Genomic DNA, 110,411 nt, shown 5'->3' with positions numbered 1-110,411 from the left:
CATCATATATCATCAGGGAAATGCAAAATTAAGACAACAGTGAGATACCATACCACACACCCATTAGAAAGGTCGAAATCCAGAACATGGACACCACCAAATACTGGCGAGAATGTGGAGCAAAAGGAGCTCTCAGTCACTGCTGGTGGGAATGTGGAATGGTTCCGCCACTTTGGAAGACTGTTTGGCAGTATTTACCCAAAGGTGTCGAAAACCTATATCCACATCAAACCTGCACACAGATGTTTACAGCAGTTGTATTCATAGTTGCCAAAACTTGGAAGCAACCAAGATGTCCTTGAGAAGGTGAATGAGTAAATAAACTATAGTACATCCAGACAGTGGAGTATTATTCGACACCAAAAAGAAATGAATGATCAAGCCCTGAAAAGATATGGAGGAATCGTAAATGCGTATTACTAAGTAAAAGAAGCAGGTCTGAGAAAGCTACATATCGTACGATTTCAACTATATGACATGCTGGAAAACTGAGACAGCAATAAGTTTTGCGGTTGCCAGGGGTTGGGATAGGAGGGATGAGTAGCCAGAGGGGTTAGGGGGCATGAGGGATGAGTAGGCAGAACACAGAGGATTTTTAGGGCAGTGAAACTATCTGCAAGAGCCCGTAATGCTGGATCCATATTATACATTTGTCCAAACCCACAGAATGTACAATAGCAAGAGTGAACCCTAATGTAAACTATGGACTGTAGGTGATAATGGCCCATCAATGGAGAGTTGTCAGTTGCAACAACTATACCATTCTGGTGGGGAAGGTTAATAATGAGGGAGGCTATGCATGGGAGGGAGGGCATATCCCTGTACCTTCCATTCAGTTTTGCTGTGAGCCGTAAAACTGCTCTAAAAAATTCTCATTGAAAAATGAGAGGCCAGCCGGGCGCGATGGCTCACACCTGTAATCCCAGCACTTTGGGAGGCCGAGACGGGTGGATCACGAGGTCAGGAGTTCAAGATCAGCCTGGCCAACATGGTGAAACCCTGTCTCTACTAAAAACTACAAAAATTAGCCAGGCGTGGTGGCAGGCGCCTGTGGTTCTGGCTACTCGGGAGGCTGAGGCAGAAGAATCGCTTGAACCCAGGAGGTGGAAGCTACAGTGAGCTGAGATCATGTCACTGCACTCCAGCCTGGGTGACAGGGTGAGACTCCATCTCAAAAAGAAAAAAAGAAAAATGAGAGGCCAAGTCATATCTGCTCAAGGCCACATAATTAGTGTGTGACAGAGCTGGGCTTGGAATCAAGCCTGTCCAACCTCAGAGCCACCGCCTGTGTGGTATCTCCCATGGGTGTGCCTTCTTTGCCCAGCTGGACTGGGAACTTGAAGGCAGGAACTGGGCTTTCCTGTCTCGGTGTTGTCATGGTTGCCTGGTGAAGTCACATTTAGCTGGTGACTAAGGGTGTGCTGTGGAGTAGCAGTCACAGCCTGACCCTGGGTCCCAGGAGGGCTGGCTTCCCAAGACTTGTGATAGTTAAGTCCTTTCTCCGTAACTAATGCCATGCAGTGCAAAGGGTGCTGGCAAGGGCAGGAAGCCCCAGGTCTTGTCCTGGTCTTTAGCTAGCCTGCTGGTTAGTGGACTCATCACTCAGAGCTTCAGAGCCCCATCTAAATGGAGGGGTTTGGACGACTGTAGACAGTTGTATCAGAGGCAGAAGGTTTTTTCCAAATAGTTTCCTGGGCCCCACCTCCCAGAGGTTCTGGTTTTGTGTCTGGAGTAGGTAACGTAGCCAGGTCGGGAATCTCTGTACTTGACAATCTCTAGGATCCCTTCCAGCTCCCAAACTCCATGAATCTTGGAAGGGCCTGTGGACCCTTGCATCATTCCCCTGACCCCAAACAGGCTAAATGACACAGAAAATAACAGTAAAAAAGATACTTTATTGTTAAAAAAAAAAAATTACCAATGAAACCATGTATCCGTCTCTCACACTCACAGTCACACACGCAGCCGCAAACCACTCACACAAATTGGCTCTCGCCCACACAGCGCCCTCTCGCGTGAAGCAGCAGCCCTGTGGGCAAGTCTCCATTGCTCTTCCTTTTGACTTCTGTCTCCAGAAACAACGCACGTGAAAAGGAGTGGACCAGAAGGAGGGACTGGGTGGGAGGGAGTGGTGAGGTCACCAAAGGCCACAGAGGCTTCTGGTCCCCACCACTCCTGGCTACATACATTCTACACATGTGTACACACGTATTATCCATGGGCACCCACATGTGTAGACATGTGCCCACATTGACCCTCCATGCATAGGGTTGAGTCGCTGCAGGTAACACTTGATGGGCAGGCGTTTGCAATGGAGAGGAGGCAACGGCAGGTGTCCAGCCTGGACACTGCGGTCCAGCTCCCTGCTTCCAACCTGCCCTAAATAGGAGTTCAGAGTTCCTTGTGTCTAGGGAAGAAAAATCCCATTGAGGAAACTCATCCAGACAGCAAGGTCAAAAAGTGCCTAAGAATTTTTAAAATGAAGAATTAGTTCCTTCCTTCCTTTGGCCAAAAGTGCCTGGGAAACTTGGGATGAAGAACCCAGAGTTCCATGAGGTCTGAATTCTTTAACAAAGTAGGTTCAGAGCTGCGTAGACTCCTGGCAGGCCCTGACTGGCAGACAGTGGTGTGACTCTGAGGCAGGCCATTCCTCTGCGTGTAGGCTGAGGAGCGGGACCTCTGGAGCCCGAGGCCCGGTGATGCTCCTCGGAGTCCTTGTTGCCCTCCATCACCGTTTTCTCTCCGGTGCAAAGCACAGTGCCTGATATGGAGCAGACACTTGACAAAGACACAGTGAGTGCTCGACTGAGGCAGGGGCACAGAGGACTGTGCCTGCTCCCCTGCTGCTCACCTCTCAGTCCCTAGGAGGACGCCACACAGCCCTCTAGAACTCCTTGGTATGGCCTGCGTAGTGGGTGCTGTCAGGCACCAACCTGCCTGCCTCCAAAATGGAGCTGTGGGCAGGTATGAGAATGCATCTTGGCGAAGCTGAGCCAGCACAGTCAATCAGGCTCTGCCCTGGGGACTGAGAGATGGCAGATCGGGGAGACCGCCTGTCTCGTGCACCCCGGGAGTCAATTGTTCCTGGTCTTCCAGGGTCACTGCTCTAGGCATGCCCCTCTCCTGGGACCCTAGTGCTGTTTCTGGAGCTCTATCCTCAGCTTCCCTCCTCCCTCAGGGACTAGCTGGGGGATTGGAAGACCACATTTCAAGGGACAGCAGCCTGGGCTGGGGGTAGGGCCTTCCCTCCCACTCTCCCAGCCACACTCAACTCACCCGCTATGAGACAGGAAGAAATAAGCCAAGTCCAGTCCTTGGCCTCCCGCCTGCCTTGCTCTGGGAATGGGAAGCTAGAACATGACCTCCTCACAGCTGCCATAATCACTCTCCACCATGTCAGAGCCCTCATAGTTGGGGGGCACCTGGTGCTGGCCCTGGCCTGCAAGAGGTGCCCCCTCTGCCTCACAAACAGCATAAGAGGGCCCAGCTCGGCTGAGGCGCATACTCATCCCCTTGTAGCCCCCCTCTGCCAGGCAGGGCCCTCCCCCTCCCTGCCGGAACTGCGAGTGGTAGTAGCTGATGGCCGTGTACTCATTGAGACAGGGGGCAACCAGGCGCTCCCGGGGACTAGGGGGCCGAGAGGGCATCAGATCTTCCAGGTTCTGGTTGCTGTAACGGGGTGGGAGAGGTGCCCGCTTATTTTCCATCTCCAGGGGGAAGGGGAAGCCCCCATAGAGGCCAGTGGGCTCTGGCATCACGACGGGGGTTGAGTGGCGGTAAGCCGAGGGCGGCAGAGGGCCCTGAGTCACTTCAGAGTGGGGGTATTCCCAGCGTTCATTCCTGGAGTAAGTAGGTGGCCAGACCATAGCTCCGCCAGGGTACACTGAAAGGGAAAAGCAAGATAGGGTGAGTTCATTTTCCCCGGGGAAGGTTTCAGCTGGCTCTGTAGCAACTATATATAACCTAGCGTGTTGTGGAGACAGGAGTGGGTGCATTTGGGCCCATCTGTGCAGGTTGTCTCTGGTAGCTCAGGTTGATATATAGAATCCAATGGGGCAAGCTCAAGGCTAGAGGTTTCACCCAAGGCCAGCCCATCTTGCAAATCTCTGCCACTAATCTGAGGGTCAGTGAACAAGGGAAGGATCTGGATGGCTCCATGCACCCCACTCCCACAGCTGGGTACAGTAACTCCATCCCAGGTCCTACTGGTGAGTTTCATCCCCTTAACCGAAGGAAACACACACAGTTTGGACTTGCAGGTGTGATGGAGTCTATCATGGAGAGTGATGAAAGGAGATGTGGCTCAGAAATCAGGAAACCAGGAGCCCTTGGTCCTAGCCCTGCCTCTGCTACTGAATAGTTGGGTGAGTTAGAACAAGTCACTACATCTTGATGGGCCTCAGTTTCCCTATTTGACACAGTGAAAATACTTGTCATAACTGCTGATGATTATGCCAAAACATGAAGTGCTTTACTAATGCATCTCCTTTTGAACCAAAGATGAGAGGAAGGTGATATTCCCCCTCTAGATGAGCCAGGTCTGGCCCAAGGCTGCTGCACTTCCAGGTTGAGCAACCAAAAGCTTAGACCACTGCTTCTCCTTTCCCTTCCCAGAAAAGCACAAATGTGCAGAAGCCCCCTTCTCACTCCAGGGATTCTACCCAACCCTATCCAGGGTCTACAAATTTCTGTCATGAACATCAATCCCATGGAGTGACTTGGAATTTAGGAGAGTGCAATAGAATGAGACCCAGAAACCTGGCATCTGCTCCAGCATCAGTGCCCTGTAACCTTGAACACATGCCATCATGTCCCATCCCAAAGGGTTGGATGTGTGGTGGCTAAAAATGCCTGTGCCTCAGATAACGGAGTGTTTAGGACCACCGCCCACTGCCATCAATCCCGGCGGCTAAGCGTCTCTGGCTGTACTGACCCATCTCCTCGCCGGACCAGGTTCTCTTAATGACAGGCTCATTGTCAGAGTGGGAAGGGACTGCAGCTGGCGGGAGTCTGGGGGGCACACTGCAGACCACTGGCCGTTGCTTAGAATTGGGTCCAAATGTGACGAGTTCATTTGGAAGTGAGGTCTTGCTGGGTTCCGGTTGGTTCAGGTTGTTGCAGGAGCTGGCAGTCAATGGGTTGAGCTCGATGGCAGGTATGGCTTGGGTGTCAACACCAACACTCCTGGCCAGGAGGTCTGGGTCCTCCATAGCCACAGGCTTGTGAGACTTGCAACGGCGGCAGTAGAGGAGAAGCCCGACAGTGCTTATGATAATTAACACTACAGCCACTATGATGATCAGTAACTCCTGCTGCCCCCAGTCCCCCCTGGTGATCTCAGGAGTAACTAGGCAGTGTCCTTCTGAGCAACCCCTCGCCTCCATTTCACACCTGCAGAGATAGAGAAGTAGTCAGGGGGCTGAGTCATGAAATTGCCCTTTCCATGTCCCGTCTTACAGAGATCTATGGGATAGAGACCGCTCCCCCAAAAACCTACCGTCTCCCATTTTTCACCCCCCAAAAAAGCAATTATCAAGCATATCAACATCAGAACTTTCCACCTTCCACCATTAAAGTACGGGTCTCAGCTACATCCTCATTTGTGACCATTAGGATCTGGGAATGTCTATTATTTTTCCAGCAATGAGATCTAGGCACTGGATACACTCTCTATCATGAAGTCAGATTTCCTTCCATATCACTGCAGTAGAGACATCGACATACCCGCTGCCCTCTAGCAATGATGTCAGGGTTCCAGATACAAGTCAGCATTGCCCAGTAATAGCAACCAGGCACCCGTGTTCCCTGCTGTGCTTCACCAGGAGGTCACAGGAGCCAACGTGGTCCTGTACAGATCAGCCACCTTACAATGGGCAACTTGCTCAGAGACAGCATGTGATCTCTCAGGGTACCTCTTGCTTGGCATTCCATGGTGTGAAGCTCCAGGGAAACTTCTGTGGCCAGCTTTATCCACTTTTGAGGGATATTGGGAAAGTTTGCCCCATCCCATTTAAGTCCAAAACATTTCTCAGGGCCTGAAATTTCACTACCAGTTGTTTGTTATTTTGGGTTACATGTTTTCCCTAAGGTCCTCTTTTAAAATGCAGACACCACTTTCAGCTGTGAAATGTCCTCCCAACACATCTTGTGAACGAATAGCATTCCCTACTGCAAAACAGGACAGGAAGCAGAGCAGGACACACCAGTTGCTGAGAAAAAGGACTGAGGTCGACCAGGTCGATCACGCCTGTGATCCCAACACTTTGGGAGGCCAAGTAGGCTGGATCACTTGAGGTCAGGAATTCAAGACCAGCCTGACCAGTATGGGGAAACCCTGTATCTACTAAAAATACAAAACTTAGCCAGGTGTGGTGGCGCATGCCTGTAATCTCAGCTACTTGGCAGGCTGAGGCAGGGGAATGGCTTGAACCTGGGAGGCAGAGGTTGCAGTGAACTGAGATCACGCCATTGCACTCCAGCCTGGGCGACAGAGTGAAACTCCTTCTCAAAAAAAAAAAAAAAAAAAAAAAGGACTGGGGTCATCAACATACCCAGAGTAATCATGGGAAAGCCCTTTCCCTGCCTAGGCCTCAGTTTCTCCAGCTGTAAAATGATTGGGTGAACTATATCACTGGCTGTTATACACAGGCTAATAGCAAAGGGATCCATTGGGAGCTTGTTAAAAATAGAAGCTAGGCCCATTCTTGGAGATTCTGGTTCAGTTGGTCTAGGCTGGGTCTGGGAATCTATATTTTTCATGTCTCTTTCGTGATTCTTTAAAGTCTCCTAAGTTTGGGAGCCATGAAACTAGATAATTGTCAAAGTCTCTTTCCCTCTAGGAGTCTAGGAATGACAGTTTCACTTGCAACTGCCGCAGCCCCACACAGTATGAGGCACAGACAGCTGGCAGTGGGGTTCCAGGCACAGCAGCACCTGCCCAAGTGGAACCATTTTCCCCAGGCCACTGGGAAGTTCGGGTCCAGAGTGAGAGAATAAGCACTTCAGCCATTTTCAGACTGCAGCAAGGACCAGAACTACCTGAGGAGCTGGTTAAATGTATAGATTCCTAAGCCCCAGCTTGTGAATCTGAGGCAGCAGGTTCAGAATGGGGCTGGGGAAATCTCTAGCAAGCAGCTTCTTCCTCCAGAAGTGTTGTAATGCAGGGGTTGGAGAGAGATGCCCTAACACAAGGGTCCCCAACCCCTAGGTCAGGGACCCATACTAGTCCATGACTTGTTAGGAACCGAGCTGCACAGCAGGAAACGAGCAATGGGTGAGCAAGCATTACCACCTGAGCTCCGCCTTCTGTCAGCTCAGTGGGGGCATTAGATTCCCACTGGAGCACGAACCCTGTTGTGAACTGTGCATGTGAGGGATCCAGGTTGCGTGCTCCTTATGAGAATCTAATGCCTGATGATCTGTCACTGTCTCCCATCGTCTCCAGATGGGAGCGTCTAGTTGCAGGAAAACAAGCTCAGGCTCCCACTGATTCTATATTATGGTGAGTTGTATCATTACCTCATTATATATTACAATGTAATAATAATAGAAATAAAGTGCACAATAAATGTCATGTGCTCAAATCATCCTGAAACCATCCCCCCTTTCTCCTGCCTCGTCTGTGGAAAAAGTGTCTTCCATGAAACCTGGTGCCAAAAAGGTTGGGGACCACTGCCCTAACACATGGGAAAGGCCTAGAAGCCAGGTCCCTGCAGCACTCTCCCCTGGCCTCCCATTGGACTTTCTAGAGGTCAGAGTGCAGAGCGCATTCCCTAATGGTGCCAAATCCAAGGTGAGGAGCCCATGGCAGGTGGCCTCTCTTGGGATTACCTGTCTCCTGTGAAAGGATGAGGGCAGTTACAGGAAGCTCCTTTGGGGGAGAGGATGCAAGTTTCACCTTCCAGGCAGGGTGCAAAAGTACAGTTCTCCCTTCCTTGTTCACAGTGCTTCCCAGAGAACTGTGGGGGACATTTGCAGACATAACCTGGGACAAAAAGAAGGGAGGTGAGAGAGCACTCTGGCCTAGCAGTTAAAGGAGACCTGGCATTGGCAGACTCGTGTGTTCGTGCAGCCATTCGGTTACCATTTTTTTATTTCGTTTCTCCTCTCTGTGCCCAACACTGTGCTGGGCATTGGTGCCCTGCTGAACAAGAGCACTTTGGTCCCTGCCCTCAAACAACTGACAGCTCACCAGAGAAAACAGTCATCTAAAGAACAGTAATAAACAGGATAATAATCATAGACACTAACTTAGTCACTATTCCAAGGATCTTCCTGTGTTGGCTCATTTGATCCTCACGATGACCCTGAGATTGGTGACTGTCACCATCTTCATCAGGGGACAGGTACAAAGGGATGGCAGATGAGGAAAGGAGGCACAGAGAATGGACAGAATTTGCTCAAGGTCACATAGCCAGTAAACGGTAAAGCTAGGGTTCAAACCTAGACAGCTAGCTACAATTCAGTATCTCACTAATTATAATAAAATTAGTTTTATTAAAGGGAAATGCTGGGAGGGGTGGGGGATGAGGCTAGCTTACTCTAGGGACCTGGAAGCTATTTCATTTGAGATCTGAAGGATGAGTAGAAATTAGCTAGCAAGAAGATAGAGGGCAAAGAGAAAGGTGTTTCAGATGGAAGAGAAGAGTGTGTGCAAAGGCTAGGGAAGGGTGTGGCGTGGTCAAGGAACTCAAACCACACCAGGTTAGGCCAGCCCAGTGAAGGACAGGGAGAGTTTGAACTATGGCCTGGGAGGTGCAGGAGCCACATGCAGGGATTGGACACTATCCTAATAGCACAGCAGCCACTGAGCAGTTCTCAGCAGGAGAGTGCCATGCATAGGACTGCGCTGGATAAAGATCACCCCGGCTCCTGCTGGAAGGTGGAAGGCAGGGGGAGAAGTTGGAGAACAGGGAGGAGGCTGGTGCCAGGGTGAGAAGTGATGGGAGCTTGGGTGAGAGGGACGGCAGTGGGGAGGGAGAGAAGTGGTGGACTCCTTGGATATTTTGCAGGTAGAAATGACATGATTAACCAGACAAAAATCAGAAAATGGGGTAATGCGAAGTGTTGACAGGCACATGGGTACATAGGAACCTCTCACGTTGCATGTGATGTATAGATGGCTGTGGCCATGCTGAGAGCACTGTAGCCCTATTTAGTCAAAATAATTACTTACATGCTATGAGCATGAGACTTCCACCCCTGGCTGTTGGGGGTGTGTGTGAAGGAAATTCTCACACAGGTTCACAAGGAGACATATAGGAGAATGCTCACTGCAGCATTGATGATGGAGATGGGTGTCTGGAGTGTGAGGGTGGAGAGGGAAAATGTGAGTGCGTGTACATCATGGAGTACTGAGCCACAGTTAGAAGCAATTAATGAGAATTGCTCATGGCAGCACTGACGGATCTTAAAAATATGGTGCTGAGCAAAAGTGTAAATAACATATACCACTTATATAAATTGGAAATTTAAGCATACGAAAAACAACATGTATTTTGTAAGAACTCATTCAAAAACTTTAAATGTTTGCCTCTAGTGTTAGGGAAGGGGAAGGGAGTGGAATACAAGTTAAAGGGGAATGAGAAGGAGACTGTGCATAGACCAATGAAGACACTAAGGTATGTGATTAATTCAACCCTCTGCCCCTGAGGTCCCCATTCATATCCTCCCTCATCCCCCCAAAAGTAGAAAGACAGTTTTTGCTGATGGGGAAGGAAGACTCCTGGCTTCCCCCAGTCTAGATATTGCAGATTCCAACCTGTTACTCACAAGATAGGGGAAGAGAGAGAAAAATTTGGAACCAGGAGGCTCTGAGATCTCCACCCTGACATGCCTTTCCCACCTGAAGAGCCCTCTGGGATACACCCTGGGTTCAGCCTGGCACCCCAGCCCTCACCTGCCCCATGGGTCCGTGAGCACTTCCCGCCATTGAGGCACGGATTCTGGCTGCAGTAGTCACTGTGGAGGCAGCACTGGGTGAGAGCTTGTGTCTCCAGCAAGCCTGCCACCGTCTTGCCAGGGACCAGCAGATCTAGAGCCTCTTCATTGACCATGACAGCATCCAGGCAGCCTTCAAAGCCCTGGGAGACATTCGAGGAAGAATGTGACAAGACAAGGCCGCCCAGCAAAAGGTGTCTTTCGGGCCTCAGACCACGGCAGTTCTCTGGGACCACAAGGGAGGTGTTGCCCATGCTGTCAATCACCAGGCGAATGGAAGTGTCCATCTCCTCCACCAGGATGGAATGCCACTCATGGTCATTGACATGGCGCTGGGAGGAAAGGTTTCCATAGAAACCACCCAGACAGTGATATTCCAGCTGGGGCACTCCACTGACCAGCTGCAAAGGAAACCCAAACAGCCATCAGCAAAGCCAAGGAGTCCTTGTAAACCTGCTAACAGGCTGCCAGTTCAAAGAATGTTGTTTGTATTTTTATGGGTTGGGGGGGTGTTTGGTAATTTTCAAGGCTGGTTTAGACATGGCATTTGCAAAGCATAAAAGCCCTCAAAGTGCTTTTGTGTTGATGGTCTCCTTTGCTCGCACGACACCCCATGGGATGATCTGGGTAGGGGGTGACATCTCCATTCACAGATGAGGAAACTGAAGCCCAGAGATGCTTTGCTGATCAAGACCCTGTATTTTGGATGCTTCTTCACAGGCCTGTCCAGAGTTCCACACTTGTGAATACTGGCCTTCAGGGATTTGAAAAACCTTTCTCCCACTCCCACTTCCTTATTCAATAGCTTAGCAGTTCTCAGAGTAGGTCCCCAAGACCTTTTCAGGGGAGCCACAAGGGCAAAGTATTTTTATAGTAATCCCAAGAGTTGATTTGCTTTTGTTTTCTCACAAGTATACAACAGAGTTTTGCAGACACATGTTGTCACAACTGATGAATGCAGAAGTAAATATGAGAAACCAGCTATCTTCTATTAAGCCAGACAAACGAGAGGCTTGCAAAAATGTAAAACAATGCCACTCTTCCCTTTTCTTTTGGAAAGTAATTATTTTTCATAAAAGTGTATAATTAAAGACATACACTCATATGTTGATTGCAGCACTTTTCACAATAGCAAAGACATGGAATCAACCTAGATGCTCAACAACAGTGGGCTGGATAAATAAAATACACCATGGACTACTATACAGCCATAAAAAAACAATGAAATTATGTCCTTTGCGCAACATGAATGGAACTGACGGCCATTATCCTAAGAAAACTAACAGAGGAACAGAAAAATCAAATACCACATGTTCTCACTTATAAGTGGGAGCTAAATGCTGAGTACACATGGACAGAAAGAAGGGAATAGACACCAGGGCCTACTTGAGGGCAAAGGGTGGGAGGAGGGTAAGGACCAAAGAACTACCTATCAGGTACTCTGCTTATTCCCCAGGTGATGAAGTAATATGTACACCAATCCCCTATGACACATCGGTTACCCATATAACAAACCTGCATATGTACCCCCAAACCTAAACTAAAAATTGGAAGAAAAAATTAATTAACTAATTATGGTATTTATGTTAACATGTGAGTTTCTTATTATTTCTAAATAAATTAATACATATTTTTAAATGTCTCTGTTTTAATTTCTAATACTGAAAATGTTGACAGTTATAACCCACATAAACAAAACTTCCCTGGCATATGCAATAATTTTTAAGAGTGTAAAAAGTCCTGAAGTCAAAAAGTGTGAGAACCACTGGGTTAAAACATTTTCTTTCACTTCATTCCCAAGAGGTAGGACTGCCTATGGCCAAATACTTTTCTGGTCACTTTGGGCTACGTAGAGTTTTCTCTGTTGGAATTTGAAGATGTAACCCAGTGTTTCTTATACATTGGTCATCTGTACACCACCTCTCAGATTTTTGCCCTGGTTGAATACTACCTGTACCTTTATTTACTTAAAAAGGAGACACTATTATTAGGGTAAGTAGAAAACCAATACACTTGCCATTAAGAAGTGGGAATAACAAAAATGAATGCAACTCAAGTAAAACATTGCAATGAAATCATTTCTTTTTATTTGTCTGGGACCACAAATCTGTTGATCCCACTGTCTTTTCATTGTCTCCCACCTCTGTAATGTCCTCGTTCCTCTCCTTATCCAGCTTAAGTTCCATAGTCAATCATCCTAACTACTCCCTTCACATACTCTTGACCTGTCTCTTTCTTACTTCATAGAACTCACTTGGTAAACCCACAACTGTGGAAAAAGCTGACTCTCCACCTGCTCTATACAGACATGGAGCAGAACATGGCTGGAGAAAAACATGCAGCTTTGCTCACCAGCCTGTCTTTAATTTCATGACCATGGCTCTCAAATGAGCCTTTAATGATGCCCGGCAATCACACTCCCTTCCTGAGTCCATCCATTCTTTCAGATGATGGTTTTCACTACGTCTCTCTCTTGAGATCCCTAATGCCTCTCTCCTCATCCCCACTCTCAGCTGATCATCTCACATCCTACTGAAGTCATCAGATGGCGGAACCTGCAGACACTTTCACCATCACATCTAGCCACCTTAGCTAAAGCCGGTCTCTCCATTTATGCACTAGATTCCACCTCCTCACCTCCTCAAGGCTCTACTGATTCTCCTTCCTCTTTCCTACATCTTTATTCATTCACCACTGAATCATTCCACAGCATACAAACATGCTGTTATTGCTCTAATCTTTACTTTCAAAAATATACCTTCTTTACAGATGATAATCTTTATTTTTCTAAAAAAGATTGTCTTCACCTCAGTTTTCCAGCCAGATATTTTCCTTCTTTGCTCTCCCTTTTCAGCAAAATTTCACCCTAACCCACCATACACGGAAACCATTGGTGTCAGGGGATTCAATGATCTCTGTGTTGCCAAATCACTTCCCATCTTACTGGCCTCTCAGCAGCAGATCACCCAGCAGATCACTCCTTCCTTCTTGATACGTGTTCTTCACTTGGCATCCTGCATACAATATTCCCTGGGTTTTCCTCCAGCATCACCAGTTACTCATGTTCAGTCTCCTTTGTTGAATCACCTCTTCCCCCAGACCTGCTAATGTTGGAGGGTCTCAAGGAGTAATCATTGGCCTACTCTCTCTTCAATCTATGCTGCCTGGTGATCTCCTCCCATCTCATGGCTTTCAGTACCATGTATGCGCTGAAGACTCCTAGATCTCCATCTCCAGCATAGACCCCTCACAACATTAGGCTTGTCTTTCCAGATCCACTTGGAGGTCTAATGGGCATCTGAAACTTACACATCCAAAATTGCTCCCTGATCTCGCCTCCCGAAACTTTGTATCCACCCATGCCCTTCGCCAGACCTGCTGGCACAAACTCCATTCTTCCAGTTGCCCAGGCCAAAATCTCACCACTTGCCTTCTCTCCCACCCTTCGTTCAATTCACTGGGAAATCCTGTTGACTTTGCCTTCAAAATCTTTGCAGAATCTATCTTCTTTCCAGTTCCTTTGTCATCACCCTGGTCTAAACCACCACCCTGTCTTATCCAAATTATTTCAATGGCCTCACCCTGGTCTAAACCACCACCCTGTTTTATCCAAATTATTTCAATGGCCTCCTAACTGGGTCTCTCTGCTCCTATCTTTGTTTCTCTAAAGCTGATTCTCAACAAAGAAGCCTTGATGACGCTTTTAAAATAGATCATTGCAATTATCTACTCAAAACCTTCTAATGCCTCCATTGTGCTCAGAATAAAAGCCAAAGTACTTACAATGCCCTACAAGACCTTTATAGATGTGCCCCATCCCATTATGTCTCTGACAAATTCCTCTTCCTACTGTTCCCTTGACTCACTTCACTGGAGCCAGGTAGAACTCCAAGCCATTGCTTAAACATGCTAAGCATTCTCTTGCCAAAAGGCTTTTGCATTATTTTTCCCTCTACCTAGAATGTTGTTCCTTCCAGATGTCCATAGAGCTAACTTTCTCACCCTCTCCAAATTATTGCTCAATTATTATCTCAATGAAAGCTTCCCTGGCCACCTTATTTAAAATTGTAAAATTGTAACTCTGGCTGCGCATGGTGTTTCATTCCTATAATCCCAGCACTTTGGGAGGCCAAGGTGGGTGGATCCCTTGAGGCCAAGAGTTCAAGACCAGCCTGTCCAATGTGGTGAAACCTCGTCTCTGCTAAAGATACAAAAGAAAAAAACTAGTGAACGTGGTTGCGCACACCTGTAATCCCAGCTACTCCGGAGACTGAGACACCAGAAGCACCTGAACCCAGGAGGCAGAGGTTGCAGTCAGCCGAGATCATGCCACTGCCCTCCAGCCTGGGCAACAGAGTGAAACTCTGTCTAAATAAATAAATAAATAAATATTGCAACTCTCCTCACCCCTGATGCCCCTCCAGTTTTTCCTTTTTGCTCATAATACTTATCAAATTTGAATGAATTCTATAATTTTCTGAGCTATTATTATGTTTATGTTTATTGTCAGTCTCTCCCCCATAAAATGAAAGCTTTAAAAGGGATTTCTGTCTTTTTCACTGATGAGATCCAAGCACCTAGAACAGTTCCTGTCACATAGTAGATGCTCAATAAATCTGTATTGAATGAATTAAAATCTAGTGGCCAAAGTTGGCTTTCTCTTTGTTGAAATGGTAGGTTGGAGCCGAGCACAGTGGTTCATTGGTTCATGCCTGTAATCCTAGCACTTTGGGATGCCGAGGAGGCGGATCACTTGAGGTCAGGAGTTCGAGACCAGCCTGGCCAACATGACAAAACCCCATCTCTACTAAAAAAATACAAAAAACAGCCAGGCGTGGTGGTGTGTGCCTGTAATCCCCTACTCAGGAAGCTGAGGCAGGAGAATCGCTTGAACCTTCGAGGTGGAAGTTGCAGTGATCCGAAATCACACCACTGCACTCCAGTCTGGGCGACAGAGAGAGACTCTGTCTCAAAAAAAAAAGAAAAAGAAACGGTAGATTGGCACATGTGATAGAGGTGTTAAAATCAGACAGGCAGACTGTGACCTTCTACGTGACATAATCCAAATAACTGAATGATTATTACAAAGGAAATTTATTTTTCTTCCATGTGATTCCATGTGACTTCATGCTGGGTTTGTCATCTTGAACACCCCCAGTGGTAGGCAATCCCCCCCTCCCTGGGAAACACTGGCCTATTACTCCGCAAAAATGATAACGTCACCAGGGCTAGGTGACCTCATCCATCTCCATTTCTATCTTACCTCCCAGAGTAAACAGCCCCATTGTGGTGGTCCTTGGATGTATATCTCCAGATTGGGTGGCTGTGACCATCCAGGACAGGACAGTCATGTGGTCCAACAGTCACACCCAGAATCCTTAAAACTGTGCAGGGATTTCTTTGGCAGAAATGGGCTTCCTGACATTCCTCATGCCGCACCCCCTACCTCCCCAGCCTGGCACACCCACGTGAAGTCTCTCAGGCTGGCAGTGCCTTACCTTCAGGGAGATGGATGCTGTTTCATTGGTGAATAGGAGAATGGCCTGTGGCTGGAGTGTTTTCAGATAGAAACGGATGTGCCAGTTCCGAGCCGCTGGGGACCTGTACCGCACGTAGCTCTGACCACTGAACCTTGCAGCAGTACCTGAGAAAGCAACCAAAGCTGTCACCTCTACTTGACGTGGTCCCCACTGAGCCCTTGGACTAACTTTGTCTTATTTAATCGTTGGGTGGCAGACAGAATCATTGCTCATATTTTATACGAAGAAACTAGGCTGGGTGTGGGGCGTGCCATACCTTTCCAGTCTCACACATAGAGCCAGACAGGAGCCTTCACCCTACCTTTTGTTGGCTGCAGGGACCCCTGCCTTAGGTCCTGGCCTGGGTCAAGAAGTATGAACTTAAACCATTAAGAAAGCAAAAGTCATCCAGGTGTGGTGGCTCATGCCTATAATCCCAGCACTTTGGGAGGCTGCAGTGGAAGGATCACCAGAACCCAGAAGTTCGAGACCAGCCTGGGCAACAGAGCAAGACCTCATCTCTAAAAAATAAAATAAAAATAAAAATAGCCAGGCATGGTGTCACATGCCTGTAACTCCAGTTACTTGGAATTACATCCTCTCAGCTGAGGCAGGAGTATCACTTGAGCCCAGGAAGTCAAGGCTGCAGTGAGCCATGATCTTGCCACTGTATTCCAGCCTGGGTGACAGAGAGAGACCATGTCTCTAGTAATAATAATAATAATAATAATTTTAAAAAGAAAGTAAAAATCAGGCCAGAAACGTAATGAATCAAGTGTGTGAAAATCAAAATTTTTATTCTACGTAGTTTCCATGTTATTTCTGGCATTGGGAATGTAGATTTTGCATGTGGGTGTGATTTTAGACCCACAAAGGTTTTTGCCTCAGGATATTTTCTTGTATCAGCAGCAGTTAATTATTTAGGAGGTCAAGAGCCACTCTATGATAAAGAGAGGGGGGCAGTGATAGACTGTATGGCCAAAAGTTTTGTAAAGTCTGGCATCCTCCATCCCGCCTTAGCAATGGCTAATGCACAGTTGCATAGTATGGAGTAAACTTGAGTTTCTTAAGCTTCTTTGACTGTGGGACACTCTTACGTGGACCACTCTTAGGAATAGCATTCTGTTGAACCCCCTTTGGGAAGCACTGCCCTCCCCAGATTTTTTAAAAATCCACCCTCCCCAGAAGTGAGTCCAGCTATTAAATCCCCAAAACCTCAGTGTAAATAAGCTTGTCAGTTGTCAGGGGAGAGGATGAGCGGTCCAGCCTCTAGATACCTAGCAAAGAGGAATTGTTGAAGAGAGAGAACAAAAGCCAAAAGAAGGAGAAGGAAGAACCAGAAAACATGAGGCACAAGGGATTATAACATCCACAGATTCCGGCTGGACGCAGTGGCTCACACCTGTAATCCCAGAACTTTGGAAGGCCAAGATGGGGGATCACCTGAGGTCAGGAGTTCGGGACCAGCCTGATCAACATAGTGAAACCCTGTCTCTACTAAAAATACAAAAATTACCCAGGCACGGTGGCACTCGCCTATAATTCCAGCTACTCAGGAGGCTGAGGCAGGAGACTTGCTTGAACCCAGGAGGCGGAAGTTGCAGTGAGCCGAGATCTCACCACTGCACTCCAGCCTGAATGACAGAACGAGACTTCATCTCAAAAACAAAAACAAAAATCCAAAGAAGTCTGAAATTCCCTAACACTGGCAATTCCATTGTAGTAGGTGTGGGTGGGATATTGAATGGGATGGGATATTGAAGACGATCTAGATCAGAAATTTCCACCCCTAGCTGGATATCAGGATCAGCTGGAGAATCTTTATGACACAGAATCCTAAGTTCTTCTCTCAGAGAGTCTGATTCAGTAGTTCTGGGTGGCACGTGGAAATATGTATTTTAAAAATCTTACCATCGTGGGTGTAACTAGAAGGGGGGCCAAGGGAGGCTTCTGAGATGGTGGTCATATTCTTTCCTTGATCTGGGTGCTGGCTACACAGATATATTTGCTTTATAAAAATTATTTGAGGTGTGTACTTATGATACATGAATTGGTTTCCTGTGTGTTTTATATTTCACTAAAATGTTAAAAAATTTAAAAAAAAAAAAACCTCTTTTCAACCGATTCCGATGATCCTTGAGTTTATCTAGTATTTCTTCAACTTAAGCCCTTGCACCTGCTGCTTCAGAATTAAATGCCAATTCTAGGACTCACTCAGAACCTTCTAAATAAAAACCTCTGGAAGTGACACCCAGGAGCATGTCTCTTTAAAATCACGCTCTCCAGAAGACTTTGCAAAATCTTGAATTTTAGAACCCCTGCTGTCTGATGCCAGGTGGCTGAGAGAGACCGTTCAGCCTTCTTGGCTTTCCCTGCAGCAGGCCCTGGGGCAAGAAACACAGAGAAGGAAATCCTCTCCCTGACAGAGAGAAGCCCACCCAGCCTAAATCGAGTGGTCCCTGGACAAAGTCCACAAATCTTCTGAGAAATTATATCCCTAATGCCAGGCGGCTGGACCCATAAGGGGCAGGCCAGGCCAGGCCAGGCAGGAGCGCTGGTGAGCTGAAGGTCATGTCACTTTCCTTTAGCAAGACTCCTGAGCTGCTCCCTTGGTCTTAATGCCAGGGGTGCTGGGTGAGTCTTGGAGTGCCTGAAGAGCTTAGTGAAGAGTTCAGGCTTTAGAGTGGGACACACAGATATTTGAATAACCAGGCCTTCATTGGAAGCTGTACAGTTTCAGGCAAACGAAATCTCATATCTCAGTTGCAACTGCAGATGGGGCTAACGACCCTGCCTGGTAGGGCTGTGGTACCAGTTAGTTTAGGTGACATCTACACAGAGCATTGCATACAGCAGGCTCCTTAGAGCAACAACTGCTACCACGGGAATGACAGTCACCATTGATCTGGGGCTTATCATGGGCCAGCCACGGGTTAAGTGCTTTTATAATTATTATGTAACTTCCGCCCCCCACCCCAGCCCAACTCCAGGAGGCAGATGTATTTATTTTCACTATTTTATAGATGGGAAACTAAAAAGCTCAGAGGGTTTTAACAACACACCCAAGGTTACACAGCTAGTGACTGATGGAGCTGGGGTTTGAACCTGAGCTGTCTGAGCTGCCTTGAGCTTACAATCACCAGACTATGGTAATAATAGTAGCAGTATTAGTAACTCACATGTATTGAGCACTTTCTATATGTCAGGCACTGTTCTAAGTAAGCACTTGATACATAGAACTGATATAATTCCTACAGCAGCCCAGCTCAAAGTCACAGAGAGGTTAATTTTCCTAAAGTCCCCCGGTTAGTAAGTGGTAGAGCTGGGATTTTAACCCATGAGGACTGAAGCCACAGCCTATGCTCTTAGCCATGATGTTAAACCGCATATTGTAGTCTTACTGTTATTTTCTAAATCTTGAAAGGTAGCTGAGAATTGGGTATTATGCCGGAACCAGATTTTGTGAGGCCACTAACTGTCTTATGGTGATCAGTGGCCTTTGGGCTTATTAAAACTTCCCTGAACTCTCCTACAGAGCCTCAGTGGAATCTCCATGCTTAGAGTCAGGCGGGCTGAGCCCAGCAGTGCTGCTTGTCCCTAGGGAAGACGCGGTACTTACCATTGCAGGAGCAGCTCCTGTGCAGGTGGTGCCGTGGGGTCAGGATGCTAAGCCTGGCGGTGCTGTATGTGGGCCCAACTTTGGGGTCCAGATGCACTGTGTTATGGCAGATTTGACTCTGGCAGGTTGGCCCCTGGCAGGGTGCCACGGGCATAGCTGACCGCATGTGAACCCCCACTGAATGCTCCATCTCCTTGGCTGAGTGAGTGATGATGGATGCCAGCTCCTGGAACTCATAGAAGGTTCCAGAATGCCCCTCAAAGACCAGGAGCACGTCCACCCCAGCCACGGCCTCTGCAGGCTGAAGGCTGGCCAAGTGAATGTTAGCCCGTTTGATGTCCAGCTTATGGCTAAGGAACCTCTGCAGGTTCCGCCAGTGGTCACTCACCAGCTCCTCGGGGGTGAGCTGGTAGAAGCCCATCCACATGGCCTGCTGCAGAGCCTCCCGCCCCACATGCCACACGTACACGTGGACCCCAGCAGTCGTGGTGAAGGTCCCATCGCTGACTGTGACGTTGAACGAGTAGCGGCCACGAGGCAGGCCCTGGGCGGCGATAATCTTGCCATCGGGCGCACCCACTGAGAAGTGCCTGCCCAGGGTCTCCTCTTCTGCCAGGCTATAGGTCAGCATGTCTTGAGGGTCTCGGTCTGTGGCATGGATCTTACCCACCATGCCACCCTGGAACTCCTCCTCCCCGACAGTGATGAAGATCTCCAGTGGGAGAGCAGAGGGTGCATAGTGGCTCTGCTCTGTGACATGGACACGGACAGACGTCGAAGACGAGAGGGGAGGGATGCCACTGTCTGATGCCTGTGGGCAAGACAAACACTGCTGTCACCCAACAGAACTGCAGTGCTCTTGGGCCTGACTGAGGCTGGGCCTCTCTGTGGAGCTACGTTTCTCTGCCCCACACCCAACTTGAGGGCTGGCTCAGTGCATTGTCGCATTTAGAGAGAGAAAAAAAAAATCTAACTCCAAAAACACTGACACGTAATAAAGATTTTCTGAAGGTTTTGTAGAGATTGAAGGAGGGAGTTACATCCTATACCATGCAGTAAAACAATGCAGTTTCCTCGTCTGACCTCTCTCTGAGCCTCTTCCTAAATCTCTCCAGCCATAGACTTGGGCTAACTTCCTCAAGAACTTTCTCATTCTGTCCCTGTCCTCAATTGCGCTGTCAGATGTCTCAGCGATTCTGATGCACCGTGTACCCTGCTCAGCCTAAGAAAATTCTCCCTGGGATACCCTTTTGCTATATGATTGGAGTGGGAATCGGGATTTGTTCTTCTAGTCATTCAACAAAGTCTCCTGCTGTGTCCAGGAGAAAAGAGATAATAAATAAGTTACCAAATACCTTGGATAAAGTGCTGTGAAGGAAATAAACAGAGACCTAACTTGGATCAGGTAGAAGGGAAGGAGTCTCTGTGGAGTGACATTTGAGTCCTGAGGAATGAGAAGAAGAGGTGACAGACAGAGGGAACAGGAAGTGTAAGGTCCTGGGGTAGGAATGAAGGCGGTGTGTTCAACAGCACAGACGGGGCCACTGGTGCTCAAGCAAGTGGGCAGGGAAGCAGGCCTGGCCTCACCGCTGGGCTGGCGCATGCAGGGTTGCAGTTTATGTTAGAAATGTGAAAAGTTGTGAGGGTGACAGGACCTCACTTAAGTAGGGAAAAGAATGTAAATCATAAATGCATTTTCCTTTCATGTTTCACCACACATCCCTGCAACTTCCTGCCTGACTTAGAAAGGACAAGCTTGCCTTCCTCTCCTCAGTGATATCACTTCCTCAGCTGTCAACAAGGATCTCCACAGTTTTTCCTGTAGTGATATCTTGTTCACCTGCACTCCAACACTTCCAATGTACAAGAAAGTTGTAAGATTACACCTACTGCTGGAAGTCGTGCAAACACTGAAGAGATATCAATAGCAACAACAATAATTAACTACTACTAATTATAATGTATAGCTAACATTAGTTACAACAATACTACTACTACTGATTATGTATAATACAGAGCTAACATTAACTGAGTACAAACCATTATTTGTGCTAGTCATTATCATAGTTTATCTTTCTTATGAGATAGGTACTATCAAGTCACCCATCCTACAAAAAATAATAACTGAGGCTCAAAGAGGTGAAGTAACTTGCCCAAGGTCATACAGCAGGTAAGGCCTGAGCAGAATCTAAATGCCTATCTGTGTCCATAGCCTGTGTTTTTCTTGGCTGGCCTCTGGTGCCTCCCAGTGCACGGAAGTGGAAATATGGGACAAATGCAATTGATGGTGATGATGCCAGTCGTTATGAAGCTCCTGTCTAGGCAGGGCGTGTGCCTGGGTCTTAGAAAACAGAGGTCAGGAAGCCATTCTCTGTCATCTCTCCCTAGGCAATCACATCCATGCTCTTGACTTTAAGGGCCATCTACCTATCCTCTGAGCTGCCAACTCCAATTCCCAGCTACTCATTGGACACCTCTGCTTGGACGTCTCACAAACAACTGGGAAATAATGTGCAAAACAGAGCTTTGGTTTAGCCCATAAACCTGTCCTGCCTTCCCGTCTGGGCCTTTCCAGTCTCATAAGTGCACTACCACCCAAGTCTTCACAGGAGCCAGCAATTTAGAAATCATCCCTGAATCTTCTCTTTCCTTTCTATCCCCACATCCACTCCACCAACTCCTATCAATTTACATACAAAATCTGTCCCAGATCCGTCCACTTCCTGCATCTTCTCCATCATCCCTTGGTCTCAGCCCCACTATCTCCAGCTTGGATGACTTCTCATTTGTCTCCCTCACGCACTCTATAGAGCTTGAAAAATGAGCTTCCTGAGACACAAAAAGGATCCCTTTTCCATCTGAAACCCTTCAACCACCTCTTACTGTACTTAGATTAGAATCTAGAAGTATTACCAAGGCTTATACTTAGAAGATTGGCTGCCCTGGTTTGTCAAGGACGGTCTTGATTTTTACCTGTTGTAAATCAGCTATTACCAAGTATTATTTTTAGTGCCTGTTTTGGACTGTATGTTTGTGTCCCCTCAAAATTCATATGTTAAAATCTAATTCCCAGTGTAACAGTATTTGGAGGTGGAGCCCTTGTATATGGGATTAGGGCCCTTATGAGAAGGGCCATGTGAGCATACAATGAGAAGCCAGCAGTCTGCCATCCAGAAGAGGGCGCTCACCAGAACCTGGTCATGCTGGCACCCCGATCTTGGACTTCCAGCCTCCAGAACTGTGGGAAATACATTTCTGTCCTTTAAGCCACCCAACCTGTGGTATTCTGTTGTAGCAGCCCAAATGGACTAAGTCAGTGCTTCTCTCACTCTCAAAAGGTCACAGTTTGGACCTCAGATAGTACAGTCATCCAAGCCACAAGGCCCACACGATCTACCCAGTCTATCTCCTCAGCCTCATTCCCACCCCTGCTCATGATGTTCTGAGCACCTCAGGCCACTTCAGGCTCTTTCCCAACTCATGTTGCTCTTCCTGCCTGGAAGACTCTCCTGCCCACTTTTCATGTGGTTGGCGGCTCAGCTCTCTGCCCAAATGTCACCTCCTGGGGGCAGCCTCCCTCTGAATGTGTGTCCTCCTGTCTTATGAGTCTCTCATCACTTTACTTCCTTATCATCATGTGTAAGGATGTTACTTCTTTCTTTATCTGTCTATTGTTTATCGCCATGATTACAATTGAAAGCCCCTGGAGACAGGAACCATTCCCTCCTTTCCCTCTGCTATGTTCCTAGCAGCTTGCAAAGGGCCTCCCATGTCATAGATGCTCAATAAAAGTACTTATTGAGAGATGGACTGACTGAAAGAATGAATACATCATTCCCAGCCCATAAGTTCACAGAATAGTAGGGTCCATTGCACTTGAGATTTAGGAAAGGGATTTGGGGAAACAAAGTGAGGGAGAGATATCGGACCACCATCTTGGCCACTGTTCTTTAGCAACTCCTATGCAACCCATAACACCGCCACCAGAATCCCCTGCACATGTGCATACAATATCTGACTTGAGCCCCATGCCGGTTCTCTGAGGTAGGTTGTTTTAGCTCCTGAGGTTCAGAGAGCTGTCCTGGCTAAGCTCTAGGAGCTACAATCAGAGGGTGTTTTGCCCAGGCACAGAGCAAGGATTAAGAATTTGGACTCTGGGGTCAGAGTGCTTGGGTTTGAAGCAACCCGCCTTTGCTACTTATTACCAGTATTACTTTAAGCCAGTCACTTAAATCCTCTGTGTTCATCAGTTTCCTCATCTGTAAAGTAGGGTGGTAACCATACCTGCCCTGAGTGTTGTGAAGCTTTAGTCCTGAGAAGCACATAGCCCAGTGCCTGATGCATCCTAAGTGCTTTGTACATTTTTCCCCTAATGATAGAAGCACTGGTGGGGCTTTTGCCAGCATCTTTACTGTCCCCATGGTCACCACGAGAAGCCTAGCACAGCTCTCACCTGGATCTGAAGCTGATACCATTCCTGGGCCTTCCTGCTTAGGCCCTCAGCAGTCACCAGCCATCCATCCGGGGTCACTCGGAAGGCAGAGCCATCGTTCCCCTTGGTGATTCGAAATGAGTAGGGGGGTCCATTCTCTGGAGAGTCTGGGTCACTCAGGATCAGCTGCAGGACTTTGCTGCCAATGGGGGAGTTCTCCTGAGACCAAGAGTGACAGGAAAGCAAAGAGCAGAATGAGTCCCAGTTCTTCCTTTTGGAGCTGTCTGGGTCCATCATCTGGAATGAGTCCTTAGTACTCTGACTGCTTGTAGATGATGCCTGTACATCAAGCTGCTGCTTATTTATTCTACCTGCCTTTGAGGTAGTTGTTGACTCTCCTATCTCGACCAGGAGCTCCCCAAGGGCAGTGTTGCATCTTAGAAACACAGCCCATTGGGGCAGGAAGGATCCTTAGAGACCAAAGGTTAAACCCTTTATTCTGTAGAGAGATGACTTGCCCAACATACACTGCTGAATCATGTATTTAAATTAGTTATTACCTGGGTTACATAAGGGAATGTTGTGATTTGCAAAGCCAATTGAACACTTATAAATGATTTCTTCCTTAGAGGACCTGCATGCAATATGCATCTGGTAAGCACGCTTAAAGATGACTAGGAATTTAATTAAGAAAAACCAGATTCCCTGAGTATCATTTTAGACTTTGTTGTATAACATGGGAATTTAGTATACTATAACACAATGATTGCTAACTTTTTAGCTTCACAATATTATCTACAAAGAGAATCTAATGGGCAGAAACTGATCATTGCCTATCCAACAGACATTCTGTGTTCCTTTCTTATAAAATCCTGCTTTTGTTCAGATGTGGACTGGCGATATTCTCAGAAAAGATATTTTTAGTCAGGTAACTTGCTATTTGCAGCTAAAGCATCCTAACCTATACCCATAATATATAAAACAGGTAAAAGTGGAACAGCCCTAGGTAATGCACAGTGGGACCTAGAACTCTGCCTTTTTATTCACTCCCTCACCTCCCTCACCACTTATGACCCTGAAAATTACTCATAGAACCCCAAGGCCCTCTCCAAATCCTATTTGCAAACCATTAGTAGGGAATAGCTTGGGTTCTGGAAACAAGCAACAACAATAAAAATGGGGTTAAATCCCAAGTTTGCCACATTGTAGGTATGGCATGTTTTTATACCTCAATCTTCTAAATCCGTAAAATGGGTACTACCTACTTCAGGCTGTTATGAGTCTCAAATGAGGTAATGGATACGAAAGTGCCTAACACAGTGCCTGATTCCTTTTATTTCCATAATGCCCTCCAGCAGTCTGTGTTGCCTTTGGGGACATCAGTGGCAAGGTCACAGCCATTGTTCATGTGGACTAATACCACTGAGGAGCATCTTCTGCTAGGAGGGAAATGAAAGGAGGAAGGGCTCAGGGTGCCTTGGAAGCTCAAGCTTACCTGGACAGTGGTGCTGTAGTTGAGCTGGAAGAATCTCGGTGGGTTATCATTGACATCAGCCACTTGGATAGCGATGTCTGTGTCCTCATGCAGTGGAGGCTGCCCACTGTCTGTGGCTCGGAGCTTCAGGGAATAACTAGAGGCCTGTTGCAAAATGCCCAGTGCAGGTTAGCAATGAGGTAGTTGTCCCTCACTTCTGCCCCCTGAGTCATCACTAATATTTTCAGAAAAATAAGATGGAGACACTTTCCTATGCCCACCCCCACTGCCCACCTGTAGCATTTTAGGGCTTCGGTTCTGGAGTCAGACAGAAATAGGTGTGATTCCCTACTCAATCATTTACTAGCAATGAAACCTTGGGAAAGTGAATGAATTTATGTGAGGGTAATGTCAGGATGCACTTCCTTAAATTATTTTGAGGATCAAATGGCATAAATCCTTATAAAACATTTAGGAAAGTGTCCGGCATACAGTAGATGCTCAAATATTGTGGGCATTTTATAATGATCTAACGATCCCTGCTCAATTGTGAGAAGCCACCTGAGCTCCTCTAGGGAAGGTTATGGGGTCACTCAGGCCCTCTTCTGCCTCTGGCCTCACAGTCCACAGAGGCCCCACAGAGAAAACAAGTGAGAGACATTCTGGGCAGGTCTGAGGAAGTTTCAGGATGGGGTTTTGACTGCAATTCATCTTCTGCACCTGCAGTGGGACTGTGTCTCTGCTCTAATGAGCTCAGGGTGCGCCCCTCCCACATGACTCACCTGTTCCCAGTCCAGGGCCTTGGCCACCTGTAGCTCCCCCTTCTTAGGGTGAATGGTGAAGTGCCCAAGCTGGTTCCCTCCTACCAGGCTATAGGTAATGTCACTATTTAGGGGTCCATCTTCATCAGTTGCTGATACCTGCAGTGGGGGAGGGGGATTGTGAAGGGAGGGACAGGAATCTTGACTCCTGGGAGTGTAGGGGGAAATGGATATGTCCCTGCCCCAATGACTGCCTTTGGGCTAGCAGTGCCTGGATCACAGTCATCCCTGCCAAAGTAATCTCTTCACTTATATCCTCATGTGGACTTCAGCACGCCATGGTTGATTCATTCACTCACCATTCACTTTTGCTAATAGCATGCTAGGCCCTGTCCTAAAATGTGAGGAATGTGCTAAAATGAATATGCCTGCAGGAAGTTTAATGCCTAATTTTATGGGTAATTCTAATCTGGGATAAAGTATAATCAGCCTTATGAGAGCACAGAGCACACAGTGATACATTACACTGGGGATATTAGGAAAGGATTCATGAAGCCTTGAAGGATCAGGAGGGCTTTTGGGGCTGGAGCAGGCATTCCAGGCAGAGGAAATACTGCGAGCCCAGAGCGTGGAAGTGCAGATGATGTTTGGGGGAAAGGTAGATATTCCTGTGTGGTTGGAGCATAGGGTGTACCATAGTAGGGAGTGGAGGCAGAGACTGGAAGGTGGGATGAAGAGTGTGGGAGTGTGGGTGGACAAAATTGGGTTTCACTCCATTGAATGAGGGAGCTATTGCATATTTAAATGCAAAGAGGTATTATCTGATGTCCCCTCGGTCCCTGCTGTCAGTGACAGCTGTCATTCCATGTCATCCGCTATGGCCAGGCCCTTCCCAGGCTTAGGAGCCTCTGGCAGTCCTCTGGGGCCTGTCTCTTTTCTCTCTTCTCCTAACAAACCTCACCTATCCCATGCCCCATTGCATCATCTCTGATCTTATTATATGGCTCTGAGACATTCTCTCAGGAGAGATAGTTTGGCCGAGCATGGTTTGGCCATACTCAAATCTCACATAAACCTCTGACAAGTCAGAGTCAAATCTACAGTGTGTTAACTTAATAAACTAATCCATGCTCATAGATGGCTGGGTGTGGGGGTGAGATAAGAACCCACCCCAGAGTTCGTCCCCACAAAGAGCAAGGTGGCAGATCCTTACCGTAAGGATGACGTCACCCACAAGGGCATTCTCTAAGACCCTTGCGCTATATGGATCTTGGGGGAACTGGGGCCGGTGTTCATTGACATCAGTGATGTTGACCACGACTGTGGTCACGTCACTGAGGGAAGAGGAGCTCTTCCGGCTGCACTCAATGGACAGGAAGTACTTGGGGCTTGTCTCAAAGTCCAGGCTCGCGTTGACATACAGGATCCCTGAAGAAGCAAGTGGTAACAGGAGGAATGAGGCAGTTGGGCCCTCAAAGGCACAGGACTGAGGGTCTGAGCCCAGCCCTAGGAGAGGCAGCTCAACAGGGTTAGGCAAGGCGAGTGTCCTCTGTCATCTCCCTGTCCATCTCCCTTTGCTATCCCCTTGACTCCCTTCCCCATCATCTCCCTCATTTTCCTTATTATTATTCCAACACACTTACTTCTGTAATATTTGATTTAAATCTCACTTAAATGTGTGATGCTAAATTTGTCTCATTGAGACCTATAAGAACCCTGTGGGGCAGGAACAATTATGATTCCCATTTTCTAGGTCAGTCCATTGACCTAGATGCTCTGATAGGCAAGTGACTTGTCCAACCTCACCCAACTAGTAAATGACAGACCTTAGGTCATAAAATGAGATTCATAATACTCCAAGTTGCCAACAAATTGTTAGGGCATAGGTTATTATTCTGAAAACTGGAAAAAAGAAATAAAAGAACAAGGATTTATCCTGCCTTTCCTGGCTAACCAAATAGTTAATGGTGGACACTCTGCTTTTTGTTTTATTTTATTTTTCTTTCAACAGCATCACTTGCCAATGAACATCTTTTTATAATTCAGTCAGAAAATAATGAGGAGTAATAGGATTAGAAAATCACCGTTTTACAGCCCTTAATGAAAAGGTATATCTATCTAGGAAATGATCAGCAAAGGCTGCTAAAACCATTAGAAGAAAGGCTGATGAAGAAGTCTATAATGGACTTACATACCCAAATTATAACTATATATTTATATATAATGGATCAGGTTGACAACACCTGAACTTACCATCTATCTTAACACCAGAAAAAAAAAAGCCAGTTAGCCCTTATGTCCCTCCAGACATGATGCAAATAGCATAGCATCATCTATGAAGCACTGTGTTGACCAAGCACTGTCAGCTAAACCTGATCAAGGCCTTTGATCCAAATGTCATTCCTGGGAGATACAAGGACCCAAGGGATATGCTATATGACACTATAAGGAGCCAACCAATCCAAACGATGGAAAATTCTATCAGACACATGACTCAAATGTTTCATTAAATAAATGGCAGGGGGAAATAAAGAGGAAGAAGAAAATGTTAGAGATTTAAGGACACTTAAAATCTTGCATATCAACCAAATACAATATGTAGACATTTTGGGGATACTAACAAACCAACTTCAAAAAGACATTGATGAGAATCTGAAAAATGGCCTGGTGATATTAAGAAATTGTTATCTTTTAGGTGTGATAAGGTATTGGGGTTTTGTTTAGAAAAAGACTTCTTATTATACAGAGATACACACTGAAGTCCTTACAAATGAAATGACACTGTGTCTGGGATTGGATGGATGTGGGGGCCGAAGGGTAAAGAGGAAACCAGGCTGGCCTCTGCTGATGGTTACTGAAGCTGGGTGGTAGGAACATGGGGCCCATTGTACTATTCTATTTTTTTAATATGTTCAAAATCTCCGTAGTAAATTTTTTTAAATATTGCTCAATGATAAGGCAGCTGTTTGGGGAGATAGAGAGCACCATTCCAGGGGAGCCATAGGGAGGAATCTGCGTGAGACACAGGCTGACCTGCGTAGTCTCTGAGGCCCTTTGCTGACTTTCTATGAGCCTTAGATTCTTCTGTGGCTAGTAGGAAAGAAGAGAGAAGGTTTCCTAGTTCTTTCTCTCTTCATGAGAATAAGAGAAAATTAAGGGGTGCCAGGATGTTTGGAGTGGATGTGGGGATCCAGGAGGGAAGCAGGCAGGCTTGTTCAGGGTTGCTTAAGCCCCAGATTCCAGCAAGGGCTTCCTGCCTCTGTAGCCAAGCCTTTTCTGCCTCCTGCGCTGGGCCTGAGCTGAGACCATGAAGCCGGTAACTGTGGGAGGAGATTGTTCATTGAGGGTCCTGGACACAGAGGCCTGACGGGGGATGTGGGAGGGTCCCCTTTAAGGGAGGCTCCCACATAAGCTGGCACCCTGGGAGGAAGGACGGACCTGGTACTCGGAGAGAAGCAGAAGAGAGTGGAGAAACGACCAGAGGAGGCCTGCTCTGGGAGGCGCAGCACAGGGCAGATACGCACACAGGGGAGGAACACAGCGCTCCCAGAAACCCTGTAGGCGATGCTTCGGGGCTTGGTGGATCAGGCTCTCACCTGTGCGAGCATCCAGGCGGAACCGGCCTTGCTCATTCCCGCTGACAATACGGTAGCCCGTCTTCTCTGCGCCTGGGCGAGTGAGGGTGGCCAGCTGCAGCACCTCCGTGCCAGGTGGGGCGTCCTCGGGCACCTGCACGCTGTGCTCGGTGTTCAGGAACACGGGCAGGTAGTCTTCTAGGCCCACTACAGAGACTGTGACGGTGCCCAGCGTGGACAGTGATATTGGGGTGCCCAGGTCGGAGGCACGGACCGTGAGCTCCAGTGGTGCCTGGGGCCTGACCTGCAGCGGCTTTTCCAGGAGGATCACCCCCGTGGTGGCGTCGATGGAGAAGTGGCCTTCGGCTGAATCCGGCAGAGAGTAAACCACCTGGGCATTGGCGCCTGGCAGGGAGACCAAGGGTGTGATCCACACTGAGGGCGCCTCCTCCGGCTCTGCCTGCAGCAAACCCTGCAGCCACAGGAGGGGCTGAGGAGGGGGTTCCCATGAAGGCTGACAAGCTGGCTCGGGTATATGAGGAGTTAGGATCTCTCCAGCAGGGGGTCTTGACTGTGGCAGGGAGAACCAAGGCCTCACTAAAAGGTTTTTGGGGGAACCTAATCTGCAAATCTATCAAACTATCAGAAAATATTATGTGGGGATTAGGATCTAATATCAGTTTATTAATGAAAAACGTGCAGATAAAATCACCCATAGAGAGTTCCTTGACTGAGATAGAACAGCTCTGTAGCTTGATTGTGGTGTTGGTTACAAGAATCTAAACGGAATAATATTGCATAGAACTAAGTGTGTGTGTACACACACACACACACACACACACACACAAATGAGTTCATACAGAAACTGGTGAAATCTGAGTAACAAGGCTGTAGTCTAGTTACCAACAATGGACCAATGTCAATTTTCCAGTTTTGATATTATCCTGCTGCTATGTAAGATGCTCCCATTAGGGAAGCTGCATGTAGCGTGCACACAGTCCCCACCAGTCCTATTTTTGCAACTTCCTATGGAGTCTATAATTACGTCAACATAAAAAGTTAAGAAAACACCCATGGAAGTTCTTAGTAAATCAAAACACACAGTGTTTCTCCAGCTTTGTCTCCAATTCTGTTATTTTCTTTGGTTAAGTACTAGATGAAGCAGTTGGCCATAGGGTATGAAAAACACCACCATTTAAGGCTCAGCTGTGAGGTCCTGCCCCAGTGAGATGAACACAGGCCCTGAGTCTAAGGGTCTCATGTCTCCCACACATGTGGAACACACACTTCTCTGGTGGAATGGTGACAGGAGTTGCCTCTGAGAAGAGTTGAATTTATATCCATTAAATGCACATCCCATGCAACTTCCCCATATAGGCACTTATATGAAGAAACCATAATTTTTCTAGAGACAGAGAGATGCTGGTCAAGCCACACCTGGATTATTTAGTTGAAATATTTGGGTGGGAATAACCATTTTGGAAAGATTAATGGTAAATTGATATAAGGCCACTCTAGGAGCCATCTAGGAGATCTGTGTGATTGTAGAGGGCAGGACCAGGACTGACAGATGTCCCACTTGATAATGGCCTGAAGAACCATAGAAGGAAGGGGCTGCTTAGGAAGTAGGGAGCATCCTGTCCCTGGAGGTGTGTAAGCAGTGGCTAAGGGAGCACTCACAGAGCCCTACAGCCATTAGATGGAGAGGTAGATAAGATGGCTTATGGGTCACTCCAGCTCTGATATATTCCGGATCTCTCCTATCAAACCCATTTCTGCATCTCAAGCAAGTCTATTCCACTTGCACTTGTTACCTCCAACACACACGGACACACACACACAACACATACACACACATTTCCCAGATCCAGCTATCCTGCCTTTCTGTTGACTGTTTGCCCTCTCTAGAACCCCTTCATCCCTCAAATATCTCACCTCCTTCAATGCCAAGCTAAAACTCACTTTCTCTAGGAAATCTTAATTTTACCCTGCTGGTGTCAAACAGAGCAGGGTGTTTTGATCCCACTTTTATCATCATCATTTTCCTGTGTTGACCTGGCTACTCTGATGCTGACAGCATTTTTTTTAACCCTACCTACATTATAAAATTTGACTCAAGAAAATTGGACAGCTTTTATATATACATATATATATCTCATATTAATGAGATATATATATGTATGTATACACACAAGTATGTATATATAATCAGAATAGAACACTTTGTGGTAGCAGAAGCTATAATTGGTACAATATAGAACAAATATGTTTGAATGAATGCAATTTACCTTGTAAATTTTAAAAGAAAAAGAATTAACTCCAACGAAAATAGTGGCATCAGAGTTAAAATGTAAAATATTGAAAATGATTCAACTTCACTGTTTAGAAAATTGATCAAGGAAAGTAATGGGTTTACTGGGGTTGGTGCCCAAAATTCCTTTCCTGAGGCAAATTAATCAGAATTGAAGAAGTCTGATTGGTATATTTCTGATTAAATTTTTGTACTTAAAAATGCCTTTGTGGTAAAATGGCAGTATTGAAAAGTCCCCAGGTCTAAGTGGAAGGGGAGAAACAATAAGGCTGAAATACCTTTTTCCTGCTTCAAAACATTGCTAAAATCATTTGTCATATAGCACTTAAGTGTGCAGTTTGAGGATAAATACTTTTTACTTTTAAGTGTCCACAGACTCAACAAGGAGGCACAGCCCTTACCAGTCCTAGAAAGACACAAAGGGGACCCAGGAGATCATTGTAAATAGCCTCAATCCTTCTCAGACTCACCTTGGTCGGGATCCCGGGCAAATACTACAGCCACAGGGGTCTTCACTGTGGTGTTGTCAAAGACAGCCACAGTACAGTGGCTGGGGAAGAACCGCGGGGCATTGTCATTCACATCCTCCACATGGAGGGTGATGTCTGCCTGGCACGATCGGCCACCTCCATCCGTTGCCTTGGCAACAAGGTTGAACACATCCTTCCTTTCTCGGTCTAGGGCTGTGAGTGTGGTCAGCTCCCCTGGCCAGAGAAATGAGAAAAGTTGAGCTTTCTTTGGGGAAATATTACCCAAGCATGTGCCCTCTAGATATCTACAGGAGACAAACCCAGCCACACAGAGTTTTGTTCACAGCAAGGAGGGCTCAATACAGTCAGGAAAGCAGCTAAGCCTATATTCCCCCACACCCATTCACCTTCCTGATTCTCCCAAACACACTTCATCACATTGCCAGTTTAAGATCATCACCAACAAGCTAAAAATAGGTATATTCTTAAAGGCCAATTAGGCAATTTCTAACAATATATAAAATGCATTTTTCATTTGGTTCATAATTCCACTTCTAGGAATATATATATTCTAGAGAATAATCAACCCAAAGATAAAAATCTATGTATAAGGATATTCTCTGCAGCACTGTTTATAATAGCAACATACAGAAATCATTCTATATGTCTTTCAAAAAGGGACTGGTTAAGTATATTACGATTTAGCCACACAGTAAAATACCATGTATGGTGTTACGTGTATCTTGGTTTTCATGCGTGGCTTCTGCCTAGAACTCCCACAGCCCTTGTTACACAGTCTTTTGTTATAATGTTGGGTGTGTTAGGCCTCAGGAAGCACCATGTCTCTGACCTTCTTCTGCTCTCCTTTCACCTGCCCCAAGGCAAGACTCCCATCTTTCCCCCCTTTTCTGATTGTGGGTTTTAAGATTCTCCCCAGAGAGGGTCCTGCCTTATACCCTGGGGGAAATAATGCTGACATCATGAGGCTCCCATAACCACCCAAGAGGACTGGGTTCCAAGAGCTTCCACATAGCTGAATACGTGGCGGTTCCTGGAGGGTGGTGTGCCCAGCGAGGACATGGGATCCCCTTTCCTCGTGTCTCACCCTACACCTCTCTTCACCTGTATCCTTTGCAATATCGTTTATAATAAACCAGTAAACACAAGTGTTTTTCTGAGTTCTGTGAGCTGTCCCAACAAATTAATCAAACCCAAAGAAGGAGTCTTGGGAGCCCCAACTTGAAGCCGGTTGGTCAGACATTCTGGAGGCCTGGACTTGCAACTGGTGTCTGGGTAAGGGGGTACAGTCTTGTGGACAGAGCCCTCAACCCGTGGGATCTGACACTATCTCCAGGTAGATAGTGTCAGAATTGACTTAGAGGACGCATGAGTGGTCTCCACTGCTTGTTGTATGGGGAAAACCCACACACATTTGGCCACAGAATTCTTCTATGTTTATGATTGTTTTGGTGTGAGAGCAGAGGAAAAACCTGGTTTGAGAGAGGTTTTTCCAAAACACCATAAAACCAAAAATGGCCAGGTGCAGTGGCTCAGGCCTTGTAATCCCAGCACTTTGGGAAGCCGAGGTGAGCAGATCACGAGGTCAGGAGATCAAGACCATCCTGGCCAACAAGGTGAAACCCCGTCTCTACTAAAAACACAAAAATTAGCCGAGCGTGGTGGTGGGTGCCTGTAGTCCCAGCTACTCAGGAGGCTGAGGCAGGAGAATGGCATGAACCCGGGAGGTGGAGCTTGCAGTGAGCCTAGAGTGCGCCACTGCACTCCAGCCTGGGCAACAGGGCGAGACTCCATCTCAAAAAAAGAAAACAAAAAAAACAAAAAACAAAAACAACCAAAAATGAATTATGATAGAGCTTTGAGATACAGCTGAGTGAAGAAAAGCAACTTACAAATAGTATTCTACTTTCATGAAGTAATTATATAGAGATTTTGGAGATGCATGGAAAACCAGTTGGACAGAATATATACCAAGAGTCCTTATCTGTGGAGGAAGGGGTTATCATGCAGACGTTCCAGTTTCTGCATAATGCATACCTACATTACTTGAATTTTATACCATGAACATGTATTATTTCCATATTCAGAAAAAGAATGCCAGTTTTTTTTTTCTTTAAGTCCTTACTAATCATCCTGCAAAGAGCAGCAGAGAGAGGTTAGGTAACCTGCCTGGGTCACTCTGCATGCCCCTGCTGGGTTTAGGAAGGACAACATTGTCCCCTATCTACCCAGACAGCTTCCTGTGACACCCCTCTCCCCTGCCACCTCCTGCTTAGGTATCTCCAAGTCATCCTTTGAGCTATTGGACCCAAGCCAAGTGTCAGCAGCTGGCCCTTGTGACCTAGGCCTTCTGTGCTGCCCATCCCCACACCCTTCCCTGCAGCAGCAGGGCAGGAATCCCTCCTAGGTGGGCTGGTCTTCCAAAGGAAGTCCATTCCACCAGACTCTCACAGCCCAGCCTCTCCTGGCTACTCCTGGCCTACCCTGCAGGAATCTCTGCTTCTTATTTTGCTCTATCCCCTGGCTAGTAACAATGATAATGGCAACCACATCTACTGAGCCAGACCTGGGCTAGGCTTCCATATGGTTTCTCACTTGTGATCTTCACAACAATTCTATAAGACGTTATCCCCGGTTTGCAGCATAGATACCTTGAGATCGTGTTCTTGGCCATGACAGTCACCTGCCTAAATCCTTCAGTGGCTCTAAAGGTGGGATTTGGCCCTGCCCACCCTGGGGCCTCATTCTTTGTCCTCTCTCTTCCCTCTCTGGGCACCAGTTTCTGGCCTTGTCTCAGGTCCTCAGTGTACGTACTATTTCCCCAAAGAAGGTCTTCGTATGAATTCTCCTGCCTTGAGTGCCCTTTCCCCCACTCTGTCACCCCTGGCTAACTCTTCTGTGTCTGCAAGGCTCACATAAAGTGGCATTTCCTCGGTGATGTTTTACTTAACCCCACTCCATAGCCCAAGTCAAGTTCTGTTGCCAAATATTCCCATAGCTAGCAAAAAGACAGAAAGATGAAAGAAAGAGAGAAGAAAGAAAGAAAGAAAGAAAGAAAGAAAGAAAGAGGAAGGAAGGAAGGAAGGAAGGAAGGAAGGAAGGAAAGAAAGAAAGAAAGAAAGAAAGAAAGAAAGAAAGAAAGAAAGAAAGAAAGAAAGAAAGAAAGAAAGAAAGAGAGAAAGGAAGGAAGGAAGGAAGGAAACAAGAGGAAGGAAGGAGGGAAGCAGGGAGGGTGGGAGGGGAGAGAGAGAGAAAGAAAGAGAAAGAAAGAAAAGAAAGAAAGAAAGAAAAAGAAAGAAAGGAAGGAAGGAAGGAAGGAAAAGGGAAAGGGAGAAAAGAAAAGGAAAAAAGGAAAGAAAAGGAGGGGAGAGGGGAGGGAAGGAAAGGAGAAACCAAGGAGTCAGCTGTGCTAAAATAAATTTTAAAAGAATGAAATTAATCCCCTTAGCATTCTGCATTTTTTCTTAATTTAGCTCATTTAAAACCACTAATTCAACAACTCCATTTCCCACTAGATTGTAAAGACCCAAATCTTGTCTTATCAGCCTGTTTATTATGTCCCCAGTACAATGCTTGGCACATAGGGCCAATATATGTTTGCAGATGGATGAGTGAACTCCTGTTTCTTCTCCAAGGAGAATACCATGGCACTGCGCACTTGCTATTCAGTAAAGATGTTCTTGTCTTGATCCTGCGACTCAGGAAACCTACCTGTATGAGGATCCAGCTTGAATTCATGCGCCCCAGGGCCATGCAGAGAATATGTGATCTGAGCATTGGTATCAGTATCCAAGTCTGTGGCAGAAACCTTCAAAATGAAGTGTCCTGGAAATACATCTTCATGAACCTTGCCAGTATAGAGAAGCTAGAGATGGAAAGACAAAGAAGAGGGAGATTGTGGGAACTGCATTCAGATCCAGAGAGAAGCAGAGTGACTGACTGAGGGAGGCAGAAGCAGAAAGAGAGACACTAAGAGGGCAGAGATGAACAGAGACAGAGAGAGAGAAAGAGAAGCAGAGAGAGGGAGGGAGGGGAACAGAAGGAGGTAGAACAAGATGAAACATGCAAGGAAAATTGAGGTTTAAAACAGGAAGAGGATGACAAGAGAACAAGTCAGAAAAGAGAGAATAGAGAAGTTCTGCCATCCAAAAGCCCACAGGCAGGGCTAGAAGGGACTGCTACAACTTCTTCCACCCAGTCCTTTGAGGCTTTTGGAGGAGGAAGGAGAGATGAGCCTGACGCAAGCATTCTGGAAGGTGTCAGGTCAACCTCCCCTGCCTCTGTGGTGAGGCCATGCTATTAAGATCATCTCCCTGATTTGTCCCTATATTCCCAGGACAGACCCTTGACCTCTGAGTCAGGTCTGGACTCCAGTGGCTCCATCGCTTGGCCTACCCTCCCTTTGCTGCAGGTACCATCACGGCATCTGAGGGAGTGGCAGAGGGGAAAGGCTGGAGCTCCCTGAGAATTCAATTTTTCTTCAGTGGCTGGCTCTGAGCCAGCCTCCAAGCATCATGGTTTCAACCACTGTGGAGTGTGGGCAAGCATGGACCCCTACATGCCCTGGATGGAAGCTTTATTCATTTTCTTGTTTTCTTTTTTTTTTTTGAGACAGTCTCACTCTGTTGTCCAGGCTTGAGTGCAGTGGCACAATTTTGGCTCACTGCAACCTCCTCCTCCTGTGTTCAAGCAATTCTCCTGCCTCAGTCTCCTAGGTAGCTGGGAGTACAGGCGTGTGCCACCACACCTGGCTAATTTTTTTTGTATTTTTAGTAAAGACGGGGTTTCACCGTGTTGGCCAGGTTGGTCTCAAACCCCTGATGTCAGGTGATCTGCCTGCCTCGGCCTCCCAAAGTGCTTGGATTACAGGCGTGGATGGAAGTTTTATGCCTGGGCAGGCTGTGTGGAGGTGGTTCCCCAGGCCTCTTTTTTCTGGCTCTAATGATGCTGTGAACCATCTCTGGGAGGGCCAGGGTGAGCCTGATCCCAGCCTCTCCCAGCATGGGGAGGACAGAGGTTGGTTGTAATGAGGGCTGAGGGAAAAGAGAAGGAAGGTGACCACCATTCTCCCCAAAAAAGCTTCCCTTCTGAGACCACCCCAAATATGGTCATCTCGGATCCTGAAAAGACATTTTGCATGCATACCAATAACCAGACTCTCTTTTTCTACTATGCTTTTATGTGACTGGCATGTAGAAGAGCGGAGGAAGAAAAGGTGAGGAGATATATGTATTTATGTGTGTTGCTAGGTATGTGTCTATACATGTATATGTATGTGCAAGCAAATCGAAGTTTGTATATATGCAAATGCGTATGTAAGTATGTTCATGCAAATTTATTATGTATAGTTGCATGTGTGGGTGAGTATATGGATGATTATACTAGGTATATAGGTATATGCTTATATGTTTATGTGTATACATGTATAGGTATTTGCCTGTGTGTATAGGGTTGTAGATGATCTTTTGTGTATATGTGTGGGTATATATAACTCTGCATTTGTATATATATACGGAATGGCTGGATTATGATAATTTGAGATGTTATAAAATTAAAATGTTAGCAGTTTAACTTTATCTGTAAACTTTGAAAGAATGTAAATCCTCTCAAAATTAAAAATTACTTACTGTGTTTTAAAAAATATGTTTAAAAGCAAAGTTCCATGACAGCAATTGTTGGTTTATGCCTCTAGGAACACAGTTTCTCTCCTGACAATGCACACACACACATGCACACACAAACACACCACTCAACATTTGTTCCCACTGGAAGTTTGGAGTTGAATTACATGAGATCCTTAAGAAAGTATCCGTCACCAAATGAAATTGCCCTGTCTCATGTTTGTATCTGTATAAGTGAAACAGGATATCTCAATGGGCTAAATTACCCCAGCCGATGTGGAGAGGTGCATATATGGGCATGGGGAAAGGGGTTTGTCTGGGGCCAGGTCTCTATGAGTGTATTTGATAATAGTGAGCCATATCAACAAGTTGAGCAGTGCCAGGGGTTTGCCCATTGGGCATGGCTGGCTGTGTTTGGAGAACACATATGTTACTTTCCTTCTGGATATGTTCTGCAGAGAAATAGACCTTTGTTGGGAATGTAGGGGGAGAGATGTGAACCATGAGTCTTGAACAGCTTGGTATATCCCTATGGGGGCCAAGGAATTACCTAGAATGGTCCCTGCCCCCAGGAACTCGTCTGAGGCTTGCTGGGGAGAAGCAAGGGAGGTGAGGTCAGTGATGGCTGGCCTCAGAGATGGATCCCTTGGTCCTCCTTTCTCCTGCCCCTCACTCTCTGTTCTCCTACCCCTCAGTCTCCCTTCTCCTGCCCCTCACCCTCTGTTTTCCCGCCCCTCACTCTACCTTCCTTGCCTCCACTACCCACTCCGCCCCTCACCAGGCTCTCACCTGTGAGCACTGTGGGCTGTTATCATTGACGTCCAGGACAAAGATCTCCACGGTGACCGAAGCCTGGAACTTGCCATCAGATGCTGTGACTCTGAGTAAGTACTTGGCTGTGTGCTCGCGGTCCAGGGTCTTCCTTGAGGAAATCCTCCACTCATCTTCAACTTGGCTGATGCCAAACTGGCCCAGGGGGTCTCCCTCTAAACAGATGGGGCAGAGCTTTCAGAAGCCAAGCAATAGAAATGAACTTGACTTTGTGTCACAGGTGGCTGCCCATTGGACACATTTTTTAGAATTGCTGGGAAAGCAAACATTTCCTTCCTTAACTAGGAACCCACAGTTCTACACTGAGTCCGCTTTTTGGTGTTATGAAGCTACTTCGGACTTCAAATGCCTCCTGTTAAATGAAATTATCAATGCAAGAAGCATCACTCCAAAATATGTGGCTGAAGGGAGGGTGTTTTATTTTTGTGGCCCAGAAGGCATGGGAGGAAGTTAAAGGGAAATAAATTTCAATTCTACGTAAATGTCTAAGAGGCATAGCTATATAACAGTGGAGAGGTAGGAAGCAATCAAAAACACAAAACACTCCAAGGTGTTATTTTATAACTAAGGACCCACCCTAAGTGGAGGTTCTGTAGGAGCACTCGGTTTGCTTGCTAAGTCATCTTTCTTTCCTTGACACTAATCACTGACAAGAATGTAGGAATATGGATTTCTCACTCTGAGATCCTAAGATTCCAGAGTTCTAAGATCCAACTGCTCCAAGAATTGATAATATGTTGACATTTATTACTCTCTTATCCTGAGATTTTAAGACTTCTGTATTTTTAGGAGTCTGATATTTTAAGATGATAAGATTCTATTTTTCTACAACTCTATTTCAAACAGGTTTGATCCTATGTCTTCAGGAGTCTGTGGTTCTTGGTCGGAATTACAGGCTCATGGGCTTTTCACTGGACAGCTGTGAGAGCAGAAGGAGCCATGTTCATGGGAATAGGGGGGACATGGCACCTGGGGTGAGAAAAAAAAGGATACAGGAGTGAAGAAACTCTCTCATGGCCACTGGTTAGCTGGCTTAGTCACTGGATTGGGAATAGGGTAATTTAGTTTCACAGTAGGTATCCACTAAGAAAAGCAGCTTGTAGGTTTGGGTTTTAATCCCAGCCCTGAAGCAAGCACAAGAGTGTGACCTTGGTTGAACTTCTCCATCTGGGTCTTGGTTTTCACATATGCAAAATGAGGGAATTATACCTAAGGAAGTGCTGTCATTCCTACACTTAGGACCTGTGATTGACTAAGAAGCATTTTTTATCATTCACGACTTTCCCTGGGCAGGACATTCTCCATAAAGATAGTCACTTGACAGAATTTTCATGGATCACGCAACTTTCTTGGTGCCTTCTCCATCTTTCAAAACACAACTCACAGCAGTTAGAGTATGACTCACGTGAAATAATGAGACATCCTCTTTGGAAAGCACTTTCTAATGTATAGGTGCTTTCTATAAATTACAGATCTTTCCAGCATGCCTGTGAGGTGAATCATAACATGCATGCCAAGTCTATAGGTGGAGAAACTGAGGTCCTAGGGAGTTAAATGTGCCCAAGGTCACACTGCTAATAAGTGGCAAACCCAGGACATGAACCCATTTTAGGGCACCTCTTCCTGGATGTTTTTCAATACATTGCAGAGCCTACAGTCCATGACAGGTGTTCTTACCTGTGATGTAGCAGGTGACCTGCCTGTTCTGCTCAGAAATGTCAGCATCCAGGGTCTTTAGAGTCACCACCAGTTTGCCAGGCTCACTGTTCTCAACCACAGATCCTCTGTACTCTTCAGAAGCAAATCGGGGAGCATTGTCATTCTCGTCTGTAATGGAGACCTGAACCAGGGCCTGAGAGGATAGCTGGATGGTTTGTCCATGGTCATAGGCCACCACATGAAAATGATAAGTCTGGCAGGTCTCACAGTCAAGTTCTTGGAGTGTGGTGATCCAACCACTCTCACTGTCAATGGCAAAGAGCTCATGGACATTGCTACCAGGGTCTGCAGACAACCTGTAGCTCACCTGGCCATCTCTCCCAGTATCCTTGTCAATGGCAGTCACCTGAATGACTGAGGTCCCCACTGGCATATTCTCAGTGAGGACAGCCTTATATGGATCAGCCTCGAATACAGGCCTATTGTCATTGACGTCTCCCACTTGGATGTTGACAGAGACCAAGGACACCACGTCACTGTTCTGAAGGCAATGTGCCATCACATCAATCTGGTACAATTTGGTGGATTCATGGTCCATGGGCTTCCTCACCTTTATGACCCCTGTGTCTGGGTCCAGGGAGAAGACACCATCCTTATTGCTCTCAGGTGTGGTGCCCCGCACTAGACTGTAGATGACTGGATCTTGAGCTGCCACTGCTTTAACAACCCCAATTTCAGACCCCTCTGGAAGGTCTTCAAGTGCAGAGAAAGTATACAGAGGTTCAGAAAATTTCGGCAAGGATACTTTTTTAGGAACCACCTGAAGTCGTACTGGCACCAGAGAGTTCCAGTGAGGAGGGCCTCCATCTTGGGCTTTGATGAAGAAGTCAAGGGTCTGATTTTCCAATCCCACCAGGCTGTCTTTCACCTTGACCACACCAGTGACTGGGTTAATTTCAATGACATCTTTAACTAGGTCCTCTGGATTCATTGAGTAGGTGACATCTGCATTCTGACCTTCATCTGCATCATAGGCCAACACCTGGATAACCGGAGAGTCTTTACTGACATTGGATTGAATGGATACTGTGTACTCAGATGCTTTGAACTGTGGAGGGTTGTCATTTTCATCTGTGAGGATGATCTTCACCGTGCAGAAGGCTACTCTTCCTCCTCCATCCCGAGCCATGACCTTAATAGCAATGACCCTCTCTGTTGAATTTTCCCGATCCAGTTTCTGTAGAGTGGCAATCTGGCCATTGGGGTTTATGGAGAACTTCTCACTTGCTAGTTTATTGATGATAGTATAATCTATAGTGCCATAAGGACCACTATCTTTGTCTATGGCTAGCAAATCAATCACCTTGGTTCCAACCATTGCATTCTCTGCTAATTCTGCCTCATAAAGGTGCTGCTGGAACTCTGGGCTGTACTTGTTGACATTTGTAGTGTTGATGTACACAGGCACAGTTGCTCGGAAGACTCCATCAGAAGCGCCTATCCTCAAATTGTAAGAAGAGTCCAGGTGCTTTTTGCAAAGGTTGAACATAGAAATTATTCCTGATGAGCTGTTAATGGAGAAGTGCCTGTCCTGATTGCCAGAAAGAATTAGGTACTCCAGGCGGGAGGTGTCCCTGCTATCAGGGTCAATAGCCTGGACTTTAAGAACCAGGTGTCCACAGGTTGCCAATTCACTGACATTGGCTTCATATTGAGGTTGTCTGAACTCTGGGGGGTTGTCATTGATATCAGACACATTGACAACCACAAGGGTTTCACCAGTGAGTGGGGGATCTCCTTTATCCATGGCCCTGACTTTCACATGAAAGTGTTGTTGGGCTTCATAATCCAGTTCTTGAACTGTGGACATCTCCCCTGTGCTCCCATTGATCTGGAAGAACTTGGAAACATCTGAGCCATCCTCCACAATCTGATAAGAGACGTCACGGTTCTGCCCTGAGTCCCGGTCAGAAGCCAACAGTTGGATCACAGGGGTCTGAGCAGGCAAGCCTTCTGAGATGGAAGTGGTATAGACCAATTGGGAAAAAGTGGGAGGGTTATCATTGACATCTTCCACTAGGACTTCCACTGTGGCTTCAGAAAATGACCCCAGAGCTGTATCTGTGGCTCTGACTGTGAACACATGTTTGGTCTTGGACTCATAGTCCAAAGGCCCTGTTACTGTTAGGACACCAGTCTTAAAGTCAGTGGTGAACAGCATCAAGGGTTCTTCCTCCACAATGTTGTAGATGAGCCGGAGTCCCTCTGGACTCCGGGCCTGGGTGTGGAGAATTGGGGTATAGAGGGTGATATTTTCAGGTACTCTGACTTTGTAGTAAGGACTCTGAAACAGTGGGTTGGATTTATTTCTCACAGTGACAAGTACCTCTTCCTCACTCTGGAGGGATGGCGTTCCTCCATCCCGAGCAATGACTTTGAGGCGATACTTATTTAAAGCTTGATAATCAAAGGGTTTCTTGAGTGTTATGTCCCCAAGATAGGGGTCAATTCGGAAATATGTGTAATCTTCTGCAAATCCATATGTAACGGCCCCATTTGTCCCCAAGTCCTCATCAGTGGCAGATACCTGAAAGAGGACATCCCCTGGCTCTGTGCCATCTTGGATGATTGTGTAATAGGGCAGATGCTTAAATTTGGGGGGATTGTCATTGACATCCTCAATAGAGACTCTGACCAAAGCCTGAGCCACCCGCTGAGGCGTCCGATTGTCTCTCACTTCCACTGCCAGCTCGTGAGTGTCCTGCTGCTCCCGGTCAAATGCCGTACCTCTTGTCTGCAACACACCTGCTGACTGGACCATATGAAACATGTCTGTGCCATTCAAGAGGAAGTAGGAAAGGGTGTCATTCAAATGATTGCCCTGGGCACCAAGAATCACCAGTGCCTTTCTGTCCTGTAAGTTCTCCTTCACAGCTGCTGTATAGACATCCTGATCAAACTGCAAGCTTTTGTCAAGCACTTGGGTCAAAGAAATTTTTACCAGCGCAGTGTCTTGATACAAGCCATCAGAAGCCCTGATGGTGAGCTTCCGAGAGAGTCCCAGGAAAGCAGGATTCAGCACAGATATGCTACCAGTGATAGGATGGATGGTAACAGCTTCATCAGCATTGCCAGTTTTGATGCTATAATTGACTTCTGAGTCATCATCACTGGCCCGCACCATGAGAAGCTCCATTCCTGGATGGATAGGTCCCACTATTGCTACCTCATATATCTGTTCTGAGAACCTGGGAGGAGAGTCATTCACATCTCTGACATGAATGATGACTTGGGCAGGTCTGGGTGCAAATAATATGGGGCTTCCTTGGTCATGGACATAGACACAGAATTGGAAAGAGGGCATGCTCTCATAATCCATCTCTGATACAATGGTTAGGGTTCCCATGCTGGGATCAATTTTGAAAAACTTCAAGGCCTCCGGCTCCAAAATTTTATAGACCAACAAGGAATTAGTTTCTTTGTCACTGTCAGAGGCATGAATCACAAAGGGGTTGTTGTTTTTATCCATGATCATGCTGTACAATGGAGCTGCTTCACTAATTTGGCCCACAAAAGTTGACTTTAAGAACATAGGAGCATTGTCATTTTCATCAATTATGTCAACCACCACCATGACATCAGTAAATGCACCTGCCATATTGCTGCCTCGGATTTTCAGCTGGTAAGACGAGATTTTCTCATGGTCCAAGTTCTTCTGGGTGGAAATGAGGCCAGAATATGAGTTCATAGAGAAGACTCCATCCTTGTTTCCCTCTCTTAACTCATAGGTAACTTCAGAGGAGCTCATAGCAGAGACAAGGAGGATTGGGGAACCAATAGGGATTGATTCAGGGATCTCTACAAAGTACTCAGATTTTGAAAAGATGGGGGTGCTCCTATCTGAGGGGTAGACGTGAATGATCACTGTAGCCAGGTCATGCCATTGTGGGGAGCCTTGATCTTCTGCCTTCACTGTCAGAGTATGTGGGGCATGATTTGCCCGATCAAGCTTTTGAGCTAGAGTAATGATGCCTAGCAGGGCGTCAATGTTGAAGAAACCTTCACCGTTCCCTGAAACAGAAGACAAGACAAACAAGTTTGCCACACCCTCGAGAGGTTATCAACTAGGCTTTCTAGATCAGTAAAGGGACCATCAGACAAAACCTGGACAGAGCAAAATCTGCATATAGTGTATATCCACCATAGATATAGTGTATGGAGTAGATACTTTATAAAATCTCTAACATGGTGCACGTAGTAGGTGCTTCATATCACACTGTCAATTATCACTAAGTTTCTGGGACACAACTTAAGCTACAAACCAAAGCTATAGTAGGTCTTTGAAACCAAACAAGGAGGCTCCATAGGAAAAGCACACTCCACCCTGAATTTCAGTGAAGCCTTTCGTAGGAAAAGCTTCATTTTGCATTATACAGAATTTGTAACCATCTTTTGTATAACTTTTTGTTTTTAGAGTCAGGGTCTTGTCTGTCACCCAAGCTGGAGTGTAGTGATGTGAGCATGGCTCACTGCAGCCTCAAACTCCTAGGCTCAAGTGGTCCTCCAGCCTCAGCCTCTGCTGGGATTACAGGTATGAGCCACCGTGCCTGGCTACATTTTTAATATGATTTTTAATAGCTTTGGTTATATAGAACACCCACATCTCGAGGCTCCTGAGCAAATGTCTTTACCCCATGCCTGTATTTCCTAAACTCTAGGCATTCTCACATCATCTTTATAATTTTTTCAATATCCATCTATTGCTTGTGTTATGTTACACTATTATTTAATTGATGTTTTCCTTTAAATTAATTCACTCAAAATTTGATAAATATTATAAAGGTAACATTATGTTGCTTCTTTAAATAAAAACACCGTATTGCTTACCACAAATCAGAAGTTACCATAAAAAGAAGTCAACAAAAAAATACCCTATTAGAATCGTAAAAAGAAGTCAACGAAAAAATACCCTATTAGAATCGAGATAAAATCTACTGCTTGCCAAAAGGTTTGAGCCTGTGAGCTATCCTCTTTCTTTGGTAGACAAAGAGTGGCAGGTGTTAGAGAAGACAACAAGACATTCTAGAACCCAACAGAGGCTTTGTTCTTCATTCTATCAGGGAGCTTGAGTAATTTAAACAGGAGTGCTTTCTCCATGTCCAATAACCTTTTAATGCCATTAAATGAGTAATAGTTGAATCGTTTTACTCACCACCACAGGTACAGGCCTTAACACTTGAGAAAATATTGCCGTTTACATGTCTTACTCCCTCTATCACATGGGTGCATATTTTATTATTTCAACGGCAAAGCAAATGGCTAAGTTTTGTCATAAACTTTCAATCTGATTCTTCCACCTCTGAAGCCCTTCTCCAGCTGACTGGTTAGGTGATTTGTCACATAACCGCTAAATTCAGTCAAAGAACATGGTTTTAAAGAGTAAGTAGTCGTTTTAAAGTGATTGCATTAAAAGCAGCTAAGTTAACAACCTAGATGTAATTCTGATTATAATTTATGATATAATATCACACTGCTGAAAGAAATAAATCAGGGCACAAAACTGTATATTCATTATGATCTCAATATTACAAAAATATGCATAGGGCAAGATGAGAGGGAAAGACAGAAAATCATTCTTTTGGGGTGATGAAAATGATGGCTGTGTGTTGTGTTCTTTATACATTCCTGTATTTTTCATGTTTTCAAAAATGAGCATGTGTTACTTCTATAATCAGAAGAATATTTTAAAACTAATCTTATCTGGAAAATAAAGTCATTATCTCCATCAGTGAGGTTGTTAATGAGATAAAAGATGTGATTTCATTTCATAAATCACAAAAAGCAAGCAATGCATTATAATCCATATTCTTCTTCTTTGGGGGTGAATAGACTTCTGTTATATGGCAACTGTTTCTTCCAAAAAGAAAAGTTAAAGCTACTGGCTTTATACAGTACCAGTAGCTACTGTATAAGCTACTGGCATGCAATAAATGAACATTAGGTCTTGCGAGGGCAGACAGCAAATTATGTTCATCTTTATTTCTCATAGCAACTAGCTCTATGAAGTATTATTATTAAATATAATTATTACTATTAAATATCATTAATCATGTATTATAATTATTACAAATTATCATTAATAACTAGTTGGATACTGGATATTATCGCTTTTGTTATAGTAATTGCTTATAATTAACGCTTATCAATGATAGTAGTAGCCCCTGGCATTTGTACAATATTTCAATTTACAACGTATATTAACATACATTTTCTTTTTTGAGATAGAGTCAACTTGCTCTGTCACCTGGGCTGGAATGCAGTGGTGCAATCTCAGCTCACTGCAACCTCTGCCTCCCAGGTTCAAGCGATTCTCCTGCCTCAGCCTCTCAAGTAACGGGGATTACAGGTGTGTGCCACCATGCCCGACTAATTTTGGTATTTTTAGTAGAGACGGAGTTTCACCATCTTGGTCAGGCTGGTCTCGAACTCCTGACCTCAGGTGATCCGCCCGCCTCGGCATCCCAAAGTGCTGGGATTACAGGCGTGAGCCACTGCGCCCGGCCAACATACATTTTCTCTTTTAATCTTTGCAATGACTTTCTGGCACAGGTAAAATTATTCCCATTTTTCAGATGAAGAAACCCATATAATAGATACTAAATCACTGTGCAGCCTTGTCAGAAAATAAAAATTACTTCTAAAACTATGCCATACAACTCATAAAATATTCTAACATACATACGTGAAGTTATTACATTTTTAAATGTTGCATGGACTTCATAAATATCTTCTACATGTTTGGTCACTGGTGGGTTTATATAATATATATGCAAATTCTCCCACAGCATGAGTGGTCCTTACTCATACTGTAGTAGTTATGTTATTACTATCTTTGGATAGTAATACTATCTTTGGAAGTGCATTAATTTAGGTAGTCCCAGGGAATGCTCTAGAATTATTGTTTGCCAAGGCTTAACGAGCTTGGTACTCGATTAATTTACAAATTCATGCCTCTAGTGCTTTCCTTTCTTTCTAAAGCATCTTGACCCATCCTCTGAGCTCATGGCCAGGTGTCTCACCTTTCAGGAGGGAGTAGTGGACCTCAGCATTGACTCCCCGGTCGGCATCCATGGCTCGGACCTGCAGCAGCTCTGTGCCAGGGACTATGGTATCAGGAACACTTGCCTCATAGTGGAGCTGGGTGAAGCGGGGTGGGTGGAGGTTTCCATCCTCCACACGAATGGTCACCCACACGAAGTTCCTCTTGATGGGTATTTCCTGGTCTCGGACCTATGGGCCCAAAGGGGTAATTGGGTGAGCAGCAAATGGAATTAGGAGGAGGCAGGGTTAGGGTAAGGTCAATGAACTAGAATGCCAATTTAAAATATGCCCAGTTGTAACTAACTCTCCGTATTCTTTTAAATCTTGTTCTAATCTATGCTCTTTTTCTTCTTTTATGTAAATTTGTCAGTCAATGATTCCTAGGCTCAGCTATTTTAATGGATAATTCTATTTTAGAAGAAAGGCAGAAATAGGCAGAGAAGCAATGTTTTCCAAATTACATCTCAGAGAATAATACTCATTCTTCAAGATGTTAACATGTTATGCAGGGAAAAAAAATTATATGGTCACGTAAATTTGGGGAGCACTGAATTAAATGCAAACAGTTTTCTTTGCTGCAGGACTTCACAGAGCCTTGAATACATATTATATGCCCAAAGGATGATAAATTAGCGTAAGAACCCTGATCTTTAAGACAGGAGGCCAGACTCCGATTCTGGTTCCATCATAATTAACTATATGGCAGGGAGCAAGTCTGTCTTTCTCGGTGGGTTTCAGGTGTAAGATGAGACAAATGGGCAGGGTCAGGGATAGAACTAGGGGTAGGCAAGTAGGGTGCAAAATTTAAAGAGGCCCTGACTCTTGGGGTCATAAAAATGCAGGCACATGGCACAGAGAGAGTGAGCCCTCCTTACATTTTGTGTCCTGCATGGCTTGCTGGCCTAACCCTAGTCCTTGCTCTCAGTGGGAAAGCCTCCGTGTCCCTTCCAGCTCTGACACTACATGAATCCACATTGTGTCATGAAGTCACTGAGCAGGGAGATAGCTCTTGGGGATATTTGGGGTGAACCCAGAGAAAGCTGAGGTTGACAGGAGTTTCCTTGGCAGCCGTCCCATCTCTACCTTCACTTGCAGGCATCCCTTATGGAAGGTGCCCTTGGCCAGCTGTGAAATGTCACAACTCTGTCTCATGTATGGTCTTTATGAGCACTGGTGTGCCTGGCTCACCAGGGAAGGGGACCTTCGGCATGTCTCCAAGCACGTCCACCCCCACACATCTGCATGCAAGCATATTCTCACCAGATTCTTCCATTTACTCACCATGACTGTCAGTGTGTGCTGGGAGGGCCCCATGCCCAGGTCCAATTTTCCCACCGTTACCAGGACACCAGTGCTTGGGTCCAACTGGAAAAGGCTGGCACTTCCTGGGTCTTGGCTGCCGTGTATGGTATAGATGAGGCTTTTGCCCTTGTCTTGATCTATGGCCTGGACTCGCAGGAGCTCCACCCCTGGCACGGTGTCCTGGGGCACTCTGACCTCATAACGAGTTTCCAGAAACTGGGGCCGATGGTGGTTAATGTTGGCAATCATGAAGATGTGGACCTAGGGAGGGAGGTGAGGGAGAAGGTCCACTGCGAGCCCCAGGGGAACAGGGACTGGGTCTGTCTGGACCTCCCTGTACCACGCAGGCCTAGCACAGTGCCTGGCACTCAGCAATCACTCGATAAATATTTGTTGAATGAATGATAGTGTTTCAAAATCAAAAGACCTTCAGATGCTGCACAGTCTAGTGTTTTTCAAAAACAAAAATTTTCTTGAAGGACCTTTCCATCAAGTGAAATGTTGTGTGAAATCCAAATGTGAGAAACAGATAAAACTCTGGCTGAAGCCAGAATAGAAATTCAGAGCCCCACTTACCCAGTCATCATCCCCCTATTCCCATGGAAGCCCCGTGGTACTCTATCTTTTATTAAAACTGCTCATTTAAACAAGCTTCCAATTATAGACAGATTCAGAGTGGGAGCAAGAATTCTCCCAGGGTCACAGAATTACAGAGTGCATTAGACAAGAACCTTGATTCTAAATTCAGTGTTCCTTGAGGAACACCACATCCACAAAAAACCTCTGTAGCCTCATCCCAACCAAGGAGGCCTTCCATCTCCTCTCAACACAGCAGTCCCCAGCTGAGGCCTCTAACCTGGGTGGCAATGGTGCGGGACCCATCTGTCACCTGGACAGTCAAGTTATAGCTCGACCTCCTCCTGGTATCAAGAGGCCTGGCAATGACGATGCTGCCTGTGGTCTTCTCAATGTCAAAGTCCATGTCCTTATCCCCACCTGGAGTGGGAGTGGGGAGAAAGCACACACAACCTCAGTGATTTAGGCATCACAGCATAAGACAGGCTTTGGTTGTCAGGCTCAGAGGACATGGTGGTAAAGTTTACAGTGGTAAAGATAGTAAAGGTGGTAAAGGTGGTAAAGATCTGGGTAACAGGTGGTAGTTTATTCCCCAGTCCCAAAAGTGTAATTTATTCTGTCAAGTTATTTTCATTTAAATTTTATTAATAAATCAAATTTATTAATAAACTATAAGAATCCAAATGTAAAATAACATGAAGTTTTTAAAATGTCTAGTATATAGAAATATGTTTAGTGACATGGAAATATATTCATGATATATTTACACTTAAAGGTATTACAAAACAATATTTTAATATAACCCTAAGGGGGTGTGTGTGTGTGTGTGTGCATGCGGGCATGTAAAGGAAAAATGACAAGAAGGAAACACATCAAAATTATAACAGTGGATTATCTTCTGATTGGTGGAACTTTAGGTGATTTTTATTCTCTTCTCTGCATGCATTTGTATGTGCGTATTTACCTATTTATAGACAGGCTCTCACTCTGTCACGCAGGCTGGGGTATATGGTGCAATCATAGCTCACTGCAGCCTCGGCCTTGGCCTCAAGTGATCCTCCTACTTCAGCCTCTCAAATAGCTGGGATTACAGGTGCAAGCCACTGTGCCCAGCCCATTTGTGCTTTTGAAGTTTTAGAGAGTACACGCATTAATTTGGTGTTAAAGAAGAAAACTCAAATAATTAAAAGAGCAGTAAACCAGAACTGGAAGTAAGTCCAGGAGGTTCAAAGAGCTTGGGTCAGGGGCATATGTCCTATCCTACTCTTAGCTAGGACGGAAAACTGTACCAGGACTCCATGTTCATGTGGGTGCTGAAACTCTTAGAGATTTTTAACCTGGAATCCCTGGATGGGTTTCAAAGAGCCTGTAAATCCTCTAAATTGTAGGCAGGTTTACATTTGTGTGTGTTTGTGCATGCAACTTTTTGGAATGAGGACCTAAGCATTCATCAGATTCCTGAAGGGTTCTGTGACCCCCAGATGTTGAAACAAAACCTTGATTTAGAGACAGAGAGGAGTTTCAGAGAAAGCCATCAGAGCCTGGATCCAAGTGCCTCCTAGAATGAGAATGGGCCCATTCCCCCGATCTCAAGGGCAAAACCTGAAGCCAGAACATTGCACATGGCCCCAGGGTATAGCTGACGGAAGGCTCACGGTCAACTATGATTTTCACATTGAGGCAGAAAAGGAAACACAAAGCGTTTCTGCTCTGAGTCTTCCTGGACCATCTTAGGTCTCCCAGGTTCTTGGGGCAACTGGAGGCACTGCCAACTCTGGCTGGGGTTAGAGATCATGGCTGGAGTGAAAGGAAAGCTTGGCATTCATGGCATTCTTACTGCCTGTGCTCCCGGAGAACCAGGGAAGAGGCAGTCCGCCCTCAGGGCTGAAAGAGGGGGTGCCAAGGAGCCCGACCTTGAGAGGGCTCAGAAGGACTGTAGCAGGAAAACTAGAGCTGGTGTATAAGGACAGGAGGGCCTGGCCCTCGTTGGGCCCTCAGCCTCGCCTCACCTGAGATGTTGAACCAGAAGAGGCCGGGTCTGCCCTCTACGCTGATGACCCCCACCATGTGGTTCACAGGGTCCGTCTCCATGACGGTAAAGCTGTAGTGGGTCTCATCAAAGGCCAGGGGGATGGAGGACGGCCGAGGCTGAGGGATCCACTCAATGTGTAGCCGGACACTGGCTGAGAGTGGTGGCTGCCCACTGTCTGTTGCCTTGATCTGAAAGGAGGCCAACACCAAAACTGAGGGCAAGAGACAAGAAGACCCAAGCAGCCAGGATGAGAACCAGAGCGTTCTGTGATTCTGACCAAGCTGGCTTCTCATGCAGTCATTCATTCATTTGATGCACACTTGAGGGCTTGCTGTAAACAGGCACCCTGCCAGTTGCTGCAGGCATGGTGGTGAATAAAACATATAACCTGTGCTCAAGAACCTCATGGTTAGTATAAAAATAATAAATGCCACTATTAACTGAAGACTTACTGTGTGCTACTTCCTAAATTGAACTTTACATACATATGCCCTTTGCTTTTCCCAACTACCATAAACCTAACAAGCTAGAATTTATTGAATTCTCACTATTATCAGGCCTTGTTCTAAGAGTTTTGTGCACAATATCTGATTTAATCCTCACAATAACCTTGGAAGAGGTCCTGTTATCATCTCTCTTTTACAAGGAGAAACTAGGGCTCAGCGTGGTCAATTCACCTACCAGATGAAATGCTTGGCTAGCAATGAGACTGGGGTTGAATTCAGGCTGACTAATGGAAGCACCCATGCACTAGCTACTTGATATATTGGCTTCTCACAAGAAAAACGTTCTTATCTCCATTTTACAAATGATAAAACAAAGGTTAAATGACTTGTCCAAGATCACACAGGTGTAAAATGGCAGTACTAGGGTTGGAACCCAGGCTTATTGATTCTAAATCCTCTCTTACTCTCACTAAATCCTTCTTTCTATGAATTGAGGGGATTTCCCAGGCAAAGACCTTATTGCCCTCAAAGAGAAGGACCCAGAATTTGATCCTTTGGCTGAAGCTGGGACTCCCAGTTTCTCTGGGAGAAGGCCAGGAAGGAGAGTACCACTTCCCTCATGACGGCGGGCTGTCTCCCTCCTCCTGAATTCTCAAAGAAGGTCACTAACCAGCATGCCACTCCTCCCTCTGTGGCTTCCTTCTGTCTGCTCACCGTTAGGATGTTGTACTCTCCAGCTGTAAAAGTGCTGCTGGATGACACCACACCCGTGACCGGGTCGATACTGAAGCCCTCCTCATCGCTCTCCTTGATACTGTAGGTGACTCTGCCATTAAGACCCTCATCCAGGTCTGAAGCCACCAGCCTGTACACAGGCCCAGAGGACACTGGGCTCAGCCTCTCTGGAAGGCGGACATTGAAGAGCTTATGGGAGAATACAGGTGGATTGTCATTGACGTCCAAGATGCCTATCACCACCCTGGAGGTGGACTTCAGTGAGGGCTCCCCATTGTCCAGCACGGTCACCTGGGGGCAGAATTGAGCATAAGCACCTGAGCTGACAATTGCAAATTAGTGACTATGCTTTGCCACCCACCACAGCCCTACCACCACTTTTAACAACCTGGAAATATCAGTCAGTTTGTTCTTTGTTATAAGCTTGTGCTTTTTATTATCATAACTTCACCTACTTGGAACTCAGCTCTCTGGCAACTTTGCCCATGGGAAAGCCAGTGAGAACAGAGAAAGGAAGCAGAAAGAACTGGAAGAAGACAGAGTCAGAGTCTCTAGACAAAAGCTGGTCCTGTGTATGTGGGACAACCCCTGGGCCATTTCTCAGAGACTACCTACTTTTTACTTGCTTGTGTTTCTCATAATCTTAGTTCTCTGGTTTCCTTAAGCTGCTCAATATTAGAGAAAACAAATGAGAAAATGTTTATGAGGGAATGAGTGGTACTTTCTGAGTCAGACACGTGGCCCAATGCAATGAAATCGAGTGAGAAAAGGCCCCCAAATCATTTCAGAACCAGTAGTTATTTAATGCAAGGGCAAATAATCACATGCATCAATAGCCCCAAGGGCATCATATCAGACAGGACCTTTCCACCTGAAATAGTTCCGAATTTTTAAAAACACTTCGGTGTTTAAAGGTAAATATCTGTTACTGAACTGTGGAGAATGCTTTCAGTCCTTAGGAATTCTAGAAAGCCATTTAGCTACTTCTTACTAATAATACCTGTTTCTTTTTTTCTTTTTTTTGAGAAGAGTCTCGCTCTATCGCCCAGGCTGGAGTGCAGTGGCACGATCTCGGCTCACTGCAACCTCCACTCCTGGATTCAAGTGCTTCTCCTGCCTCAGCCTCCCAAGTAGCTGGGATTACAAGCGCCCGCCACCACACATAGCTAATTTTTGTATTTTTATTAGAGATGGGGTTTCATCATGTTGGTCAGGCTGGTCTTGAACTCCTAACCTCAAGTGATCTGCCCGCCTTAGCCTCCCAAAGTGCTGGGATCATAGGCATGAGCCATTGTACCTGGCCAATAATACCCGTTTCTTACCAAAGGAAAAAGAATGTGCAGAGCATGGAAGTATCAAAGGCAAAATTTATTTCCTGCTGAGGAATATGTATTCCCCCCTCCTGATGCCTTTAAAACTAGAAGAGATAATCAGTGAAGGACAGCTCAGGAGGAGAAATAGTTAGATTTCCACCTGATCTCCTTCTCTTCTGATTTCGTTCCCTCTAAGCCACTAACCAAAGCCTTTCATTGGAATAGGCACCAGGAATGCCTATGTGATTTTAGAGGCATCCTAGAAAGAACACAGATCTAGAAGACAAAGGTCTGGTCTTCATCCTGGCTCTGCTACTGACCTAGTGTTTGACCAAGAATGATTCTGTCTCCCTGGGCCAGGAGGGATGGAATGGACTCAATAAGTACATAGCACACATGTACGGCTCCCCTCTCCTTCACTCCCTGCAGGCATTACTAATCAATCAATGGTGCCTTCCCAGCCTGGTCACAGTTTCAGACTCCTTCCCTTCTCAGTGCTGAGGAGCTAGCAAAGATCCAAGGATCATCCAGCAAGGCTCAGCTCACGTGTATCCTCCTCCCTGAGGCCAAACCCTCCTCAGCCACAGTGCTAGACATGCATGTGGCTCCAAGGCCTAACATGGCTCCACAAATCACCTTCTGTGGGAGGCATTCAAACCCAGTCGATGGATTCACCACCATTACTTACCTCCAGGATGTGTTCATCCTTGTTCTCTCTGTCCAGCTGCCGGGCTGTAGATAGGAGACCTGGGAGAGAGATGGTAGGGGAGAGACATGAGCAAAAGGCTTTCAGGGCCACTTTACTGAGGCAAGTTCAAGAATTACATTCAAATCTCAGATAAGAATTCTTCTGATCACTTAAAGATCATCCTCAACTTAGGATAGTTCAACTTAAATTTCCCACTTTATCATGGTGTGAAAGCGATACACATTCAGTACAAACCATACTTCAAGTACCCATACATTCTGTTGTTTACTTTCACTTCAGTATTCAAATACTGAAGTATTGAGTACAAATACTGAAGTGTTGAAATATTCAATACTTTATTATAAAATAGGCTTTGTGTGAGATGATTTTGCCCCCTTAAGCTAATGCAAGTGTTCTGAGCACGTACAAGGTAGGCAAGGCTAAGCTGTGATGTTCTGTAGGTTCAGTGTTTAAACACAGTTTGGACTTACAGTATTTTTAACTTATGATAGATCTATTGGAATATGACCTCACTGTAGGCTGAGGAGCATCAGAACACTAAGGGGAAATGAAACTCGGGGGAAAGGGAGGGTGAAGTGAGGAGCTGGGAGAGAACAGCAGAGATAGTATGTCAGGTGAAGTTCCCAGCTACTTCCTGCTTTCACTATTAGGCAGGGGTGATACATCAAAACTTCAGCAATCGGCCCACCATGAGCAGCCTCCCCAGTCAGGATGGTTGCCAGCTGGAAGCACCCAGTAGGGTTACTCGTGCACAGGGGTTAATGTCAGCACTGCTGTGATGCAGTTTTGGTTTCTTGTCACTAAAATCTATGGAACATGTTTGCATCTGGATGTCTTCTGCTCATCATTCATTTCCTCTTCTTTTAATTAACAAATGCCAGTTCTCCTCAGGGGAAACCAATTTTAGTCCTTCACTATCTGGGGTGAGGCTGAACCTCCTGGGGAGAAGTTTATAGCCCAAGGATAGCCAGTCAGCACAGACTATCCCCCTGGCCCTCGCAACTGGCTCTGCAATAGACAAGGGACCCGTCTGTCTGATAAGAATCAATTCTGGGGCTTTTGCAAGAGCTCTAGAAAGATACTTTTTCTGCTGGTGTGCTGAGAGGACAGGAGGAAGCCTGACAGCAACAAGAAGGACTCCTGAGGATAGATCCACTCAGAGAAAATAAGGCCAAGAGATAAGCAGAGGCAGAGCCTTCATTACATTATTCGAATGCTGGCTACACCTGTGCCTGCAGCCATCCTATGTCTGGAATTTTCCATAAAGTAAGAAAAACAATGTCGTTTATTGCCTCAGCCAACCTGCATTGGGTTTCTATCTTTACATCTGAAAAAGTCCTGGCAACCAATTCAATTCTGAGAATTCATATGTTGGGACAGGAACGGGTCAGGGGTCATGGTGAGGCTGGGAAAGCATTCAGGGTCTTTGGGATTGGAGGCCTCCAGAAAGGACTCTACCTCCTGCCTCAGCCTCTCCCTTCCCCTCCTATGGCCCTGCCAACCCCCAACTCCAGCCTCAGGTTCCTTACAGGGGACCCACTAATCCCCTCTGTGCCTTGCTTGACTCCAGGAAGCTCCTGTTAATTCTCCCAACCTTATTTCAACCCCAGCCTCCTCTGCAAAAGGAGGAGTGGAATTGGGCGACCTTTAACATCTTTCTGGCTTAAGTTCCGAACTTCTCATCCCACTTTAAGGAATTTATTCTAAGGAAATCAATGCATACATCTGGGAAGATGAGTACACACGGTGTTCACCTTAGTCATGTTTTAAAAGCAGATAATTGGACACAATCCATATAAGGGACCAGTTGTATACAGTTTACATAAAAAGGAATCTTAAGCAACTATTCAAAATACATTTTGTAGATGGGGAAATGCTGCACACAATATATTGTTGAGTAAAAGAGGCAGCTTGTCGCCCGGGCATGGTGGCTCACACCTGTAATCCCAGCACTTTGGGAGGCCAAGGTGGGCGGATCACTTGAGGTCAGGAGTTTGAGACCAGCTTGACCAATATGGTAAAACCTCATCTCTACTAAAAATACAAAAAAAATTAGCCGGGTGTTGTGGCTACTAGGGAGGCTGAAACAGCTACTAGGGAGGCTGAAACAGGAGAATTGCTTGAACCTAGGAGGCAGAAGTTGCAGTAAGCTAAGATCGCGCCACTGCACTCCAACCTGGGTGACAGAGCAAGATTCCTTAAAAAAAAAGAAAAAGAGAAAGAGAAAGAAAAAGCAGCTTGACAGGAGCTGCAGCAGAAATAACAACTATCACCTTCAGTTTCAGAGAAACCACGAAGTGATAGCATTTTCCCCATTTATTATTATTACTATTCACTAGGGTCCTAGTACTGGCTTTTCCCATGACAGGCTGGTGCAGATGAATAGAGAGGGGGCTCCTCTGGGCTTCTCTCAGTTCATCCGTAATTGAAGAAGTTGGGCAGAGAAGGTGCTAGCTCTCTGCAAGATTCCGGGAAGTTGAGGTGGAGGTTTTCATGGGCCCAGAGGTCATCCAAAGCCATGGCCTGAGAGGCCATGGCTGGTGTGGATGGTCTCTTGTAAATGAAAGCAGAGTTACTGGTCAAGGTTAATGGAACATCTGAACACTTTCAGTAAGTTTCCTGATCTTGTTTAGGTGATGAAGTGATTGAGATCATGGAATTAAGTGTAGAAAAAGAAGCTCAGTGAAGAGCCCAGAGGTTCCCTGGGGGGCTCAGTGACAGAGCTGGGAGCTCAGCAAGGGGAACAGGGATTCAGTGCTGGGCCAGAGCCTCCAGTCATGGCAATGGGAGGAGTGTGGTGTGAGGATGTGGGCTCTGTCAGGGGCATGTTTTCGCCTTGTGTAGTTGAACACAAGTCATTCCAGCTTTTTCTTCCCTAACTGAAGGTTGGCATGTGAGGAATTGGAGAAGGCTCCTGAGAAGCTCCACACTCAGGCACCCTTCCAGTCAAAGAAGAACAAATGGAAGGAAAGACACACTCCTGTAATGGGAGGGTGTGGATACTGTCCCAGCTTGGCCCCAAGCTGAGGTGCCTCATGGGGGAGGGCCTAGGGCTGGGGTCCCCCAGGAAGAGCGTAAGGACTAGGGGGTCTTGGCAGGTAAGCCTTCCATCTGGCTCCATCCCTTCCTTTCCTCCCTGCCCTTCTCTCCTCTCCCTTTGCTCTTTTCTCTCTGTGTATCTCCTTCACCATCCTGCTCCTCTCTTCCAGCTCTTCTCTCTCGTCTCCCCTTGTGCCTCTGAATCTCAGCCTCTCTGTCTCTCTCTCCCTTTCTCCTCCAACCCCATATGGTTTTTCTTTTCTCCTTCTGCCTCTCACCACTGCCTCCCTTGGCCTTCTAAGGTCCTGTGTCTCTGGAATCAATGCCCTGTGGCATCCTGCACAGTGGCCCCTATTCTCATCCTCATCCTCCTCTCTGAAGGCAGTGTCAGAGTTCCCAAGAAGTGCCCGAATAGAATGGGGATATAGCAGAACCACCTCCACAGGGCTGCGTGCACATTCACTAAGGTGCATAGAAAACCCCTCTCGCCCTTCCTGGATGAGGTGGCACTCAGTGGACTTCACTCTTACCATTTTTCTCCTCCAAACAAATGTTTCCCCAACACCCTCTCTCAGACCCATATTTGACCCTTCATCTTCCCTCCTCCAACAGTTTTCTGACTGTTGTTGATTCTATCTCTGATAGATTTCTGATCTTGAACTCCTCTTATCCTGAGTCACCACAATCTAGGTCTTGCCCCAGCTACCTTTCCAACTTTATCTTCCTCTTCTTCCCTCCTGCAGCATCAAAGAACCAACCCTTTTGGAGCTCTCACATGCACAGGCATTCAGCTAAGCTCTTTCTGTAACTCTGTATATTAACTCATTTAATCCTCACAACCACCCAGGTGGTCTCTATTATAATCTCCATTTCACTGGTGAGAAAACTCAAGCATAGAGCAGGTAAGTCACTTTCCCAAGATCTCATTATTTATAAGTGGTGGAACTGCGATAAACCTTTAGAAAGTCCATCTACTTGTATTGTCTTCAACAAGATCAGGGTCTTCTTCCCTCTCAGATAGCACCTGTGACATCATCCTCGCCCATTTGCTCTCCCAGACTGCTGCCTCTCAAAATCCTCCCACCCTCCAGCTCAGCATAACCACCCCTGTTCCATGAAGCCCTTGCAGATCTACCACCCAGGGCAGCTTCCTCCTTCTTGTGAGTGGCCAGGGCACTGTACCTACACATATTTTACGATGTTACACCCTTTCAAACTGGTTCTATCGTGTTTATATCCAAATCTTCATGCTCCTGATGGACTGAATTTCTCAACACCTGAAATCGTGTTTTATTTGTCTTCATATAACTCCACGGCACATTGTTTAGAAGCCTCGTAAGGGCAGACACCTTTAAACATTTGCTGAGTGTGTGCATGAATCCTAAGTTTAACAAAACATTGTGGATGCTGGCAGAGATTCATTCATCCATTTAGCAATTATGTGTTGAGCTCCTAATGTGTGACAGGTACTGAAGAAATTGTGGTGGGCACCAACAGTTAGGGTCCCTTTTCTCGGGGAACTCTGAAGTCTAGTGAAGGACACAGGCTATTAATGGAATAATCACACAAGTGAATATAACATCACAAAAGGAGTAGGTGGTGCTGGAAAGTGTGTTAGGGTATCAGGACAGACTTCTCTAAGGTAAGAACAGCTGGGCTGGAATCTGAAAGAAGAGCGGGAGTTAACCAGACAAAAGGAGAGAAGAGTTGCCTGCTAGAGAGAATGGCACATGCAAAATTCTGTGTGGAGGGGCCCCGACGGAGGCAGGCCATGTGACTGGAACATGGGGAGGGGCAGCAGGAGAGGGGCAAGATGAGACCAGAGAGGTCAGCAAGGACAGACAAGGCAAGACTTTGTAGGACACAGCAGAATCTGACTTTCTTTCTTTCTTTCTTTTTTTTTCTGAGACAGGCTGTTGTTCTGTCACCCAGGCTGGAGACCAGTGATGTGATCATGGCTCACTGCAGCCTCGAACTCCCAGACGCAAGCCGTCTTGCTACCTCAGCCTCCTGAGTAGCTGGGACTTCAGGTGCACACCGTCACGCCAGGCTGATTTTTGTATGTTTTGTAGAGATGGGATTTCGCCATGTTGCCCAGGGAGCTCTGGAACGCCTGGGCTCACGGCCTCCCCAAGTGCTGGGATCACAGGTGTGAGCCACCATGTCTGGCTTACTGACTTTATCTTAAGGGCACAGGGAAGCCATGCAAGGCATCCAAGTAGGGAAGTGGGACAAAGTAATGATGGTGCTGAGAAAGGTGGGCTGGGGGCGCATTGGTGATTTGTTCTACTTTTGAAAATGTTCATGCGTATAAAGATTTCTTCCTTTCAACTGCAGGAAGGTGAAGAACATCTCTGCCCTCTAGGGCATTTTGCCAGACCTGCTGTCAGGGAACTGTTGATAGTAAACAGAACAAGGATTTGGAAGAAGCTGAGAAGTTAATGCCTTAGGTGAGAGATCTCTTCTCACTCCTGAAGAGGGAGGGACAGGGAGGGACAGGGTGGGCCAGGTAGAGACCCAGCTTCAACATGTTTTCCAGGAGAAAAGCATCCTCCTCCTAGAACTACTCCATATCCTGAGGTCAAAGGTTAACAGGAAAGGTTGGCAACAAATGTTACCAGGCAAATAGGCACTTATATCTCACTCACCCTCCTGTCTGCTCCAGGACTCCCAGCCTCATCCTCCCCCTGGTTCCCTTTGGTCTTAAGAATAAAGGGACTGCCCGCCCGCATTCTTCCCTTCCTCCAATCTCACCAGGTTCCATCCTTCTGGAACAAGAGTAAATTGTTGGAGATGGAAAACAGGATGTTGGGTTCAGTGGGGAATATGTCAGCCTTCTCTACAATAGGATTGTTGTTCATCCCCCAAGAGGAAGATGCGGCTTTAAGAAGCGTCTGCAGCCGTGGGACCTAGCTCTCACACTGCAGCACCAAGGAAAGCCAGGCAGGTGGTGTCAATGAGGGAGGCAGGCTGGGAATAATACAACAGGGGATGGCAGGAACTGCAGCATCTGTGCCAGGTCTACAACGGGAGCAGCTGTTGGCTCCGGGCCACTGTGGCCCAGCGGGACTATGAAGACAGTGTGGCCCAATCCTTCCATTTTTAAAGAACAACCAGAAATCTGGAACGTTTTGTGGAATTTTCTAATTTTATGTGTTGGCTACAACTTAAAAAATAATTGTATAAAGCTTAAGCAAATCAAACAAAACACCTTTATGGGCAATGTCTGACTCATTGCTGCCAGCTGCCAAGGTCTGGATTTCTCCCAACCATCCACCATCCTTGCCCCAGAAGGCTTTGGGCAGGTGCTCCCGAGATGGTTGACGACATAAGTGGATTCACACTGCCAACACTCTGGGCAGGGTTGAGATCAGTCTGAAACTAGGGTTAAGGGATTCAACCTGTGGCTTATGACTCAGGAGAGAGTCAGGTTGGGACCACTTGGAGATCTGAACTAGTCTCAGGTTGACCAATGGGCAACCTGCTTAGTTTCCTTGGGCCCCGAGGAAAGAAACATGAAAACAGATCCTTTTCATTTTCACACAGAGATGGACTTTGTAGAACAGCATTGTCAAATGTTAGCACACATTTGAAACACATCAGAATCCCTTGCAAGTCTTGCGAAAACACAAATTGCTGGGCCTCACCCTCGAAATTTTGATTCAGTGGGTTTAGGGTGGGGCTGGAGAATTTGAATTTCCAAGTTCACAGTAATGCTGATGGCGCTGATTGGGGCCCACAATTTGAGAACCACCATTTTAGAGATCCCTGTTCAACCAGTTTTTGGATCCTTACCTGTAACAGGGTGAATAATAAAGAATCCCATGTGGTTTCCGCTGGTGATGTTGAAGGTTATCTTCCCTTTGGAACTGGAGTCTGGGTCCCAGGCATCCAGTTGAAGCACAGAGGTGCCCACGGGAGCATCCTCCTGGATGGAGGGGTAGAACACAGCTTGGGACATCTGGGGTGGGTTGTCATTGGCATCCGTAACCTCAATGTAGACTTCAGTTACAGAAGAGAGGGGCACAGAACCCCTGTCCACTGCTAATACCGTCAACCAGTAGTAAGATGCAAATTCTCGGTCCAGGGGTGCCAGAGTCTGAATCATTCCTAGGGACAGAAGTCAGCAAACCCAAAATACTTTAGAGCTCAAAGTGGCTTTAGAAATCACCCTTACCCACCATTCCCCAAACTGTACTGTGGAAAGGATATTAATAAGTAGATTTCTGGCGGGCACGGTGGCTCAAGCCTGTAATCCCAGCACTTTGGGAGGCCGAGACGGGCGGATCACGAGGTCAGGAGATCGAGACCATCCTGGCTAACACGGTGAAACCCCGTCTCTACTAAAAAATACAAAAAACTAGCCGGGCGATGCAGCGGGCGCCTGTAGTCCCAGCTACTCGGGAGGCTGAAGCAGGAGAATGGCGTAAACCCAGGAGGCGGAGCTTGCAGTGAGCTGAGATCCGGCCACTGCACTCCAGCCTGGGCCACAGAGCGAGACTCCGTCTCAAAAAAAAAAAAAAAAAAAAAAAAAATAAGTAGATTTCCTATGAAAAGAAGAAACTGCTTCTACCAATATAATGTGGAAGATGCTGAGTTGAACACAGGGGAATTAATATCCTTATTCTAGAACCTCTCAGAACATTCCTCTGCTAAAATGGGCCCATGCCTTTAGCATGTGAGCATATTTAAGGTTTTCAGAAGACAGTGGTAGTTTATCTACTTTCTCTTGACTACTTAAACCCAAATTCCATTGATCTATTTTACATTCTGTAAGTGATGTTTTCTTATAGTTGTCCTTAAATTCTTCACACTTTATGTCCTGGTAGATAATCAATTTCAGGGTTAGGGATTTGATGAATAAATTGCCATTCCCTTCTCCAACATTTTCATGATTTTAAGGGGCTGAGCTTCATTTTTTAGTTCATTCCCTCCACAAATTGCTTACTATGGGCTAGCACTGTTCTAGAAGTTGAGGGTCCAAGAATGAGCAAAAGAAGATTACACCCCAAGCTCTCATGGATCATGCTGTACTGGCAGCGTCTGTGTGAGAGGGCATAGCCCATGCTTACAGCCATAGCATGACAGAGATGACCGCTGGGGAAACTGAGGCTTACAGAGGGAGCACGACTCGACCAAGATCATGTAGCAAGTATGTGGAAGAACTGGGTCTGGGATTGACTCTTAATCTAATGCTCTTTCTAATTACACAGCTTAATTAGATTAAGCCGTTTTCTTTCAGTGGCTGGAGTTAAGAGACAAAGGTTGCTGAAAGCCAACATTGAGAACAAGTTATTACAACTTGGTTTTGGTGGAAATAAATCACCTACCAAATTGCAAACTCCTTGAAGGCAGTCATCTGCCTTTATTCACCTTGGATCTCCTGCAGGTACCTATCTTAGGGCCTTACCAGTACTGGGCACTCAAAAAGTGCTGACTTACACATATTTTCCTTGAAACTTAAAAAAAGGAATGTGGTTGTGTCACATTTTTGGAGAGCAATTTGGAAATACTTGTTAACACAGAGAATGCACATTATCCTCTGACCTAGAAACTTCATTTTTAAGAATTTTTCGGCCAGGCATGGTGGCTCACGCTTGTAATCCTAGCACTTTGGGAGGCCAAGATGGGCGGATCACCTGAGGTCAGGAGGTCGAGACCAGCCTGGCCATCACTACTAAAAATACAAAAGGTAGCCAGGCATGATGGTGGGTACCTGTAATTTCAGCTACTTTCGGGAGCCTAAGGCAGGAGAATCGCTTGAACTCGGGGGACAGAGATTGCAATGAGCTGAGATTATACCACTTCACTCCAGCCTAGGTGACAGAGCAAGACTCTGTCTCAAAAAAAGAAAAGAATTTTTTTCTGTAGAGACTCAGACATATAAGTAAAAGTATATAAATAAGAATATTATGCCTATATGGTAGAATAATATGTGGCCAATTAAAACAAATGAACTGACAAATAAAATGTGTTGATGTTATATGACATGAAAAAAGTAAATTTTAGAATAGTATCTATTATACTATATTTTCATAATAATAAAATGAACAATATATGATATATAAGACACAAAGAAAAAACTTTAGAAGATTATAGACCAAATTGTTAGTAAAGATTATATCTGGGATGATGGAACATGGGGGAGCATTCATTTTAAAATTTTATACAAAAAATTTATAATCTGATGTATTAGCTTTATAAACAGAATATGTAATATATGTGCATATATGTGTATGTCTATATGCACATATATAGACATATATTTCCAGTAAAAACAAATTAAAAATAAAATACACAGGAAAAAGAATCCCTATTTATTTTTTCCTTCAGCCCATCTACCCCAGGCCCTGGCACCCTATCCTACCCCACCCCCAGTACCTGTGTCCTGGTTGATGCTGAAGGCTGCGAGTCCAGTGCCAGCGCGCAAGAAGTACTGAAGCTCCCCATCCAGGCCACTGTCATCATCCTGGGCAGCCACTACCATCACGTGAGTTCCCGAGGGGCTGTTCTCCTGCACCTGGCCCTGGTGCACGAAGGAGGCAAAGTGGGGAGGGTGGAGATTCTCATTCACATCCAGGACGATCACCTCCACATGGCAGAGGGTCCTGCGGGCCAGGGGCCTCCCACTGTCACTGGCCCACAGGCTCAGATTGTACCCAGCTCGCCTCTCAAAGTCCAGCTCTCTCTCCAGAATGAGCGCCCCTGTCATCAGGTCCACCCGGAAGGTCCCATGGGCGCCATCCATCAGAACATATCGCACCTCACCTGCGGGTCCCAGGTCAGGATCAGAGGCATCCAGAAATGTCAAGACAGTCCCGGGGGGCAGGTCCTCTGGGACCTTCAGCCTGTTGCGTTCTGTGATGCACTGGGGGGAGTTGTCGTTGACATCCTCCAATGTGATTATCAGGTCAGTGACAGAGAAGAGCTGGTGGCCCTTGCTGGGCTGATCCCTGGCCTCCACCTTGAGTATGTACCGAGGCTCTGATTCGCGGTCCAGGTGTCCTGTAACAACCAGTTCCCCAGTGAGAGGGTGGAGGGAGAACTTCTCTGTGGGGCTTAGCAGGGTGTAGCGAACCCTGCCGTTGTCTTCTGAGTCAGCATCTTTGGTTGTGAGCTCTGCAATTGTGGTTCCAACTTCTGTGTCCTCCGAGATGGTTAACTGGTACCCACCAGGAGGAAACCTGGGTGCGTTGTCATTCCAGTCTTTCACATTCACTGTCAGCAGCTTCCAGGAGGACTTCTGGGGAGTGCCCAGGTCATATACTGTTACATTGAGGATGTAGAAATTGGTGGCTTCATAGTCCAAGGGAGCAGCTACAGTGAGCAGCCCCGTCTCCAGCTCTATGTCAAAGCAGCCCTCCTCATTGCCATCTGCAATCACATAGACCAGTTTGCCATTAAAACCAGCATCAGGGTCAGTGGCTGCTAGGCGGGCCAAGGGGGTGTTGATAGGGACACTCTCAAGGACATCAATGGATTGGGGGAAGTGGTCCTCAAACTGGGGGGTGTAATGATTTATCTGATATGTGCTTAAAGAAGTGAATTCCTCATCACTGGACTCTTGGTTCTGAAGCCCAATAGAGTGGAGGATAGTCTTTGTGAACTGTGTCAATACTCCTGTTTTATCACATGTTACAGGAACTTCAAAATGAGGGTCCTTTACCACAGTAATATTCAAAGTTGTGGGTGAGGCATAGTTTTTGCCATCTGAGGCTGTAATTTTCAGGGAATAACTGGTGGGTTGACCAGCAGTAAGATTGATAAAAGAGCGTTTGAGGGATATCACTCCGGAGAAATGATTTAGATCAAAATACTCTAATTCATTGCCTGATACGATCTCATATTTTAGGTTCTGAAGCTCATCCACATCTATGGCTGACATAGTCACTATTGATTTCCCTACTGGCCAGTCTTGGTGGATAGACCCTGTGCAGTTGACTTCTTCAAACATGGGCTGGTTGTCATTCAAGTTCCTGAGCTGAAGAAAAATGGACACTTCCTTCTCCCGGCGAAAGGGGGATCCCCAGTCTGATGCTCTTACCCGGAAGGTATAAATTCTCTTCATGAGTTCGTAGTCTGTGGGTTTGGAGGTGGAGATGATACCCAGGTAAGGGTCAATAGAAAATGGCAAAGCTTTTGGTCCAGCAATGGAATAGGTGACATATCCATTCTCCCCGTGATCTCGGTCAGTGGCAGTCACAGCCAAAACACTGGTGCCTGGAGGGATGTTCTCATCCAAGGTGCCATCATAGGAAGACCTGTTGAAGAGTGGGGCATGGTTGTTGCAGTCCACAATGTCAATGACAACCATGGTGGAGACCTGGCCCGGTGAGGTTCTGATGTGTAGCTGATAGTGGGCTCTGTCGTGGAAGTCCATGAGCTTCGTGGTGCTGATCAACCCAGTTCGAGCATTAAGTTTAAATCCTACATTCTCTGAAGATGGCTTTAGAACATACTGCAGGTTGGGGAAGGCTGGGGTGACTCTCACCATCACTACCCGACTGCCAGGAGGGGAAAACTCACTAAGTTGCACTCTGTAAACAGCCTTCTCAAATTTGAGGGAAGCCAATTTGGAAGGTGGTAGGTGAAAGCCCCTGATCTGGGAATAAAAATAAGGACCACTCCCACTCCTGGCCTGGAGGCTGAGGTTGAACCCATGAAGGTACTCCATCCAGTTGATGTCTTTGACAGACACCAAACTGAACTCATTGCTCCGGGCGTAAGACTTGATGGCTTTGAAGTGCTTTCCAGGGTCACCACCAACAACTTCCACTGACTCCACTTCAGCTCCTGAGCTATTTGCGTCAACCAGTACAGTGGCATAGGTGGTACCATCATTGCTGTCGGGTGGAGTCACCACCACCGAAGCAATGGCTGGGGGCTTCCTGAGGGCAGGCTCCACATGAACCACAAGTGCAGCCAGGCTGCCAAACCCATCGCCCTCAGAGATTTTGCGCATGCGGTCCACAGCTAGCACCTGGAGCTCATGCTTCCCTCGCCAGGTGACGTTAAGCTTCCCAGCCACAGTGACCACACCGCTGGTGGGATGGATGGCAAACATCTCTGACCTTGTGTTAAAGGCATAATAGAACTCAGCATTCTGGCCTAGATCAGCATCTGTGGCAGTCACCTTGCAGATGGGGCTCTTCAGGGGCATGTCCTCAGAGATGGTGACTCTGTATGAAGGTGGAGAGAAGAGAGGCTTCAGGTCATTCTGGTCCAGGATGTGGACCACCACGCGGGTCAAAGCTTCCAACTCCAAGGTCTTCTCTGTGGCTTGGATGATGAGGGTGTAGCTGTCTCGCACCTCTCTGTTCAGAAGAGCTGTGTTGCTGCTCTTTGTCCTTATTCGTAGGAAGCAGAAGTTGCCCACCACATACTCCTCAGTTTTAAATGCATTGGCCACGTCTCCAGAGATGATCCGGTACCTCACTGCCCACTGTGGCTCCGCGAGGTAGATGCCCATTTTCTCGAAGCTCTCCACATAGGTCTTGGGAGAAGAGTTTTCATAGATGGTGGCATTGTAATGGGAGTGTGTGAAGTGCCAAGCAGAGGAGGAGAGAATCCCTTCTAGAGGCTTCTCAGAGGTCGCACAATGGAGCAAGAATATGGCAAAACCCAGCAGGGCAATAGTCATGGTGGAAAACTCCCGAAACCCTGGGCAGAAAATAAAAGACAGGGTGCAAGTTAGGAAAAAAAAATGGTTTCTACTGCTATGGTTCTTAACTGGAGGTGATTTTGACCCTCAAGGGACACTTGGCAATGTCTGAAGATACTTTTGGCTGTCCCATCTTGGGGCCAGTGGTGCTAATGGCATCTGGCAGGTAGAGGCCGGGGATACTGCTAAACATCCCACAATGCATAGGACAGTACCTTTGTATTAGTCAGTTCTCACGCTGAGAATAAAGACATACCAGAGACTGGGTAATTTATAAAGGAATGAGGTTTAATGGACTCAGTTCCACATGACTGGGGAGACCCCACAATCATGGCAGAAGGCAAAGGAAAAGCAAAGGCATATCTTACATGGCAGCAGGCAAGAGAGCGTGGGCAGGGGAACTCCCCTTTATAAAACCATCAGCTCTCATGAGACTTATTCACTATCATAAGAACAGCATGGGAAAAACACACCCCCATGATTCAATTACCTTCTGCTGGATCCCTCCCTTGATACTGGGGGATTGTGGGAACTACAATTCAAGATGAGATTTGGGTGAGAACACAGCCAAACCATATCAGCCCTGCAACAGAATTATCCAGCCCCAATGTCAGTAGTGCATGGTAGAGAAACCCTGTGGCTGAAGAATAGCAGACTAGTTTAAAATGCTCTCTCAAAGGCACTCAGCAGCTAGAACACAGTCCTGAACTCTTACTCTTTTTCCCAAAAACTTTCTATGACTCCTTGGGTGATGGTGAGATAGTCCCAACTCTTAGCCAGGAACCAAGTTTAGCAATCTGGTTCTAAACTACTCTTCTCTCTCTCCTTCCTACAAGGCCTTTCCATTAGGGCTGAGCTCTAGTCAAACTGAGCTGTTTCCGCACATGCAGAGGCTGCAGGAATGCAAAGTGACCAGGATCCTGGGCCTGGTGTCTAGCTTCCTGGTTCTCAGCTCCTGCCTCAGTCATTTGCTAGGTAGGTGACTTTTAGAGCAAGTTATTTAACCTCGATGAGCCTTCATTTCACCTTCTGTACAATAAGGATAAAAAAGTTATCAGTCTCATAGGATTGTTGTGAAAATTTAGTGAAATAATAAAGGTAAATGACTTATCAGAGTGACTGGTTTATCGTCAGTTCTAACTTAATATCAGCCATTATTGATAATAGGAAACTAAGGTTCATAAAAGGAAGGGAGCTGCCCAGGGCCTTATAGCTAGTGGGAACTCCTTGCACAGACCAGGGTTGCCTCCCTGCCCCAGTCCTATTTATACCTGTTTCACCAAATGTCCCTTATAGACAGGGCATGACTCTGACTCATCTGTAACCTGGAACATGAAAACTCCCAGGCTCCTGGAATGTCTGAGTTGAAATGAACGTTAGAGATGACGGGGTTCTATCCTTGCTTTTCATCATAGATGAGCATAGATGAGGAAATAGAGCCCCGAAGTCGAGATCAGTCAAGCTCCAAGTCACACAGTGTGTGACCAGGTAAGAACTAGTCCCTGGGAGTTAGTTCTTGTTGAACTAATCATGAATGAATGCTTTGCCTCTCTTAGACCCTTGTTGTTTCCCACAGAGCCCATCCCTGAACTCTAGCTTGGGTGAAAATGTGAGACTCACCAGGGCCAAGGATGCGGCAAGGGGCAGGTAGGAGCGGGGCAGAGTTTGGCAGGGCCATGTGTAGGGCTGGTGCACCAGGCCGATGCCTGGCTTGCCCCGGGAGCCTTGATTCCTAGGAGCTTCGTGGCTGCCAGCCAGATGTGCTGAAGCATTCTTGGATAAAACTGGCCAGACTTGATTTTCCAGTTGCCTTGCTCTTCAAAGCCAAGGAAGAGTTAAACTTCCAAGGCAAACGGGGAAGGAGAGGCTTGGAGCCGAGCCTTCCCAGAGTCCTGTGTGAACTGGGCACAGGGTTCCCCAAGATCCTCCTGACAGCATCCTGAGATAAGAGGCAGGAATAGAAAAGTCTGCCTAACTCGGGGTCTGAAGGCCTGTGACAGAAAATAATTTCAATATGTCCCACCCTTCCAGCTTCCCTACCACCTGCCTCCCGACTCTTGAGATTCTGTTGGTGGTGCCCTAAGCCCAGGCACCTCAGAAAAGAGAGGGCAGGAAGGAGGCAGATTCTGCACTTGAGGTCTGAAAGCTAGTGGCAGAAAGAGCTGTTGTACATTCCCCACCCTGCCTGCCCCCTACTGTCCCTCCATGCTTAGGGCTGCAGCCCATAGTGGCGCCAGCCCCAGGCAAAAGCCACGCTCACCCTACCCCTGACCCAGCCCCCACAAGCAGAAGGGGACCCCTGAGTCATTCAGCCTCCAACCCCTGCAGGATGGCATTGCTTTTAAAGTTGAAGCCCCAAGGGAAAATGAGTCCTCACCCCAGTCCCAGGTCCACTGGCTCCACAGCTCTGCGAGCCCAGGGTACACGCAGCCTCCCAGCCCTGCCTGCCCTGCTGTACGGAGAGCTTCCTGTTCCCCAGGTCAGTACCCGTGTTGGGCAGGTCCCAGCAAGATACGCTGCTCGGTGGCTGCACAGGCGCCTTGCAGCGCCATTAAGATGAGCTGGAGGGAAGGGGAAGGGGAGGGGTCTCCCTGGAGGAGGATAAAATGCAGAGAGAATGCACCCTGGGATGGCAGCTTGGGGCCCATGGCCTGCCCAGGCTGTAGGACCTGCACACCTGGGGAGTAGTTTGCTGAGGGAGGGAACAGTGTCTGCACAGCTGTTTCCTGGCCCCAGGTCCAGATGAGTGAACAGGCTTGCAGGGCACAGAGGCATGTTGGGCTCCTTGTACTACTTTCCTAGTTCACGACACCCAGGGACCACTATTTTAAAATCTTGTGTAAACATACATCAATTCATCTGACTCACCTGCTTAAAATTTTCCAGTGGTTTCCCGTAGCACTTAGATTAAAACAGAAACTCCTTGGCCCATGTTACTTCTCCAGTTCACAAGCAACAGCCACACAAAACTGGGACCTGCCTCGGCGCCTTTGCACTTACTGCCTCCCTTAAGATTCTCACATGAATAGTTCCTTCTTGTCATCCAGTTTTCACTTAAATATCACCTCCTGAGCCCCTGTTTGGAGTAGCCTTCCTGCCAACTCTCTCTTTATCACTTTGCCCTATTTTCTTCATGACACCTATCACTACCCAATATTTTCTTGTTTACTTGTTTAATGACTCTCTTCCCACTTGACACTGGACTCCATGAAGAGAGTAGTTCTGTGTATCTTATTCACAGATGAATTCCCTAGTGCTTAGAACAGTGCCTGGTATAGAACCAGGCTCAATCAATACTAGTTGAAAAATGGAAGAATCTGGACTCAGGAAATGCCATGACAGAATGAACGCTGAAAGAGCCTTTCATGATCATTCCTTCCTTTTGGAAGCTGGAAAGTAAAGTCCCAAAGAAAGAAAGAGACTTGCCGAAAGTTACAGGGTGAGAATTAGAGCCAGGTTCTTTCCTCCCGACTGTGCTTCCGGAAAGAGCTGTGGTCACTTACGAATCTGACTGTTTGAGTTCAAGTCACAACTCTACCACCTGCTACCTGTTTAACCTTAGTAAGTTACTCAGTGTCCCTGAATCTCAGCTTTTTCATCTGTGAGAGAGGGCTATTAAGAGTACTGCATTCATATTCATAGGGTTTTTGGAGACTACATAAGATCATGCACATTAATGTACTCAGCACAGTGCCTGGTATGTAGACAAAACTCAGGACATATTCGTTATTAGATTTTAATGCCGTGGCAGAATCAAAGCCTGGGCTGGGTTGAGGGCGGGGTCCGCTGAAGCCTCTGGAGAAGGTCCAGCCTGTGCCCCAACACAGCAGGAAGCCACTGGTCTCTGGTCGAGTCTAAGCTTGCTGGCCTAGCCACAGACTGTTCTGGGAAGCTGCGAGCAGGCGCTTGTCTGGGGTGGGGCCTCATGCTCCTTGGCTCCTCAGGCCCAGAAAGAGACCTGCATCTGAGTGAATATGCACATTTACAAGAGGGCACACATGCATACTTAGTAGTCAATTTTTTGAATAATTGTGTGGGTACATTAGTTCTGTGTCCACCTGGCAATGAATGGACCCTTTTAGGATATATGTATGAACCAACTTTCCCTCCATGTAACTCCCAGCCCCATTTCAAAGATGTGGAAGGCGGGAGAAGGTGGCTAACAACACACAGACTCTGGCTGTGTGACCTTGGGCAAATGACTTGCCTTTTCTGATCCTCAGTTTCCCTGCTTCCTGAGATCATTTCGAGAATGAAAGTGAGTTAATGCACATAAGTGCTGAGCACAATACGTGATACAGTTTTCAACAAATATTACCCAGTAATACTGCTTTTTAGCACCTGGCTTATACTATTAACAGGTGAGTTTGTGGATAATAAAAACTTTCAGGCCAGGTGCAGTGGCTCATGCCTGTGATCTCAGGATTTTGGGAGGCCACAAAGTCGGGAGATCAAGACCATCCTGGCCAACATGGTAAAACTCTGTCTCTATTAAAAAGACAAAAATTAGCCAGGCATGGTGGCACGTGCCTATAATCCCAGCTTCTCGGTGGGCTGAGGCAGTAGAATCGCTTGAACCAGGGAGTTGGAGGTTGCAGTGAGCCAGGGAGTTGGAGGTTGCAGTAAGCCAAGATGGCGCCACTGCACTCCAGCCTGGCGACAGAGCAGGACTCCATCTCAAACAAAACAAAACAAAAAACACTTTCAGACAAATTATTCCATCATCCCTGATCTATGCTTGTGCAGGCTGATTTTCTGCAACTTAGCGCTGTAGGGCTTTAAAGAGGTTGTGATTCAGTTCACCCTGTGTTTCAGCTCTCTACTCCAGCTTCTCAGGATCTTGATTCCAACATTCAGAAACCTGATGGTGGTAACATCCATGTCTTTATCCAACTCACTGATAAAAGTTTGAACGTGGAGAGCTCCTGCTCACTGGGGGAATCCAAGCAGAATCTGGGTGGCCACCTGAGGAGCATATTCCACTGTAGGAGGAAATTTATCCTTGGGGGAGATAAGAAGCATTCTGAAGTCCCTTCCAACTCATACAGGCATAGTTCTTTGGCCTGTGCCTACCTATGGTCTCTATCAGACCCTAAACGAGCCCCGCAAAGGCAGCGAAGGGATTTCCTCTGGCTGTGGATCAGGGTTATACACCTGCCAATGCTTGTTTGAGAGACAGTGTAATAAACTGATCCCTGACCTGGGTTCTGGGAGGCTGAGACCTAAAGTCACTCATTATCTGTCTGTTCTTGGTCAAGTAAGTCACCTAAGCCCTGTGGACCTTTTTCCTCATCTGTAAATAATGTGTGTGCATATAGAGGGAAGGGCTGTAATGGATCGGTGATTCCAAACCCCTCTAATTGTCCTACCGTCTGCCCCACGCATTCAGTGCTAAGACTGGCTCTTGTGACTCTCAAGAAAGAATCCTAAACATATTCTGTTTATGAAAAACCTTAAGGAGGTGAGAGAAATAAATTAAGAGGGACTGTGCTTTGAACCAGAATAAAAACTGTAAATGAAAGAATGGTGACATTCGAGGTACCTGCGAGTCAAGTCTTAGCCACTGAAATAATTTCTCTCCTTGGTAGTAGGGAGTCATTGACGGTTTTTGAGAAGAAGCAGGACCAGGACAGGGCTACATCATTGGGATGAGTAATCTGACATTAGACCAAAAAAGGGATTTTCCCATTCAAGACTCCCACTCTGGTATGGACAGGGCTTGAACACCAGCTTTGTTGGTTTAAGACAACTGGAGTTCACTGAGGGTAGAGAGGCTTATTTACTTTCAAGAAACTTGAATGAACATGTGAGTCATTTGTTAGTTAGTAGGCAGCCATTGTTGAATTCTCATGTAACAAAACAAAGAACTGGATGTGGCCAGGAATGGAGTCAGTGGTTGGAACCATTGATGGGTCCTGTGACTTGAGAATGCCACAGAATCTCTCCTGGGCCTCAATTTGCCTGTCCCTGTAAAATGGAGATAATAATAGCTACTCCTACCTACTTCCCAGGACTGCAGGGAAAACAGAAAATTTGACAGGTGAAAGCACAGGGAGGAAAAATGCAGAGTAACACCTTATTAGAACAAATAATGGCTCAGTAAATGGCAGTCTGAAGGTCAGCTGGCAGAGAGGCCATCTTAGGGGGGTTGACTGTAAAAGCCAGGCCTGTCCTAGTCTGGAATTAGAAATGACTAAAAAGAAAATCCTTATCTAAAACATGGATGAAAGAGAGCTGGGACATGAGGTCCCATTATTAGTATTCTTTTTATTATTGATGACAAAAATTATTCTGTCTTACATCTGTATGATAATCTGTAAGTTTTCAAGTAAGCATTTGCATGCATTATCTCACTTGGTCTTTGGGTAGAGTATGCAGTACTTGACAGAATTAAAAGCTAAGAAAGTGGGCTATGGGATCAGACAGACCTGGTTTCAAATCCCAGCTCTCTGTTTATCAGCTGTGTGGCCCTGGGTGGTCATTTAAGCTTGCTGATTTCAGCCAAAGGGAGATGATAATAGTACTTAGCTCATGGAGTTCTTGAGAAGGCTGAATGAGTTAAAGTACGGCAAATACCTAGCACTGGAACACACTCAGTACCATTTAGTGATGTACCATCATCATCTGTACTATGACATTCATTACTCTGAATCTGTAACTGTGAAATTGAGGCTTGGATAATTTGAAGACTGTGCCTAGGTTCGCTCATCTAGTAGGTGATGGATGCAAGCACCGGCACAGAATAGGAATCCACATTCTAAGAAGAGAGACATCCCAGAGGCCTGGAGTAGCTGGAGCTCACTCTAGAGCTGCGCTTTCCAGCAGAACTTTCTGCAGTGGTGAAGTGTTCTGTCTCTGTGCTGTCCAGGGTAGGAACCACGAGCCATGCATGGCTGGCTATTGAGCACTTGAAATGCGGCTAGTACAATTGAGGAGTTGAGTTTTTAATTTTAACTTATTTTAATTAATTAATTAATTTAAATTTTTAATTTTTATTTTTATTTTATTTTATTTTTTTATTTTTTAATTTATTTATTTGTTTTTTTTGAGGCGGACTCTCGCTCTGTCGCCCGGACTGGAGTGCAGTGGCCGGATCTCAGCTCACTGCAAGCTCCGCCTCCCGGGTTTACGCCATTCTCCTGCCTCAGCCTCCGGAGTAGCTGGGACTACAGGCACCCGCCACCTCGCCCGGCTAGTTTTTGTATTTTTAGTAGAGACGAGGTTTCACCGTGTTAGCCAGGATGGTCTCGATCTCCTGACCTCGTGATCCGCCCGTCTCGGCCTCCCAAAGTGCTGGGATTACAGGCTTGAGCCACCGCGCCCGGCGAGATGCTATTTTTTAAAGGGGAGTCAGGGAAGTCCTATATGAAAAGGTGACGTTTGGGCAGGGAGCTGAACAGAGTGAGGAAGAGAGCCACAGAGCTATCTTGAGGAAGAGAGTTCCAGACAGAACAGGCAACTCAAAGGCCCTGAGATAGCAGCAAGGAAAACGCTGATGTGGGTTTTTGAGAGTGCAGATCCTGATACTCAATGAGGTCCAGAGAGAGGAAGAGGCGTGTCTGGGGTCTCTCCCTCTTAGGGTTGTTTAATATGGATCTATGAGCTTTGCATTTGCCGCTGAAAAATCCCTAAGCCAGAGGGAACCTCAGAACTAGAGGGCCTAGGGTGGCAGGGAGAGAAGGGAAGAATCTTGAGGGATCAACAACTCTAGCCCCACTTCTTCTGGGGCTCTCTGGTAGGAGGAGTTTGTTAGATGAAAACCATTAAAATCCATGAAAAGGGAAAGGTGAAAAAAAAAATCAAAGCCAACTCCAGCTTAGCAGAACACTGCCTGGTATTTATTCATTAGAAACTCTAAACACAGAACAGACTCTCCAAGAGGACTAGAAAGCTTCTTTCAGATGGAGAAGAGAACAAAATGCAAAGGCCAGAATGTACCTACTGAATGGGTCTCGTTTTGTGGGGTGCTTACTCTCCTGTGGTTCTTGCCACTTTGATCCAATGGAATCCTTTGCGAAAGGATGAGTTTTCAAACACAGACCTCAAGTCCCAACTGAGGCGACCTTGGATAACTTGATCTCTGAGCCTCTGTTTTTCTTCACCTTTGAAAGAGAGATACTTAAAGCCACAATTAGATTATGTTAGGATGACTATTCTCGAAAAGACAAGAGATAACAGCTGTTGAAGAGAATGTGGAGAAAAGGGAACTGTCAGACACTGTCGGTGGAAATGTAAATTAGTACAGCCATTACAGAAAACAGTATGGAGGTTTCCCAAAAAATAAAAAATAGAACTACCATATGCTCCAGCAATCCCACCACGGGGTATACATCCAAAGGAAACGAAATCAGTATGTCAAAGAGATACCTGCATGCCCGTGTTTGCTGCATTATTCACAACAGCCAAGATACGGAATTACCCTAATTGTCCGTCAGCAGATGAATGAATAAAGAAAATATGGCCTATATACACAAGAGAGTATCATTCAGCCTTAAAAGGTGGGTAAATGTTGTCAATTGTGACAGCACGTATGAACCTGGAGAACATTATGTTAAGTGAAATAAGCCAAATACATAAGGACAAATACTGCAAATACTTTTTTAGAATCCACATATACTCACTTCTGTGTGAATTCTAAAAAGGTTAAACTCATAGAAACAGTGAATAGAATGATGGTTACCAGTGGCTGGGGTTAGGGTGGGGATTGGGGAGATGGTCAAAGAATACAAAATTTCCATTTGGAGTTGAAAAATTCCTAAGCCAGAGGGAACATCAGGAACACAGGGCTTGGGGTAGGAAGGACGGAAAGTAGGAATTCTGAGGGATCAACAAATCCAGCCCCACTTCTGGGGCTCTCTGTTTGGAAGGGAAGTAAGTTCAAGAGATCTATTGGTACAACATGGTAACTATAATTAATAAATGCATCGTATATTGTACTTGAAAATTTGCTAAGAGAATACATTTTAGATGTTGTCATCACAAAAAAAATAAGCATGTAGGGGCCAGGCATGGTGGCTCATGCCTGTAATACCAGAGCTTTGGGAGACCAAGGCAGGAGGATTGCCTGAAGCCCGAAGTTTGAGACCAGCTTTGGTAACATATCGAGATCCTATCTCTACAAAACATTTAAAAATTAGCCAGGGGTTGTGGTTTGTATCTGTAATCCTAGCTACTCAGGAGGCTGAGGTGGGAGGATTGCTTGAGCCCAGGAGTTTGAGGCTGCAGTGAACAATGATCTCACCACTGCACTCCAGGCTGGGTGACAGAGCAAGACCCTATCTCTAAAATACAAAAAAAAAAAAAAATTTTTAAAAGGCATATGAGTTAATGGATGTGTTAAATGGCTTGGTTTAGCCATTCCACAATGCATACATTATCAATACATTATGTTGCACACCATAAATATATACAAATTTTGTCAATTTAAAATACAAATAAGCAAATATTTAAAAAAAAAAAAAGAGAGAGAGAGAGAAAGATACTAACTGAACCCACCTCAGATAGTGTTCTGAAGGTAGAACTAGATGGTGCCTGTTGAACATTCAGCACATCCATGGCACCTAGTAGTTGCTAAATAAATGCTAGCTGTTGTTATTTTATAACTATCATTCTTGTTATGTTAAGCAGATTGAAACAGACCTGCTGTGATAGATGTGAGAGGAGCCCCAGAGACCCATCCCCTATGCATCGTCCCTTTGTCAGTGAAATCCTCGGCCTCCCTGGGGCACAGTTTGAAGACAACTGTGAGTCTAAACTCTGTTTAATAAAGACGAGAAAACTATTCCCAGAGAAGGGAAGGGGTCACTTTAAGTTGCATAGCATGTTGGTGGCAGAATTGGAACCAGAACCCAGGCTCCCCATCCTGGGATTTTGCCACTGGCCATGCTGTTCTCCCAACCCCAGCTCCGCTGTCAACCTGTAGGATCCTCAGGAACCCACAAGGCCAAGGTCTTCTGCATTAGTCAAGAGGAGAGTGCAGGGAGAAAGAACTGGTTTCAGGATGAGACCTGCCCTCAGTACAGCCTCTGCTTGCATTGGGGGGCAAGGCTGAGCCTATCTAAGCCTCAGTTTCCCCATTTGTGAAATGGGGCTAGTAACACCTTCCTGGAGGATTTCATGAACACATACATGGATGGCATTTGGCATGGCGCCAGTCATGCAGAAGGTCGCTAATGGGTGATGGTTGTTACCATTACAGTAGGTGCTCAAAAAATCTGTTTAGAATGTAGGAATTCTTTTCTGTACGTGTGCTGACCCTCACTCATGCCCCAGGAGCCTTTTGTGGGAGGGTCCCTTAACACACACACGTGCACACACACACATACACACACGTGGGTCTTTGTGACATTCCTTCTCTTTTTGCAGTGATTTGCAGTAAAGCTCAAGCAGCAACTTGAGCACCATTAAAATAATAACAGATGTGACCTCCTTCAGCGTTGAAGAGGGGGCAGAGGGTAGGTGTGAAGTGGTCAGAAGAGTATTGACAGTGAAAATACCAGGTAGAAAGTGTCCTGCACATTCTATAAAAACATACATCTCCCGATCTTTTGTGCTCTGCCACTGACATATTGGGGTGACCACTCTGGGCCCCCTTCTTATCTCTATCCAAGACACAGTAAGCGGCCTTCCCAGGATCCAGCAGGCCCTGTGGCCAACAGCAAAAGGAATACTGTTCCTCTTAACTGCGGAAACAGAAGCTTCTCCTTGTTCCCTTCCGTGAGCCCATCAGTCTCACGTGGCCACTCCCAACCAGGTTCTGCCTCTAACTCAGGCACCTGCAGGAGGTGGGGTGGCTACATTCAGGCCACACATTCAGGCTCTGGAAAGGGGATGCCTGCGTTGGAGTCCTGCCCTGGCCCACTGCTGGTTGTATGTAATGTTGAGCAAATCATGGGACCTGACAAAGGCTCGGTCTCTTCAGGCGTAAACAAGGGAACATAATCATTCCCTCATTTATGTTATGAGGGTCAGAACTAAGAAGAAGGGCACAAAGTGGTGGGCACAGTGGCTTGCATGTGAGTCCCCGCGAGGTAGCTGCTGTGATGAAGATGACAATCCAGGGACCTCAGCCCCTACTCCTTTGGTATTATATCGGAGGGCCAAGCAGGGGGCCCAGTGAGAGAGCCCCGAGCAAATCCCCTCATTTAATGGAGACTCCACCCATCCATCTGGGAACGGAGACTAGCCCCAGCTTTCCACCTCCCTGAGCTAACCCTCTGCTGAGTTCTCACCAGCTGCCCTGAAGACGGTGAAGTTGGAACTATGGAGAGCTTGCAGAGGCGCATGCAGCTGCTCACAGCTGACATTTATTGAACATTTGTTGGGTGCCAGGCCCTGTGGTGAGCACTTGGCAGGCATTATCGCTTTTAAGCTTGCTTATAGCAACCTTATAATTATCCTCATTTTGTAGATGAGATAACTGAGACTCAGAGAGGTTATTTAACTCCTGAGATCACACAGCTAGTATGAGCCAAGCCAGGATAAAACTCAGATCACCTGTGTGTCCAACAGTCCCCCTGGCCCACTCCCTATGCCCACTCCCTATGGGTTAGAAAGAGCAATTGTGAAGGGGGAGGATGATATGATCCCGCCCCCGTATCAGGGATCACATAACCTCAGATCCTCTGCTGCCAGCAAACACAGATTCTCAGCATAGGTTTCATTTCCAGTCTTCCCTCTCATTCCCATTTCCTCCAGCCTGGCCCAGCCCAGCCCAGCCCAGCCATCTGTCTGTCCTCTCCCCTCTGAGTAGAACAGCTTAGGACAAAGCCAGGCAAGCAGGCAGGTTGCTGCAGGTGGGAGCTGTGCTCTGGCAGTGGGGCAAGACAGGCTTTCTGCTGTCTGATGCATCCAGTCCTGCTGCTGAGCTGGCTGAACGTAACTGCAGAGCCAAGGCACGAGAGAGGTCAGGGATGATTTGGGAGCACCCTGAGTAACCCAAGGTGCATACTAATGAGATGCAAATGAGCCTTTGCCGGTGGGCTGCAGGCCAAGTCCCTGTGTTCAACATTCAAGCCCCCTGGGTTCCGTCCACACATACCAATTTTTCTTAGCCAAGGCAACTGCTCCACCCAGCCATCAGCAGACACAAAACTCAACAGAGCGGCTGGGCCCGTCTGTGTTCTCATCTACAAAGCTGGCCGGTGGATTGAACTGGTGATTCCTACCATTAGGAATTCCCTGAAGGGATGGGGGTGAAGGTTAAAAATATAGATATTCCCAGCCTCACCCCAGATCTACTGAATCAAAATCCTTAGGGGTGGGGCTCAGAAATAGATGGTTAACAAGTTCCCTGGGTGATTTTGGTATGACCGGTGTTCGAGAACTGCTGAACAAGGGAACCATCTCTTTCTTTAAGATCTTTTTTTTTTTTTTTTTAGACGGAGTCTCTCTCTGTCACCCAGGCTGGAGTGCAGTGGCCGGATCTCAGCTCACTGCTAGCTCCACCGCCTGGGTTTACGCCATTCTCCTGCCTCAGCCTCCCGAGTAGCTGGGACTACAGGCGCCCGCCACCTCGCCCGGCTAGTTTTTTTGTATTTATTAGTAGAGACGAGGTTTCACCGTATTAGCCAGGATGGTCTCGATCTCCTGACCTCGTGATCCGCCCGTCTCGGCCTCCCAAAGTGCTGGGATTACAGGCTTGAGCCACTGCGCCCGGCCTCTTTAGGATCTTATGCTCTACCATGCCTCTTTTCAAAGTTGATATCCCAAATGCGGCCTGATCCTACGCCCTGGTGGAGAGCGGATGGAGGACATCAGGAAAAGAGCGCAGTCTTTAGAAATTGTTCAGGCTAGAGAAGTGATTCTCAAATGTCACTGTGTTAAAAATCGCAACCTCTTCCTCCAAAAGCCTGTTTCAGGAGGGCTGCCGTGGGACTCAAAGTGGGACTCATATTTCCCCTGTAGGTGGTCTGCTGACTGTTGGTGTGGGGAACACTGGCCCTCAAGCAAAGTGGACACAACGTTACCGCTAAAGTCAAACAGAAGAGCAGACGGGAGAGGGAACGCAACAGATCTGAGTTTCATGCCTAACTTTATCACCTGGAAGTCTCTGAGCATACAGATGTCACTGTCTGCACACGCCTCTGTTCATCAGCATCTCCAACCCCAGGGGCAACTGTTCATCTTCCTGAGGTCTTTCGATCTCCTAAATAGAGACTGAACCCTGGGGAGCCATGTTCTACTTGCAATAAATAGAACTTAACCTGAAAATAAGAGAGTTCCATTCACATATGCACAACTCATGACCCAGCAGTTCCACTTCTAGGTCAACAGAAGTGTGAACATATGTTCACCAAAAGATTCATCACAAGACTATGCAAAGCAGCACTAGCTACAGCAGCCCCAAGTTGGAAACAAACCAAATGGCTATCAAGAACAGAATGGACAAGTATATTTCAGTACAGTCACATAATGGAACACTACACAGCAAAGAAAATGAACTACTGTTCTAGGCACAATAGAGATGAATCCCATTCACAAAATATGGGGCAAAAGAAGCCATATCTTAAAAAGTACATACTGTGGTAGTCCATGTTTATAAAGTTTAAAAACAGGCAAAACAAATCTATAGATTAGATTAAGATAGAGTCACTTTTATGTGGGGGGGAAGTGGTGAGTGACTGAAAAGGGTACAAAGAGGATTTCTGGAATAGTAGTAATATTCTATTTATTAATCTGGGAGCTGGTTAGTTTCTGGAAAATTCATTGAGCTGTACCCTTGTGATTTGTGTGCTTTTATGTATGCATAAAAAAAAAGCTTCATTAAAAAGGGCTTTTTTAGGGGCCAGGCATGGTGGCTTGTGCCAGTAATCCCAGCATTTTGGGAAGCCAAGGTGGGTGGATCACTTGAGGTCAGGAGTTCAAGACTAGCCTGGCCAACACGATGAAACCCCGTCTCTAGTAAAAATTAAAATATTAGCTGGGTGTGATGACATACACATGTAATCCCAGCTACTTGGGAGACTGAGGCACAAGAATCACTTGAGCCTGGGAGGCAGAGGTTGTGGTGAGCTGAGATTGTACTACTGCACTCCAGCCTGGGTGATGGAGTGAGACTCTGTCTCAAAAAAAAAAAGTTTTTTTTAAACACTAGTAAATGACTTCAAAGAAGACTTTAATTAAAAAAGAAGAAGACATTAAAATAATAAAAGCATTTGGACTACCTGCAAATTGCATGGGATTTCACAGCTATGGGATCTTGGACCCTTCCTGCCCCAGGAACCAGGAAGGAGACAGCTCTCAGAAACCAAGAAGCTCAGGAACCATGCCAGGGCATACCAGGGCTGTGGAAAACTGACACCTCAACGGTTCCCTTTACCCTCCCCTGCCCGGCCTGCCCTCACAGAACCACGAGGACAATGGCAAGCCCACTTTCCACAGGGTTCCCAGGCTTAGCTGGGTTCCAGCTCATTGGGGTTTACTTCCTGCAGCATTTTTCTGTTCTTGGAGCAATATTCTGGTCCATTTTCTTATTTAATTCCTTCAAAGACCCTATGAAGGAAGCAAGGAATATTTCTATTTTGTAGATGGGGAAGTCAAGGCCAGGAGATGGGGGCTCAAAAGGCTTGTCCAAGGTCATATACTGCTGGCAAGTGGCCTGGTCAAGACTCAGACACAAAACTTCAGATGCCAGATTCAGCACTCCCTTGGCTCCACCACATATGGTCTCTGCCCAGTATAATAGTAATGTTGATTATAGCACCTAGCACTTAGTGAGCGCTTGTACTGTGGATGTCTCAGTGCCTTTCAGCAACCCACAGAGGCAGGTACTATCCTTTCATCTATCTCCATTTCACAAATGAAAAAACTGAGGGTCAGAAAGGCCACGTGACTTGTCCAAGGTCAATGGTCAGTGTGGATCACAGATTGGAACAAATGATCTATCTGACTTGAGTCCAAACTCTGAACCGCTAGTCCAATGGCTACCAAGCCCAGTTAGACCTCACCTCGAGCCTCCTTGGAGCTTAAAAATATATATAGATTCCCGTCCTTCACCCTCACACTCCTCCATCTAACTTTGTAGACTTAGGATGGGGCTAAGTAATTTGTATTTTTTAAAAAACAGCCCAAGACATTTGGGAAACTTGCCTCTAAATTAGGCTGCCTCTGAAATATGACAGTAAAAATTAAAAATTTAAGGTAAAGTTTAATTTAGCAACTTCCAAGTTAACTCACTGGACCTCTCTAATAATTGGAGTTCTCCTAACAACAGTAAATAGCCCCTAAAGAAGGAGTGACATGGCCATCCTCAGAGGCATTGAGAATAGCCTGGCTATCTGAATAACAGTCACTCAACAGGGGCCAGTGACTGGCAAGGGGCACCAGGGGGATTTCAGGGGGCCGGGAACATCTGCTTTTTGCTCCAGTTACTGGTTAGCCGCCATCTGAGTTCACTTTATAAAAATTTATCAGCTGTGGCCAGGCTCCTGCCTATAATCCCAGCACTTTGGGAGGCCGAAGCAGGTTGGATCACTTGAGGTCAGGAGTTCGAGACCAGCCTGACCAACATGGTGAAACCCCATCTCTGCTAAAAATACAAAATTAGCCGGGCGTGGCAGCACATGCTTGTAATCCCAGCTACTTGGGAGGCTGAGTCAGCAGAATCAACTTGAACCCGGGAAGTGGAGGTTGCAATGAGCTGAGACTGCATCATTGCACTCCAGCCTGGGCAAAAGAGCAAGACTCCATCTCAAGGAAAAAAAAAAAAAATTATCAGCCATAACTTACAATTTATGCACTCTGTTTTTGAATTTGTCATATACTACCAGGACAGAGTAGAGAGTGTACCAGGGATCCAATAGGGTTCTCTAATATATGCTTCCAAGAGTTTGAGCTTCTAGGAATTTTTCAAGATGCTATAATTCTCTGAGTCAATTCCCAAGACTTCAGGAGCCCCTAAATCTATAATAGTAACTAACATTTAGAGAGTTCTTAGCTTGTGCCGACTATGCTAAGCACTCTACATGCATCAACTCTCAGCAGCTCTGGGCGATAGACAGCATTATACAACTCTCAGAAAGGTGGAATCATGCGTTAAGGTAACAGAGATGGAAAGTGTTAAGGCCAGGACTGGAACTCCAGCACCCCAGCTCCAGAGCCCACGTGCCATACTGATAGCGATCTCTACCGCTTCCTCAGGCTAAGCTTCCAAGGGTCCAAAATGATACGTTTTACACCATTGAGCCTTGCATTTGATGGGAAGACCCTGAGGGGAGAGGATGCTGCAGGGACAGGCAGCAGCTCTGACACTGGACACGTGAGCACATGCAGGCCAACACGTGCACACATGCTGACGTTACCGCACCACTGGCTTGTTCCATCCTGCTTGGCTTGTGCCCAGGCCAACTGCTGCGGGCACTGGAGCCAAATGGGAACCAGAGAATTCTCGTCTGTGAGCTCCCTGCCCCCAGCCAGCGGAAGGATAGATGGCATTTTCCTGTTGCCTCAGGTGGTCTTGCAGGGGCCGCCCAGGAACGGAAAAAGGAGCAAGGGAGGATTTCTCTCTTTTGCAGACTCACACTGGAAAATGCTTATGACATCGCCCCTTTCCGGAAGAGATGGATTTCATAAGATAATTTGTTAATCAATGGGTAGTGGTGGAATATCAGGCACTGTGATTGGCCAAGGGGGAGAAAACAGGATATCTTAGCCTTCTAATCTGACTCCTTTCCTTGAATTGGTGTTCCACCTCACGGGCAGATAGGTCTACCTAGCCAAAGCACTCTAACTTAAACTCCTTTAACGGTCCTCCAATGTTTATAAAATAAAAGCCATGCTCTTGAAAATACTTTCTGAATTCTTTCTGTTTTAAAGAGATATATGGAAATATTTTCAGGTGCAATCATATATCTGGGAGTTTTGCTTCAAGATCATGTGATAGGGGAAGAGTTGGAGGAGGTATAAAGGAAACCTAATTGTTGACCAGGCACAGTGGCTCAGGCTGGGCGCAGTGGCCCACGCTTGTAATCCCGGCACTTTGGGAGGTCGAGGCAGGCAGATCACTTGAGGTCAGGAGTTCAAGACGAGCCTGGGGCAACATGGTGAAACCTTATCTCTACTAAAACTACAAAAATTAGCTGGGTGTGAGGTCACACGCCTGTAGTCCCAGCTACACAGGAGGCTGAGGCACAAGAATCACTTGAGCCCAGGAGGTGGAGGTTGCAGTGAGCCAAGATCATGTCACAGCTCTCCAACCCGGGCAACAGAATGAGGCTCCATCTCCAAAAAAAAAAAAAAAAAAACCAACCCATGCCCCAAAATAAACATAATTGTTGAAGCTGAGTGATAGGCTTCTTTACACCATTCTGTTTACTTCTGTGTATAATTTTCCTCCAATAGTATATTATATATATGTGACATTTTTTTGAAAATGCCATGCTCCTTGGCCTGACACATACAAAAAAGGTAGGTTGGGGCCTTCAATGATCTGGCCCCAACCTATCTCTCGGACCATGTCTCCAGATGTTCCCCACCCAGTTTATAGGTTCCTGCACACATCTGCTGTTTTAACTGCTGTGCCTTTCCATATGTTATTTTCCCTCTGTTAAATGCCTTTCCCACTTTTCTTTCCTTATTTAACTCTCATTCAGCCTTTAAAACTGATGTTCAGTGCCAACTCCTCCAAGAACTTCATTGAATTTATAACCCAGCTACCGTCACTCCTCTGGGTCCCCATGCCAGCCTGAGTTTTACCACCTACCTCGAGATATTAAACCACCCATTTACGGGCCTGTCTCTACCAACTGTGAGTGTTTGGGGGCCTGACACATTGTAACTGCTCATTAAGTGTCTATTAAGATAACAGAACCGTGTGACTTACAGGGATTAGCTTAACATTTCTGAGTCTCTATTCATGGTCTCCTCATTGAAAACCATGACAACAAGAAGCAGTAGAGGGTGATGTGGGCAGCAGTGCGGAGTAGAAGAGAAGGAGTTTGTGAAAGGGCCTAACCTGGTGACCTGCACATAGAGGGTCTAAGTCATTGAGAATTCTCACAAATAGCTCACTGTTGACTGCATGCCGACCCAGGCAAACTGACTATGTGACTCTAGGCAAGTAGTTCAAAAGCTATGGTTCCATCTGTAAAATGGGAGCAATGATTCTTCAAGGGAGACTTCAGAGAATTCCTAAGGGTTCTTCGAGTTGTACAGTTACAGCTATCTGTTGACCCACTGGCAATAGTGATGGAGTGGTGTGTGTGTGTGAGTGTGTATGTGTGTGTTGGTGCATGTTGACAGAGAGGAGTCTGACTGATGATGTTTTTGTCCCCTGGAAGGCAGCTGACAATCTAGAGATCAACCTCATTGCTGATCCCACATTGCCTCTGGAGGATGTGGGAGCCAACTGGCCTTCAACTGACCTGCCACTTACATAAAAAACAGGAACACCTCCTGAACTGGGCTAGGCAGAGTGAAGCAGAGGCAAGTCCACGTTCTGCATAGTGGTCTGGTTTTCCCCACTGCTGTGTGACCTCAGTCAAGTTACCAGACTTCCCTAGTGAGGCCTCACCATTACCAACTGTCTGACTCAGTGATCTCTAAGGGCCCTTGCACTGGACTCTATCTATGAATGGGTTGGGGCTAATAGTTAGTCCTCCAGTAAGCAGCAGTTCTCATCTATGATTTCAAAATGAAGATTCATTCATTCATTCAGCAGATAGGCAATGAACTTTTCTTATGTGCCAGGCACTGTGCTGGACCCAGGCACCCAGGCAGTGAGCAAGACAGACCCATGGCTTATCTTAGTAGGAGAACCAATATAAAAAAAGTTACACAAAGAATTAATAATTATAACGGTGATCATTCTCAGGAAGGAACACTTCAAGGTGCTGTGAGATGATACTCACTCCGGGAGGAAGAGAGAAGAATCAATTCTTTGATGACCGTGAACATAATAAATAAGGTCCTACACATTTCCTGCATTAACTTCCACGCACCCCCTCATTTCTCACATCAATTCTCTGAGGAAAGAACCATGATGATCCCCATTTTTCAAATGAGGAGCTTGAGGTTTTTAGAGAAGTTGAGGTCCAGGTCACTTGGCTAATAATATCCTGGAGTTGGACCCACACTTTACTTTGTGAACCTGTCTAGAAACCTCCATCATGAATGTGAGTGTTAGTACTATCAGTCCTAGAAATACTAGTGTTGAGGCTCTGAGCTAGCTCAGTTTGCACTCTAGGAGCCCAGGGATCATAGGAGGCTTCATCCCCACTCAAAATGAATCCAAAAGACAGGGATTATCCAGGGGGTGCAAGCAGGTCCCCAACTGTACCAACTCCATCTCCCCCCAGACACACACAGACTGTCTCTAAAACTTAGCGCTGCCTGACAGCCTCTCCCACCTGGCCTTAACTGGCCAGCACCAGGCCAGTGCCACAGCCTGTCATAAAGCATCTGGAAGGAGAACTTACAGGCCAAGGTGAGTTCAGTTGCACTTAGGTTAGAGTATGCCGGAAGCTGAGCATCAGGCTAGCTGACATCATGGATTCAGCATCTTCCTGCAAGAAGTCCATCATGTACTTTATGGAGAGCCCTGGGGGAAGACCCTCATTTGCCTCTTACAGGGACATGGAACATTGAGCCTCTCAAGATTCTTCAACAGCAAGATGGAGACAATCACTCCTGCTCTGTCTACCCAACAGAATAGATTCAGAAGGGATCTTGGCCGGGTGTGGTGGCTCATGCCTGTAACCCCAGCACTTTAGGGGGCCAAGGTGGAAGAATTGTTTGAGCCCAAGAGTTCAAGACCAACCTGGGCAACATAGTGAGACCACGTCTCTACAAAAAAACATTGTTTTCTAATTAGCCAGGTATGATGGTGTTTGTCTGTGGTCCTAGCTACTCAGCAGGCTGCTGTGGGAGGATTGCTTGGGCCCAGGAGGTGGAAGCTAGAGTAAGCCATGATAATACCAGTGCACTCCAGCCTGGGTGACAGAGAGAGACCCTGTCTCAAAATAAATAAATATTTAATAAATAAATAAAGGGAGGAGGGGATCTTAACAAACATCCAACTGCCTTTATTTTATATGTTCAGACATAGGCCCAGAGAGGTAAGAAACTGTCCTAGGCCACACAGCCTGTGAGTCACAGAGACATGATTAATGAAATTCTTTTCCCACTCTGCCACACTGCCTGGATTTGAAACCTCAAAAATTTCAAAAGACCACGCATGCTCAGCATAGTCCCCAGAGCACAGGAAGCATTTGATGAGCATAAGCTGTAATAATTCTTAATAGGGTCCTGCAAGCAAGGCATGTTCACCTGTCCAGTCTCTGCTCCCACCTGTAAAGCAGGGCTGACGGACTAGAAGTATCTACTTCCTAACCTACTTCTCCACCTCCCCTGAGTCCAGGCACCAGCTCCAGATTGAGGCTGGGCACAGAGGCAGCCTTTCTGAGCCCTTGGCAAACTTCTGCACTGCCTCACTGTTCCCCATGCTGGGGCAAATGGCACTGCACCCATTCTGAGAACTGAACTCTAGCCTAGTGGTCCTGCTCAGCATTCCACTCTGGCTCTCCTGCCTCCAGAGATATGCATCAGATTTCCGCTTTCCCCAAGATAGGGGAGCAGGGCTGTTCCCACCCCAACAACTCCAGTGCTGTCTTGGTGCCACTCAGACTCACGGTCTTTCACAGCCATTAGAGACTATGCATGCCCCCATTCTACAGTCAGGGAAGCCGAGGTCCTAATCTTAGCAGCCACCGGAGAACCAGAGCTGACCAGACTATCTGACTCTCCCTTAGTCGCCGGGTAGATTTGTCTGTGATAAGGTTCCTGTGCCCACCTGGACACACACAAGAAGCCAGCAGCTCTCAATTCCTGCCCCTGGCACTTCCCCCTAAAACTACAGAGGAAATCTCCTCCATGTCCTTTTAAAGGCTCATCTCCAGAAAGCCCAAGTGGGGGATTTGATTCTTCCAGGACAAGAATCCAACTTTCCACGTGTGCAAATATGACCTTCCTCCTCCATAAGATCACAGTCTCAGCCTTGCCCATTGCTGGGCCCCGATCTGCAGCCGCAGACTGGCTACCTCACTGGCTTCTTTCAGTGTACCTAGATGATCCAGGCCCAGATGTCCCTGTCTTCCCTCTCTGTGCCTGTTCCAGCCATCTCCTGGTTCCTTCTCTACCTTCCAGGAGTCCCCAACTCCAGCCTGCTTTGGAACCAGACTCGAGAATAGATTAACTTTGCCCGCACCCGCCCCCCACCCACATCTTCCCATCCTCCAGCAATTCTTACCTGTGCCCTTCAGGTAGGGGAGGGTGCCCCAGAGCAGGCTGCTGGGCTGGCGCCCCTCTCACGAGGGCCAGGCTGACAGGCTCCAGAGGGAGGTGCAGAGACTCGGAGCAGGAAGGCGCGCAGCCCGCAGCCGGAGAGGCTGCTGAGAAAGTTGGAGTAGGTGTGTCCCAGCCCAGGAGGAGGAGGAGGAAAAAGGAGGTGGGAGAATTGAGGCGGATCATCCCCTCCTGCCAGCTCTCTGTCTCACGGAGAGGGAGGGAGGAAGCCAACTGGTTTGTGGCCCAGAACTCACGGTGGGGAATCGAGTCATGGAAAATGAAAGGAGCTGAGAAATCAGGCCCATCTCCACCTCCCTTCTTGGTTTCACCGAGGGATAAACTGAGGCCCTGGACAGTTAGTTATTGCCTCGGGTCACACAGTCACACAGAGACCACGAGGGAACTAGAAAAGGTCACTTGGCTCTCAGAACAGTGTTCTCTCTACTCCTCCACGCTTCAGATCTGAGACTGACAACCACAGCACCCCCTTCCCCAAGCCTTTGGAGCCAGACAGATCTGGTTCGAAACCCTGGCACTGCCACCTACCAGCTCAGTAAGCTTGGGTGAGTTACCTAGTCTGAGCCTCAGTTTCCTTTTTTGAAAAGATGGGGATAATAATAGCTCCTACCTCATAAGGTTGTTATGAGAATTAAATGAGATAAAGGTTGCTAAGAAACCAGTAAGGACTTAGCTGAGAAAGTCCCCCATAAAAGGTAATTCTTATTCTTATTGTTTTCAGCTGTGACTTCCCCATACCTGACTTAACCTCTCTAAGTTTGGGCTCCCCCATCTATAAAATGGGGATAACAAGAATACCTGCTTCATAAGATTGTACAGATTCACGAGATCGAATTTGTGTGCATCACAAAGCACGGTGAGTGACGGCTCACTGGGGTGCAGGACGCCTCGGCTTCGATGCATTTTGTGAGGTGCCTCTCTGTTCTGGTTCCCCAGATGATTCCACTGTGCACCCTGTGTTGAGAACCAGTGTTTTAAGGGAAAGCGAGAAGAGTTAGACAAGAATCAGCACTCGTCTCCCCTGCTGCCACGGTTTTAGTTATAGAACACATTTGTTTGCTGTTTTGTGTGTTCATGCAGAGGTGAGGCCCATGTCTACCTTTTCCCAGACACTGTACTAGGCCCTGGGGACACAGAGGTAAATGAAATAGCTCTTGCCCCGTAAAGCCAAAAGCAACTCTGCAACCATTCTGTCCAATCCCCTCCCTCCCCCCAGGTCTTGAAGCCCCTCTGCAACATTCCTGGCAAATAAATGAGTCTTTGCTTGCATACCTCTAATTACAAGCAGCTTATCACCTCTCCTAGCAATCAGTTTGAACTCTTAGCAATTCTAGTTGTTCAGCTGAGCAGCAACTCTTCCACCTGGTTAATAAATAAGAATTATTCATATCGTTGTTAATGCTATTATTATTATAAGCTATGTGTCTCAAGGCAAATGACTTAAATTTGCTAAGTCTCTGTCTCCGCATTTGTTAAATGGGGTCACAACTGCACTGGGACCACTCAGAACAGATCTGTTGCCCCTGCCATGTGACAAAACTGAGGCCTGGTTCTATGGCTAGGACTTAGGTGTCTAGAAGTTTAGACTGTACCCTACGGATTAGTGAAACCTTGAAGGTTCTGGTCTTGTTGCTTATACAGGAGCAACGAGGCTTTTTGCTGTTTCCTGGCTCTCAGTGAGATGTTTATGCAGCTGCTGCAGTCACTGTGAGTTGTGCCTTCAGGGACCTGTCACCAGCATCCCGGATGACCACAGGCATCATGCAGGCTGCTACGGTGTGTTGCTCAAGATGTCCAGAGGGATTCCCCACGAGTAGGAGTCTCTGAGGCTTCCCTCCGACAAGCTGCCTGCACCCCGGATGAGAGGCCCAGGGAGTTGCAGCGTGAAGGGAGCTACTGTGATCAGCTCCCAGGGAGCCTGTGATCAAGGCTAACCTGAGCAATTATCCACTTGGCTGATTGCCACCCAAGCCTCCAAGTTTGGTCCGATTAGGCATTAACCAGAGAGGGGGTGGCAGGGCAACCCCACGGGCCCTTTGATTAGTCATGTGTAGAGTGGCAGGCGACTGTCTTCCCCCGGGGTTCCTCACTGGGGCCAAGGCTGGGCTCCAGCCTGTCCAGTGCAGGGACTGTCTGCAGCCTATTGCAGGAGGGGGAGATGGGTATCAGGATGGATTTTGGAGCCTCATAAGGCTGCTGGTATCCATCCCCTTCTCCCCAGCTCCCTTACCACTCTCCTGAGCCACTCCTGGTCCTTCTCCCTGCTGGCCCCAGCACCTTTCTGGTGGGTCTTCAGGCTTCCAGTCTCCCGTGCACCAGGGAAATGGACTCCTAGTGCCCTCCAAGCACGCTCAGAAACTTCTCATTCCCTGATATCTGAAATTCTCTCTTCCTCCTGAAATTGTACTTCTCTGTCTTGATATTGCTCATATTCCACTCCCCTTTGTGAGCACATCCTGACCAAGCCACTGACCTGAGCAAGAAGTAATAATAATAATAATAGGCTGGGCGCGGTGACTCACGCCTATAATCCCAACACTTTGGGAGGCCGAGGCGGGTGGATCACAAGGTCAGGAGATCGAGACCAGCCTGGCCAACATGGTGAAACCCCGTCTCTACTAAAAATACAGAAAATTAGCTGAGAGTGGTGGCTGGTGCCTGTAATCCGAGCTACTCAGGAGGCTGAGGCAGGAGAATCGCTTGAACCCAGGAGGTGGAGGTTGCAGTGAGCCAAGATCACGCCACTGCACTCCAGCCTGGTGACAGAGCGAGACTCCGTCTCAAATAATAATAATAATAACATCTCATCTTTATGTCAGCACTTCGCATGAATTATCTGATTTCTCTGAAATCCACAATGGATTAGGTGCTATTATCATTCTCTGTGTTTCAGGTGAAGAAACTGAAGCTCAGAAAAGCTTTAATTACTTGGCCAAGGTCACTGGTCTAGATTAAGCTAAGATCCAAGCCCCGGTCTGTCTGAAGCCCTTAACCCAGCATTTTGTGCACTGCCTGGATCTCCCATCTCCTCACAACCCTCTGGCAAGACCCCTTGTGTGACCCTGGCCTTGTGTGTACCTCTCTTCACTTTAACTCCTGCCCTATTCTATTTGAAGTTCCTCAGGGATGGGTCTATGTCTAACTCATTGGTTCTCAACCAAGGCTGCACATTGGCATCACCTGGGAAGCCCAGGCCCCAGATCCAAACCAATTACATCAGACTCCCTGTGGGTGGGACCCAGGCCTCAGTGTTCACAACTGATTCTGAATCCCCTCCCTGGACCTCAGGGTCCCTCTTTCAATAAAGGAGGTGTTGAACTCTGATCTTTAACATCCACCTCTAACATTCTAGAGTTCTAAAGTCTTTACAAGGGTGTTGTAGGCTTCTAAAGAAGGAACTAGAAGAGTCATGTCCATTTCCCCTACTTGCCTGGGGAAAGCTGTCTTCTTCCCTATGAACTGGGTGAGCTCTTTCTCCCTCCCTCCTGGGCTTTTCTTTCTAGAACAATATGGCCGCACTCACGGAATAAGCAGTGATGTAAATAAGGGGATGGAGCAGAGGACACTCTGACCAGGCAGCAGATTTCAGGATGCTCATAAAGTCTGGAAGCATAGACAGTTTATTTGAATTTTTAAGACTGAACCCCCTTGACTCCTTCTGGGGCAAGCTAAAGGTTCAGATTTGTTTGGTGAAAATCAAACACAAATCGTCAGAGGAGGCATGTCACAGCTGCATGCACAGGGCTGGCTGACCAACCGTCCCAGTTGGCCTGGGACTGAGGAGTTTCCCAGGATGCAGGACTTTTCAATAACTGTGACAGTCCCAAGAGAACCAGAATGGCTGGTCATCCTAATCGAGGGAAATGCTGCATGACTGCACTGCATGCATCGCTTACATAGGGTAGGTGCCAAGTGAGTGTCGTCCACCTTAGAAGACCAGTAGCAAGAGAGGATTCAGCCCACTGTGGACAGTTGGCCGATGGACTGGTTACATTGCGACACATTCAGTGACAAGTGCAAACTGTTTTTCCAGGTTGAGGCCCCTTTCTTTACACTGCATTCTCCTTGGGGAAGGTCACAGAGCAGGATAAGAGTGGAGCTGGGAGACACGAACAAAGTAGAGACCCTGAAGCCTGGTCTGTGGACAGGAAAGCCTCTAGAGGCCCAACTGTCAAAGGGACATGATGCCTTTAAGGAGGATGAAGTCATCCGGGGATGAGGCCACCGGCTCTGCAGCCAGGGCTGCTGCCGAAAAGGAGAAGCAGAAGGTGGAAGGTAGGAGGGCCGTGGGGGCCGGGTTTGGGATGGCAACTCCGTGGCTGACAGACGGAACTCAGCAGGAGTGGGAACGGCCAGCCCTGGTATTGCCTGGGGTGCCCGGGAATGTAATCAAACACTCAGCAGACCTGCTGGCTATAGGCATCTGGGCACCACCGGGCTCTCCAGCTCATCCTGACCCCCAGCCGGCAGTTCTGACAGGCTCCTACCAGTAGAAGCGTCCGGCCTTGTTGGCCAGGCCTGTGGGCATGAGCTCATCTGCTGCCAGCCCAGTCCTCAGTCGGCCTGGCCCAGGCTGCTGCTGGTGGGTGGGGCTCCAGGGTGAGTGCACTGGAGCTGGGCTGGCTGCTTCAATGGCCTTGGTTAGGGTCTCCTCATTGGGATGCCTGGGAGGTGGCAGGCCACTCTGAAGACTTGAAACAGAACCTCTGATGTTATCCCCACCATTCCCTGCCCCGAGACTTGCAGTTGTGATGTGGCCATGGCCCAGGGAACCAGTACCCCTTCCTTGTCCCCTTCTTCATAACCATGAACTATATTTCCAGCATCATCTCCATTTTTCCCCATTGCATAGTAATAACAACAACAATAATATTTGTAGTAATAATGACAATATTTGATCTAATGTATTATGTACCAGGCTGAGCATCATCTCATTTAATCCTGAAATGGATCTTCCCTATGAGGCCTTAGGTTGGTGCAAAAGTAATTGCGGTTGTTGCCATTGAAAATAATAATACTAGCCTGTAATCCCAGCACTTTGGGAGGCCGAGACGGGCGGATCACGAGGTCAGGAGATCGAGACCATCCTGGCTAACACAGTGAAATCCCGTCTCTACTAAAAAATACAAAAAACTAGCCTAGCGAGGTGGCGGGCACCTGTAGTCCCAGCAACTCGGGAGGCTGAGGCAGGAGAATGGTGTAAACCCAGGAGGCGGAGCTTGCAGTGAGCTGAGATCCGGCCGCTGCACTCCAGCCTGCACGACAGAGCGAGACTCCGTCTCAAAAAAGAAAAAAAAAGAAAATAATAATAATACTATTATTGTCATTCTCATTTTGCAGAGGATGGAACTCAGAGTCCGAGAGATTTAAGTGACTTGTCTAAGGTTATCATACCTTTAAATGGTAGAGCTAGGATTTGAATTAAGTCTATCCGGCTTCAAGATATATGCTCTTAGCTACCACTGTTAGGCTATAGTCCAACCAAATCACAGGATTTGGATTCATGGACGTGGCAGTTGCACTTGTGGATAGACCCACATTTGATTCCTACTCTGCTGTCTCTGTCTTGCACATCTCAATCACTTTTGAATAAGGTTCCCCACATTTTCATTCTGCATTGGGCCCTGCAGATTATGGAGCTAGTTCTGCAAATCAGCTAGCCTATGGGTCCCAAGCTACAGCCTATCACCCTCTAATGCCTATGCTGTCTCTCTGCCTAGACTGTCATTCCACTCACACCTGCCAGGTTCATCAGAAGATCGTCTGCTCAGGACTATCTCTATGAATTACTAGAGGTTCCCTGCCATTGTGGAGCACAGATTGCTCTGTTCGGGCCTCACAGTGAAATCAGGACAAGATATTCCTGTGTAGTCCTCATTCCCTTGCTGTGCTTGTCAGGGGAGTGGAGCACTGGGTAAAGTTTGAACTTGAAGTTTGGCAGATCTGGATTCAAACCCAGCTCTGCAGCTGTGTGGCCTTGGATAAGTAATTAAAACTCTCTGAGGAGTTTCCTCATCTGCCAAATAGAGATGATAACAGTTCTTATCTTGCAGGGGTTATCATGAGGATTACATAAGATGATGAATTTGTGGTAATACACTAAGCACTGTGCCCAGGGCCAAAAAGTGGAAGCTTCCTGGATCCGTTTGGTGTCTAACTTATCTGTAGATTTCCCGTAGGTCTTTGCATAGTGCTGATGAAATGTGATGGGGCAGAGAATTTATAGATGCAAAATTGCTTTGGAGGTGCCAAAATACCACCTGTGTAGAGGAGTAGGACATGGTTTTATGTGAAGAAACTGAGGCCTAACAAGACTTCCCAGCCTGTTCGGAGCCCTACAGCCCTCCCTTGCCCACTCGGAGGCTTGGCTTCCGCAGGTCACCTCAAAGACACTAGAGCAGGGGCCCTCATGGGCAGGAGTCTGCTCTCTGCTGCCTGAATTCCCGAGGCAGCTCTGGCAGCTGTACTGGCCCTGTCTCCCTGGGCAGCCACATTCCAGATATTCTGCCGAGGTTAGGAAGAGGCTGGCCCTGAGGGGAGAGACCCTGGGGAGCCCCAACCTAGACAGAGACAGCAAGAAGAGAGGCAGGGGTCTCCTGAGGAGTGGGGATTACTGGGCCACTCCAAACTTTCCTCACAGGCCAGGCCTCAGTCCCACCCAACACCCACAATGCAGGGAGGATTGCTCCGGAAAAATAGACTCAGTAGCCCAATGGTTCTCTAACTTCAGAGTCTGTAGGAATCATCCGTGGAGATGGGAGACATGGAGTGTTTAAAAATGCACGTTCCAGGACCCACCCCCATTATGAAGGGGCCCAGGATTCTGAATTTTATTAATTGACAAAAAGTATATATTTATCGTGTACAACATGTTATTTTGAAATGTGTTGTGTTTTTAATTGAGCCTCCAAGAGGATGCCGAACCAGGTGTGGGAGACTGATTCAATCCACTGTATGGATGAGGAAGCTGAGGTTAAGAGAGGGAACGAGATTGCCCCAGGTCACCCAGCAACAAGGCTGTCAGGGTAGAAGCTGTGTGGTTCTCTCTGAGCCACTGCCCCTGCTGGAAACAGGAAGGAGCCTCAGGAGGAGGTCTGAGAACAGAGCAGCTCAAAAAAAGAGTTGAGAAGATGAGCAGTGTTTGTCTTCCCCTTCTTCCCCCTTCTTGCCCCATCATTATCCCTGTTCCCCCAGCCAGAAACTGCTAACTGGACTAACTCAGCAGTGCGCAGAGCCCTAGACCCCTCACACTCTGGTTGTGGACATCCATCACCCACCTCTCCTAGTGAGCTTCCCTTCTTGTCATTGTATGCAAGAGAACACACCACCTTGGAGTAAAACATCCTAGGATCAAACCCCATCTTAGTCACTACTATGCTGTGTGGTCTTGGGCAAGTTCCTTACCCTCTCTGATCCTCAAATTGCCCTTTTTTATGATAAGAGGTTGGACTAGATCAGCATTTCTTAAAGTGATCATCTCTACAAAAGCACTCCAAAGAAGCACCTAGAAACTTTGCTATTATGCAGATTCTTGGACCTCCAATCAGACAAAATAGGTGAAAATTTTTGAAGAAATCTGAACTTTAAAACAATGTATGTACACAAGTAATACATGATACCTTTTCCTAATAAAAATAATGAAATATTGCATTTAAGGCTAAAGCCCTCTCTGCCATCACTACCAATAACCTTTCTAAAGACAGCCAATATAATAATTTTGGTATGTAATCTTTCTAAATATTTACATTCATATATAAGTATACCGGTGGGAAATATACAGAAATGGGTTGGTTGTGGGAAGGGTGTTGCTGAATAACATCTTCTGTGTCATTTTGCAACTTTTTATTTTACTCAACAGTGTGTCTTAAGGTCTCTATCATGTAGTACACCGAGATCTATCCATGCTTTGAGCTTCCCAGGTTATTCTGGGGCTCATTCAAGTTTAAGAACCACCACTGTGCGGCCGTTCATGGTGGCTCATGCCTGTAATCCCAGCACTTTGGGAGGCCAAGGTGGGCAGATCACGAGGTCAGCAGACTGAGACCATTCTGGCTAACACGGTGAAATCCTGTCTCTACTAAAAATACAAAAAATTAGCCGGGCATGGTGGTGGGCACCTGTAGTCCCAGCTACTCGGGAGGCTGAGGCAGGAGAACGGTGTGAACCCGGGAGGCGGAGCTTGTAGTGAGCAGAGATCTGGCCACTCTGCACTCCAGCCTAGGCGACAGAGCGAGACTCCGTCTCAAAACAAACAAACAAAGAACCGCTGTGCTTGATAAACTGATATCTTTGGAGCCTCTGCTTTTAACATATGGGAGGGCAAAATCAGCAAGCTATTTCCCAAGAGTGAGGGAAAGCCTGGCCTGACTAGAGTATCCTTGACGCTTGGACATGGACTCCACGGCTCAGATATCCCCTGTCAAGGGTGTGGTTCCCCAAGATCCAGCTGGGACACCTCCACTTACCTTCTTTTAGCACTCTCAGGGCCACTCCTTCCATCCTTTGCCAGTCCCCGATCACCCTGATGTGATCCATGCAGGTGAGAGCTGACTCAGGCTCTCTCTGCCACCCAGAAACTGGCTTCCTATGGCTCTCGATGGGGCCTGACTGGTTTGACTTGGTGAGGCAGCTGTGGTTTCCCAATGCCTCCTCTCTGGGGATCTTCAGGCACAGACCATCTGGCTCTGTGAGGACTTAGGAACTATCTGGGTGCAGAGAGGTGGTGGTCTCCTCACTGTCATCAGGCTGTCGTTTTCTGGGTTTCTCTCCCTCCTCTGTAAAACGTTGTTTTCACTAATCTCTATGCCTAGCAAGAGCACCTAGCAAACATATGTAGGCAAGATTTGTTGAAAGAATAAAAGTTGTAAAGTTCCTTCCACCTCCTAAGGACGGTGAATTTAAGCCCTCTATTGCGAGCAAAATGCTTGCCATTGTGTGTAGCCCTAGACTGGGAACTGAGGAAGGAATGAAACTCTTGAAAAGATACTGTCCTTGCCCTTGAGTTGCAAACAGTCTAGTTGGGGGTCCAGTCATCCACCCAATGAATATTTCCCTGGAGTCTGACATAGGGCAGGAATGGAGCCAGATCGTGGCAGTCAAGGAAGGACAAAGAGTCCACTCACAATCGGTCAATGAATGTGACCCAGGAGACAGCAGAGACCGTAGTCACATGGACTAAGGGTCCTGCAAAAAGGCCAGAGGAGAAAGCATTCAGTGGAGGCTGGAGTAGTCAGGAAAGATGAGGTAGATGGAGCGTGGAGCCAGGAGATACAAGTAGAGACAGTGCATGGCACATGGCAGGTGCTGGGTAAATGTTTGCCAAATTGAATAGGCAGATTTTTATAGAGAATAGGTCATAATAAATGAATACACAGAAATAGATGAATGTATTAAGTAGATGACAGATATAAGCAGATGTGCAGATTCATGGACACAAGGATGGGTGGGTGGGTGGGTGGGTGGGTGGATGGATGGATGATGAACAAATTGATGGGCAAGCAAAGAGACAGATAATCTTGGTCCAGGTTCATCTGGTTTTGGGTCAGATATCCAAGTCTGAATTTGGCCCTTCTGCTTACTGACTCTTACTGGCCATGTGATAATGTGGATTTTGTGCTGAAAAACAGGGATAACCAGTCCAGCCTGCCACCCCAGGAAATTATGAGAATCACCTGAAATAGCAGATGGCAGGGAGTTCTGCACAAAGCTGTATGCCATTGTCAGAGGATAGTGGCTATAAACACATTTAAACAACATCTCAGTCCTAGATGCACATCAACAGGACAATGCAAGGGATTCAGAGCTGGTAATATGAAGCGTGACTTTTAGAGGAATAGGATGTAGGAGCTGGAATTTATATTACACAACAGTAGGTCCTACTCCATCAAATAACAGTTGAAAAAGCTGAGGGCCTAATGTTTTGGGACTGCTTGAAGTCAGCATCTGGCTTACTCACTTTATCTTGCCATCCAAACCATGCTGTTCCTCCCTGATACCACACCTTCTGCTGAGATGCTCAATGCTGGCTTCCCTCTTTAGAATCACTTTGATAAAACAGCTTCAGGGTTCATATCTAGAGCCCATCTATACTGGAATCGCTTGGATGCTGCTATTATTTAAATGTTTGCGTCCTCTCCAAAATTCTTGTTGAAACTTAATCCCCCATGCAACTGTACTAAGAGATGGGGCCTTTAGGGGTTGATTAGGCCAAGAATTCCCACCCTCATGAATGGGATTAGTGTCCTTGTGAAAGGACTGTAGGGAAACAGCTAGGCCCTTTTGCCCTTCCATCTCTTTTGCTATGTGAGGACACAGTGTTCATCCTCTCTGGAGGATGCAACAACAAGGTGTCATCTCAGAAGCAGAGACCTTGCCAGACCCTGAACTTGCCTGGCACCTTCATCTTAGACTTCCCAGTCTCCAGAGCTGTGTTCTTTATAAATTACCCAGTCTCGGGTGTTTTGTCATAGGAGCAGGAATGGACTAAGACAGATGCCTACTGACAAAGGCAAATTCTGGGGTTCTACCTCTGTCCTCTAAATCAGAGTACTTTGATGTGTCCGGATTGAGGCTGTCTGGCTTGGTGCTTTGCACGCAGTGATTGTTCTGTAAACATGTTTGTTTTGCAGCTGAAGTTCCTTGCCCACATTTACTGGTTGGCATCTGGCAAGGTTGAGATTTGAACCCAGCTCTCCATCTCACTATTGCAAGGCCCCTGTCAGTGCCTCCTGCCCAGGGACAAGAAAATAACTTCAATGACCTCTCATAGCCCTTGGCCTTAAGATTTCAGACTCCTCAGCAGCTCCCAGACACAAGCCACTCAAATTGCCTGAGGATTTTGAGCTAAGCCCTCCAGCTTTCACCAGGCTTCTGTGGGGATCCTCGCAGAACCTGGGGATAAGGGAGGCCTAATGGAGATAAGTGGTTCTTGTTCCTCCTCCCGCCTGGCTGCTGCCCAGACGGAGGCCACCTAATGCCGATGCTGAAGTCCCAGGCACGAAGGTGTGGGCTGTGCCGGTGAAGTCGAGCTGCTAATTGCCCACAGTAATCCCCGGGGTAGTTCAGAGCAGTTGTTCTCATTCCTTGTGCTCATTGGAATCATCTGTGGAGCTTTAGAAATTACTGATATCTGGGCCAACCCCCAGAGATTCTGAATTAATTGGGATAAGATACAAGCCTGGGCATCGGATTGTTAAAACTCCCCAGTTAATGCAATTGTGGAGCTGAGGATCCTTGCCTAGGGGCTTGCTGTGTTTTCCAGCTGAAGTCCCAAGCATAGAATCCCATTTCCCAGATGGAAACAATGCTTCCATCTCCCAGGAGCCTAAGCCCACTCCATACATATGTAAAGCCATAAGCCATACAGCCAACAAGTCCACTCTTGAGGATATACCCAAGGGACGAGTGCTTAGAAACATGACAACATGTTCCAAAGCACATACTCTGTTAGGTTCTCTAAAAGCCACCGAAACCAACCCCACCTAACTTAAGCAAACGGGAGATTTAATGAAGAGCCATGGGTGACACAGAGAATGAGAGAGAACACAGGGCTCACAGTTAGGAAAGAACCAGACACAACACATGTGCAATCTGTTCAGGCGATCACACATCACCACCAGAAAGATGCACCAAGGTTGGTCCTCTCAAGATCCAGATTTATGAAAGAGGGGTTAGGCTGGCTACACTTGGGTCCCATGCAGGGCTGTGAGGAGAGTGAGGCTGACCAGGCATTTGCTGACCCTGAAAATGAGTGCCCTCTTATATTTTGCTCTGTAGGTGCTTTGGGCACCATACTTGCCCCACCATAGTGCTGGTCTTGATGCAACTTAGAAGGCACCTGAAGTGACAGCACACTGAGACTGCATCAGGTGGCAGCTGGTGCCTCCCCAAAGGATGACTGGTGGCTGTTAGCAGAAGGAGCAGAATGGATGCCAGACAGGTGAAAATACAGGTGCCCACTCCCTGAGGCTTTAGTGTAGAGTAGTTAATAACATGACTCTGGAGTTGGATGAATCTGGATTAAATCCAGGGTCTCTTCTCAATAGTTACTTGATTTGGACAAATCAGCTTCCTTCTCTGGAGCTCAGTGTGTTTATCTACAAAACAGTACTCACAACGGTAGCGTATGTTGATCTCTGTCTTCTGGATCTTCATTCCTTACACTTGTCCTTAATCAATGTGCCCCAAACTTCCCTCAAAGGGCACTTAATTGCAAACGAGAGTGGGCTTGGTTTTCTGGGGGCTGGGAGTGGAGCCTGAAACCACAGACAGCAGCCACAGTATTTTCTTTGACAGGCACATAAGCCATACAGCCAGCAAGTCCACTCTTGAGGATATACCCAAGGGAAAAGTGCTTATGTCCACAAAAAGACATGCATAGGGGATGTTCATAGCATTGCTATTCATAACATCCAACAAGTGGACACAACCCAAATGTCCTTTAGCAGTAGAGTAGGTAAATTGAGCAATACTACAGAACCATGAAAAATAGCAAGCTACTGCTATACATGACGACATGGACAAATCTCAGACAAAATCTTGAGAAAAGGAAACCAGACCCAAAATAGCATATGCTGTTTAATTCCATGAATGTGAAGTTCAAAAACAGATAAAACTGATTCAGATGACAGCAGAAAGAATAGTGGTTACCTTGAAAGGTAGAGATGTATATCCATTGGAAAGGGACATGAATGCAAATGCATGTCAAAATTCATTCAACTGCGCTATTAAGATTAGGGAGCTTGGCCAGGTACAGTGTCAGCCTGTAATCCCAGCAATTTGGGAGGCCGAGGTGGGCAGATCACTTGAGCTCAGGAGTTTGAGACCAGCCTGGGCAACATAGTGAGACCTTGTTCTACTAAAAATACAAAAAATTAACTGGGCATGGTGGTGCTTGCCTGTGGTCCCATCTATTCAAGAGGCCGAAGAGGGAGCATCGCTTGAGCCTAGAGGATGGAGGTTTGCAGTGAGCCCAGATCACGCCACTGCACTCCATCCTGGGTGACACAGCGAGACCCTATCTCAAAAAAAAAAAAAAAAAAAAAGTGTGCTCTACTGTATATCATACCAAAATTTTTTAAAAAGAGGAAATTATTGTTAAAGCAAGCACAATCATGTTTGAATGAACTGTCAAATTCATTCAAACATAGTTGTGCTTACCTTAACAATAATTTCCTCCTAAGTGTTCAAGTAAAATGGACCCTCCTGGACTACAGGTCTTGCTTCTCCAGTGAATTTCAGTCCCCATACCTCTTTTCCTCAATCCTCACCTCCCTGGGCAGGCACACTTCCTAGTTTGAGATGCTTTCCTGTCACTTAAATTTGAACCATCTCCACCAACACCTAAAGCTGAGAGTGACAAACTAATGATCCATGAACCAAAATCAACCTCCTATTCGATTTGACTCACTCTATTTTTTTAATTGAAAAAAATTTTATTCATTGCCAACATTTTAAATTTGAGAGTTTTCACACAAAAATCTGGGCTTCTTTTGAAATGTTGGATAATCCATAAAATGGGCATCTTGGCAGCAAAGGGCTGGACTCAGATGCTGCGGACTTTAGATGGAACCCAAGCATTCAGATCCCCACCCAGCCTGCCTCAGTCACCCCCTTGACCTGCCCTGTTGGTAGTTAAGTGTATGAGCCCACTAGTTCACATCTGACTCAAACCTTCCCTGCTCCCCTAGCCAAATTCCTCCCTGATCTCTGTTCGTCCTCCAGAAAGCCTCCCAGGTAGACCTCCCTCAACACTATTCTTTCCCTTCTACCTCAGAGGTCAGTAAACTGTGCCCCTGTGGCCAAATCCAGCTAGCTACCCGTTTTGTACAGAACCATGAGCCAAGAAAGGATTTACATTTCTGGATGGTTGAAAAAAAGTCAAAACAAGTATAATATTTTGGGATACATGAAAAGGATATGAAATTCACATTTCAGTATCCATAAATGAAGCTCTATTGGCACACATTTGTATATGGATTTATTTATTGTCTATGGCCACAGAGTTGAGGAGTCCCAACTGAGACAGTCAAGCCTGAAATATTTGCCATCTGGCTCATTAAAGAAAAGGTGTGCTGACCTCCGCTGTAGTTCCCCCCATCCCTTATTCCACAGGATTGTTGCTATATTACCTTTATGCACTTTGCTGCTTGGATAATATAGTAATTTGCCCTATCTTTTGCTCTTTAATGACATTGTATCACAGGCCACCTGTGTACCACTCCCTCCATGGTGTCACCTATGGTTTGGCGGAGTGTTCTCTGCCTTGGAGATTGGGAGTGGGAGGCAGGGGTGGCAAGAACAGCCTGAACTCTGGAAATGGGTATGGAAGTCAGGTGAAAGATTCTGATTTAGTGTCCAAGTGTAAATGCCAAAGGAGGCAAACACTTGAACACCTGCTTCCTCTTTTAATGTCCCTGCTTTCAGGAACGTTAGGACCCTAAATCACTAGACCCGGAAGAAACTCCAGAGAGCCTTTGATTCATCCATTCACTCACTCGTCCAATATACCCTTAGCTTCCCTGTGTGTCCAGCACTGTGCTAGGCTAGGCTGCGGATTAGGACATAGTCTCTACCCGCAAGGAACATAGAGCTTAATGGGTAAGACAAATGTCTAAAGAGAGAATTACATTTCAATGTGAAAATCATCTTAAGGAGCTCTGAGCACACAGTTGAAAGAGATGCTAACTCTAATGAGATCTGAGCACACAGCTGAAACAGACGCTAACTCTAAGCCTTTAATCTTGCAGTTGAAGAAAAGAAAATGAGGTTAACCAGAGAGGGTGAGAAACTTGCCCAAGGTCACACTGCAAGTTAGTGACAGATCTGGAACTAGATTCCTTTCCCAATTCCCATTTCTTTGCAGTTTACCTTCGCATTCCTTCCATCACTCACTCATTCAACAAATATTACCCAGCCCCTACTCAATGCCAAGCACTGCTCTGGTGCTGGCCATTGAGTCCTGAGAAAGACAGACATACTTCTCACTACCAGAGCTTCTGCTGGGGGAGGGGGCCAAGGGGAAGATGAAAAACAAACACATCAGCAGATACATCAATCAGATGATTTTAGAGAGCTATACGCTCTAAAGAAATTAATGTAGAGAAAGAGTTAGAGAGGCTTGGAGGCTGCTCTAGTGTGGTGGTCAGGGAAGGCCACTCCAAACAGGTGACCCTGGAGGGGACCTGGAGGGATAAGGAGCCCGCCTTGAAGATCAGCAAGGAAACATTCCAGGCAGGAGAGCCTTGTTCTGCGCTACCTCCAAGACCCAACCTCTTACTCCATCCTGGGCAAAGCGATTTGCAAACTGGTAGATAGCTTGACAATATTTATCTTTTTGGGTTTTGCCTTGGTTTTTGCTTGTTTTGTGTCCATCTGCTATACTAATGGAAGCACTGGAGAGGAGGCAGAAAGAGAAAGTTCACGTTCACACTTTATCCCCTTTCCCTGGTAGGGACTGCTAACTTGAAGGGGAGGGTGGTGGGAGGAAACTCTGGTGAAGATTTGGAAAGTAAGAGGGTTTATCCCTAAGTACACAACTGACAGTAAATGAGACTCTGCAAGATACCAGTTAGTTACCACGAAGTACCAAAGCCTCCCTATAACCCCCCATAATTGCTCCACTTAATTCATTAAAGGATTATATCTGAGACTGGGAGAAGGGAGGGAGCAGTATCTGGGAGTTCTGGCAGCAGCACAATCTCCTGTGAGGCAGCAGGGAGACCTGGGGACCCCAACTGTGGCAGAAACAACTGAGTCAGGACTCAGGGAGCCATAGTTCTAGTCCTGTCTCTGCCTGTGACTGACTGTGTGACCTTAAGCAGTATATTTCCCTCTCTTCAATGAATGAGGGAGAATGGGCTAAGAACAGTGATTTTGAACTATGCTTCAAGGAGCCCTAGAGTCCCAAAGAAGGATGTTCGTTCGTTTGTTTGTTTTTGGTGGTGCCTTGAAGGAAGGAGCAGCAGAAGATAGACAGGACAGATAGAACTGGGGCCCCAACTCTTTTCAACCAGAAGGACCCTACTTGAATCTGTTTCATGCTCTGGGCTTCCTCACAAGGAGGTAATACATAGAGTGAAAATGAAAATAAACACTGAGCCCTCACACGTTGTTGGGTGAATTACATGCAATAACGCAGCTTAGTGCAATAATTCTACATAGTATTTGTATCTCTGCTTTATTTATTTTTTATTTTTTGAGATGGGATCTTGCTAAGTTTCCCAGGCTGGTCTTGAACTCCTGGGCTCAAGCGATCCTCCCACCTCGGCCTCCCACAGTGCAGGGATTACAGGTGTGAGCAACTGCACCCAGCCTGTATCTCCACTTTAAAAATGAGGAAACCAAGGTTCTAAGCAGTTAAATAACTTGTCTAGAGTCAGAACTAGGGTGCAAATGCTTATAGTCAAGCTCCAAATCTTCACTTTTAACCATTCTTTGATTAAGAGTACTGATGTTTTACATGACACTGACAGTCTCTTGAGGTGCTTACTGACACCGTGGCTTGAATGCCTTGAGAGTTATTGAAAGACACAATGCACATGAGATGCTGAGCATAGTACTTGGCTCACGGTAAAGGCTCAACAATCATTAGCTATTATTATGATATGATTATTAGTATTTTAATTTCATATGAAGACTGATTCTATGTAGTCCTAAGACATGTTGGGGAAGGACTGGAGTAAATGATCCCTAAAGATCTTCCAGCCCCAGCTGAACATGGCAAGCTGGACATGGTGGCCGAGACAGGAGGATTTTTTGAGCCCAGGAGTTTGAGGCCAGACAGGGCAACATAGCGAGACCCTTTCTCAAGAACAAAACAAACCAAAAAAACAGAGCATATATTCAGGGCAACTTGAATCTGTCTCTCAGGGAAAGAAGAAGAGAAAAAAAAGTGGCAGAGCTGGGGCTCATTGAAGACCTCAGGACACCAGAGCCCTGCCTTCTTAACCAATATACTGTCTGTCCTAGGGCCCACTTTTATGTTTAATAGCTTTACCGAGATATAATTGACTTGTCATAAAATTTATCCATTTAAAGTATGCTAGTCAATGGTTTTTACTTTACCTACAGAGTCATGCAACCATCTCTGCAATCTAATTTTAGGACATTTTCACCACCCCAAAAAGAAACTTCATACCCATTATCAGTCACTCCCCAGTCCCCATTCCTCACTTCCAGTCCTAGGCAACTAGTAATGTACTTTCTATCTCTATAGATTTGCCTATTCTGGACATTTCACATAAATGGAGTCATACTACATCTGTTCTTTTGTGACTGGCTTCTTTCACTGAGCTCAATGTTTTCGAGATTCATCTCTGTTATCATATGTATAAGTACTTCATTCTTTTTTTTTTTTTTGAGATGGAGTTTCACTCTTGTTGCCTAGGCTGTAGTGCAATGGTGCAATCTCAGCTCACTGCAACCTCCGCCTCCTGGGTTCAAGCGATTCTCCTGCCTCAGCCTCCCAAGTAGCTGGGACTACAGACACATGCCACCACGCCTGGATAATTTTGTATTTTTAGTAGAGATGAGGTTTTACCATGTTGCCGAAGCTGGTCTTGAACTCCTGACCTCAGGTGATCCACCAACCTCAGCCTCCCAAAGTGCTGGGATTACAGGCATGAGGCATCATGCCCAGCCTCCTCATTCCTTTTTTTAGTGGCTAAATAAAACATCATGGTATGGGTATATCCCATTTTGTTTATGCATTCATCAGATGATGGACATTTGGGCTTTTGCTACTTTTTAGCTATTAGGAATAATGTGGTTAATAACATTTGTGTGTCAGGTTTTCTTTTTTTGTGGATCTATGTTTTTATTTCTCTTGTGTAGATATGCAGGAGTACAATGGCTGGGTCATATCACAATTCTATCTTTAAACTTTTAAAGAACTACCAAACTGTTTCCCAAAGTGGCTGTATTGTTTTATGTTCCTACCAGCAGCGTATGACAGTTCCAGTTTCTCTCTATTCTTGTCAACACTTGTTGTTATCTGTCCTTTTTATCATAGCCATTCTTGTGGGTGTGAGGTGATGTCTTCCTTTGTATTTCTCTAATGACTAAGGATGTTGAGTATTTTTTCATGTATTTATTAGTCATTTATAATATTTGCAGAAATGCCTGTTTAAATCATTTGCCTATTGTCTTAAGTGTGTTGTCTGCATATTGTTGAGTTTTAAGAGTCTTTTATATATTCTGGATGCAAGTCCCTTATCAGATATACAATTTGCAGATATTTTCTCCCATTCTGCAGGTTGTTCCTTTCACTTACTTGATGGTGTCATTTGAAATACAAAAGCTTTTCATTTTGATGATGCCCAGTTTGTCCATTTCTTTTATTCCTTATGCTTTAGATGTCATATGTTAAGAAATCACTGACCAGGCGCAGTGGCTCACGCCTGTAATCCCAGCACTTGAGAGGCCGAGGTGGGCAGATCACTTAAGGTCAGCAGTTTGAGACCAGCCTGGCCAACATGGTGAAACCCCATCTCTGCCAAAAATACAAAATTAGCCAGGGGTTGTGGCACACATCTGTAATCCCAGCTACTCTGGAGGCTGAGGTGGGAGAATCCCTTGAACCCAAGAGGCGGAGGTTGCAGTGAGCCAAGATTGCACCAGTGCAGTCCAGCCTGGGCGAGAGAGCAAGAGTATTGCCTGCCTCAAGGTTGCAAAGATTTACCCCTATATCTTCTTATAAGAGTTTATAACTAATTTAGGTCTATGACATATCTTTAGCTAATTTTTGTGAATGGAGTGATATAGGGGTCCAAATTCATTCCTTCATACCTGCATATACAATTGTCCCAGCACTGTTTATTAAGAAGCCTATTTCCCCCATTGAATTGTCTTGGCATCCTTGTCAAAATCAATTGACCATAAATCTGAGGGTTTATTTCTGAACTCTCAATTGTATCCCAGTGACCCATAGGCCTATCCTTATGTCAGTATCACACTGTCTAGATTACCATGGCTTTGCAGTAAGTTTTAAAGTGGGCAAGTACATGTTCTCCAACTTTGTCCTGCTCTTTCAAGATTGTTTTGGCTTTTCTAAGTCCTTTGTATTTTCATATAAATTTTTAATTAGTTTGTCAAATTCTGCAAAAAAAGAGAGTGTCTCACTTTTAAAAGTGTTTCTTCTCATAAAATAAAGTGATAGAAGATGACAATGAGATTTTTTTTTTTATTTTAAGACCTTGCTTGGCAAAGAAAAAAAAAAGCAAAAGCAATGCTGTATTCCCCCTCCCCATTGTGGGGAATAGTATCAATCTGTGAAATCCAAAAGTGACTTAGAACGTCCTGGTGAATGGGTCAGATTTTGAGGTGGGGCAGAAAGGTGCACTGCTGAGGAGGAGGAAGGCGGAAGGCACAGATGGTTTCAAGTGGGGCATTGAGGGGCCCACCTGCGCCCACACTGTAATAGACACACGGCAGTGTCCAAAGGGCAGTGTGATGGGATAAGAAAGACCCTATTTACATGAAACACCCAGGAGACTCCTAGGAAGGAAGTCACCCTCAGCAATGGGAACTAGAGCTCAGCTCCAAGACAGAGAAAGGAGTAATTTGGGGTACAGCCCAGTGTCCGATGCTTAGCTGTAGCTAATAATGACAAAGTACTTGCCCTGAACTAAGCACTTTACTGGCAGTATCTCATTTAATGCTCACCATGATTTCATGAGTTTACATTGTAATTGCTTATTTAATTGCCTAACACAGCATGGTCCAATAGCAAAAGCATGTGAGCTGCAGACGTGAGTTTACATTTCCAGGAGCCATATTTAAAAAGCAAAAAGAAAGAGGTGAAATTCATTTTGGTAATATATTTGTATTTAACCAATATGTTCACAACATTATCATTTCAATATATAATCAATATTTAAACATTTTTGTAAGATATGTTTCATTCACTTTTTTTCTTGCAATGTCTTTAAAATCCACTATATTTTCAGATACTTCTAGCACATCTTGCCTCAAATGCTAAATTTTTGTTGGCGATATTTGACTTGTATTTAGATTTCATGAAACGTATAGCTGAAAAAGTAGCTTCACCTTCCAGAGTTACACCAAGCATACTTAAAAGCGAACCGAGTTTTTAAATTTAAATTTAGTTAAAATTAAGTGAAATTCAAAATTCAGTTCCTTAGTCATACTAGCCAGATTTCAAATGCTCGATGGCCACGGGTGGTCGGTGGCCATGGTGTTGGACATGCAAGCCAACAATCCCATTACACCGTGTCATGAGAGCTGTGGCCATGTCAGCTTGACCACTGAATCCCCTGCATCGTGTGTGCACATAGTAGGTATTCAATAAACACTTCTTTAAGAATGTGTATATGGATGAATGGATGGCCAAATTCAGCTAATAAACAAATGCATAGTTAATATCATTCCAATTTGATAGAGAAGCTGAGATTCAGAAAAGTAAAATAACTAGGCCAAATGCCCACAGCTTGTAAGTGGTAAGGAGGGAATTCAAAGCCAGGTCTGACTCATTCCAAAATCTACTGGATGCAGGAAACATATGTGGGCATAGGAAAGGAAGGCTGAAGCTGGGCCGTCAAGCCAAGTGTCATCAGGGTGTCCACAGTGTCCTGCCAGGTCCCCACAGCCCCCCTCACTCACCTCCACTCCTTGACCTGCTGTGACAGCTTCCCCGTGGCCAAGCTCCGGGGATGCTCCAGCAGCCCAGAGGATGAAAGGCTAGTAGGAGCAGGTGACACCATAGACACAGTGATAGCCGGATGCACCAACCACTTAAGCAAAGCCCTGGGCATGGAAAACGGGCACCAGCAGCACAGGCAGAGCCCTCTTTTGTCTTGAAATCGCTAAGACTGACCTTATATCTCGTCACAAGTCCTGGGACTGGCCCAAAACCGGAGTGAGAAGCTAAGAGGAAACTAGTTTTAGTCACAGAACTTCAGAGCAGGAAAGATTGACAGGACTGCCTCATTCAGAACATTTATTTTGTAGATGAGGAGGTCCAGGAAAGGCAAGGTCCTGCATAAGATTAACAGTGAGTTTCTTTAATAGGAAAGGCCACATCTCAGTTTTCTTATTGCTGATGATACCTTGACTTCTGTTCTCTAAAATGAGGCCAGGTCAGGAATCTCTTCCAGCACCCACCAATCCTTCTGCTACCTCCGTAACACTGGATCCCATAGTGTTCTTAGGGGAAGCAGCCACAGGGCTCAAAATTTCCACTGGTTACCCTTGGAGCTGTTGCCGACGGTCCTGTCTGCCTGAAATGCATTTCTTCCTTGCTCCTTTCTGTGCCACCCCTGCAGTCTCAGTCTGGCTAAATCGTACCCCCCCTTCAAGGCCAAGTTCAAATACCGCTGTCTCAACAAAGCTTCCTCCTATCCTACTGAACCTGTGACCCTTATTCCTTTATTCCAGGGGTTCTCCAGAGTGGCTGTTGGACAACAGAGAAAAAGGGGTGGCTTCAGGAATCCAGGGGAGTTATGATATCCACGGTTGAGGGGAAGTTGTGGAAATTAAGATTGGAAAGAAAGGCTGAGGCAAGATGGGAGAATGGGGCAGGTTTTAAAGAGCTGAAGAGTGAGGAAGCAGAGGCCCTACTCTACTGCCCGAGCGGAAGCCAGGAGATCTGCTCCCATAACAGGGACATTTCTCCCAGGGCCTAACTCGACTCCACTTTCACGAGGAGATGGAAAACAACATTGCTGAAGACATAAGCCCTGGCCTCCCAGAGCTTCACCTCTAATAAAGGAGAGTCACTTATTCACGCATCCGTTTCACAATACTAATTGAGAATTTTACCTCTTGCCAGACACCGTTCTAGGCATTGAGGACAAAAACTGGTTTGTGAGAGTCTATGTGTGTGTGTGTGGTGTGTGTGTGGGAGGGGGTGCATGTGTGGTATGTGTGTGTGGTATGTATCTGTGGTGTGTGTGTGGTGTGTGTGTGTCTGTGTGTGGTGTATGTGTGGTGTGTGTGGTGTGTGTGGTGTG

At 46.3% G+C, this 110,411-nt stretch overlaps 1 protein-coding gene across 1 annotated transcript; it reads right to left on the bottom strand.

Annotated features, from left to right (window-relative positions):
* Positions 1-1,875: 1,875 nt before the first annotated feature.
* FAT2 (FAT atypical cadherin 2) lies at positions 1,876-67,129 on the bottom strand. The gene is made up of 23 exons (XM_023227105.2): positions 63,864-67,129; positions 61,278-61,592; positions 54,423-54,481; positions 52,401-52,712; positions 51,218-51,428; positions 49,489-49,628; positions 48,612-48,893; positions 47,309-47,519; positions 40,248-44,300; positions 38,529-38,725; positions 35,830-35,983; positions 32,101-32,334; positions 29,341-29,724; positions 26,958-27,172; positions 25,766-25,903; positions 25,005-25,148; positions 23,531-23,728; positions 19,078-19,888; positions 15,438-15,583; positions 9,899-10,340; positions 7,831-7,984; positions 4,934-5,391; positions 1,876-3,883 (listed from the first exon to the last, which is right to left on the bottom strand). Exons 1-23 carry the CDS (start codon positions 67,120-67,122, stop codon positions 3,351-3,353), a joined length of 13,050 nt encoding a protein of 4,349 aa, XP_023082873.2. The 5' UTR covers positions 67,123-67,129; the 3' UTR covers positions 1,876-3,350.
* Between the last annotated feature and the right edge of the window lie 43,282 nt (positions 67,130-110,411).

Source organism: Piliocolobus tephrosceles, chromosome 4, assembly GCF_002776525.5.
Source record: "Piliocolobus tephrosceles isolate RC106 chromosome 4, ASM277652v3, whole genome shotgun sequence".
NCBI classification, from domain to species: domain Eukaryota; kingdom Metazoa; phylum Chordata; class Mammalia; order Primates; family Cercopithecidae; genus Piliocolobus; species Piliocolobus tephrosceles.
Note: the sequence above shows the minus strand (reverse complement) of the source record. Positions and strands in the feature narration are given on the sequence as shown.

Coding starts and splice junctions, on each gene's coding strand:
- FAT2 (XM_023227105.2), bottom strand. CDS start 67,122: ATGACTATTGCCCTGCTGGGTTTTGCCATATTCTTGCTCCATTGTGCG. Junction 25,149..25,765: donor AGGCCCTGGACTGGGAACAG/GTGAGTCATGTG, acceptor ATTTTGCAACAG/GCCTCTAGTTATTCCCTGAA. Junction 3,884..4,933: donor CTGGTCCGGCGAGGAGATGG/GTCAGTACAGCC, acceptor TTTCCCTTTCAG/TGTACCCTGGCGGAGCTATG.